The sequence below is a fragment of the Cotesia glomerata genome, linkage group LG7 (assembly GCF_020080835.1).
Source record: "Cotesia glomerata isolate CgM1 linkage group LG7, MPM_Cglom_v2.3, whole genome shotgun sequence".
Lineage (NCBI taxonomy): Eukaryota > Metazoa > Arthropoda > Insecta > Hymenoptera > Braconidae > Cotesia > Cotesia glomerata.
In genome coordinates, this window is record NC_058164.1 from 24,061,940 (window position 1) to 24,206,118 (window position 144,179).

The window sequence follows — 144,179 nt, forward strand, 5'->3', positions numbered from 1 at the left end:
GACAGAGAAATCTCTTCACACTTGTCGTCTTTCTCTATCTCTATCCCCACTCTCTTGAAACCTCATGCTTATATGCGCAGTGAGATGCGCGTTGGGTCAGATTTTTAGACTTGTCACAGTGTTTTAAATAACCCGCTGCTTTATTGAGTTTTCATTGGTCATAAATCAATCGTAGTTACAATATTTTGTGGAGTTATGGAACTTTTAATGAATTTTTGCGGCATTAAGTGCCATATATAAAATAAATTAAGTTCTTTGAAAAGCTATAAAGTTTAAATTTTGATATTTTTCAGCTATTTTTAATTGTTGTAGAAGTAAAAACTGTAATAAGATCTCTTCAGGGGCTTGAAAAAAAAAAAATAATTTTTTTTTAGCCTCACTTCCTCCTTAATAATATAAACGAACAAATTGCGCACTGTATTACGAGCCATATATGGGGCCGAAATAGCTCAGTTGGGAGAGCGTTAGACTGAAGATCTAAATGTCCCCGGTTCAATCCCGGGTTTCGGCAAAACTTTTTGTTATTTCTTAAGAAGGGTTTATATTTTTTCTCTCTCTCGCTCTCTATTGGACAAACGGTAGTATCTCTGTCATACTTGTACAACTTATGGAATCTTAAAACGGATTTTATGCATAAATAAATGAAAATTTTCCAAAAAAGCGCTTCGCTCTTCGATGGATAATTTAATTATCTACTATCGAAGAGCGAAGCGTTTTTTTCAAAATTTTATCTTATTCATGAGCAAAACTCGTTTGAAAATCAACTATCAACCGCTCTTAAAAAAATACAAGAAGCTTACTAAAGTGGGGATAGGAAACGATTAATGCGTCTTAATGGAAAAGTAGTAACAGAAAGATCCAAACAAAAACAGTTTCACTGTAAAAAAAATCGCGCCAAATCCACGTTCATAAAACTATTAAGAAAAAAAAATTTGTTTTTTTCTTTACAAAAATATATAAAATAAAAAAATTAAAAAATCCAAGTAACCGATATGATTACTTATGATTTTCGGAAATTAAAAAAAATTTTGTTACAAATTTAAAAATTAAAAAAAAAATTTGGAACGTATTTAGTGTGCGCGGTTGCAAAATATTTTACTTTTAATGAAATTCGTAAAATCTATTTACTAGGACTTTAAAAAAATTGAAATACACAATCACGCACACCAAGTACGTTCCAAACTTTTTTCTTAATTTTTAAATTTATAACAAAATTTTTTTAATTTCCGAAAATCATAAACAATCATATCGGTTACTTGGATTTTTTACTTTTTTTATTTTATATATTTTGGTAAAGAAAAAAACAAATTTTTTTTTCTTAATAGTCTTATGAACGTGGATTTGGCGCGATTTTTTTTACAGTGAAACTGTTTTTGTTCGGATTTTAGTATTTTTTGTAATTATAATAAAAGTTTTCAATTGATACCAACTTAAGTCTCGCGTTGGTTGCATTTTTTATTCGCTGGGTGCGTAAGGCATAGTGGGGGACACAAAACTGATGTCAGCGCCCGCTGCGGGACAATACAGAACTAAGGGTGGCTCTTTATTACTAAAAGCTATGAAAATAACACGTGTGTTAGTTTATTTAAATAAATAAAATAAAATGGGTCATCAAAATTGTTGTGTAGTTAATTGTAAAAATACTAGTAGAAATAGTGATTGTAAATTTTATAAGTTTCCGGTTGCCAATTGGAAATTAAATCAGCGAAAAAAATGGATAGCTGCTGCTCAACATCTCTCATATGTTCAGCCAGGATTAAATTTTTACCCTTTATTAAAGTTTGTGGTTGAAAAATAATATTATGGGTAATAGATTGCAAAATTAAATAAAGAATATAAAAATTTAAGATATATTCGTAAATATAAAGTTATGTTAAATAGAGCTATTCGTTATTTTTTATATAATTTCAGATTGTTATATATTTAATATTAATACGGATTTTTCATTTAATATTAATTTAACAATAAACACCTTGACAGATTTTAACACTGATTAACCTAATTCACTTGAGATTTGTTTTAGTTATTGTGTTTATTTTCCTTACTATTTTCAACTGACCCAAGAAAAAATTTTTAATTTAATCTACATTCTGTGTAATATGTCACATTTTACATAGAAAACAAATTTTTTTCAAGTTTATTTAATTGTTTAAATAACTATTTGGCATCTAATACATGTAAATTTTCTTAAAAAAGCCACCGTAAGTTGATCGTCAGGTGGCGGTGGGGTCACGCACCCAGCGAATAGCAAACTATCCCCTTGAAACTACAGTTTATGTAAAAATAATTCTAGCGCACCCTGGCGGGTGTAGATGCAAGCTGTGAAATATCTATTTTTAAGTGTAGTTTCCCATCTAATGAAGGATTACTATGCATTCTCGAATTATTTAGTCTGTGGCAGATCACTTTGCCCATCGAAAAAAAAGTCAGGATCGAAATTTTTGCGTTGCTATAGTTTGTGCTGATTAAATTTAATAATTTCAAGTAGATTAATTGTTATAAGTGAATATAATTAATTAATAACAGTCAAATAAAGTATGAATTACTGTTATAATATACAATTTAGGAAAAAAAAGTACCGTAGAATTAAATAAAATTTTGTAACCTCAAAATACCGTTCTGCTTACAGTAAACACAGTCGGTAGTCTGGCGCTCCGTTTACAGCAGATTTGAACGGAACTTGGCGCCAGATTCTACCGAATCTGTGGATCACAAATTAGTTCTAAATATTGTTTTCTTCAATTAAAATTTCATCCGGTTTCAAAATTTTGATTAACTTGAAAACTGTCATTCCTTAGCAGTCACTTAAAATTTGGACATATATAAATAAAATCTCATAATCTTTGAAATTATTTGATAAATTTTAGAGATAGTTTTTACTTTACAAGATAATTTTTTGAACAAAATTATTTCTAAATAGTTTTAAATTTATTATTGAAAATTTTTTTAACCAATGAATTAAGTTATTATATATTATTCTTGTTAATATTATTTTACAAAAAATAAATTTTTTTTATTCGACAAATCTACTTCCATTCCGGCTGCTGAATGGTCTTTTTTTAATTTTTTATTGTTTATATTTTTTATCAGCAATTTTGAATAGAGCTACATCCCGAGTAAAAATGAAATTATTATTTTTTACGGAAAAATAATAAATTTCGTTCGACCGCCGCACCACCGCTGCACGACCGCCATTTGGCGGACTATTACGCCGCACGCTAAAAATTTACTCCCCCTAGCATCGCCGCACTACCGCTGCACCACCGCCGCACCAATGCTAAATCATACCTACAATTTCACAAAAAATGGTATCATAATTAATTTATCACGCAATAATTAATTAATAAATAATGCGACTAGAAATCTTTATGTAAGACCTATTGATCAACCTCCTTTTAATCGAATGCCTAATATTAAAAAAAAAAAATTTTTTTTAAATCAGGCCAAAGCACCGCGAAATTATTGATTTTTTTAGTCGTATTGTTGATGAAAATTTTTAATTTCGTCCTCGGGTTGCACAGAAGCGGTACGCCTATTGAAATACTCTGAAAGAATTTTAAAAATTGAACTGTGATGGGATTCGAACCTGGATCGTCTGCATGGAAGTCTCGAACATTGCCAACTGCACTGCAAGCCATACTTAACTTAAAAAATTTAGTTAAGCTATTTGAGTGATCAACGGATATATTATTTCAATGTATATACCATCAAACAGTGGTATGGTGCGGCGGTGGTGCAGCGGTGGTGCGGCGGTCGAATGAAATTTATTATTTTTTCGTAAAAATTAATAATTTTATTTTTACCCGGGCGCGTCACAGCTGTGATGCGGCGGTGGTGCGGCGAATAGAAATTTATTTACTTGTCACGGCGCTGGTGCGGCGGTAGTGCGGCGAATAGATAAATTCTTTACTCGTCACGGCGGTGGTGCGGCGGTGATACGGCACTTATAAAATAACCAAAATTGTCACGGCTGTAGTGCAGCGGTGCTGCGGCGGTCGAACGAAATTTATTATTTTTTCGTAAAAATTAATAATTTTATTTTTACCCGGGCGCGTCACAGCTGTGGTGCGGCGGTGGTGCGGCGAATAGAAGTTTATTTACTTGTCACGGCGCTGGTGCGGCAGTGATACGGCACTTGTAAAATAACCAAAATTTTCACGGCTGTAGTGCAGCGGTGGTGCGGCGCTTAAAAAGCCGTGCAGCGGTGTTGCGGCGGTGGTGCGGCGGAATTCTGTTTTTACTCGGGATGAAACTTAGATTCATCGATCTATATATGTCATATTTCACTTACCTGCCATAAAATCTTCAAATTTTTTCCATCCCTAAAAAAATTATAAGAGAAAAATGTAAATAAATAAAAAAACAAAATAAATATTTCGATTGCTATAAATATGTTTTTTAATTTTTACTTTTTCAAAGCGAAATCACAGCTACATAGGTGTAGTTTTCAATAATAATAATAATCATAATAATAATAATAATCAATAATATAATAATAATATAATAATAATCAATAATAAAAATAATGATAATAATAATAAACAATAAATGATTAGATCTACCTTAAAAATATAAGTTAATTTATTTAATAATGAATATTCATTATTATCCGGACCCACAATGCCTCGAGTCCGAACGATAACTTTAAAATAAAGAAAAACAGTTACATAGTTATTAAAATCTTAAATTATTTATTGAACACTAAGTCTAAATAAATATACATGCGTGTTCATAACCTAGTTCGTTAAATTATCTCTAACATATAATAATAATAATAATAATAATATTTATTAATTTTATATCCATATTTTAATTAATATTTCAGCAATATATTTTTATTTATTCCGAGAAATCTCGATTCTATAAATTTATCTTCTCCTCCTCGTCGATGGTCGCTATACTTAACAGTTTGTTACTAACATTAATTATTTAAATCGTATTACTTGTTTTTATGGCACTCATATGGCTGCTGTGACCTAGCCAAACGGGAATACCATTTCAGTGGCTGTACAACGTCTCTATAAAAAACTTAAACCGTCAATATATATATTTATGAGAACGCTACAGCTTTACTTCACTTGCGTTTCTTTGAAACCGAGGTATAACCATACTTGGTTCTTATTATTGTCTACAAGATTTTTTTTGCCAGCCGATGTTAACGCCCTCTAGTCTGTTGGCTAGGATGACTTTTTTTCTGTGGAATGACTAATCATTATTTCTTTTAACTTTATAAAAATTTGCAATATTTTTTTAGTAATTCTGGATATATCAATATTATTTTTGATAAATTAGACAGCTCTTCATGCGGGTCAAAAAGATCCGGGTTCGATTCCGGACGAAATTATTTAAAAAAAAAATTTTTTTTTTAAGTCAGAAAAAATCTTAATTTGATTTTTTTATTTTGTTTTACTAGATTATTATAAAATTTATTAAAAAACGATAGACTTTTATTTAAAAAAAAAAAAATTTTTTTTTTTTTTAAATCATTTTAATAAAATATTTTAAAATTTATTAAAAAACGCCGCACAGTGATTTTTATTAAAACACAAGACAGTGATTTTTATTAAAAAAAAAATTAAAAAAAAAAAAAAATGAGAAAACCCACTTAGTCGCACTACAAAATAACCTCAATATTCCGGATCAAAACGATCCGGGTTCGATTCCGGTCTAAATTTTTTTTTCTAAAAAATGTTTTTTTGAGAAGCGAGGAAAAATTTTAATTTAATTTTTTTTATTTTATTTTAACATAATATAAAATTTATCAAAAAACGCAGAAATAAGTGATTTTTATTAAAAAAAAAAAAAAAAAAAAAAATTGAGAAAACCCAGATCAGGAATCGAGCCCTGTCTCCTCCAGTTAGCTATTAACAGCTCTGTCTGCTAAGCTATCCCAACTTAGGGCCAGTTTTTCAACCCGGAGTTTTAATTTAACCAGAATTTGTAACGATAGTAACATATTTAAAAAACATTAGAATAGTACTGTTGCTATGGTTATAAACTCGGGTGAAATAAAAACCCTGGGTTGAAAAACTGGCCCTTAGTCGCACTACAAAATAATCTTCTCAATAACTCGGATCAAAAAAATCCAGGTTCGATTCCCGGTCTAAATTATTTTTCTAAAAAAATTTTTTGCAGCGAGAAAAATCTTAATTTAATTTTTTATTTTATTTTGATAGATTATTATAAAATTTATTAAAAAACACAGATTTTCATTTTAAAAAAATAAAAAAAAAAACTCGGACCCGGAATCGAACCCTATTTCCTCCAGTTAGTTATTAAGAACTCTGTCCGCGAAGCTATTTCCACTTAATCGCACTACAATATTTTCTTCTCAAACAAAATTCTAAAAAATCCTCCTCAATTTTTCTCCAAGGCACTACAGTAAATTTCCCGATAAAATCCAAGCTCTGTCTAAAAACTCCATATTTAAAATTGTCGACCTGATTCTAAGGCACACTACATTGTTTCGTAAGACCCTAAAGGCACCTGCCATAGAAAACTCAAGTGCTGATCCCGTACACAATACAAAAATTAGAAACAAGAGCGCCCTCTGCACTATATATCAATCCTCTACATATATATATATCTTAAAATTTTTAGTATGTATATTAAATATACCTATAAATTCCTTAATTCCGAGGAGGAGAATTCTGTAATTTTTGAGCATCACACTTCCTACTTACGAAAAATTATACAAATACATACATCGATATACTTAAAAAATTCAAATCCATATCAATAATTCTCTCTATATATTCATATTTATATAATTGTACACCGTACAACAATTTATACTTGTCTTTTACCAGCCAGTCTTAATAACAACCGCTCAATACTACGTTAATACAATTAAATGTTCTTTCCAGTAGATGGCGCAGTAGTGAGCGCTAATTCACTAACAAAAACTAGCCGTCGATGTGTCGATACTTGTGAGCGGACATTTGGGCGAGTCCTAGAACCGCATATTGACACTGAAGACAATGATAATGGGTTTGTTTGCCCGAATGTTGACACTGAACAGCGCCACAAGGCAAACTGGGTGTGAATTTCTGGAACCCAGCTGCAGCAATGCTGTCTAACTTAGCGTGCTGCCGCCTGTGAGCGACAACTTTGTTAGTATCAGTGCAAACAAAGTCACACTTCAAGCAATGGAAGTGTGAAGCCTTGTTCTGCATGGAACCTAAAGAAGAAGTGTAAGCGCAATTGGCTCTGCCACACGGAACATTAGCTCTGTACTGCTGGAACTCACTACCCATCAAGGTGTCCAAGCGTTCGTGCCTAGCAGTGTGTTGAACAAACCTAGTTTTGTCGCAAAAAGAGTACCCACAATCCTGACGCATGCAGTGGAAGTGGGTTTGGTGTTCGCGGTAGCCGCAGTGAGGGTACCTGCAGTCTTCATTGAACCTAAACCGAACATACCCATCAGGAACCGGTTCGTCCTTCAGCATCCTCATGGAGTGATGCAGCCGCTGTTTCTTAGCTTCCATCGAATTGGCGTCTGATGGAGAGAGGGACCTTTTAGACAGGTTCAAATTCGCCGCTAGAGAAGCTAGAGGATTGTCGTCCCTTCCCGGGAGGAAGTTCCCAGGTGGTAAAGCTGGAGCAAACATCAAGCTAGGCGCACTGGCATACATCCCGCTATGTTGTAAAAACGGCGGGAGCGCTTGGTTCATCAAAGCTAGCTGCTGGTTCATTGCGGCCATTACTGCGGGACTGGGGAAGTGAAACCCGTGGCTTAGATCTAGTTCGAACCCACCTGGAACTGGTTGGGCCATGCTGGTAGGAACCTGGATGTGTCCGTTGTTCTCATTGGGGTTCTCCGGTTGGGGTTCTTCGCGGGATTCCGTGGGTTCGCGTTTGATCGGATTAGTAGGTTCGGGTCTGGGGCTTTCTAGCTTGATTTCTTTAATGGGGGACTGTTGGGGCATCTGGCGGATGTTTTGGTACTGGATGTTCTGCATTTGGACGTTCTGGGTCATGAAATCCGGTTTGTGCTGGGATAGCTGGGTTAGGTAGTCCGTGGGGATGTTCGGGGGGTTCGGAAGCTCGGGGTGCTGCTGCTGGCTCAGAATCGCTCCGGTAGAGTGTTTGGCGATGTGCGCCACCAGGCGGTCCAGTTCGGAGAAGGCTTGGTTGCAAGCGTTGCAGTGGTAGTGGTTCTTCCGCTTTAGTTTGCAGAACGGCCGGCTGCAACTCTGGTCTGGTCCGTAGAGAGTGTGTGGTGAAGAACTGGTTGATGGAACTGGAGGTTCTGTAACAGAAACGAGTGATTAGCAGGGTGGTGATGGAAGGTAGTGCATCAGAATGGTCCAGATACACGGAAAGAATAAGATGACACTGGATATCATCCGAGATTATACTCAGTGATAACCGGATGATAATCATTATAATCTGGATTATACTCATTATAATCTGGATTATACTCATTATAATCTGGATTATACTCATCATAATCTGGATTATACTCATTATTAGGGCACGGAAGTTGACTTATTTTCAATTGTTCAAATTTAAGGTTAAACATATAAAGTCATTTGAATGGTGGCGAAATTCCGGGTCCTTATAATGAGTCATTATAATCTGGATTATACGCATTGTAATCTGGATTATACTCATTATAATCTGGAGTATACTCATTATAATCTGGATTATACTCATTATAATCTGGATTATACTCATTATAATCTGGATTATACTCATTATAATCTGGATTATACTCATTATAATCTGGATTATATTCATTATAATCTGGATTATACTCATTATTCATTATAATCTGGATTATACGCATTGTAATCTGGATTATATTCGCTACAATCTGAAATTTTTTTTTTCACTCAGTATAATCTGGGATGATATCCAGTGTCATCTTATTCTTTCCGTATAAATTAAGGTCTAGAATTTTGGAGCATTCTGATTTAGTGGTAAGTTTTGAGAGAAGATTTGAGATAAGATGAAAAAAAAAACTGGTCGGTGGCACGAACCTTGGTGCACGGAAGCTCGCATGGATAGCATGGCGCTCGGAAGTGCGGGTTCATTCGGCGGTCCGCTTACCGGATAATAGGTCCCTGCCGCCCTCACCACTAGCAATCAACCAAAAACAACCAACACTTGAATAAATACCGCCCACTAACCACTAATCATAACTTACTGGCTAATTAACAGATCATAAACATGTAAATTTAACAAACAGGTAACAAAGAGGTGTGTGTTTAAAAACAGTGCAATCGTGCAGGTCATGCAGTGAATTAGACTGTTTAGCAATATAATTGCAAAACAATCTGGTGTATGAAAATTTTCATCAAATTCGTCTCGTCTACCATTCTTAAAATGTAATAATAAGTATAATCTAAGTGCGCTAGCTTCGTGCCTACCTAACGTATTAACTCACCAGTTGTTTTGTTCGTGTCAGGACTAGCGTCGTCTTTGTCATCAATAATGGACCTTGAATCATCCTGACAGATCTCTGGTTTATCAATCAGCTCTGATGGATTCTTCACCTGGATTCTGGGCTTCTCTGGTATCTGGCAAATCTGCCCAAGCATCTGACTCTGACCTTGAGACTCTGGAACTTCCATCGGTTCCTGGATAATGCCCATGTGTTGCTTCTCATGCTGCGCCATCGTGGAATACCTCACAAATGAATACGCACAATTCATCCTGGTGCAATGATAATGCCGATGAACGCGATTGCTGTGACAGCTAGGAAGTCTACAATCAACCATTTTATCATAAAAAGCGAATCCGGGAAGAATATCAACATTATCATGGAAATCCTTGCTGTGCATCAGCAACTGATCAGCCCGATCTGTCGCAAAGAAGCACCTGGCTTGGGAGCAGTGATGGTGTCTCGTTCCACGGATCACACAACTTGGATCAGGACAGGAGTCAGGATTATAGGTAGCGAATCCCTCGGGTTCGGTGCTGTCTTCACTGTCTTCGTCATCTTGAATAGAAGACTGGACTGGACTGGGACCAAGGCTGAGCGCGATGGGACTAGGACTAGGACCAGGTCCAGGAGTTGGTTTGGGAAGCTTGAAGCTCGTAAAAATCGCTTGAGGCGAATCCTGAGTGTGACTTGATGAGTCTCCGCCTCCTGACCAAATTTCTATAACCCGATTCTTGGGCGGCCTACCACGCTTCCTCCTGAACATCGCATCAATGTTAGTCAGGTGGGTCAGAGTCACATCAGAGGACAAGATCTGGGTGGAGCTATTCAAATTCAGCTGCCTCGTATACTCATGGATCTTGTAGTGCTGCAACCTCCTGAAGGGTTTGTCAGTCGCCAGGATGACTTCCTTACAATTATCCCAGTTGCAGTGATAGTGCTTCTCCTTATCAGCGTAAGGGCAGTCTTCACAGGTTCCTTCGTCGAAGTACGCGTCAGTAATCCGCTCCTGGGTCTCATGCTCCCTCAGATGCTCCCGAACTTCTCTGGGGTCTCTAAGAGTAGCACCGCATCCGTCCAACGCACAGTGGAAGTGATCACTCCGGTGATTGCAAGGACACTCTGCTGAAGCTGGAGCTAGGTAGGAAAGCTCTGAAGCTGTTAGACCAGTTCCTGTTGAAGCTCCCGGCGAGCTAGGCTGCTCCATCGAGGTAGAACTGGCTAACGTGCTCATGTTGGTCGCTGTTAGATCCATTGCCAGGTCACTAGCGCTTTGGAAGGAGTCTTCCAAGGAATAGAAGCTAGGAGAAGCTCGCTCTTCGTTGGAACTCTCGCCGTTCATGCTCAAAACACTGGAGCCTGCCAATTCGTCCCAGTTCATTGGCCTTCCACTGGGACCAACTTGCTTGTACTTTCTGTAAGCCAGTTCCGAGTCATGTCGCTCGTGCTTGCGTTTGTGGGAGAACAACTGACCAGAAGAATGAAGCACGTAGCTGCAGTGAGGCCTGATGCAGTGGATATGATTGCAAACTCGAGAAAACCTGCACTGCTCATAAGGACAAGCTTCAGATTTCATGAATTTTTTAAAGCCGTCCCTTGAAAGCTGCTCGTCTTTGATGTGGTAGGACTTGTGCTTGTCCATATCGGCTTTGTTCTTGAAAGTATACCTGCAGTTGGACCTCCTGCAGTGGAAGTGAGTGGTTCTTTGACCAACAAACGGACAATAATCAGTCCCGCAAGTCTCCGTTGCGCGAAACCGCTGGAAACCTTCTTGGATGATTGCGGAATCCTTTCGGTGGTAGTTAGCATGCATCTGGACGTCGGATGTCGAGATGTAGACCTTGTCGCAATTGTCATGGATGCAATGGTAATGGGTTTGCTTCCTATTGTGAGGACAGCTTCTCATTGGGTGACGTTCGGAACAATCGTCTGTTGGGGAATATCGCATAAAACCGTGTTGGAGGGATTCGTCGCGCTTTTTGTGCCATTTAAAGTGGCGAATCATCTCCTCTTTTTTGACAAACACACGCCCGCTGCAATCTAGACAGTGAAAGTGCTCCCGACAACCCAGCTCTTTGCAATAAGACGACCCGCATTCTAAAGCTGAGGAGAATCGTCGAACGTATCGCGAGTAATCAATCTGTTGGGTGGATTGTTGCTGGAGAGATTGTGCTGTTAGTGATGACTTCGACCCCGTGGTTAGGTTGTCAGGCACTGGAGACATACTCTGACTCAGCAGGGCTGTAAACAGAAATTATTAAGTAGGTTTTCTTCCCGGTCGACTGCGAGGCTTCTTCTTCCAATGGTAAAAGGGTTCAGGTTTGTATGGTCTGTCTTGTCTTAAGAGGAACGCGCGTAAAAAGAATTCTAATTGCTCTCTTCATTATCTAAAAAAGCTGTCTATTTCTAATTTCAGTCATAATTTTCATTTTACAGGAATAATTGTGTATTTTAAAGACAAAATTTAATCATAAATTATTTTTCCTAAGGAGATCCAAGTATCCTACTAGTGTAAAGAATGTCTATAAAAAATAATACGTAGAAATACTTTTCTTAAAATTGATTTTTAAATTAATTAATGACATTATTGAGGAAATTTCCGATAAATTTACTCATTAAATAATTATTAACATTTAATTGACTAATAAAGAATATAGCACTCTGAATTACCGGTATACACTTGACAACACAAAAAGAGTTCCCTAACCTTTAAATTTATTTATGTTTACTGTCTAACTTAAATTACTAAAATCTTCGAGCTTTTAAAAAACCGCGGTTACTTATGCGCCGAGTAACTGCGCGAGCGGTGTTGCCAAGTCGAATACAAGACTTTAAAGAACGCAAGTTCCGAGTGATTTTTCATAAAAGATATAAAATATCTCCTTAATTTGTTCGGAAAGCTACTTTTTTTATTAATTTAATCGAAAGCTTATTATTTTTTCAATCAAATTCAATGAAAATAAAATTTTTTTGAAATCGTTAATTGCATTAAATTATAACCAAATACACGACTGGAGAAATCTCCATTCACATGTAAAAATTACAATTTTAAAACCTAATTATTTGATTAAATATCCCGGAAATCTACTGTTTTTCAATTTTTTTTATTAATTATTCTATGTAGATTAAATTTACAAATTTTCAGGAAGTTTTAAAAATTCTACTACTTCGCGTGGATCTCCTTAATAAATTGTCAAGTATCTTATTTATTAAAAGAATATTTTGGGACACATGAGGCCATCTAGCGTCACTGTGTGACGCTAATTCCTCCTTGCTAATTTTGTAGGTAAGTCACAAATTTCTAGGTAAGCAACCTACTGCATCTTTCTAATTGATAAAGTAGTCTTTTGTGGGTAAATATGTCGCCGTCGATAAGTCAGTTTGTTACTTTACAGACGGTAAATATTATTTTTTTTACCGACTGTATGTATTAAAGGTAATTTTTTCTATCGGTTGTATGATAAAGTAGAACAATCGATGAATTTGAAAAAAAATTTCACACTTTAACAATTGAAAAAAGAAAAATAATTTGTTATGTCAATGACCTATAAATTTTAACTGGGTGCCATTTCCATCATGCTAAACCAAAAAAACATAATCAAAAGCAGATAAGTAATTTTTTAGAGGGATTGAAAAAGATCGTGACTAAGCTTTAACTTAAAATATTAGTTTTTGTGAGATTTTTTGTGGATACACGTGGAGAATAAAATTATAAAATAAGGAGAGGAACCCTTTTATTCAGAAGGAAAAAAAATTTGATAATAATAATGATAGTGAAAAGACGAGACGTGAGATGTTAGATGTGAGATGTGAGATGAAAATATTGGGTCTAAGGGGAGGTTTTGTTGAATTTTATTTAAAAGCATAAAGGACCCACATCGTATGCTTTTTAGTTTTTATCCCGGTGGATTTTCAATTGGGTGAGATTTTTTTATTTTTTTTAGTTAAGTTATTATTATTTCGGTTTTATCTCAGCCGGCTGAAGTTTAACCCTTTGCGACGATCTAACGGCAGTTTCTAAAGAATAATCCGGGGCCTTTTATACCTTTTTTAGTAAAATATCTATTTAATTTAATTAATTTTTTTTAAGGACGTTTATACGCTACGCTGGAGTCAAATGAGTAACAACTTTTTATAAAATTTATTGGGGTCTTGAAAAAAATAATAAAGTATATAAATAATCTGATAATGATTTATAATTTTTTGTTTATTTACCTGAAATATTTTTTAGGGATCTATTTTAAAAAATCAGTAAGTATAAATTAGTCGTTGATTTAACGTCCATCTTTATTGTTTATTAAATTAGACAAATCTGTCATTTCTAACGATGTAATCAGCTGAATTGAGGTGGTTGTTTTCAGTACGCTCAAAAATCAACTAAAATTATTTTAATTATACCAAGTAAAATAATAAATTATTTACTTAAACGTTCGTCCACACTGTGTGTGTTTTGATGCATTTATATTAACTACATTAATCAGATTATTTTTTAAAACATTAATTATCATGGTATCTACGTTAATAATATAAATATTATAATTTTAAATTAAAAAAATGCTGATCTACCTCAAGGTTGTATGTTAAAAATCTAATTTTTAATCGTAAATAACTTTTTTAAATAATCGATGAATTTTCAATTTTTTAGGGAAGATCATTAATTAAACTTATCAAAACTAAAAAATATAAATTTATATCTACTTATAATCCGGGGCGTTTTGTACCTTTTTTAGTAAAATATCTATTTAATTCAATTAATTTTTTTTAAGGACGTTTATACGCTACGCTAGAGTCAAATGAGTAACAACTTTTTATGAAATTTATTGGGGTCTTGAAAAAAATAATAAAGTATATAAATAATCTGATAATGATTTATAATTTTTTGTTTATTTACCTGAAATATTTTTTAGGGATCTATTTTAAAAAATCAGTAAGTATAAATTAGTCTTTGATTTAACGTCTATCTTTATTGTTTATTAAATTAGACAAATCTGTCATTTCTAACGATGTAATCAGCTGAATTGAGGTGGTTGTTTTCAGTACGTTAAAAAATCAACTAAAATTATTTTAATTATACCAAGTAAAATAATAAATTATTTATTTAAACGTTCGTCCACACTGTGTGTGTTTTGATGCATTTATATTAACTACATTAATCAGATTATTTTTTAAAACATTAATTATCATGGTATCTACTTTAATAATATAAATATTATAATTTTAAATTTAAAAAATGCTGATCTACCTCAAGGTTGTATGTTAAAAATCTAATTTTTAATCGTAAATAACTTTGTTAAATTATCGATGAATTTTCAATTTTTTAGGGAAGATCATTAATTAAACTTATCAAAACTAAAAAATATAAAGTCTTACGCACGAGCGTCCTTAAATGAATAAAAAAAAAATGAAGGGATTTAAATACAGTGTGCCAAATAATCCGATTGGAATCGTAGAAATTAAAAAAATATTCTAAATTTAATTAAGCCGCGAGACGCGTTCGCGGTTTCGAAATCTTTGACTCGGGTGCCAATGGGTTGAGTGAAAAATAGACGTTCGAACTGTTTGTTGAGAAAGACAAATGTGTTAAGATACAGATCGGATAAAACGAGAATATACGTACATATATTTATATATATTGACCGGCGAAGGGTGAGGGGGAGGGGGCTGGAGGAGCTCATTTGGTCAAACAGAAGGGGAAGGGAACAAAACTATTGAAAGCACATAAGACTGAGGTCAGTGATACGATAGTAATGCGTTGCTTTTTGTTTAGAGACAAGATCGCGGAAGAAACGACAATAAAAAATAAATAAACTTTATTACTAATGACGTGTGACATTTTAGGACGTTAATAGAACCATTTCACATTCTTTTTCACGTTCATTTCCTTTTTGAATTTCGCGAAAAAATATTTTTTAAAGATTGCCATAAGTTTCAAGGAAATTAGATCTTTTCAGGGGTATTTTAGATCCGATTGGCGGAAATAGAAAATTTAGTAAAAAATTAGAAGAATTTTGTCTAAAATTAAGAAAAAAAATTTGTTTTTTATACGATAATTTAAATTAAAAAATTTCGACTACTTCTAAAAGCGATTTTAAGATATTTTAAAGATCTTATTTGATTTTGATCAAAAAAAAATTTTTTTTCGAATAAAAAATGATTGTTATAATTGACTTATTACTAAATGATTAAATTGTTCGCTATAACTAATTTTTATTAGGTAAAAAAAGGCTAAAATACGAAAATTTGGCCAGAAGAAGAGGAAATTTTCTATTTTTTTTTAATTTCAATGCAGTTTTTTTCGAATAAAATTAATTTCTTAACTTTTTAGGACACAGAATTTTTACTTCAATAAATTTTAGGTAAAATTACCTACTAATTATTTTTTTATTTAATAATTTGGATAAAAAAAAATTTTAACAGCTCTTTGATGTGATTTTAAGATATTTTAAAGATTTTACTTGATTTTAACCAATTGATGATTTTTATATTTGACTGATTGCTTAAAAATTGAATTATTAATTATAAATATTTTTTATTAGATAAAAAAGGCTAAAATACAAAAATTTAGCAAAAAAAATGAAAATTTTCAATTTTTTCTAATTTCGATGACATTTTTACGGTTAAAAAATTTTTTTTATTTTTTAGGGTGATGAATTTTTACTTCAATAATTTTTTTGGTAAAGTTACCTATAAATTTTTTTTTTATTTAATAATTTTGATGAAATAAAAATTTCAACAGCTTCTTATTAAGATTTTAAAATATTATAAAGGTCTAACGTGATTTTGGTCGAAAAAAAAATTTTCTTTAATAAAAAATGATTGTTACAACTGACTCATTACTAAAAAATTAAATTATTTATTATAGATATTTTTTATTAAGTAAAAAACGGCTAAAATACAAGAATTTCGCAAAAAAAAAGTGAAAACTTTCTATTTTTTCTAATTTCGATGCAGTTTTTCCGGATAAAATTTTTTTTCAATTTTTTAGGGCACATAAAGCAATTTTAAAATATTTTTAAGATCTTACTTGATTTAAAACAAAAAAAAAATTTTTTTTGAACAAAAAATGATTGTTATAATTGACATAATTGAATTATTCATTATAAAAATTTTTTATGAGGTAAAAAAAAGGTTAAAACACAAAAAGTCGGCAAAAATTTTTTATTTTTTATAATTTCGATGCAGTTTTTTCGGATAAAATTTTTTTTTTCATATTTTCTAGGGTACTTAATTTTATACTTCGATAATTTTTTGTTAAAATTACCTAAAAATTTTGTTTTTATTCAATAATTTGGTTGAAAAAAATTCTAACAACTTTTTAATGCGATTTTAAGATATTTTAAAGAATTTACTCAATTTTAACCCAAAAAAAAATTTTTTTCTCAAGAAAAAATTAATCTTACAATTACTAAGGAGTTTATTTTTTTTTATTTCATCAAAAAAAAAAAAAAAAAAGCTTAAATGCGAAAAAATAGAGAAAAAAAAAGACAAATTTTCTATTTTTTTAATTTCAATGCAGTTTTTTTAGGCTAGAGAATTTTTACTTCGATAAATTTTTTTTTTTTTTTTTAATTTAATAAATTAAAAGCTTGAAATTTTTAAAAATATTTTTTAGGGAAAAAAAAAAAAAACAAATAAATTAATTAGTAACAAAAAAAATCGATAATAACATCAGAATATACCAAAGAAAAAATAATAAAAACTGTAAAGTAAATATGAAGGGATCGGGGTGAGTTGAGTTGTAAAAATGCGTTGTAAAGTGTATTGATCCATCATATATCGTGCCCCCAATTACTCAGTGGGGGTAAGAGGCTCCACACAACTACTGTGTACAGATACACTACATTACTCTAAATACGTACATAAAGTAATACAGTACAGTGTACGCTACACAGTAAATAGAGTAAGAACACGCTCAGTAAACAGGGTTGGAAAAAATTTCACAATTCACGGGTGTTCGTTCACGCGCGATCCTCTTTATAACCGAAAAGACGCGAATAAAGCGTAAGACCAGATAAAGGCACAAAACCTAAAATAATACTACTGAAATTATCTTATCCAGTTTTAGATAAAGGAACAGAAGTGGAGGGGACGAGGATCGGGACAAAGAACAAAGGGATATTTTTCATCCACCTTCTCGCCCAATGAATCATCCCTCAATAAATCCCCTAGTTATTCATCTCGATTATACGCAGACTCAAATTTCTATTTTGACAGCAGTTCGACGAGCCATACCTTTCTTTTTTTCTTTTTTTAAAGTTTAGGGTATATTATTTTCATTTTAAATATCTACTTTAATTTAATTTTTAAAGTTAAAATAATAATAATATCTAGCCACATTGCAGAACTATGAATAAATAAAATTTTGCTTCACTAAATAATGATTTTTGTTAAAATGTACTGTACTTTCTTAAATATTGACACTTTTAAACATATAAGCTCATTCCGATGTTACCCTCATCAAGAGCTTTCATTTGAGTACCCACATGCATTTTTTATATATTTTTCATATATACATATATATAATATATATAAATATATGAAATATATGAAAAATTTATGTGGGTACTCAAATGAAAGGTCTTGATGAGTGTAACATCGGGATGAGCTTATATCTTTAAAAATGTCAATAGTTCACAAGATATTTGTTAATATGCCCTGTAGTTTCTTAAATATTGATGTTTTTAAAGATATGAGCCCATCTTGATGTTACAATCATCAAGAGCTTTCATTTAAGTACCCACATGCATTTTTGATATATTTTTCATATATACATATATGTAATATATATAAATATATGAAAAATTGATGTGGGTATTCAAATGAAAGGTCTCGATGAGTGTAATGTCGGAATGAGCTTATATCTTCAAAAATATTATTAGTTGACAAGATAGCAAAGTCAGTTCTTAATTATTGACATTTTGTAAGATATAAGCTCATCTTGATGTTACAATCATCAAGAGCCTTCATTTGAGTACTCACATGCATTTTTCATATATTTTTTATATATACATATATATATATATATATATATATATATATATATATATATATATATATATATATATATATATATATATATATATATATATATATATATATATAATATATAAATATATGAAAAATTGATGTGGGTACTCAAATGAAAGGTCTTGATGAGTGTAACATCGAGGTTAGCTTATATCTTTAAAAATGTCAATAGTTCATAAGATATTTGTTAAAATGCCCTGTACATTCTTAACTATTGAAGTTTTTAAAAATATAAGCCTATCTTGATGTTACACTCATCGAGAGCTTTCATTTGAGTACCCACATGCATTTTTTATATATTTTTTCATATATATATATATAATATATATAAATATATAAAATATATGAAAAATTGATGTGGGTACTCAAATAAAAGGTCTCAATGTGTGTAATGTCACGGTGAGCTTATATTTTTAAAAATGTTAATAGTTTACAAGATATTTGTTAAAATGCCCTGTACTTTCTTAATTATTGAAGTTTTTAAAGATATAAGCTCATTATGATGTTACACTCATCAAGAGCCTTCATTTGAGTACCCACATGCATTTTTCATATATTTTTCATATATACATATATATAAAATATATGAAAAGTTGATGTGGGTATTATATCTATAAAAATGTCAATAGTTCTCAAGATACAAGGTCATTTCTCAATTATGTATCTAGAGATAGAGCATTTTCGGATCCAGCCTAAATACTCTTAATAATATGAATTATAATAACTTATTTCAAAAAAATTTTATTATTATTATCGTTGAAATTTAAAATTTAAAAGTGCAATAAATATAATAATAATAATAATAATAATAATAATAATAATAATAATAATAACAATAATAAAATTTCTAAAGAAGTAAAAATGAAGCGAAAAATAAATTTATTGGACAATAAATCATAAAAAAATAATTTCCATGCCCAAAAGCTGAGACAGGAATAAAACAAAATATAAAAATAAATTGAAAAAAAAAAAAAAATAAAAAATAATAATTAAAAATAAAAAAATCACAAATTCGCGGAAACTCTTCTCATCTCGACACTCGTAAATGCCAGGCTGTCGGCAGACCCAAAGAGCTTGACTCATAACATAGGGAATAAGGGAGTGAGATAGAAAAAAAAGGTAGGAGTTTCTCATACGGAGCCGCTAAACGCAAAACTTGCAACGCGCAACTTACAACGCGAGTACTAAACTATTCTCAGATGCAATGTCACTGACTTATTGTCTCTCTGTAAGTGCATGATGTAAGTCCATGAAGTTTCTTAAATTTGTGTGTTACAACAACGACACTAACAAAATTAAATGTTTAAAATGGCTGGCTGTTATTTCTGTCAAAATTACGCGCGTTATGCCGACTGTGACATTCTCCTTCATATTCTCATCTTTTTTGGCATCATCGTGCTCGTTTAACACCTCATGGACATTTTATATGCCGAGTGCATATTTATACAGTCATATATGTATGCAGCCCGACAATAAACCGCCACGGTTTGCTACCACCGAGGTATTTTCATCTCTTCGGAGTATTTACCTTTAAAATAGCCCGCTTAACGACTCTGGTTGCGAGAAAAGACGCCATCTAGTAGCAAAACCCGGAACTAAACTATCAAATGTCGATAAGAATAATCTATTGAGTTTTTTTTTTAAACTAAGGGATAAAACAAACAAAATAATTTCTTTTCCAAGCATGACACGTGCAAAAACATCATAATTATCCGGAGCAATCCCTAAAAAAATTTATAAAATAGCTAAAAGGGTCTGGCGTGGGTTTTTTGTCATTTCGCTCTTAAATTTTAATCACCCTTACAAATTTTCTCTTAATACTTTTTACCCTACAAAAAAAACCCCAATAAACTCGGATATCCACCCCCTTATGAAATCATTCATCTAAATTCTATACTCTAAAGTTTCAACTCCACACATAGATACATATATGTATACGTCTACATCTATGTACATATTGTGATTATTTTTTTTCTAACAAAAAAAAAATTGTCGACTCCAGGGTGCCTTAGTTAACAACAAGCTACAAGCTACAAGTTTCGATACTCGACCCTTTATTATATTTTTTACTATTTTATTTAATCCCTTTCTATTTTTAAAAATTCAACCCTTCGACATCCTTTAAAATAAACAGACGCGAACCCTTTTTGACAAATTCAAATAAAGACCGGGGGGTCGAGTACCACCACCGAATTTCCTTTATCCACAGTGTGTTATTGCTTTATACGGAAGGTATTTAGTTTTTGTGTTTCGTGGATTTTTGTAACTAGCAACTTTGCTGTCACTACGTAAACAATAATAAATACAATTTTGCTTTAATAAATAATGAATTTTGTTAAATTACACTGTCTTTTCTTAACTATTGATGATTTTAAAGATATAAGCCCATCTTGATTGTACACTCATCAAGAGCTTTCATTTAAATACCCACATGCATTTTGATATATTTTTCATATATACATATATATAATATATATAAATATATGAAAAATTGATGTGGGTACTCAAATGAAAGGTCTCGATGAGTGTAACATCAAAATGAGCTTATATCTTTAAAAATGTCAATAGTTTACAAGATATTTGTTAAAATTACCTGTACTTTCTTAAATATTTAACTTTTTAGAGATATAAGCTCATCCCGATATTCCACTCATGAAGAGCTTTCATTTGAGTAACACATGCATTTTGATATCTTTTTCATATATTTATATATAAATATATAAAATATATGAAAAATTGATGTGGGTACTTAATTGAAAGGTCTCGATAGTTAAGAAAGTACAGGGCATTTTAACAAATATCTTGTTAACCATTTAAATTTTGAAAGATATAAGCTTATCCAGATGTTACACTCATCAAAAGCTTTCATTTAAGTACCCACATGCATTTTCATATATTTTTCACATATATTTATATATATTAATATATAAAATATATGAAAAATTTATGTGGGTACTCAAATGAAAGGTCTTGATGAGTGTAACATCGGGGTTAGCTTATATCTTTAAAAATGTCAATAATTCATAAGATATTTGTTAAAATGCTCTGTACATTTTTAACTATTGAAGTTTTTAAAGATATAAGCCTATCTTGATGTTACACTCATCAAGAACTTTCATTTGAGTACCCACATGCATTTTTTATATATTTTTCATATATACATATATATAATATATATAAATATATAAAATATATGAAAAATTGATGTGGGTACTCAAATGAAAGGTCTTGATGAGTGTAACATCGGGATGAGCTTATATCTTAAAAAATGTCAATAGTTTACAAGATATTTATTAAAATTCCCTGTACTTTCTTAAATATTGACATTTTTAACGATATAAGCTCATTCCGATGGTACACTCATCAAGAACTTTCATTTGAGTACCCACATAAATTTTTGATATATTTTTCATACATTCGTATATAATATATATAAATATATGAAAAATTGATGTGGGTACTCAAATGAAAGGTCTCGATGAGTGTAACATCAAAATGAGCTTATATCTTGAAAAATGTCAATAGTTCACGAGATTCAAGGTAATTTCTTAATTATGTATCTAGAAATAGAGCGTTTTCGAATGCAGCGTAAATACTTATCATCATAAATTGACTATTACATAAAAACCCATTTTATCATACAAACACACTAGCCACAAATTTTTCTCATTCTCTTAATAATATAATAACAATAAATAGAAAGAATAATCTTTTTAATTAAAATTCTATAAATTTTTTAAAATCCCAGACACAATGGAATGAGCCAGTTAATAAATTTTTACAAAAAAAAGCTATATATATATATAGATGCAAAAACAACTGATTAGAAATTTTATATTTGAAATTTATTATCGCCCTGTCTAGAGAATTGAGAACTGGCTAAACCTTAGTCCCCCAAACATATGTATATATCTATATATATATATATATTTTTAAAGTAAAAGGACTGCTTCTCGCGCGGGCAGCCTAATTTATCGTTCTTCAACTTTTTATTAATTTCGGCCATTCGTGAATCGGCTTTAGGCCACTGGCTTGCTGGCTTTGGTATAGTTCTTCACATTTAAAACATATTAACTAACTAACATACACACATATAGAAGTTTTGTTTTTAAAGGGGGTGACCAAGGACCAAAAGTATAACTAAAGGGCATCCTTTGATTTGGTTTTGCTAATACAGAAGACAAAGAGGGGGAAGGAAAGGAAAGGAAGATTATTTTATTTTGTTCTTAGCGTAACACCCCCCGACGCCGCGGTAAGAATGCGGGGACTAATTTTTCGGTCGGTTTCGGATCCAGTCCATACCACGAGCCACTAAATTCCTACTTAAATCTTTCTTACTAATAAAAATAACCCTTTTTACTTTAGACGCTAATGCCAATGTGTGTTTTAGAGGGTTTTATTTCGTTATAATTGAAAACGTTTAGATTAATTAACTTTTATCTTCTCAAGCTATTTTTCTTTCAAGCCTTGAAGTTATGTTACTCTTACTATTTATATTACGCAAATATCTTACGGATAATTAATATTGCTAATGGAAAAAAGTTGGTTATAATTAATCATTTTAGTTCTCATTAAAATGACCTCGTAGTTTTAAATTTTCCACTATTTTTTATAGAATTGAGTTTGAGTCTTAAAAAAAATCCTGAAGGTGTGGAAAATTTTTAATTTTATCATGATGAATTTTCAATACATCTTTAAGATTGCTTTTAAATCAATTTTAAAGTATATAAAAGTGAAATACAAGAAGCTTGACCTCGGTTTCCATCATTTAGCATCATGTTCATCCTCTTCACTAAATATTCCCATTCTCATTCATTCTTATTACTTTTCCAGCGTAATCTCCATGGTTTAAATGCATTTAACCTTCGCTCCCATACATCATTCGCTGCCGTAATTCGAGTAGAAATCTCCTTACTCTTTAACATACTTATTAATTATTTCATTCTGGTAAATAAAGTTCCCAGCAGTAATTTATTCTATTAAAAAAAAAAAAATTATTGACCTGCAAGCTACAGAGAAAATCTTCCAATTAGTAGATTTTTTAGCTCTTCGAGCTAAAAAATCCTAAAGTTATGTCAAAAATATGATTATTTAGAAATTTTTGGCTATAACTTTTGAACGCATCGGTCGATTTTGATTTGCTTCAGGGCCCTCGACGCAATTTTTTCAGTACAAAAATTGTTTATAAGCTCTTGAGTCAATCGATCGAAGAATTTGAAAGTTATCTCAAAAAAACGAGTATTTAGAAATTTTTAAATGGCTAGAATTTTTGAACTTGTCGTTCGATTTTGACTTGCTTGGCGGCGTTCGACTTAGTCTTTTAAGTCCAAAAAAAAGTGTCTCTGATATCTGGAGTTGATTAGTCAAATATTTTGAAAGTTATTTAGAAAAAACTTAAAAAAAAATTATTTTTTTGGTTTCTATTTGTTTTTCATATCTTCTTCTCCGGCACAGCTTTCTGTGACCTTAAAACGTCGAGATCTGATGAAAACTCGATTTTTGCTAAACGGGGTAAAACCAATAACTTCCCGATTTTTGAAAATCTCCGATTTTCTTAGCGGGAAGTTAAAAAATGATTATTTAGAAATTTTTGGCTATAACTTTTGAACGCGTTGGTCGATTTTGATTTGCTTCAGGGCATTCGACGCAATTTCTAAGTACAAAAATTGTTTATAAGCTCTTGAGTCGATCGATCGAAGAATTTAAAAGTTATCTCAAAAAAACGAGCATTTAGAAATTTTTAAACTAAAAAATGATTTAGAAATTTTTGGCTAGAATTTTTGAACTTGTTATTCGATTTTGACTTGCTTGGCGGCATTCGACTTAGTCTTTTAAGTCCAAAAAAGTGTCTCTGATATCTGGAGTTGATTAGTCAAATATTTTGAAAGTTATTTAGAAAAAATTAAAAAAAAATTATTTTTTTGGTTTCTATTTGTTTTTCATATCTTCTTCTCGGGCACAGCTTCCTGTGACCTTAAAACGTCGAGATCTGATGAAAACTCGATTTTTGCTAAACGGGGTAAGACCAATAACTTCCCGATTTTTGAAAATCTCCGATTTTCTTAGCGGGAAGTTAAAAAATGATTATTTAGAAATTTTTGGCTATAACTTTTGAACGCGTCGGTCGATTTTGATTTGCTTCGGGGCCCTCGACGCAATTTTTTAAATACAAAAATTGTTTATGAGCTCTTGAGTCAACCGATCGAAGAATTTGAAAGTAATCTTAAAAAAACGAGTATTTAGAAATTTTTAAATGGCTAGAATTTTTGAACTTGTCGTTCGATTTTGACTTGCTTGGCGGCATTCGACTTAGTCTTTTAAGTCCAAGAAAGTGTCTCTGATATCTGGAGTTGATTAGTCAAATATTTTGAAAGTTATTTAGAAAAAACTTAAAAAAAATTATTTTTTTGGTTTTTATTTGTTTTTCATATCTTTTTCTCGAGCAAAGTACTATTGACTTTAAAATTAAATCAGATCGAAGTCTCAATGAACACTTTCGAACGCCGTGTCGCTCATCTCGATCGGTTGATTCGTTCTAAAGATATCCTACAACAAAATTTTATTTACATACATTCACACACACGCAGCCGGACGTCCAGCCGAGAAAAGTCAGAACGACTTCCTAGGACCTCAAAACTTGGAGATCTGATTAAAACTCTCATTCTCAAAATCAGACCAAAATAACTTCCTACTTTTGAAAATTATTCATTTTTAGAGCGTTTAATTTATTTAGAAATTGTAATTTTATTTTTATATCATTCTCACCAATAGTCAATTTTCAATAATAATAATAATAATAATAATAATAATAATAATAATAATAATAATAATAATAATAATAATAATAATGAAAATTTTCCATGCAACTTATTATTATTATTATTATTATTATTATTATTATTATTATTATTATTATTATTATTATTATTATTACCTTTTTTATTAAATTAAAATTATTAATATAATCTTACATAAGATTTTTATTTAAAAAATAATTGACGTAAATTTGTCTAAAAATAGCCGACATTTTAAAAAGTGAGAAGCTAAGATAAAGAAGGGTGAAGAGTATTTATAATTGCATGAAAGGCGTTAATTGTTGCGCCATGAAATGAATTAAACTTGAGAATCTTGGAGGGCTTTAAAGGGTTCGTTATCAGGAGGAACGCATCTTTGTAGAACGGTGTGGATGCGCTACTTCTGACAATTCACGGTCTTGAATGCGCATTCTCTGCCGTTGCAATGAGAAATACTTGCAATTTGTTCACGTTTTCGTCAAGTTAAAAAAAAATACTCTAACTTTATTATTATTATTAATATTTTTAAGCAAAAATAGTTATTTTAATAAATTTTTGTAACTTATAACAAGAAAAATTGATTAATATGACGGAAAACTTCTTGATCAGTCGGTTTTAAAAAATATTTATAATAATTGTCAATAGATGGCGCCAGTATGTCTTGTGACGTCACATTCAAATTTTTAGGCGGTAAATTCAAAATTAAAAAAAATTTGATGCATTCTTATAAGATAAAAATGATATTTATAAATTTTTAAAGAAATTTAAAGAACTAATAAATTAATAAATAAATTTTAAGAAATTTTTGCGAATATTAAAGCTTATAAAAAATAAATTTTTTAATTATTTTACATAAGTTACCGCTAAAATTTTCTATAAAAATTGAGACAATAGGAAAAAAATATATTAGATTTATTTCATAATTAAAAATATTATTTTGAAACATATGATTGTTTAAATTAATAAAAAATTATTATTGTTTGTTTGAAGGCTTTTAAAAATTTTGGATAATTATAAAAAAATAATGTTTTACAAATTAAAGATTGAGAATTTGTAAAAAAATTGCACAATAGCGTAATGCAATTATATATAGACGTAAATTGGCTAGATAACGAGTTCAGCCCCGATCATTAAAGATCAGGAAAGAAGCTATTGGCAAATTGTTTTAGTTGTTTGTCCTCGAAACTCATTAGAATTTTTTCTCTCGGGCCAATATACATCTATATTACAATCAAGTGCTAATTGTTCTAGTTTTTCATGACCGAATTAACGGGTAGTTTTAAAACCAGTATTCAAGTTAGTGATGCCTCAATGAAATTTGGGATTACGGCCAAATTTTTTCAATTGTTATGACATATTTTGTCCTATTTCAAAGTATAATTAATAAAATTTCCTAAATTTTTTTTTATTATACAAAAAATTAAATCAATTTTTACAAAATTCAATCTCTGGATAAGTTAATAAAAAAATTGTAAATTAAATATTTTTTAAAGCTGAAAAATTTATGAGATAATAAAAAATGATCGTTTGATTGATAAATAATTATAATTGTTAATTTATAAGGTTACTATTTTTGTTCTGTCGCCAAAGTAATCTGGCAAGAGTAATTAATGTATATAAAAAAAAAATCATAAAAAAAGTGTTTATTAAAAGACGTAACTGTCAGTTCTGTCCTCTTTTATAATTATTTCGTCATTGGTGTGTCATTTGTCTTGAATAAAAATTAATTAAATTGTTATTTTAATTTATTAATTAAATTTATTGTAATTATTCATGAATTTTTTTCTTCAAAAGATTAAAAAAAAATATTTTTCCAACAATAACAATACTAATAATACTTAAAAAAAAAATCAACTTGATTAGAGAAAAAATATTTTGATCCAAAAAAAATTTTTATGTCAAAAAAACATTAATAACAATAATAATAATAATTTTAAAAAAAGTTTAATTTGATTGGAAAAAAAAATATTTTGATCAAAAAAAAATTATTTATATCAAAAAAATTTTAATAAAAATTATAATGATAATAATAATAATAATATTAATTTAAAAAAAAATTTAAGTTGATTGGAAGAAAAAATATTTTGATCCAAAATAATAATTTATATCAAAAAAACATTAATAATAATTATAATAATAATAATAATAATAATTCAGAAAAAAAATTTAACTTGTTTAGAGAAAAAATATTTTGATCCAAAAAAATCATTTATATAAAAAAAAACATTAATAATAATAATAATAATAATAATGAAAAAAAAAATTTTTTACAATTGTAAAAAAAAGACAGATTGGTCGATGATAGGCCAGAGGGGAGGTGTAATTCTAAAAAATCTTAACAACGAAAAAAGAGTATCACTAAGTATATGAATATGAATATAAATATGAATAAAGAAAAAAAAAAGGAATTAAAGGGGATCGTGGTGAATAAGAGAGAGACGGGTTGAGTGAGGCCAGCAATCAAAGCTGATTAAGCCCACAACTGGGGAATCTGTGGGGCCAGTGTCTCACGCCAATCTCACCCAATCAGCCGTTTCGACGGGGAGATTTAAAAAATAGAATGCCTACTGTCAATTGTCCCATTATTTAAATAAATCGAATAAATGGACAAAGTGGCCAATTAGAGTAGTTGCTGAGTTTGTGTTATGTTGCTTATGTTGGAATTACTTTAAACGTATTATTCTCTTCTGCGGTGCGGGTCCATCCCCCTCCCTCTACCCTGGAATCACTCCCCCTATCTTCAGCGAGATAAGAATAAATCGAGTGTTAGTTTATTTTTTTCTACTTCTTTATTTCTTCAATTAGTGTCCCAAGAGTTCTGTGGCCTTTAATTTTTAGGGTGGGGGAAGGTACGGTGGCGAAAAAGTGTAAAAACTGCATTGAAATTGGAAATATAGAAAGAGGCAAACGTATTAAAGAGAAAAAAGAGCATTTGAATCAGTTAAAAACACACAAAACCCTAATTAATCCCAATTAGCCGTACGGATTAGCCTAGCCGCACAATTAAAAGTTAAATACTTCCTACTTATTCGTACGAATTAAATTAACGTAAATAAAAATTGGGTATCGGCTGAAAAGCTCACGAGGAATTATATTTTCCCTTTTTTGCTTTCGTACTAATCCGACTTCCGCGACGGTTATTATTTAACTTTATATTCGTAATTCTCTAACAGTGGGCGGATATTATAATAAAGGGGATCATGCCCCAAAGCTCCGTCCCTAGCTCCCTGGGTTTTTACCATTGCAGAAAAATGTGTTTTGGGAAAATAGCAAGGGAAATTTTTAGGTTTTAACTTACCGGATACTTTCTGGTCCGTTTCTACTTTCATCGCCGCCAAGCTTGCTATTGGTACCTGCAACAAAGTTTTATGGTTAGTAAAGTGTTTTCATGAAACGAAGGAATTGGAAAAAAGATAAATTTGCTTTATTATGCCAAGGCCTAATCGCCGAATGGCAAACTCATAAAAAATACAGACATAATTAAGAATAAATCATATATCGACGGTCTAATTAGCACTTTGTCTAACTCATTATTTTTAAAATGGTGATTTTTTAACATTTTAAAGTAGCAATAGTCCAATTATAAATTATTTGAATGATTAAAACCAAAATATTATACCTTTATTAGATATTAATGATATTAAATGGTTTTTCAAAGTGATAATAAATTTTGAACTAATTGTTTTTTTCGTACAAATGGAAGTCTAAAATGGAATTAGACAATTTGCTAATTACACGGGAAAAAATTTCTGGGAAAATTTACGATACAACTATTGTAAAGCTGGACTATACTTTTATTACTATTAATTGTCAAATAGTTTAGAAGAAAAAATACTATTTATTCATGAAAAAATACGATACAACTATTGTTAAAAGTAAGAGATGAAAATTTCCAGTGCTGCCTCTGTATCTTTTCAATAGAACTATAGCAAATTTTACAATAGTTGAATTGGAATGTTTTTCAATTAGTGTGAGTGATGGCCGTGCACAGCGCTAGACTCCGAGTTTTTGTAAATGTTAAAGGGTATGGGCCTTAGTTTACCTCGGATAGCGTAGAGGGAGAGTCTCTGGCTGCCAACACAGAGTTCTGGGTTCGATTCCCAGATAGGACGAAAATGCCGGTTTCTTTTTTCGATTACTGTACAGGTACCAATTAGTCCAACCTTCTATCACTCTCCCTCCCTAATATTTCTTTTAAAAAAACCAACTGTGAATTTTTACAATAGTTGAATTGTAAAGTTCACAAACACATATTGTATAATTTGCTTTATAGTATTCGACTTTTTAAGACTCTTGCTAGTCTTATTTGTTGGATTAAATTTACAATAGTAGATCGTAAAAATTACTAAATGAGAAGTATAGTCCACCGTTACTATTTTAATTAGTAAAAATTACAATAGTAAAATAATAAAAACTCCTCCAATTTTCTTTCCGTGTAGAACGCCAATATGCATATAAAAATTTTGAAAGTACACAATTAGGATGATAGTTAACATTATTGACTAGTATCATTATTATTAATATTAATAGTATTTGATATAGTAACTATTGAATTGTAAAAGAGAAAAATTTTTAGGAAAGAAACGGATTTATTGAAAGATGCAGAAAAAGTTATATTTTTTTTTCGTTAAGTCAGCGTTTCTATGAAAAATTTTATGGGACCGCAAATATGACTAAGACTGGATTTTATTAAGTGACGGTATTTCAATGCTAACACTTTTAAGCGTCATTTTTATGAAAGTAATAACTTTCAATTCAGTTACATTAAATATAAAGGCAGTATTTTTATAAAAGTTTTATAAAAGTGCGAAAGTGACTAATTTTATAAAGACTGCATTGCATAAAGCGTCAAAATTTCAAAAAGGAAGTTTTAAATTTTAAGGCAATGTTTCTATGAATGTTTTCTATTAAAACCTCATAGTAATTAATTTTATAAAGATTGTATTGCATGAAGCGACAAAATTTACAAAAAATACACTTTTTTTCTGTAAAAGAAGTAGAATAGCGAATTAGTGTCTCTAAATTTTAAGACAGTATTTCCATTTGCAAGAGTGAGTACCTTTATTAAGGCTACATTTCATGAAGCGACACAATTCAAAAATGATTTGTTTTCATGCTACTTTTCTCTGAAAAAAAGTCAACTATTAAAACAAATAATTGTAAACATTAGGGTAGCGTTTCTATGAAACCACAAAATGATTAAATTCATTAAGGCTACCTTTCACAAAGCGAAAAAATAATAAAAAAACTACAATTTTTTATTAAAAAAACTAACTTGATCAAATTAAAGCTTTTAAATCTTAAGTCACTGTTTTCATGCGAACTTTCATGAAACCACAAAAGTGACTAATTCAAGGCTACGTTTTATGAAGCGACAAGATTTTAAAAAATTACACTTTTTTACATTTATTTTTTAATAAAGGAACCAATAAGTCTCTTAAAATTAAGCCACTATTTTTAAAAAAAAAAAGCCAATTACAACCAAACAATTGTAAACTTTATGATAGCGTTTCTATCAAACTACAAAGTGATTTAGTTCATTAAGGCTACTTTTCATAAAGCGACAAAATATTAAAAAAACTACAATTTTGATTAAAAAAACTTGAACAAATTAAAGTTTTTAAATCTTAAGTCACCGTTTTCATGCAAGTTTTTACGAAATCACAAAAGTGACTAATTTAGTTAAGGCTGAGTTTTATGAAGCGACAAGATTTAAAAAATTAACTTTTTTTTACATTTCTATCTTATAAAAGGAACCAAGAAGCTTCTTAAAATTAAGCCACTATTTTTATGAAAGTTTCTATGGAACCACTAAAGGTGGTTCTATTAAAGCTAATTTTAATGAAGCGACACAATTACAAAAATAATTCGTTTTCATACTCCTTTTCTCTAAAAAAAAAAGCCAACTATTTAAACAAATAATTATAAACTTTATAGTAGCGTTTCTATGAAACTACAAGGTGATCAAATTTATGAAGGCTATTTTTCACAAAGCGACAATATAAAAAAACTACACTCCTTTATTAAAGAAACTAACTAGATTGAATTAGAGTCTTTAAGTCACCGTTTTCATGCAAGCTCTTATAAAACCACAAAAGTGACGAATTTAATTAAGGCTGTGTTTTATGAAGCGACAAAGTTAAAAAAATTGCACTTCTTTTTTATGAAAGCAGCCTCTTAAAATTAAGCCATGATTTTTATGAAAGTTTTTATGGAACCTTAAAAGGTAGTTCCATTAAGGCTAATTTTCATGAAGCGACATAACTTCTAAAAAAACACTTTTTCACGGGTTTCTTCTATAAAAGAAGCGAACTATCAACCACTGGGCACTAAAAATGAAGTCTCCGTTTCTATGAACGTGAAAACGAGTCAAGAATACAGTTTGGAAGTAAAAGAGCGGAAGAATATACAAAATACTAAAAGACATACGATTAAAAGACATCCACATTATAGACTGTCGCATATATCAGAGCCAGAGAGTGAAGAGGATCAGTGACCTTGCCTTCGAGCGTGCAATGACATCGAATATTCAAACGAGCTTCCGGCTATAGCTCGGGGACTCTTTTACTTTACATCCATACACACAATACATCCATCTTTATTTCTTTCAGGCTCATTACATCCAGTATAGTATATACAACAAACATTTTCCGCTACTACTGCCGGGGACTCCCTCGAATTAATTAGAATTTAGATTTTACGCTAATTGCCCGGTTATAGGTCGCCGGGTTGACGGACTTTGAAAATAATACACTAAGATTTTAAAAAAAAATTACATTACCCTGAATAAATAAACTAGACAGCCGTTTTATGAATAAAAAGGGTCAGAAGCCTTATAAATGTATGTAGAAATTATTCCGAAATATAATTCTACGATTTCCGAAGCCTTAAAGTCGTTAAATAATGAATTAAGACATTTTATGTCATTCCTGCCGTTTTATGACACTTTTTGTTATTTAATAATTTATTTAAATGAAATCTTTTGCAAATTCAAATGTTCTGGCCTTAAGCGCTTAAGTCACCCAAATAATTCAAATAAACGTTAATATATGGGTGATTCTCTATAAGGAAGTTTTAAATCTGTACAAAATTGTCCGACCAAATTATTTTTGATTTCATTAGAAAAAAAATTAACAACAAAACTATCAGCTTAATAATAATAAATAAACAGCTAGTTTAATTTTTGTTTTTTCGATATTTGAGTATCTTTTGCCATATAACATGGACAGGAGACTGTTTGCCAGGGGAATGTTTTTTTTTTTTATCAAATTGAGAAAAATCAAGCAAACTATTTCAATGCATTCAACTTTTCAAGTTCTCAATGAATATTTACATTAATTAGAATAATATTAAGACTTATAGATCCAATTTTATAAATAAATTATAAATAAAAATAGTTGCCAGGGGACTGAGTTTTGAAGTGGCCCAGACACATATTTCCAGCACAAACGGTGCTTTGACATTAAATAAAATGGCGATAAAGAGCTAAAAGCTCTATGGTTATTAACTCAAGGCTAGTTAGATCCTTAAAAACCTTACAAAAGGTAAAATAACACGCTGGACTTTTTTTTTGGCTTTGAACTTCTGGCAGGGGACTGTTCTTAAAATGCCTGGGACAAACTTTGGTTTAATGAATTTAATGAAACAAATTAATTTTCGGTACTTTTTATTGAAGATTGTTAGTTAACTAATTAAGTTTATGAACATTATGGACCAAATTATATATTACGGACGAATAACTTAAAATTTAATCTTAAAGTTTTAATTTTGGGAATAGGACAGTCCAGGGGACTGTTATTTCGGTGGTTTACGAATTTATAGCAAAAAAACCAAAATTTATTTCATTTCAGTTTTCAATGCTCCGAATAGAAATTTTTCTTTACTTTCGTAATAAATTTTTTTTAGTAACAAAATAACAATTTTTCTAATAAAAAAATGCCTGGGACAGCAAAAAACATCCTTACAGAGAATCACCCTTATAATAAAACGAATAATAATTGACTCGTGATTTTCTAAACATCTCTGGGCATTGACTCTACCGACAAAATAAAAAAATAATCAGGTCAATTGATTGTGTTTTTCGAGAGTTATAGTGTTAACACCACTCCGTTTCAAAAATTAAAAAAAAAAATTAATTTTTTACATTAAGGAAATTTGAGCGAATCTAATGTAAAAAAATAATTTTCAACTTTGAGCTTTGAAATTAAGTATACGTATAAATAAATACGTCATTTATCTAATCCCAAAATTTAAAAAAGATTCACCGTTTAGTTACTTAGATATTAAATTTAAAAAATCACATATTTTATCTCCTTATACACGGGCTCTTACGGCGGACAAACTTTTGTCGAGACTTTAATTATTTTTTTCAATATTAACCTCCCAACTTTAACGGATAAAAAACTATGCACAAGAAACTTGGATTATTGCAAAATATAAAAACAATTTAATAATAATACATTACCGATATAATTTTTGAAATATTTAAAGTCAAATTTTATGTTTGTAACTCGTTTATCGTCAGCCATTTATTCGAATAAAGATTTGACAACATCGCGTCAACAGCTGAGAAAAAAGAAAAGGATAGAAATATAGTTACAGAGAGAGAAATGTTTAACTCACACAATCATCCACGTCTCTGTTATGGGTATAATCAAGCGCGCTATTGCCAAATCTGTTTATTTATTCCGGCAAGTAATAAATACCAAAGTCATTTTATTACTTTACTTTTTTAAATAAGTAAAAATTATCAATTATTAAATTGCTTAAATTATTTTAAATAAAAATAAAGAATTTTCACGAATATTGGCAAGACTAAAATTAAAAAAAAATTTTAACATTATTTTGACTCATTAGTTACGCTCGAACTTCCTTAAATTGTTTTTTTTTGCTTTATAAAAATTTGACTGATCACTTCCGACTTCACCCGAAGATTGCTGAGGACTCACGACGAGATCTCAAGGAACGTAAAATAAAAAATGTGATGTGAATAATATAAAAAAATATGAATTGAATAGCTTTAGAACACAAAGAATAATAAATGAAAAAAATGTTTGAATAAATGCGGAAAAAAATAACAAAAGGAAGAGTGGCAAGTCTTGGAGCTGCAGACAAGGAAGAGAAAGAAAAATGATGAAGTGGAATCGGTTTGTTGGGATAGAAGGGGGGCGCCAGGAGCGCCATGGGGGCGCTGCAGGCCACGTTGCCGCTCTAAAACATATATACATTTTTATATGTACTTACACACTTACAAATGTTTATATATATGTATATGGATATAAATACAAGAGAAGAAAACAATAGAGCTGATTTGCAAACAATAGAATAACGTTAAGAGTAAAGAAAGAGTATTATACGCGGTTGTTATTATTTCTTATTTTCTTTATAACTTCTCTCTTTATGCCATAACGCTTTTACTTGTCCGCATCACTACCAATACGATATATACCACTACTTACATTATATTACTACCCCGACAATACCATCACCGTCACTTTGCTATATTCACATTAATATTCAAACGCGAAAATAATGTAAACGACAGATAAAAATTTTACATCTTTTTTTTTGTCTTGATATAAATATTCTTGTGTTGTAGAGTATTGTTTGGAATTCCTTCTAAATTTGCTTGATATTTAATTTTAATATTATTTTTTTTTTTTTTAATTATAATTCAACAGCTTTTGTACTTAAAAATGTGTTTTTTAAATTAAAATTCAATTTAATTAAGGTATGAAAAGAAGATAATGATTTTTGAGTTAAATATTGAAAATACGAAAAATTGATGAGAATGCTTTTTTTTTTAGAAAATTGAATGTTGAATCGAAATTATTCCTATCATTTATTAGATATTTTTAATATAATAGCAACCTTGCAGTCACTATATGACTGCCGTGACTTACTAACTATAAATAAATAAAATTTTGCTTAATTAAGCAATGACTTTTGTTAAATTGCACTGTACTTTTTTGAATATTGAAGTTTTTTAAAATATAAGCTCATGCCAATATTACACTGATCAAGAGCTTTCGTTTGAGTATTCACATGCATTTTCATATATTTTTCATATATACATATATATAATATATAAAATATATGAAAAATTGATGTAGGTGCTCAAATGAAAGATCTCGATGAGTGTGACATCAGGATGAGGTTATATCTTTAAAAATGTCAATAGTTAAGAAAGTACAGTGCAATTTAACAAATATCTTGTGAACTATTGACATTTTTAAAGATATAAGCTCATCCCGATGTTACACTCATCAAGAGCTTTCATTTGAATACCCACATGCATTTTTGATATATTTTTCATAAATACATATATATAATATAAATAAATATATGAAAAATTGATGTGGGTGCTCAAATGAAAGATCTCGATGAGTGTCACATCAAGATGAGCTTATATCTTTAAAAATGTCAATGGTTCACAAGATATTTGTTAAAATCCCCTGCACTTTCTTAAATATTGACATTTTTAAAGATATAAATTCATCCCGATGTTACACTCATCAAGAGCTTTCATTTGAATACCCACATCAATTTTTCATACTCTCTTATAAGAAATCAGTGGAATTTCACTGATTCCAACCAGTGAATACAATGTCACTGGTGAATCAGTGGATTTCACTGATTCAAACAGTGGACATACCAGCGCGCATGCGCGCATATATTTTGTTCACTGATTCACCAGTGAAATTCCACTGATTTCTTTTAAAAGAGTATATTTATATATATTTATCATTTATATTTGAAGAATATATGAAAAATTGATGTCGGTATTCAAATGAAAGGTCTCGATGAGTGTCACATCAAGATGAGCTTATATCTTTAAAAATGTCAATAGTTCACAAGATATTTGTTAAAATCCCCTGCACTTTCTTAAATATTAACATTTTTAAAGATATAAACTCATCCCGATGTTACACTCATCAAGAGCTTTCATTTGAATATCCACATCAATTTTTCATACTCTCTTAAAAAAAATCAGTGGAATTTCACTGGTTCACCAGTGGAAGTTCACTAATTCCAACCAGTGAATACAATGTCACTGGTGAATCAGTGGATTTCACTGATTCAAACAGTAGACATACCAGCGCGCATGCGCGCATATATTTTGTTCACTGATTCACCAGTGAAATTGCATTCACTGGTTGGAATCAGTGACCTCCACTGGTAAACCAGTGAAATTCCACTGATTTCTTTTAAAAGAGTATATTTATATATATTTATATTTGAAGAATATATGAAAAATTGATGTGGGTATTCAAATTAAAGGTTTCGATGAGAGTAATGTCGAGATGAGCTTATATCTTCAAAAATGTCAATAGTTAACAAAATATTTGTTAAAATGCCCTGTACTTTCTTAATTATTGACGTTTTTAAAAATATAAGCTCATCCTAATGTTACACTTATCAAGAGCTTTCATTTGAGTACTCATGCATTTTTATATATTTTTCATATATTTATATATATATTAGGGTGGCGCAAAAAAACCGTCTATTTTTTTTTTTTTGAGTCTCGAGTGAAAAAATGTTAGTTTTTGATGTTTTAAGAGCCCTCACCAAAATACAGCTCAAAAAAAAATTTTTAAGAGGTCACTCCAAATTTTTTAAAATTTCAAAAATCGTCAAAAATCGAATTTTTTTTTTTAATTTTTTTTCTCGTTACGGTATAATTTTATAGACCAAAAAAAAATAAGTTTCTGAAAATTTCAGTTCAAAATTTAAATTTTGAAAGGTCGCTTATAATTTTTTTTTTTTTTTCTTTCAATTAGTCATATCGCCGACTTTAAGTGTTGGGAGTGGTACGTTGGGGTCTTTTTGGTTTGAAAAAATCTTAACCTACGCGGCAAGGTCAAATCTCAACCAAGCTGGTTTCTAAGACCAGCTTGGGTACTCAAATGAAAGGTCTCGATGAGTGTAACATCAGGATGAACTTATATCTTCAAAAATCTCAATAGTTCACAAGATACTAAGTCATTCCTTTATTTTTTATCTAGAGATAGAGCATTTTCAAATGCATTCTAAATACTTATCATTGTAAAATGACTATCGGTGAAAATGATATGAAACTTTGAAAATGCATGAATTTAAATCAAGACCTTTGCAATGACTCTAAATTTCACTAAAAAAACCAATTTTATCATATAACTATCCTGAATACAACATTTTTCTTATTCTCTGAATAATATAGATAGTAAGAATTTTTAAATTTTGAGCCAATTTTATTGCTTCGATCAATTTTTCTTTAACTAAATCCCTTTTTCTAGGTTTAATATTGAAGATATGAAAAAATCACATGGATTTTTTTTTATAAAATATTATAGTTTCAATTAAAACTGTTCTTATATTTTTTCTAATATTTTCAATATTTAAGCGACAATTTTATAATTCTTTTATCCAAAACGAAAAAAAATGAACTGTTTAAAATAATTTAATATCTATTTAATAAAAAATATTAAGTATCTTATAAATTTTTTCCCACGAAAAATATCAATTTATCAAGAGTATGCGGGCAACAATATAATATTATAAAGAAAATTAGAACCGGAGTTGACCAATGAGCATTAATTTAATACCAGCATGACGATCAGCCTTCAATCAGATAAAATCTGAGAAACTGGGCTTATTTAAATGACATCTTGAGTTCTATTCTATTCAAACTGAGATTTTTAACCCAATTGCGGTAACAATGGGTGATTACCCTGATGGTACATGAGAGCGATGCGACGTGCCTCTAATGGTTTTCGAGCGATTAATTATGCAAGTTAAAACTTGCATTAACAAAATAAAAATTTGCATTTTCTGTAATGAGAATCTTTAAAAAAAATCGTTTAAATAATCAAAAAAGAAATTAAAGTACCTCGGACTTACAAGAAAGAATAGGTTACACCGGCAATAAATAATAAAAGTAATAATTTAAGTTATAAAAATAAATGAGTTAGGTAAAAATTGATTATTGTTAAAAAATAAACGATCGATTTTGCTGAAGCGGATTTTCCCCGAACGGTCCATTGTTTGCTCGTTAATCGTTCATAGCGAATGAAATTTTAACGGCCGGCAGTTAACCTTAACGAACAACGCAACATATATTGGTAAGAGTGCTGCAAGCAACATTACTCCTCCGTCTTCTCCTTCTTCCACCTCCTCTTTACTTATACTTGTCCTCTCATTCTATTTTATCGATTTGTTTCATTTTTCATCGCTGTAATAACAATCTGCTTTTGCTTTAATGCTACAGAATTTATATTGACTTTTTAAATTTACCGCCTCTGGCGAAAACTCAATAGATGGCGCCAGGAGACTATCTACGTCATCAGTTTGGCGCTAAATTTAAAATTAAATAAAAAAACTAGCAAATTAAAAGCTGTTTTTTTCTTCAGGGACGTACTTATGGTTAATTAAAGGCTAAGAAAGAAAAGTTACTTCATTTTATGGAAGTTATCATAATAATAAGAGTAAATAATGTCTATAAATGAAATAATACGTAGAAATACTTTTGTTATCTTAAAATTGATTTTTAAATTAATTAATAACATTTTTGAGGAAATTTCCGAAAAATTTACTTATTAAATAATTATAAAACATTTAATTGACTAATAAAAAATATAGCACTCTGAATTACCGGTATACACTTGATAACACCGCAAGAGTTCCCTAATCTTCAAATTTATTTATGTTTACTGTCTAACTAAAATAACTAAGATTTTCTAGCATTTAAAAAACCGCGGTTACTTATGCGCCGAGTAACTGCGCAAGCGGTGTTGCCAAGTCAAATACAAAACTTTAAAGAACAGAAGTTCCAAGTGATTTTTTATAAAAAATATAAAATATCTCCGTAATACGTTCGGAAAGCTACTTTTTTATTGTTTTAATCGAAAGCTTATTATTTTTTCAATCAAATTTAATAAAAATAAAATTTTTTTAAATCGTTAATCGCATTAAATTATTAACCAAATACACGGCTGGTGGAATCTCCATTTACCTACATGTAAAAATTACAATTTTTAAACCTAATTATTTGATTAAATATCCAGGAAACCTACTGTTTTTCAATTTTTTAATTAATTATTAGGCTATGTAGATTGAATTTACAAATTTTCAGGAAGTTTTAAAAATTTTACTGCTTCGCGTGAATCTCCTTAAGGAAGTTCGAGCGTAACTAATGAGTCAAAATAATGTGAAATTTTTTTTTTAATTTTAGTCTTCCCAATATCCGTCAAAATTCTTTATTTTAATTTAAAATAAATTAAACAATTTAATGATCGATGATTTTTACTTATTTAATAAAGTAAAGTAGTAAAATGACTTTGGTATTTATTACTTGCCGGAATAAATAAACAGATTTGGCAATAGCGCGCTTGATTATACCCATAACAGAGACGTGGATGAGTGTGTGAGTTAAACATTTCTCTCTCTGTTAACTATATTTCTATCCTTTTCTTTTTTCTCAGCTGTTGACGCGATGTTGTCAAATCTTTATTCGAATAAATGGCTGACAATAAACGAGTTACAAACATAAAATTTGACTTTAAATATTTCAAAAATTATATCGGTAATGTATTATTATTAAATTGTTTTTATATTTTGCAATAATCCAAGTTTCTTGTGCATAGTTTTTTATCCGTTAAAGTTGGGAGGTTAATATTGAAAAAAATAATTAAAGTCTCGACAAAAGTTTGTCCGCCATAAGAGCCCGTGTATAAGGAGACAAAATATGTGATTTTTAAAATTTAATATCTAAGTAACTAAACGGTGAATCTTTTTTAAATTTTGGGATTAGATAAATGACGTATTTATTTATACGTATACTTAATTTCAAAGCTCAAAGTTGGAAATTATTTTTTACATTAGATTCGCTCGAACCTCCTTAAGGCTTTAAAATTGAAATTTTGGCTAAGCGGTTAGAGATACTGAAAAATTGATAAAAACTTATTTAATAGAGGATGCAATTTTCCATAAAAAAGGTGTTTTGTAATTTTTTCTGTATTTTTTATTTTAAGCCATAAATTTTTGGCTTCAATTTTCTTAGAACCATTTTGTTTATTTTTTTAATTAAAAATGAATATCTTAAACTTTGACCTCAAATTTTGGATAAAAGGGTTAGAAATATTACGGAAAAATTGATAAGTACCTTTTGGATAGGAAATTAAATTTTCTAATTTAATTAAATGAAAAAGGTTTCTTTTTTTTTTCGTATCCAAAATTTAACTCAAAAATTGAAAGAATAATTTGAAAAAAAAAAATAGTTTTTTTCAAAAAACTTACTCGTTCATCATCTTCACGGCAGCCTGGAGAAAACAGCACATTTCCCATGTGCGCTTGAAGGTTCTGCTGCAGCAACTGTGCCAATTGAGGGTTCTGCGACAAAATGGCGGGGTTTTGCTGAAGCAGCTGCGCCAAAGCAGGATTGGAGGACAGGATTTGACTTATTGGAGAATTAGCGAGGTTCTGCAATTGCTGCTGATGGTGGTGGGACTGAAGACTCGGAGAAGTTGAAGTTATCGGCTGCGAAGACTGCATCCCCGAAGGGTTATGTACTGAGCGAGGTGGACTTTGGGGCGTGTGGGGAGGTGTTGGCGGGCTGCCTGGCGCTGTTGATGACGCGTCTTTTTCTTCTTTCACTCTTACTCGGTCTGTAATTATAAAAATCATTTATTATCAATAAAAATTATTGTCAGTATTAAAATTTATGGATAAAGAAATAATAAATCGAGATTAAGACGGAATAAAAAAATATTAAATGATGATTTAGTATATCGCCTGCGAGCAAAGCAATAACTACTTTAATAAACTCTTGTTATTTAAATTTATACACACGCAAATAATATTTACTCGTTAAAAAGTTTGATTAGTTATTTATTTTTAATGAACTTCCCGCTTTTTAAAGTAAATCTTTCAATTGGTTGATTTTTTAGCTCTTCGAGCTAAAAAATCCAAAAGATGTATCAAAAATAAGATTATTTAGAAATTTTTGGCTATAACTCCTGAACGCATCCGATTTCGATTTGCTTCGGGGCATTCGACGCAATTTTTTAAGTACAAAAATTGTTTATAAGCTCTTGAGTCGATCAATTGAAGAATTTGAAAGTTATCTCAAAAAAACGAGTATTTAGAAATTTTTAAATGGCTAGAATTTTTGAACTTGTCGTTCGATTTTGACTTCCTTGGCGGCATTCGACTTAGTCTTTTAAGTCCAAAAAAGTGTCTCAGATGTCTGGAGTTGATTAGTCAAATATTTTAAAAGTTATTTAGAAAAAACTTAATAAAAATTATTTTTTTTGGTTTCTACTTATTTTTCATATCTTCTTCTCGGGCACAGCTTCCTGTGACCTTAAAACATCAAGATCTAATGAAAACTCGATTTTTGCAAAACGGGGTAAAACCAATAACTTCCTGATTTTTGAAAATCTCCGATTTTCTTAGCGGGAAGTTAAAAAATGATTATTTAGAAACTTTTGGCTATAACTTTTGAACGCGTCGGTCGATTTTGATTTACTTCGGGGCATTCGACGCAATTTTTTAAGTACAAAAATTGTTTATAAGCTCTTGAGTCGATCAATTGAAGAATTTAAAAGTAATCTCAAAAAAACGAGTATTTAGAAATTTTTAAATGGCTAGAATTTTTGAACTTGCACGCATAAAAATGATTTTTCTGCCCTCCGGCCGGAAAGTGGCAACTTTCTGGCCGCTGCGCTAAACAAAGTTGCCACATTCTGGCTACGTCGAGCAGAAAAATAGTATACACACCTTGGCCAGTAAATAAGAAAGCCTCAGATCACATGTTTGTCAACCTCGGCTTCGCCTCGGCCAACAATTACATGTGATCTGAGACTTTTCTTATTTTACTGGCCTAGGTATGTAATATACTATTGTTGAAATAACAAAAGACGGGATAACTGAAAAATATGTTCTGGTAACAAATGAGTATAGTTATAGTAACAAATCCATTATTCGCATTAACAAAATGTTTTAAGTTGTACTAACAAACCAGTCTGTTAAATCACCAAATCAATTTGTTGTCCTAACGAAATCATTTTATTGCAATAACAAAACTAATTTGTTGCTAAAATATTTTCCAAATCAGATATCACTGATTATAGCATATTTTTAAATTATGGATTCTTATAAAATTTAATGTAACATTTAATGTAAATTTATTTCTTATTTTAATAGAATAATTTTGCTGTTTCAACAAAAAAATTTGTTATACCAACTAAATTATTTTGTCAAATCTACTTAAAGGTTTTGCTGTTGTAACCAAATTGTTTTGTTGTTATAACATATTAATAACTTGTTATAACCTAAATTTTATTATTTTAACATATAATTTGTTATCCCTATGTTAACAAATGTTACTAGAACATATCTTAGGTTATTTTAACAAAATTTTTTTCTGCGTGTGTCGTTCGATTTTGACTTGCTTGGCGGCATTCGACTTAGTCTTTTAAGTCCAAAAAAGTGTCTCAGATGTCTGGAGTTGATTAGTCAAATATTTTGAAAGGTATTTAGAAAAAACTTAAAAGAAATTATTTTTTTGGTTTTTATTTGTTTTTCATATCTTTTTCTCGGGCAAAGTACGATTGACTTTAAAATTAAATCAGATCGGTCTCAATGAACACTTTCGAACGCCGTGTCGCTCATCTGGATCGGTTGATTCGTTCTAAAGATATTCTACGACAAAATTTTATTTACATACATACACACACACGCGGCCGGACGTCCAGCCGGAAAAAGTCGGAACGGCTTCCTAGGACCTCAAAACTTGGAGATCTGATTAAAAATCTTATTCTCAAAATATTACCAAAATAACTTCCTACTTTTTAAAATTATTCATTTTTAGAGCGGGAAGGTAAAAAATTACCTAATAAAGTTATTTAGAGTTAATAAAAAAAAAAATCTATAGCACTTGTTACTAGATTACGGGATTCTGGAATCGAGACGTCTCAATTTCACGGGTGCCTTACAGAAAATTGTTAAAAAAAAAAAACTTAATCTAAAATATTGAAAAAAAAAAAAAAAAATAAAGGGAAGGCCCCAATTCACTTTTTTTTTTCTTTTTCAACCACCTTTCTATACACGAACTATATATTGATGGCAAATGAAGCGCGAACATCCCCTATTTATATTTCATACGAATGATATGATTCATAAAAAAATTTATTGGGTAATTTTATTTTTTTTTTTAAGTAATAAAAAAAAAAATAAAATCAAAACAAACATTTATTTGAAATTTTAATAAAAATAAGTTAGAATAATAATGGCTGGAAAAAAAAATAAAAAAAAATACAATGAATGTAATTTCACGGCCACTTAACAGCAATTGTAAAACTGTCATAAAGAAAACAATGACCAAGATTACGTATTTATATATACGATTGATTTGTGACAATGTCAAAAGTTTTCTGTTTTTTTAAATGTAATGCCGAGTTTGATTGCTTTTGCACTTTTACATTACTGAGTAGTGTTTTAATTAAGTTTGTTTTTTATTTTTTTCTTGTTTAGTTTTTTTTTTTGTGGTGGAATTGATAAAAAAATAATTTATTTTATCAAGCGCCTCTACGCAACAAATTAATTAATAAACGATTGGAACAATTTAACAATTTACAATTGACGTAAATAAGAACAAATTGAGGCCCCTCTTTTATTCGATTACAGTCATTAGACGACATAAATCCGTCGACTATCAATAAACGGTCTGTGTGGATGTTAACGTTAAGCGAATCTGAATTGTAGTTCAAGCTAAAATATTATAAGATAGATTATAATAATAAAAGTAAGAAATTAAAAATTAGAATTTTTGTTAAAAAAAAAATATTGCAAAATTTTTCTTTTAAAAAATTCTAGCAATAAAATTTTATAATTAGTTTTTTTTAAGAAAAAAAATAAAGTCAGTAGTTTAAAGTTTAGACTCTAAACTAACCAAATCAATAATTAATAATTTTTTTTTAAATGAAAGAACTATACAGAAAGAAAAATTTCTTGACTGGAGAACGAAATTCTTGGCTCAAGAAAATTTGTCGGGTGCCTGAAGGAAGACCGAAGTTGTGTTGGCCGAAGTTAAAATTTTTCGAGAAATTCTATTCTTGGTGGAAGTCATTTTTTCTTAATTCTTTCATAAATACATGATACAATAAATTTTTATATTTGATCAAGACATTTAGATACTTTAGGGAAGCAGCACCACCTACTTCAGCTGAGAAAAAAATTTTCTCACCTTGAGAAAATTTTTCTCAAGAATATTTGATACCCATTTTATATTATTTTACCGTGCAATTATACATATTGAATGAAAAAAAAATGATGAAATATTATTTGATCTTGTCATTTGACATGTTAATCAATAAAAATATTAATGAAAATTTACTTCTATCTTTATATTTAATTTTTTGGATCAAGAGGCTGAATTTTCTCAAAACAACAAGATTTTCTTTGACTTGAATAAATTTTTTTGGATCAAGGTACGTATTTCTTAAAGCAAGAAAATTAATTTTGTTGGAATAAGTGAAATTTTTTGTGTCAAAAAAAAATTTTTTTTTCGCTCAAAAAAATAATTAGGAAGAAAAATATTTTCTTGGCTTAAGTGAACCTTTTTTTCTGTGTATGAAACCTTAAAAAAGCCACAAATTCAAATCTAAGACCTATGCAATAACACTATATTTCACTTAAAAAAACCGATTTTATCATATGACTATCTGAGTCACAAAATTTTTCTTATTGGGGCATTCCATAGTGACTGGTGGGACATTTGACTATAGAATTCTATCAATTATAGGCTATAATTATGTGACTGAAACTTATACTATAGTAAAATTTATCTTATAATATAGAAGAATAACTAATTAACAAGATCCCTTTGTCAAAAACCTCCATTACTTTTTAAATTTCTCGTAATTATCATTTGACTGAGTGTGACTGGTGGGACTAAGAAAAATCCTTCTCTCTTACCAAAGATATACTTAAAGTCCAATTTCAGTTCAACCATCAAACTTTTAAAAAATACTTCCCTCGAAAATACAAAATTTATCCTACAAACATCCAATATTATGAAGAATTAGATTGATTACCTACGTAGAAACAATTAAAAAAATTTGTTTCTATTGTGACTGGTGGGACAGGCATTTGTGACTTGTGGGACAAGTACAAAATGTCTACATCAAGTTGTTTATTAAAAAGACTTTTATATTATTTCAACCCTAGAAACATTACTGTTTATATATATTCAACTATAAATTATTTAGGGTAATTAAAAAAAAACTAATTAAAAAACACAAATAAAGGATTTAGCTTGCTGACAACACGATCTTGATAAACTTAAGTGTTAATTAATAACGAACATAAAAAAATTTGATCTTAAAACTATAATAATAAATAAGCTAGTTATTAACAAACATAAAATAAATTTGTTCTTAAAACTATTAAAACAACATTTGACCCGGATACAAGTTAGTACGGCTGAAAAGTTACTAGGAGAGAAAAATCGATTCTCTTATTGATTAAAAAAAATTTTCTTTACAAATTAGTAAAATATAGATTTTTAATAATAAATTAGAACTAAATTAGAATGAATTAGAGAAATTTTTAAATTTTAGTTATTTTTCCATTTCGCAAGGATTGCCTCTATAGTAAAATTTATCTTGTAATATAGAAGTATAACTAATTAACAACATCCCTTTGTCAAAAACCTCCATTACTTTTTAAGTTTCTCGTAATTATCATTTTACTGAGTGCGACTGGTGGGACTAAGAAAAATCCTTCTCTCTTACCAAGGTATACTTAAAGTCCAATTTCATTTCGACCACTAAACTTTTAAAAAATACTTCCTTCTCAATATAAAATTAATCCTACAATCATTCAATATTATGAAGAATTAGACTGATTACCTATGTAGAAACAATTAAAAAAATTTGTTTTTATTGTGACTGGTGGGACAGGCATTTGTGACTTGTGGGACAAGTACAAAATGTCTACATCAAGTTGTTTATTAAAAAGACTTTTATATTATTTCAACCTTAGAAACATTATTGTTTATATATTTAACTATAAATTATTTAGGATAATTAACAAACACAAATAAAGGATTTAGCATGCTGACAACACGATCTTGATAAACTTAGGTGTTAATTAATAACGAACATAAAAAAATTTGTTCTTAAAACTATAATCATAAATATATTAGTTAATAACAAACATAAAATGAATTTGTTGTTAAAACTATTAAAACAACATTTGACCCGGATACAAGTTAGTACGGCTGAAAGTTACTAGGAGAGACAAATCGATTTTCTTATTGATTAAAAAAAATTTTCTTTACAAATTAGTAAAATATAGATTTTTAACAATAAATTAGGACAAAATTAGAATGAATTAGAGAACTTTTAAAATATTCGTCATTTTCCCATTTCGCGTGGAATGCCCTAAATATTAAAAATACGGAAAAATTAAGAACATTTTCTGTTTAAAAAACATTGAAATTATGCAACGGCTGATCTATTTGAAAGTTACAATAAAGTTCCGTATCCGGTTTCGAATTTCCAAATTTTGGATCGACTCTTGAAATTCGAGCAATATTTTTCCGTTTGTCACTCGAGAACCGGTTTACTTTTTTATCCTTTAACATCTTTCATTTAATACTCGTACTATTTTTTAAACTAAACTGAGTCACTATTATTCTTGGTCTCACATATGAGTAGGTACACATGTGAACCACATTGAAAGTAAAAGATTAATCTAGCTCACAATCACAGATAATCAGTCACGTTACTTAAAATTTTAGAAGTATTTGTTATTTGTAATTCAAATTTATAAATCTATTGAAAGTTTTAAAAGGTAAGGTCGTTAGTTTGATTTTTATTTTGTTGTTTGATGGATTATGAAATACATAAATTAAAAAATATTACTTTCACATTTTTAACTCTTTTTTTTTTCACTCTAAATATTTTAATATAGAACATTTTATCAAAAATATTATTTTTATTTGTGACCTGGTTGTTTGATGTATTTTTTTTTATTTTCTCATTTTTTACCCAGAATTTCCATTTTAAACAAATATCATAAATGTATAACGAAATATTTTAAAGGGCACTCAATAAACCATAAAGACAAAAATATTATAACTAAATAAAAAAAAAATAGTACACGGATTAGTTGAGTAACTAAAAAAATTAAATAAAAAACTAAAAATGACATGTTAAATTTCTCAAATAACGATCAGGGGTCCAGAGAAATATTTCGAAACGCGAGAAACACAGACGTCATGCTGCGTATGCACAGAATTGCATCTGCAAACTATACCCTTTTTGCTTATTATTATTAAGATAATGTTATTCTACACTAGTCCTTTGCTTTTTCAAACAAATATATATTTATTCCGTCCTCAAGATCCTACACGATCTTTTAGAACCCACCAAGCTTTATTTTACACGATAAAACCTTACTTTACAAAGATAAATTCCGTTAAATTTATGCTTGCACTCAATCATCCAAAAAAATCACCATTTTGTCGTCTCTGGGCTTTTATTTTGCTTTTTCCTTCATTTCACATCAAAATTGGAAAATTAATCCATAAAATTCAATAATTTTTCAATTATCATTTTTTCCGGCTTCAAGCTGCAAACGGGATAACTTTCGAACCAATGGACCAATTAACCCGCTTTTTTCGACAAAATCTTCCTTATATCATCCTTCAAACCCGTATTAAAAATCAAAACAAAATTCCTGTTCGTTAATTTAAAATAAATTATTTTTAAAGTCCAATTTTGCAAAGTGAAAAATTTTTTCGACCAAAAAAATTTTTTTTAGAGAAAAAAAGGTTAGTATGATAAATAAAACCCCCTGAGTAACTAAATATATTTTTTTTTACTTAAAAAAAAAATTCGATTATTTTTTTTGGCTTTAAGCTGCAAACCGGGTAACTTTCGAACCATTGGACCAATCGACCCGTTTTTTTCTTCAAAATCTTCCTAATGTCATCCTCCAAGCCCATATTAAAAATCAAAACCAAATTCCTGTTCGTTTATTTAAAACAAATTATTTTTAAAGTTCAATTTTGCAAAGTGAAAAATTTTTTTGACTAAAAAAATTTTTTTTTTCAATCTTAGAAATTTTTTTATAGAAAAAATATGTCAGTATGATAAATAAAACTCCCACTAAAAAAAAAGATTCAACAATTTTTCAATTATCATTTTTTTTGGCTTTAAGCTGCAAACCGGATAACTTTCAAACTAATGGACCAATTGACCCGTTTTTTTCTTCAAAATCTTCCTTATATCATCCTTCAAGCCCGTATTAAAAATCAAAACCAAATTCCTGTTTGTTCATATAAAAAAAAATTACTTTTAAAGTTCAATTTTGCAAAGTGAAAAATTTTTTTGACCAAAAAAATTTTTTTTTTCAATCCAAAAATTTTTTTTATAGAAAAAAAAAGGTTAGTATGATAAATAAAACCCCCTGAGAAACTAAATATATTTTTTTTCACTAAAAAAAAAAAATCCGGCAAGGGGTTACGTAATTTCTCAAAACGTCACCGATCTTTTAAAAGATAGCAACTACTGGGGGTCAGAGAGGATTCCCCGTTTTTTTTTTGTAAGGTCCTTAGACATCCTCTATTTCTACCCTTTCCTTTTATTTCGATATATTTATTATCATTATTATTATTAGGTGTTTTTTGTGGAGTAAAGCCCAGCCGAGTCCTCAGGCGGTATGAGTTTACTTATACGTGATTTTTTATTGTATTCCAGTATTTTATGTGTTCGAAGGGTAAAAAATGATGCAGGTAGCCATCACTGGTTTTTATCTCGAGGTTCTCATGGGACTTTTGCTTGTCATATTGTGTAGGCATCTCTTATACCTGCCGTATAAGCACCTAAAATGGGAATAAAAAATAAAAATAGTGTTTTGTTGGATAAATGGTAAATGCTAAATGTGTAAAGGTTATGAGGAAGGTTTTCATCTAGGATAGACCCCCTGGGACCAATGAGCGATATGAAGATGCGAGTTGCGCTGAAAAGTGTTGGTTTTATCGTTCATAGTATCGAAATATCGATGGTTAAATAACTCGCACCCCAATTGTACTTATGGGTCTTGTTATTTTATATTATATATCTTTTCACTTTTGTGTAACCGTTTTTTTGGGCTGGAAAAAAATAAAGTATCCTTTTGCTTCCGAGGGTGAGAGATGGTTAACCAATAACCGTTGAGATACTTATTTGTCATATTTTAATCTATACTTTTATTTGCTTTTTAACTTTAGACTTTGTGAAAATTTTAAAATTTCTCTAATTCATTATAATTTAGTCTTAATTTATTATTAAAAGTCTATATTTTACTAATTTGTAAAGAAAATTTTTTTTGATCAATAAGAAAATCGATATTTCTCTCCTAGTAACTTTCAGCCGTACTAACTTGTATCCGGGTCAAATGTTGTTTTAATAGTTTTAAAAACAAATTTATTTTATGTTTGTTAATAACTAGATTATTTATTATTATAGTTTTAAGATCAAATTTTTTTATGTTCGTTATTAATTAACACCTAAGTTTATCAAGATCGTGTTTTCAGCAAGCTAAATCCTTTATTTTTGTTTTTTAATTAGTTTTTTTTAATTATCCTAAATAATTTATAGTTAAATATATAAACAATAATGTTTCTAGGGTTGAAATAATATAAAAGTCTTTTTGATAAACAACTTGATGTAAACATTTTGTACTTGTCCCACCAGTCACAATAAAAACAAATTTTTTTAATTGTTTCTACGTAGATAATCAATCTAATTCTTCATAATATTCAATGTTTGTAAGATAAATTTTGTATTGAAAGGGAAGTATTTTTTAAAAGTTTAGTGGTCGAACTGAAATTGGACTTTACGTATACCAAGGTAAGAGAGAAGGATTTTTTGATGTCCCACCAGTCACACTCAGTCAAATGTTAATTACGAAAAACTTAAGAAGTAATGGAGGTTTTTGACAAAGGGATGTTGTTAATTAGTTATTCTGCTATATTATAAAATAAATTTTACTATAGAGGCATTCCATGCGAAATAGGAAAATGATTAAAATTAAAAAATTTCTCTAATTCATTCTAATTTAGTCCTAATTTATTCTTAAAATTCTATATTTTACTAATTTGTAAAGAAAATTTTTTTTAATCAATAAGAAAATCGATTTGTCTCTCCTAGTAACTTTCAGCCGTACTAACTTGTATCCGGGTCAAATGTTGTTTTAATAGTTTTAAGAACAAATTCATTTTATGTTTGTTATTAACTTAACATATTTATTATTATAGTTTTAAGAACAAATTTTTTTATGTTTGTTATTAATTAACACCTAAGTTTATCAAGATCGTGTTGTCAGCAAGCTAAATCCTTTATTTGTGTTTTTAATTAGTTTTGTTAATTATCCTAAATAATTTATAGTTAAATATATAAACAATAATGTTTCTAAGGTTGAAATAATATAAAAGTCTTTTTAATAAACAACTTGATGTAGACATTTTGTACTTGTCCCACCAGTCACAATAAAAACAAATTTATTTAATTGTTTCTACGTAGGTAATCAGTCTAATTCTTCATAATATTGAATGATTGTAGGATTAATTTTATATTGAGAAGGAAGTATTTTTTAAAAGTTTAGTGGTCGAAATGAAATTAGACTTTAAGTATACCTTGGTAAGAGAGAAGGATTTTTCTTAGTCCCACCAGTCACACTCAGTCAAATGATAATTACGAGAAACTTAAAAAGTAATGGAGGTTTTTGACAAAGGGATGTTGTCAATTAGTTATTCTTCTATATTACAAGATAAATTTTACTATAGAGGCAATCCTTGCGAAATGGAAAAATAACTAAAATTTAAAAATTTCTCTAATTCATTCTAATTTAGTTCTAATTTATTATTAAAAATCTATATTTTACTAATTTGTAAAGAAAAATTTTTTTAATCAATGAGAAAATCGATTTTTCTCTTCTAGTAACTTTTCATCCGTACTAACTTGTATCCGGGTCAAATGTTGTTTTAATAGTTTTAAGAACAAATTCATTTTATGTTTGTTATTAACTAACATATTTATTATTATAGTTTTAAGAACTAATTTTTTTATGTTTGTTATTAATTAACACCTAAGTTTATCAAGATCGTGTTGTCAGCAAGCTAAATCCTTTATTTGTGTTTTTTAGTTTTTTTTTAATTATCTTAAATAATTTATAGTTAAATATATAAACAATAATGTTTCTAAGGTTGAAATAATATAAAAGTCTTTTTAATAAACAACTTTATGTAGACATTTTGTACTTGTCCCACCAGTCACAATCAAAACAAATTTTTTTAATTGTTTCTACGTAGATAATCAGTCTAATTCTTCATAATATTGAATGTTTGTAGGATAAATTTTGTATTTTCGAGGGGAGTATTTTTTAAAAGTTTAGTGGTCGAACTGAAATTCGACTTTAAGTAAACCTTTGGTAAGAGAGAAGGATTTTTTGATGTCCCACCAGTCACAGTCAAATGATAATTACACGGAAAAAAGTAAACTGTATAATATTCACTCGGATTCGGATTAATTTTTATAGTTTTGAACAGCAAAGCGGACATCGGGGTGGCAAAAATATAAATATTACAGAACTTAATGTAGAAAGTATAAAAGCCACAATTTATAATTTAATATCCAAAATAAGTGATTAGTAGCTGTCACTATAGTAAATAATGACTCTTTCATCTTAAAAAATTACAGTTTCAAACAGTAAAAATTGCCATTTTAATATATAGTCGATATTATGAGGAGAAGGGAAACTTAGATGAAAGAGAAGGGGGTCTCACTCTGGGAGAATTTAACATTTGAAACAGTGAAAATTATGCTTTTAAAATATACATTTTACCAGTCCAAGCAAGTCAATAATTACAGTTTGATTTTTAGCGTTGCGTTTAAAATTTACCATTTTACTTTGTAAATATTGACGTTGCTTGTATTAGAAATTTACTAACTTTATTTTATACTTTTTACATATCATAAGATCATTTTTTATATACGAAATGATAAATATCAAAGTCTGAATTCTTAATTATTATACTTTAACATTTTAGACATTTACATAGCGAATATTACTGTTTGAAATAGTATTTTCTTCCATGTAAAGAGTAAATTGTAACGTTTAAATGGTAAATATTATAAAGTGAATAGTAAAATCACGATTTTACTGTTTGAAATAGTAATTTTTAGCAGTTGATCATTACTTATTATAAATCGACTGTTATTTATTACAGTTTACTTTTTTCCGTGTACGAGAAACTTAAAAAGTAATGGAGGTTTTTGACAAAGGGATGTTGTTAATTAGTTATTCTTCTAAATTATAAAATAAATTTTACTATAGTATAAATTTCAGTCACATAATTATAGCTTATAATTGATGAAATTCGAGAGTCAAATGTCCCAACAGTCACTATGGAATTTTAATTTTCTGCAAAGAAAAATATTTTTTTTTCATTATAAAAATAAGTTTTTCGATGAAATATATCGACAGTAAGCATCCTATTGAATCTAAAGATTTATTTCCCCAAAAAGTGAGATCTTACACCCCAAAAAAGTAAAAAAAGTTTAGTCAATTCGTAAATTTTTACGAGATACTTAAACCTTTAAACGGGTCACACGGGTGGCAGTCGTCTGTCCGGGGTCAGATTTCAAATTTGCAGGGAAATCGGTTAACCCCGTGCTGTCGACCCGATTTTTCTCAAGGATTAAATCGAGCATGAGTCTCATAGTCTCATCTCCGGGTTTTTTCTTTACAAAAATCCCCTACGGTATTATGTAGCATTATAGCTATAACTATAACGCAACTTCTTCTCGACAGAATGTACACACATTACTCAAGTATTTCGCAGGTAGATCCATTGTTCGGGTACCTGCACGCGCATTCCCCCATCGAGGAATTCACCCAGTCCGCGAAAAATTCGAGATGAGAAAAAAATCCTTTTTTTTTTGTCGATTCTGTTTTTTTAGGGCTAGAGGGTTGAGATGGGGTAAAAGTGAGTTAATAGTCGGTAAAACGGTATTCACCTTCTGACCTTAGGGTTCACGATTTTTTTCTTCTTTTGGGAAGAAGACTTAATGATTTTTTTTGGGAAGAGGTTGAAGGGGTGAAATTTTTGGGGTACTTTGAAATTGGATATGTGAAATTTTTGTTGAAAAATTATTATTAAGGTTTTGGATTTATAAAATTTTATAAATTTTTGGGATTAAATCTAAGCTTAGAATTTTTATTAAATTTTTTGGAATTTTAATTTGAGTTTAAAATTGGACTAGAGAAATTTTAAAGAAAGATTGAGTTTTCAATTTGGAGATAAAATTTTTGTATCGAATTTGAGCTTGAAGATTTGGTTACAATTTTATAGAATTTAATTTGAGTTCAAAATTTGATTTTTTAATTTTTTGAATTAAATTTGGGTCCAAAATTGTGGCTCAAAATTTTTGGGATTAATTCTGAGTCAAAAATTTGGACGAAAAACTTTTTTAATTGAATTTAAGTCCCAAATTTTGGCTGAAATTCGTTGAATTAAATATAAGTCGCAAATTTTGAAATTAAATTTGAGTCCAAAATTTTTTGAATTAAACTTAAGTTCAATATTTAGGACAAATTTTGACTCAAAATTTTAAAATTTAATTTGATTCCTAAATTTTGTTTAAAAATTTTTAAAATTCAAGTTGAGTCCAAAATTTTAACTCAAAATTTTTAAATTGAATCTAAGTTCAAAATTTTGGAATTAATTTTAGATTCCAAATTTTAAAATTGAATTTTAGTCCCAAATATTGACTGAAAATTATGAAATTGCAATTGAGTTCAAAATTTTGGAATTAAATTTGAAACCAAAATTTTAAAATTGAATTTGAGTCCTAAATTTGGACTCAAAATTTGGAAATTGGATTTGAGTCTCAAATTTTGATTCAAAATTTTAAAATTGAACTTGAGTCCAAAATTTTAACTCAAAATTTTTTTAATTGAAATGAAGTTCAAAATTTTGGGATTAATTTTGAATCCCAAATTTTATAATCAACTTTGGACTCAAAATTGTGAAATTAAATTTGAGTCCCAAATTTTGACTTAAAATTGTAAGATTGAATTTGAGTACCAAATTTTGTCTTAAAATTTTTTGAATTGAATATAAGTCCCAAATTTTGAAATTGAATTTGAGCCAAATTTTGACTCAAAATTTTTGAATTGGATTGATGTTCAAAATTTTAGAATTGAATTTAAGTTCAAAATTTTTGAGCCAAAAATTTTAATAAAATTTTTTTAAATTAAATAGATGTCGAAAATTTTGACTAAAAGCTTTTTGGATTGAATTTAACGTCCAAAATATAAACAAAATATTTTTAAAATTGAATCCAAGTTCAAATTTTTACACTCAAATTAAGATTCAAATCTTCTTAACGTAATTTAAAGCCCAAAATTATTTTTCAAAATTTGTATATTCAAATTTTAACCGAAAATTCCATTAATAAAAAAATCAAACGAATATCTGAGTCATAAAAACTGAATTATAAAATTCAATAAAGAATAATTAAAAAAAAAAAAAAATTAAAGATTGATCGAAAAAAAAGCTTGCAAAAAAAGGAACAATAAAAATGATAGACGTCAATTGAGATAAAAAATTTTGAAAAGGATACTTTGAAATTAGTTATCAAGATGTAAAAATGACAGGATCATTTTTAAAGATTGGATCTGGAGATAGGACTTTAGTTAAACAAATTCATTGTGGAAAAAAACCGGGGGATGCTCAGCTCAGCTCATTTTTTTGGTCAATTTGTTCCTAACAAAGCTCCAAAAAATCCCACAAGAACTTATTAATAATTTTTGACTCTCAACCACGTGATCCGTCCGGGATGATGGATTCAAATCTAAGATACCAAATAAAACAAATAAAATAAACAATAAAAGCGAGGAAATAAGAAGTAAGAATAAAATAAAGAAATAAAATAAAGGGTAGAAGGAAAAAAGGAAAAAGGATATAACGGCTGAGAATTTAAAGTTCACAACTGCCGCGCTCATTTTTTCTCCTCGGGCCCAAACCTGAAAACCCTTTTATTCTTTATCCCTTCACTTCTTTATATTTTTATATTTATATATATATACTCCCACCCCGGAGGCCAAGATTAATTATCAAAGATATTTCAAAAATGAGCCGACCCATTTTTACCAAAATTATTTATACAATACACGGAAATTATTCTTATTAAATAAAATGAATGGATTATAAATATAAATATAAATGACAATAAAGGAGTTTCTCGTATTGAATGCGCTCCGGTGGTAATGTGTGTGGACGTAATCAATTAATCTGAGCTCCGTGGAAAATTAAAGTGAGAAACTAGTCCAGGTTCATTAAGTGTACTTTATTTTTTAATGCTTTTATTGAGAGAAAGATAAATTAAAATAAAATATAAACTGGTTTTCAGATCATTTTATAGTTCTCAGATGTATGTATTTGGATTTCTTACGGTCATCAACACCCAGTTGATTCACTGAATAAATATTTATTTATTTTTTTATGTGTACTTTCAAATTTTTTATGAAAGATTTGATTTTTCTTTACAAAAATACCTACTTTTGGTATTTTAATAGATTTAGAGTGAATTGTACACAGAAAGAAAAATTTTTTGACTGGAAAATAAAATTCTTGGCTCAAGAAAATTTTTCTTGGAATTCTATTCTTGGTAGTCATTTTTTCTTAATTCTATCATAAATACTTGATACAATAAATTTTTATATTTGATCAAGATTTTTAGATACTTTAGGGAAGCAGCGCCACCTACTTCAGCTGAGAAAAAAATTTTACATATTGAATGAAAAAAAATGATGAAATATTATTTGATCTTGTCATTTGACATGTTAATCAATAAAAATATTAATGAAAATTTACTTCTATCTTTATATTTAATTTTTTGGAGCAAAAGAGAAATTTTCCCAAGACAAGAAAATTTACTTCTATCAAGAACTAAATTTTTTGGAGCTTCGAGGCTGAATTTTCTCAAAACAACAAGATTTTCTTGACTTAAATAAATTTTCTTGGATCAAGATACGTATTTCTTAAGGCAAGAGAATTAATTTTGTTGGAATAAGTGAAATTTATTGTCAAAAAAAAATTTTTATTACTCAAGAAAATAATTAGGAAGAAAAATCAAGTGAACCTTTTTTTCTGAGTAAATTTATTACTTAATATTTCTGATCCAAAATTTTTCAACTTAAAAAATTAAAATTTTGACTAAAATATGCAAAATAAAAAAAACTGACAAGAATACATTTTTTGTAAAGAATAAAATTTTCTACAAAACGTAAGGTAAAAGCCCCAATTATTGACGGGGGTCTAAATATTGACACCCTAAATTATTTTTAAATATATTAAATTATCTGTAATAAGAATAACGATTAAATAAATTTTTATTAAATTCTAATTAATTAAAAAATTGAAAAAAATCACATTCAGTTCAAAATATTAAATATTAATTATTAAAAAAAAAATAAAGTTAGCACCAGTTCATCAAATCAGCTTACGAGCGTCTATTTTCTTAACAACTTTGGTTAGAAAAGCATTTTTTTAACTGCCGAGTTTAAATTAATTTTTTCATGTAATTATATGATCTATTTTTTAATTAACAATATATGAAATATTTATAAAATTAAATAATCGAAATTAATTGTATGCTTTACGATATTTAAATAATGGGAGTCAATAACTAGTTCATAATTTTTATGGTGAATCCCATATTGACAGCCAGTCGACAGCGCTATGACGCCTTTTTTTAAGTATAAAATACGTTATATACGCGATTATATTCAAGGCTTTTAACTGTCAAATAACTCGGCGTGTTTTAGTGTTAAATAAGTTTTTAAATAAATTGTTATATTTTTCATAATAATTATTCATTCATAGAAATTATTATTAATTAACTTTAATAATATTGATTACTTTATATCAAGTTTTTGATAAATAACAATATAACCAAATGATTCGACGCATGTGCAGTAGGGGCGTCAATAATTGGGGTTACGGTACGTCAATAATTAGATCAATCAGTTTTTTAACCCGTCAATAATTGGTGTATCCAGATCATATATTTAATTATTTAAAATTAATTAGTAAATATCACTGATTATCATTTTAAAAAAAGAAATTGATTAGTTAAAACATTACTGAAGACATTACCACAAACAAAATTCATCGATATTTATATTTGATTGCTTAAAAAAAATGAAATCATAACTTTGTCTCTTATAGCGTCAATAACTGGGGCTTTTACCTTATTTCTATCATTTTTTCAAATTTTCAATATTAAATTTAATAAATCAAAAATAAAAATTAAAAGTAAAAAAAATTCGTAAATTCAGTACTTAATGATTCTTACTAAAAATTTTTCAACTTAAAAAATTAAAATTCTGACTGAAATATGCAAAATAAAAAAAAAACCACAGGAAAACTTTTTCGTGAAGAATAAAATTTTCTACAAAAAATTAATCTCATAATTTTCTTATATTTTGAATTTTTAATCTAAAAAACAATAAATTTTCTTGTCTGTCATTCTCAATTAGAATAAAAAACAAAAATTTTAACCGATTAAGAATCCTAAATTATCCTCCCATATTTCGGGATTACCTTTTACCATAATTCAAGCATTTCACCCAAAAGCATCCACAATTCATATATAAAAATTTTTATCCGGCGTATAAATAAATTTAGCAAATTCATTTTTTTCGTGCCGTAATTTAAAATTTATGAGTTCGTGAATCGGTTATGCCGTTCGTATCCCTTTTCTCAGATAATTCCCAGCATCCCTCTCCCTCTCCCTCTCCCTCTCCGGCAGAGGTCTCCTCCCCGCGGTTCCCGCCGAGGAACCAATATAATATAATATAATAATAACCAAAGGAACTTATAGTTATACTATAACAAAACCCACACTAAAGAGAGTATAGAGTGACTTCTCCTCTCTAACTCTTATTCACAATTCAGTCTGTTAAGCCTCTCGTGGAATTTGAATATTAAAATTAGCCTCCTCTTTAATACTCATACTTATACTTTTATATTCTATATAAAAACTCTTTTATACTCTTTTCTTATGTATAAATAAATTTAATTAAGAAAATTTTTTTTAAATTAATAAAAAATATTTTTTAAAAAATTTACAAGAGCAAAAATTATTCCTAAAATTCCCAGGGTCGTTAGCAAAAATACGGGGGGTCTATTTGAATATCTTATAATGTCGAATTAATGCCGGAAATTCGACTCGGTCGAGTAATGGCCCAGAAATTTCAATCCCGAATAAAATCAACGGACCCTTACCTATTAAATTTTATTTTTCTCTCCTTTTTTTTCTACTTACTATGCTGATGCATTTTTACCGATCAGCCCTTTCCCTTTATGCAACAAATATGAATTATAATTATGACCACCCTTTCTTGCATTGATCCTCAGGTAACGTCGACCCTTTTCATCCCCTTTCGGGAATTTACATACTTAAAAATATCTTAAACTTTTTAATTTAGCTGAAAGTTTTTAAATTATTTAAAGTTTTTGGGTTAAATATAAGAGGGCAAAAAATTAAATTTCCTAAAAAAATTGTCCTTATAATTTCTTTGCTCTTTTGTTTTTAGCCCGAAATAATTAGTTAAACTGAAAAAAATAGTTTTTAAAATTTTGGGAAAAAATAACACAAAATTTGAAAAAAATATAAGAGAACCAAGAAAATATTTATCTTCTTAATTATTTTCTTGAGCGAAAAAAAATTTTTTTTATTTTCCATATTTTAGTCAGAATTTTAATTTTTTAAGTTGAAAAATTTTTAGTAAGAAACATTAAGTACTAAATTTATAAATTTTTTTTACTTTTAATTATCATTTTTGATTTATTAAATTAAATATTGAAAATTTGAAAAAATGATAGAAATACGTTTTGTAGAACATTTTATTCTTTACAAAAAATGTATTCTTGTTGGTTTTTTTTTTATTTTGCATATTTTAGTCAAAATTTTAATTTTTTAAGTTGAAAAATTTTGGATCAGAAATATTAAGTAATAAATTTACTCAGAAAAAAAGGTTCACTTGATTTTTCTTCCTAATTATTTTCTTGAGTAATAAAAATTTTTTTTTGACAATAAATTTCACTTATTTCAACAAAATTAATTCTCTTGCCTTAAAAAATACGTATCTTGATCCAAGAAAATTTATTTAAGTTAAGAAAATCTTGTTGTTTTGAGAAAATTCAGCCTCGAAGCTCCAAAAAATTTAGTTCTTGATAGAAGTAAATTTTCTTGTCTTGGGAAAATTTCTCTCTTGCTCCAAAAAATTAAATATAAAGATAGAAGTAAATTTTCATTAATATTTTTATTGATTAACATGTCAAATGGCAAGATCAAATAATATTTCATCATTTTTTTTCATTCAATATGTATAATTGCACGGTAAAATAATATAAAATGGGTATCAAATATTCTCGAGAAAAATTTTCTCAAGGTGAGAAAATTTTTTTCTCAGCTGAAGTAGGTGGCGCTGCTTCCCTAAAGTATCTAAAAATTTTGATCTAATATAAAAAAAAAGTTTGGAAAATCTAAAAGTGCACGACTCATAATGCTCATTTAATTATAAAATATAAAAAAAAAAAAAAAAAAAAAAAAGTCGTTTTATTTTAATAGTATTCATTTTTTTAATTGAAAAAAATAGCTATCCAATTATTTGTCAATAAATAACGAAAAAAGTAAGCCATTCGGCTCCGCCCGAGATGGAAGGTAGATTTCAATTTTTTGTAACTTCGATAAAATAACTAATAATTGTCAAAAAGTTAACGTTGTATACGTCAAATTAGAAGTAATTTTGTAAGCTTTTACATGAATTTATCAAAAATCAGCTTCTTTTTTGCTATTAAAAGTTATACATAAATAAAGTCACCGGAAACGTAATTTTTACTATTTTGATCATTTTGAAGAGCTACTATTTCTAAACTAAACGAAGGATTTCACTCATTTTAATGCTCATGCAAGCTAATTGTGTAAAGAATTTGCATACTAAATTTCATTAGGATCTGTTGAGAATTCTCAACAGAATAACATTCATAAGTCGGTTGCACTACACATTGCCTGAAAATGGTTCAATAGAACTCTTAACTTTGATAAAATAACTAAAAATGGTCAAAATGTCAATGTTATATACGTCAAATTAAAGGTAATTTTATGAGCTTTTACATGAACTTGTCACAAATTAAGTATCTCTTTTCAATCAAAAGTTATACATCAATGAAGTCACCGAAAACGTGATTTTCACTATTTTGATAATTTTAAAGAGCTGCCATTTCTAAACTTATTCATGGATTTCACTCATCTTCGAACTCATCCAAGGTTATTATCTATAGAATATGTGTAACAAATTTCATCTAGATCCGTCAAGAACTGTAGACACAATCGCGGCAACATCCTGCGTTATATTACATATATATATTAAAGCCATATTAAAGCAAATTTTTAAGGGAGTTGGGAAAGAACGGATAGGGGAAAGGGGGGGACCTACTCAGTGGGGATTTTTCCGTAATTGAAAAAATAATCAGACAGCCCAGACTGGGAATCGAACCCAGATCTCTCGGTTACGCGCCAAGGGCTCTACCAGTTAAGCTATCCGAAACAAGTACTGACTACTATATTCAGTCACGTATATATATATATATATATATATATATATATATATATATATATATATATATATATATATATTTATATATATATATATAAATATATATAAATATATATATATATATATATATATATATATATATATATAAATATATATAAATATATATATACATACATATATAAATTTTTTAACTAACGTTATTTTTGAGCTTTACTCGACTAGTTAAGAGATATTACGACAAAATTCCGAGTAAATTCCAACATGAGGACCAATACAAAAGATTGATTTCTATGAAATCTACCTAAAAAAAATACATGAGTCGTGCAAAATAAAAAGAAAAAAAATAATTTAAAAAAAAACAGCTGTACTAGGAAAGTGATGCACAGGCGCCCCTGGTGGAATAAAATGTACATAATATCTATAGATATAGATATATCACCATCCATGTTAATTTTACATAGATATATATAGATATACAGTCTTGTAGTTTTCGTTTTTTATTAATTGCAATTAAACGACACTGAATTAATTAATCATTCTCATTCAGTGACCTACAATCGTCGATTAGAATTTTTGAAAAAAAAAAATTTAACTCAAATAATGGATTTTTTCACAAGTTACAGTGTTTCCGGGTTTTACACATGACGGACAGGAAAATTTTTTGACCTATTTTGTTGTTTTTTTCCAATTCTATTGCAGTAAATCAATTTTTAAAAAGTATGAAATTAATCTCCATTAAATTATCTCGACAATAGTATGCAAAATATCTTGATTCCGTGAACTAACAAGGCTATAATAATAAAAATAGCCGCCAAAATGAGGCGAAAAATATTTTTCGATCGTAAAGCACTCTCTGATGCTTCGCATCATGAGTCGTGCAATTTATTCCATCAAGTATTTATGATAGAATTAAGAAAAAATGACTTCCGACAAGAATAGAATTTAAAGAAAAATTTTTACTTCGGCCAACACAACTTCGGTCTTCCTTCAGGCACCCGACAAATTTTCTTGAGCCAAGAATTTCGTTCTCCAGTCAAGAAATTTTTTCTTCTGGGTATTTTAGATATTTAACCCAGAATTGGTGAAAAATGATTGGCTAATATTCCAAAAATAATTTTATAATTTTTAAATTTAAAATCTTTGATAAAAAATAGAAAATTTGGAAAAATGATAAGAAGCTTTGTTTGCAGAAAATAAAATTTTCAATCAAAAAATATTCTATAGTTTTTTTAGTAGCTCTTGTTCTTAGCCCGCAATTAGCGAAAAACAATTAGCTAATAAAAATTTTAGCAAAAAGTGAAAAAATAAGTCGAATTAATAAATAATTAAAAGAACAAAGTGGTTATTAATGTTAGCTGTTAAAAAATGTAAAACTCTCCTATTGAAAAGGATAAAGAGAAATCAATGGGAAGCGATCTTTTAAAGCTGAAGCTAGGAATTCTTGCTGATGGATTGGTCATCCGTGATTAATTTGACAAGCTGACTTTCTGGTTTTCGGAGATGAGGAGTACACATATATGTATAAAATAAAAGTTATATTGAGAAAAGACTGACAAGGCCCTGAAGGCGCCCCCGAGGCCTCGTGTGGGCCTAATGGTTCCTCTTATCCGTCTTTCTCACGTCCCAAGCAAAATTTCAGGATTGAACACTAAAGCTAAAACTCCAGAACAAAACCAAATTATTCTCAAGGTTAACGCCCAAAATTAATCAAAACTAAATATCATCATAGTTCATCGAACTGCTAATCATTCTAATTATTGTTACGTTTTTGCGGAACTATTTTTTTTTATTTTAGTCAATACTTTTTGTATGAAATTTAATTGGGACGTTGGCCAAAATTTTTTATTATTGATCTTCAAAAATTCAAAAATTTATTTTAAAAAAAATTTTTCGATCCAAATCTGAGTTCAAAATATTGATCAAAATTTACTTGGTTCAAATTTAAGTTAAAATTTTTTTTTTAATTAAAATTTGAGTCCGAAATTGGGATTAAAAATTTTTGGAATTGAATCTAATCAAAATTTTCTTAAGTTTAAAATATGGATAAAAATTTACTTGGTTTAAATTTGACCTAAAAATGTTTTTTAAATAAAATCTGAGTCCAAAATTTGGATTTAAAATTTTTGGGTTTGAATTTTGAACCCAAAATTTTTTTGAAATCATAATATCGATCAAAATTTACTTGATTCAAATTTAAATTCAAAATTTTTATTTATTAAAATCTGAGTCCAAAATGTGGACTACAAATTTTTGGAATTAAATCTGAGATCAAAAATTTTTGGAGTTCAAAATATTGATTCGAATTTGAGTTCAAAATTTTTTTATTATAATCTGAGTCCAAAATTTTGAATTGAAATTAAGATCAACATTTTTTTGACTTCAAAATATTGATCAAAATTTATTTATTTTTTGAGTTCAAAATTTTTTTTTTATTAAAATCTGAGTCTAAAATTTGGATTTAAAATTTTTTTGACTCAAGTCTAAGATCAAAATTTGAATCAAAATGTTTATAATTGAATTTTAGTTCAAAATTAGAATAAATATTCTTTTGATCAAAATTTAAGTCAAAAATATAATTTAAAAAAATTCTAGAACTCAATTTGAGTGCAAAATTTGAATCAAAATTTTTTTGATTCAAATTCAAGTCAAAAATATAATTAAAAAAAATTCTAAACCTTAATCTGAGTTCGAAATTTGAATCAAAATTTTTATAATTCAAATCTGAGTTAAAAATTTGAATCAAAATTTTTTTGATCAAAATTCGAGCCAAAAATATAATTTTAAAAAATTCTAAAACTCAATTTGAGTGCAAAATTTGAATCAAAATTTTTTTGATTAAAATTTAAGTCAAAAATATATTTAAAAAAAATTCTAAACCTTAATCTGAGTTAGAAATTTGAATCAAAATTTTAATAATTCAAATCTGAATTCAAAATTTGAATCAAAATTCTTTTGATTCAAATTTAAGTCAAAAACATAATTCAAAAGAATTCTAAACCTCAATCTGAGTTCAAAATTTCGATAAAAATTCTTTTGAATTAAATTTGAGTCAAAACAACTTTGGAATTGAATTTAACATCAAATTTTCCTAAAAAAAAATTTTTTTATCCAAATTTCGGTTCAAAAATTTTAAAAATTAATTAATTGAATCCCTCGATAGTTTATCTTCAAAAAATGACTCAAATTTTGTCCCTTTCTAAATAAAAAAAAAAAAAAAAATGTAAAGTTACAAAAAGCGGAGATTGAACTTGAAAAAATCTGAAGAGCGGTACAGTCGACCCATTAATCATTAGAGTCTTCATAAAGGCGGTCCAGTCGGTTCGGGCTTAAACTCAAAGTAAAATAATTTCTTGCTCAAAAATCAAATGGGCCCGTTGGTTTTTTACAAAGTTACAAAGATTACAAAGATTATAAAGAGCATTAAAAGATCAAAATTTGAAGATTAATTGATAGGTGGCACCTGCGGGTGACCCTTAAACTTCTTACTCATCATTCTATCCCGAGGAATTCTTACGCAACTCTTCTATTGTGAGAAAGAGGAAAATTGTGGGCGGACTAGATGGAGCCACCTGTTGATTGAAAACCACCGACGCTACCTGTTGCTGGATTTTCCGAGGGCTGGATTGAGTTTTATAACTTTTTCCAGCCGGGACTTTTTTCGAGCGAATTGATGGACGAAATCAATATAGGAGGTCATCCTCTGTCTCTATCTCTATCCTCTATCCTCTATCTTCTATCCGGTTTAAAAGGATCCCATTGAATTCTAAATTTAAACGAATGTCCGAGTGTCAGCGAGCTGACGGGCTAAATAAACAAGATGCCCTCAAGTAGACGAGGATGGAAATAAAAGGCGAGGAGAGGAAATAAAAGCAAATAATAAATGACCTAAACTAAAGAAGAAGAGTAAGCTAAGACGCTTTTTTAGATATTGCCGTTTATTGGCATTAATTGGGCAAAAAGCTCATTCTTTGTTAAAAACTGCGGAAAAAGTTTATTTCAATTGACCCGGTGACTAAAATAACTCTCTTTTAAGGTTTTTTGTTATTTATTTTATCATATTTGTGCTAATTTTTACGGAATGAAGATTTTTAAAGATTAAATTTCAAATATTGGCTCAAAAATTCAAAATATGAAAAATTTATAAGACTTAATTTCCTACAAAAAAATTCCTTACAATTTTTTTATTTCAATATTTAATCAATTTGTGCTAATTTTTACGGAATGAAGATTTTTAAAGATTAAATTTCAAATATTGGCTCAAAAATTCAAAATATGAAAAATTTATAAGACTTAATTTCCTACAAAAAAATTCCTTACAATTTTTTTATTTCAATATTTAATCAAAAATTAGCGTAATTAAATAAGCGGATGTGTAAAAAAAATTTTTGAAACTTTTAAATTATAATTTTTGGGTCAAAAATACAAAATTTGTAAAATTAATAATACTTTTTTGTAGAAAATTGAATTTCCTACAAAAAAATTACTTACAATTTTTTATTTCAATATTTAATCAAAAATTAGCGTAATTAAATAAGCGGATGTGTAAAAAATTTTTGAAACTTTTAAATTATAATTTTTGGGTCAAAAATACAAAATTTGTAAAATTTATAATACTTTTTGTAGAAAATTGAATTTCCTACAACAGAATTCCTTACAATTTTTTTATTTCAATAATTAATCAAAAATTAGCGTAATTAAATAAGCGGATGTGTAAAAAAAATTTTTGAAACTTTTAAATTATAATTTTTGGGTCAAAAATACAAAATTTGTAAAATTAATAATACTTTTTTGTAGAAAATTGAATTTCCTACAAAAAAATTACTTACAATTTTTTTTATAATTACAATATTTAATCCATAATTAGCAGATGTGTGTGAAATAATTTTTAAATTTTTAAATAAAAATTTTGGCTCAAAAATTCAAACTATGAAAAATTTATAAGAATACTTCAAAAGAATATTTTAAAAAAATTTCAAAAAAAACTTACCTTGGGCTGAATTTTGTACAGGACTGGCCCGTTCTGAGAGACTTTGGCTGATGCTGCGCAACTGTAACTGTTGTGTATGAGGGTTGAGAAAGGTGGGTGGAAGTTGCCTGGTGACGGTCTTAGCAAGTTCGCCACCCGCGAGTCCATACATCGCAAGTAGCTCTTGCATAGTTGACTCTGCATACTCCCTCATCCCTTCTATGGGCTTCCTTTCGGTTTCTACTTCCAAAAGCACCCCTTCGTTATCATTTTGGTCCTCCTCGAAGGCGGTGTCTTCGTCCAGGCGACTTGATTCCATCAGGTCGCTTTTGTCTGACTCGGACATGGGACTCCTTGCCTGGAAAAACAAAACGAAAAACAAAACTATAAATATTTTTTCAAATAATAATAATAATAATAATAATTAACGACCTTGCAGCCACTATGTGACTGCCGGGACTTGTAAATTATAAATAAATACAATTTTGCTTTATTTAATAAGGACTTTTGTTAAAATGCACTGTACTTTCTTAACTATTGACGTTTTTAAAGATACAAGCTCATCCCAATGTTACCCTCATCAAGAGCTTTCATTTGAGTACCTACATGCATTTTTGATATATTTTTCATATATACATATATATAAATATATAAAATAAATGAAAAATTGATGTGGGTACTCAAATGAAAGGTCTTGATGAGTGTAACATCGAGATGAGCTTATATCTTTAAAAATGTCAATAGTTCACAAGATATTTGTTAAAATGCCCTGTACTTTCTTAAATATTGACGTTTTTAAAGATATAAGTTCATCCCAATGTTACACTCATCAAGAACTTTCATTTGAGTACCTACATGCATTTTTGATATATTTTTGATATATACATATATATAATTATATAAAATATATCAAAAATTGATGTGGGTACTCAAATGAAAGGTCTTGATGAGTGTAACATCAGAATGAGCTTATATCTTTAAAAATGTCAATAGTTCACAAGATATTTGTTAAAATGCCCTGTACTTTCTTAAATATTGACGTTTTTAAAGATATAAGCTCATCCCAATGTTACCCTCATCAAGAGCTTTCATTTGAGTACCTACATGCATTTTTGATATATTTTTCATACATACATATATATAAATATACAAAATATATCAAAAATGCATGTAGGTACTCAAATGAAAGATCTTGATGAGTGTAACATCAGAATGAGCTTATATCTTTAAAAATGTCAATAGTTCACAAGATATTTATTAAAATGCCCTGTACTTTCTTAAATATTGACGTTTTAAAGATATAAGCTCATCCCAATGTAACACTCATCAAGAGCTTTCATTTGAGTACCTACATGCATTTTTGATATATTTTCATATAGACATATATATAAACATATATATATGAAAAATTGATGTAGGTACTCAAATGAAATGTCTTGATGAGTGTAACATCGGGATGAGCTTATATTTTTAAAAATGTCAATAGTTCACAAGATATTTGTTAAAATGCCCTGTACACTTTTAACTATTGACGTTTTTAAAGATATAAGCTCATCCCGATGTTAGACTCATCAAGAGCTTTCATTTGAATACTCACATGCATTTTTGATATATTTTTCACATATACATATATATAATATATCTAAATATATGAAAAATCGATGTGGGTACTCAAATGAAAGGTATCAATGAGCGTAACATCGAGATGAGCTTATATCTTTAAAAATGTCAATATTTCACAAGATACAAGGTAATTTCTTTATTAAGTATCTAGAGAGAGCATTTTCGAATGCAGCCTAAATACTTATTATAATAAATTGACTATCGGTGGGAATGATATAAAACCTTGAAAAGGCACAAATTCAAGTCAAGACACTAAATTTCACTAAAAAAAAAACCGATTTTACATATGACTATTCTGGACACAAAATTAATAATAATTCTTACCTCTCCAGAGGGCGAATAAAGCTTCTGTGAATTGAGGTGCTCCAAAAGACACTTGTGCCTGATAGAATCACTGGATTCATCATCATCGGAAGATGGCGGCCGGGTAGCGACCGAAAGATCCATCGGACTAGCTTCGTTATTGTTCAGCCTTTTAGCAGGCCGTTGCAACTCCTCGGTACTAAGAGACCTGAGGGTCTTCCTTTCGAACTCGATATCATTGCAATTTTCTTCATTATTGTCATCGAGCCTCGACTGATCATCTCTATCTTCCTGATCTACTTCTTGCTCAGACTCATCATCAGAGACTTCAGCCATGCGGCTGCTGATCGGCTTGAAGTTCTTCCGTTTGTTTCTGGGCTGCTGGACATTAGCTGGTCTCAGAGGGTCGTACTGGGAATCCCCGCTGTCCTGGTCTGCGCTCGAAGTGCCCCGACGGGACGTCGCGAAATTGTACACCGAGTCGGAGAGCATCTCCGCTGGAATTTATTGTTAGATTAATGGAAATTCTAAGAACAATTATGGAAAAAAAATAATTTTTTTTATTAATTTAAATTAACAATTTTAATTGTTAAATTGAAATAAAAAATCTTAAATGATTAAATTAAGAGTTATAGTAAATTAAAATTAAATTGAAATACTTACTGGGGCCATAAGGACTCGTTACTGCTGACATCGCGGCTCTCACGGCGTCCTGAAACGATACAGAATAGAGTTTGATTAATTTTTAACGTACGTGCATTAATTATTGTAATTTATAATATTGTTTAAAGACAATTCCGTGTGAGTGAGATCATCGTGCAGTGGATTGCGGGTGATTTGTCGTGTTAATACCGAGACAATGAAATAAGAGATAGCGGGATATATTAAACTGCACAGGTGTGTCAGTTATTGTGGAATGCCACTACTTTTATTATCTTTTATTTTAAGCTCAAACCGATTCTACCGGAATAAATTTATATGGAATTTAAACATAATTCAACGGAAATAATTAATACTGCAATAATTCCGTATTGGGCGTGACCGAATTTTGTAAAAACAGAGATACATAATTATAATTAAAAATTTTATCAAAGAGATGTTTAAGATGGAAATGTGATAAGCTTCTATTCGGTAGATTTTTTAGCTCTTCGAGCTAAAAAATCCAAAAGTTACATCAAAAATTGATTATTTAGAAATTTTTGGCTATAACTTTTGAACGCATCGGTCGATTTTGATTTGCTTCGGGGCATTCGACGCAATTTTTTATGTACAAAAATTGTTTATGAGCTCTTGAGTCGATCGATCAAAGAATTTAAAAGTTATCTCAAAGAAACGAGTTTTTAGAAATTTTTAAATGGCTAGAATTTTTGAACTTGTCGTTCGATTTTGACTTGCTTGGCGGCATTCGACTTAGTCTTTTGAGTCCAAAAAAGTGTCTCTGATGTCTGGAGTTGATTAGTCAAATATTTTGAACGTTATTTAGAAAAAACTTGAATAAAATTGTTTTTTGGGTTTTTATTTGTTTTTCATATCTTCTTCTCGGGCACAGCTTTCTGTGACCTTAAAACGTCGAGATCTGATGAAAACTCGATTTTTGCTAAACGGGGTAAGACCAATAACTTCCCGATTTTTGAAAATCTCCGATTTTCTTAGCGGGAAGTTAATAAATGATTATTTAGAAATTTTTGGCAATAACTTTTGAACGCATCGGTCGATTTTGATTTGCTTCGGGGCATTCGACGCAATTTTTTATGTACAAAAATTGTTTATAAGCTCTTGAGTCGATCGATTGAAGAATTTAAAAGTTATCTCAAAAAAACGAGTATTTAGAAATTTTTAAATGGCTAGAATTTTTGAACTTGTCGTTCGATTTTGACTTGCTTGGCGGCATTCGACTTAGTCTTTTAAGTCCAAAAAAGTGTCTCTGGTGTCTGGAGTTGATTAGTCAAATATTTTGAAAGTTATTTAGAAAAAACTTAAAAAAAAATTGTTTTTTTTTTTTTGTTTTTATTTGTTTTTCATATCTTTTTCTCGGGCAAAGTACAATTGACTTTAAAATCAAATCAGATCGAAGTCTCAATGAACACTTTCGAACGCCGTGTCGCTCATCTCGATCGGTTGATTCGTTCTAAAGACATCCTACGACAAAATTTTATTCACATACATACACACACACGCGGCCGGACGTCCAGCCGGGAAAAGTCGAAACGGCTTCCTAGGACCTCAAAACTTGGAGATCTGATTAAAACTCTTATTCTCAAAATCTGACCAAAATAACTTCCTACTTTTTAAAATTATTCATTTCTTCAATACGGGGAATTAAAAATGTAAAATTTAGCAAGAATAAAGGAACCTATAGTTATCCATTATATTCAAATGAACTGCAACTGCAATAATCAATAAAAGGGAGGTCTCTCTCAAAATTGAATACGTTAATAAAAACCAAAAGAAAAAAAAAATATAAACTCGCTGATTCGACAAAATCCACACAAACAACTCACGTACACTCGGAGCGGATAATTAACATCTGTTACAATACCAGCTCACGTTTTGTGGGCTGATCCATTTTTACCCCACCAGTATAACCCAGGTTACGGGGCGGACCTTGAATATATTAACGTCCTAATGTAGTCCACATACATCCTCGTAACATCTCTCAAAGTAAAACACAATTGAATTTATTTAAAAACGGCATGCAGCTAAGACCTACGTCAACTTAAAGTTAAAATGCTTCCACCTTTCCACCTTTGCCACAAACTTTACCTTTCCGTCTACTAATTCCAGTTATTTACTTTCGGAGCAAATCCTCTAAGGGAAATAAAAAGTACATTAATCCGAGATAGAGAGTTTTTGCCGATTCCTGACCTAAATACTTGGCTATTTTTCTCGCGAAGTATTTTCAGGCTAGTCTAAATTCAACTCCAAGATTTTGCTTCTTTTTCGTTTCATTTAAACCCAAGTTTTTTATTTTTTCTCTTTTTTTGTGCTAAAAACCGACAAAAATTTATACATGTAACTTACAATGTTACTAAGAGCCTTCTTTAATTTACTAACAATTTTTTGAGGTTAAATAGGGATCAGAGAGTGTAACACTTCATATTTTGGTCGGATTTATGGATAAGAATTCTAGAATGAAGAGTTAAAGCCTCAAAATGTGCGCAGTTTTTGCTGCACCAAAAATGACGGAAATGATGCAAGACTAGATCTGATTGTTTCTTGTTTTGTTTAGAGGAAAAAAATTTTTTTTTGTAATGGATGCATGGAATATCATTTAGAAGATGTATTTTCTTCAGATTACATGGAAAGAATCGTTAGAATAATTTTTTTGTGATTTTTTCTAAGCATATGCTTTTAGCAAAAAAATCCAGAAAAAGATGCATTGCAAAGTTCGATTTTTTTTATTTATAATTGAAAATAAGTGATTGTCCTTGAAGGAATTCATTAAAATATCGTTATTGAAAGGTTATTTCTTCAGGAATATTAAATTAGAATCCTGGAACATCAAAAGCTAGCTATCATTAAAAAACGTTAAAAAAAGATGCATTTTAGAATTTGATTTTTTTGATGTTATATTGAAAATAAATGATTGTTCTTGAACAAATTTATCAGGATATTATCATTGAAAAGTATTTTGTTCATAGATATCAAATTAGAAGCCTGGAAGGTCAAAAACTAACCTACACCAAAAACGTCAAAAATGGTGCATTGTAATTTTTGTTTTTTTTTTGCATTATTATTGAAACTAAATGATTGTTCTTGAACAAATTCATCAGGATATTACTTTTGAAGAGTATTTTGTTCAGAAATATTGAATTAGAAGTGTAGAACATCAAAAACGTCAAAAATGATGCATAGCAGAATTCGATTTTTTGAAATTTTATTGAAAATAAATCATTGTTCTTGAACAAATTTATCAAAATATCATCATTGAAAAGTATTTTGTTCATAGATATCAAATTAGAAGCCTGGAAGGTCAAAAACTAACCTACACCAAAAACGTCAAAAATGGTGCATTGTAATTTTTGTTTTTTTTTTGCATTATTATTGAAACTAAATGATTGTTCTTGAACAAATTCATCAGGATATTACTTTTGAAGAGTATTTTGTTCAGAAATATTGAATTAGAAGTGTAGAACATCAAAAACGTCAAAAATGATGCATAGCAGAATTCGATTTTTTGAAATTTTATTGAAAATAAATCATTGTTCTTGAACAAATTTATCAAAATATCATCATCAAAAAGTATTTTGTTCTTAGATATCGAATTATAATCCTGTAAGGTTAAGAACTAACCTACACCAAAATCGTCAAAAATGGTACAGAACACAAAAGGACACACTAGATTAAAAAATTATTTAAAAACAGCGAAACTCATAAATGTTTCAATAAAAAAACGACCCAAATACATAAAACTCTTTGATCTTGTACTGGGCGATAAAAATCTTGAAATCTAAATTTCCTACGGCGAAAACGTTTCGGCCATCTCTGAAATCTCTGGTATGGTAAATTTACCGTGAATATAAAAATACGGAACGATTCTTATTCTCTTTCTCACTTGCTCTGTAGAGGAGCTAAGTAAAAAAAGTAATGAACAAACTATCTCCGCCCCATAATCCTTTTCGCAGCAGCACATAAACTCCGGTGGGTGCAGAGTTCTCTCAGTTATCGTGTCTATATGTATCAGGGCGACGCCTGTGGCCGTAGGTGCCGTAACAGATGTTAATTATCCCTTTGCTGTGTAAGTCCAACACCAGCTAAAGCTAAACGCTTGCACATTTCGACTAGTCTTTCTTCACACACATATGTACTCACATCAACGGATAATATAACAACGTGAGAGTCATTTGAGACACGTCGTTAATACAGAACTACGCTGTAGTAGTGTCATCAAGCATTTCAATAACTTATAAATTGCTGAGCTAGTTATCGCCGTTTCATCTATTCACAGTATTTTTAACTTTCTGCTTTAAAAAGTTGATAATTTTAAAAAGTAGGAAGTTATTTTGGTCAGATTTTGAAAATAAGAGTTTTAATCAGATCTCCAAGTTTTTAGGTCCTAGGAAGCCGTTTCGACTTTTCCCGGCTGGACGTCCGGCCGCGTGTGTGTGTATGTATGTAAATAAAATTTTGTCGTAGGATGTCTTTAGAACGAATCAACCGATCGAGATGAGCGACACAGCGTTCGAAAGTGTTCATTGAGACTTCGATCTGATTTGATTTTAAAGTCAATCGTGCTTTGCCCGAGAAAAAGATATGAAAAACAAATAAAAACCAAAAAAATAATTTTTTTTAAGTTTTTTCTAAATAACTTTCAAAATATTTGACTAATCAACTCCAGACATCAAAGACACTTTTTTGGACTTAAAAGACTAAGTCGAATGCCGCCAAGTAAGTCAAAATCGAATGACAAGTTCAAAAATTCTAGCCATTTAAAAATTTCTAAATACTCGTTTTTTTGAGATTACTTTTAAATTCTTCGATCGATCGACTCAAGAGCTTACAAACAATTTTTGTACTTAAAAAATTGCGTCGAATGCCCCGAAGCAAATCAAAATCGACCGACGCGTTCAGGAGTTATAGCCAAAAATTTCTAAATAATCATATTTTTGACATAACTTTAGGATTTTTTAGCTCGAAGAGCTAAAAAGTCAACTAATTGCAAGATTTACTTCAAAAAGCGGGAAGTTTCAGCGATGGCCTACTGGTCAACCGCTTTTTACATTGTCTTTAAGTGTCATTTCATGAAAAATGGAATCTACCGCTAATGAAGTGCTACACTTCATACAAAAAGGTTAATAATAAGATAAGCAATTCAAAAAATGAACAATATAAATTTGAATAGCATTTGACTACAATGTACTGTTTCAATCATTTGTAATTCTATATGCAAAATTTCTAATACATACATTAATATTTTGTAAATTAATGTTAAATTATCATTGCAATAATCTCCATTTTTGTCAGAACAGAATATTTGCAACGATATAGAGTTGCCACGGCATAAAAGTCTTTTACTAAATAACGAGCAAAGAGGATTAATGTTGATGACGTCGATCCGTGAGAATGGTTCAGCTTTATGTGTATAATGTAATAAAGCACTCGACATTTCTGAGCGCTGATGCCAATAAATATACAAGATATATAAAAGCCAGAATAGAGCGTAAGTGGGAAACAAAAAATAATAAAAGTACAAGACTTATGAATTTATTAGCCGCTTAAATAGTATTCGTTCGATGGATGATAATCATTTGAAAAAACACTTGAATGGTCTTATTGCGTCTGTGCTGGTGATATATCAAGCAATTTAGAGGTTTGGACCTACTTTTCGGACAGATCTTTCGACAAAAGCTCCTTAATTCTCGGTATGTGAAAAAGTTGGTCTGGTTTTTAGAGTGCCGAGATTACTTTATGTATTATGTGTTTTATCAATGCGTGGTGTGTTGGTGAACAGTAATAGTTCTCCCTTTTTAGTGTGCTAATGTTATAAATGGTACTCGGAATCAGCGATTTAGATAAATCGGGCACTTGGACACTTGAAAGTTTGGCTTGAGAAGTTACAGGATTTTGTTATATATAGAATTCAGTGAAAAAGTTTAGGACTTTTTGCTTGCTTTAGAAGAAATGCAAGATTTTTTTAAAGTCTACTTCTTTTATAAAAATGCCCTTAAGAAAGCTGAAGTTAAAAAATTCATTTCTGCTATACATCATTTTTGACGTTTTTGATGATCTACACTTTTAATTAGATATTTCTGAACAAAATACTCTTTGAAAGTAATATCCTGATGAATTTGTTCAAGAACAATCATTTAGTTTCAATAATAATGCAAAAAAAAACAAATATTGCAATGCACCATTTTTGACGTTTTTGGTGTAGGTTAGTTCTTGACCTTCCAGGCTTTTAATTTAATATTTCTGAAGAAATTACCTTCCAATAGCGATATTTTAATGAATTCCTTCAAGGACAATCACTTATTTTCAATTATAAATAAAAAAAATCGAACTTTGCAATGCATCTTTTTCTGGATTTTTTTGCTAAAAGCATATGCTTAGAAAAAATCACTCAAAAAAATTATTCTAACGATTCTTTCCATGTAATCTGAAGAAAATACATCTTCTAAATGATATTCCATGCATCTATTACAAAAAAAAATTTTTTTTCCTCTAAACAAAACAAGAAACAATCAGATCTATTCTTGCATCATTTCCGTCATTTTTGGTGCAGCAAAAACTGCGCACATTTTGAGGCTTTAACTCTTCATTCTAGAATTCTTATCCATAAATCCGACCAAAGTATGAAGTGTTACACTCTCTGATCTCTATTCTACCTCAAAAAATTGTTAGTAAATTAAAAGAAGGCTCTTAGTAACATTATAAGTTACATGTATAAATTTTTGTCGATTTTTTGGCACAAAAAAGGAGCAAAAATAAAAAACGGGTTTAAATTAAACGAAAAAGCAAAATTTGGAAAAAATTATTTAGAAGCATGAAGTATTTCCACAAACTTGAAGAACTTGATAACTTTAGACCAAACCATTGTTACGAAATGAATGAATGAATGAAAAAAGTATAAAGACTCAAGCGATAGTTTCCAAGAATAATTCGATATAAACATGTGATATTGTGGAGTACTAATATAAAGTGAATCTTAAATTACAATCAAAACTCCTTTACCAGAAATAAATGATAGGGACGATAAATACGTAGCAGTAAAAAATAACTTATATATACATATAGTTTAGTGTAATGAAGCGGATTTATATAAATTATAAAGAATGAATAAAAAAAATTGCTTATTAGATATCGTGTGAAATACGAGTGGTTGAGATTAAAGAATGGAAAACATTGGATTCTCGGAACAGGTTAAAGTCATAATATTTGTAATTTCTAGCGTGGAACCTAACCGTATGCATAATAATAACTTTGATTACAGCGGGTGCATTTTAGATTTAGATATGCCGTTTTTTTTCTTTTACTCAAAAAAAAAAAAATGTGACATAAAAGAGTTAAGTATTGAACAGATGATTACGAAATTTAACGGGTGTTTAGACATTTTAGCAAGTTTTGTGAAGCGTTACTCTAATATACTTAAGGAAATAAAAAAACTGCAAATTCTTCTCATCTTACTCTTAAACTCTTGCAGGATCCGTCTCTTTCTAGACAGACAAGTTCTACTACGGATAACAGAATATGCAATAATAATAATAATAATAATAACAATAATTTAATATCCAGGTCTAAATACTCGGTGATACGCTAAGTAGACCTAACCAGATTAGTAAGTCGTTGCGTGCTCTATTTTTGACGCCTCGTGCCACTTTTAAGATCTTTAGCTTTACGCGGATGTGAATAAACACCTTCCTATTATGCTTTGCTGATAAATTTGTTGGTTTAAACCAAATAGTTCAGAGTTTTGCTAATTTCAACATTATTTTCAATTAACATGTCTTTTTTCGTTATAATCATACCTTCTAATTTAAAAAAAAAAATTTCTTTTCGAAAAATTGCAATAAATTGTAAAATTTTTTTTCATACTTTGAAACGCTTATAATTTAAAAAAAAATATGAAGCCAAAAATTGTATCCGAGAAATTTTTGTACCAAGTTAGGATTCGAACTCAGATTTTCCGATTACATGCCAGGTGTTCAATTACTCCAGCCACTATCTTAATAATTTTCTGTTTTAAAAATTTCAAAAGAATTTTCGCAATATTTTTCTTTTAAAAAATTCTAACAATAACATTTTATAATTAGTTTTATTCAAGAAAAAAAAATTTTATTGAAAAAAACAAAGTCAGTATTTTAAAGCTTAGACTCTAAACTAACAAAATCAATAATTAATAATTTTTTTTTAATATTACAAACTTAAAAAATTGACGACGGAAATAAAAACTAGAAAAATACTTATTTTTAAAGTTTTTTGGTTTAAAATTGCATTTATTTAAATAAAAAAATTTATTTTTAAAATATCAAGCGAAGCAAAATTAATCTTAGAGTCTAGAGTCAGAAAATTAGTGATAAAAAATTTTTTATGATAATTAGATCTTCATTTATTGACAGTTTAAGCGGAAGAATGAACAAAAATAACATTTTTTGCTATTTTTCAGTTTTTATTTTATTTTTTAGAAGAAAAAATTGATAATTTAAAAAAAAGTTAATATTTTTTTTAGAATACTTGAAGACACAAAAAATGGCTAATTTATAAAGTGGTAATAGCATGTATTATAATTATTACTGAACCAATTTAATAACAAAATTTATAATACTAAAGTTAGCCGACGTTTTTAATTTTTTGATTTTTTTTTAAGGTAGTACTACCGGTTTTAGAATTGACGTTCAGAATTTAATGAAATTAGGCATATTGGTACTTTATAATATCATAATTAAGCAGTAAAATTTTTGGAAGCCTAGCAAGTCCTGAAAAAAAGATATTAATATCTACATATTTTTGCTTTTACCATTGATCCTTATAGAGAATCACAGACTTTATTTTATTTCACAAAACTGGACGTTCAGATTCTTATAAAAATCAAGACAACGAGAGAAAATAACATCTAGAATATATTTAATAACAATCAGTATGGTTTCCAAGAATATGAAAATATTTATTAATAAAAAACATTCAAAATTTATCTCTGTCTCTCTTTCTCACAACGTGATTTAGTATAGGGAAATCTACTACGTTAATCAAACAAGGTTAGGTTTTGTGATTTGACTCTTGTGGTAACGGTAGTACTACCTTAAATTATTAAATTAGAACTAAAAAATATTTTTTAAAAATTTCACGTATTTTATTTTCAAGTTTTTTACAAATGAAAATTTTTTTTCATTTTTTTGTAATCATTTTTTCAGTAGAAAAAATATTCTAAAAATTTTTAGATGTCGGCTAACTTAATTTTCATCCAAAATTTGACACTTGTTTCAAATAAAATTAATACAAATTATAAAAAAAATAAAACATATGACGCATTTAATAATCCGGACATTGATCGATCGTTCCCCAAAATAATTAAAGAAAAAAATATGCAAAGCTTCCCCTTCTTTTTTCAAGGGTAGAAAATTTCCCCGCAAGTACTGAAATTTTTTCTTCCCTTTATTCTTTTATCCGCTTACTCTTTTAAATATCCCCTTCTATATTCCATATTTAAAATAATGTAAAACCGTTGCTATAATTTAAAAAAAAAAAAAAAGATAAAAATCAGGCTGATTTACCTGGATGCAAATTACCAAATTTTAATATATCCGTCACTCTAATTCATTCAGAAAAGACTGAGTCATCTTTTATAAGTTTAAAATATAAAAAATAGTTTAGCCTAAAACCGTTAAATTCAAATTTAAAATCTTCCCCGAAATTTAGTAAAATAATTAACCCAAAGATGAATTTAATATTATATGCAAAAATAAAATTAATGACCCTCGTCGGACAATAGAGTGTCCAAAAAAAATGATAAATCCATCGTCGATCGGCAATGGGCATGGGCATTAAAACAAGATTTCAAAAATCCGTTATTTAAATAAGCCTTCATATATATATATATATATATATATATATGCGGGGCGTCAGCAGCAGGCCTACAGAAAAAATATTTAAAAAAAACCGACTGAATAATTTTATAAAATTAATAGTAAAAGGGTAGGTACGTCCTGGCGTCTATTATGCGCGTATGCAAATATTAGGAGGGGAGGGAAGCAGGAGAGTTAGAAAGAGAGGGAGCTAGTGGGGAAATAAGGGGGGAATTGGGGAACTGGAGGGGGATTGCAGCCTGCTGGGCATTAAAACTTCAGAGATTTATAGTGGTTGCATGGCATAGTCGGTCTCCTCCAAGTCCTGGAAGATCGGTGCTCTCTTTTCTCCTTAGGACGCCTCTTACTCTCTTTGTTATTCTTGTATCAGGGTATATGTATATAGATATAGAGAGACTCCTCATTTTATTTGGCTCTACCTTTGCTCTTTTATTTATTTGTACTTGGAGAATTAATTCAGATTATTGCTTTATTTTTGTAAGATTCCTTTTTTCGATTTCAGGAATTTTTTAATGTGTGAAAAAATTAGTTCGATTTAATAAGATTTAGTATTAGTTACTAAATGTAACAAAGTTTAATTACCAAATATTGAATAATAGTTACTAATTTATTAAAGCCCATTTTAATAAAATAAAAATTTAGTAGTATATAATAAAGGATTTATTGCTACGCAATAAATCGTTTATTGGTATTAAAAAAATTAATTTTGTAAATAATTTTAGCGTACCTAACTTTTTTACTCAAAATAAATCAAAATAATTAGAATAAATAATTTTAAGTAAAAATATAAGGTATTATAAAGAAAATAATCTCATTGAATTATAATTTTTTATTTGAGATATTTATAAAATTTAAAATTAAACAAGTTTTTAACATATCAACAATAGACTAATTGAAAAATTTTAACTAAGCTCCACTGAGAAATGACATATAAGCTATTTGGGAGCACTGATAGAAGGATTTAGTTCTATTTAATTAAATTTAGTAGTAGTTACTAAATTATTTCGTAACAAGCCTTTAATTACCAAATATTTAGTAATAGTTACTAAATCATTTATTGAAGCCCATTTATTTCCCCCAAATAAATATTTAGTAGTATTTAACAAAGGATTTATTGCTACGCAATAAATCGTTTATTGGTATTAAAGAAATTAATTCTTTAACTAATTTTAGCGTACCTAACTTTTTTACTCAAAATAAATCAAAATAATTAAAATAAATAATTTTAAGTGAAAATATAAGGTATTATAAAGAAAATAATCTCATTAAATTATAATTTTTTATTTGAGACATTTATAAAATTTAAAATTAAACAAGTTTTTAACATGTCAATAATAGACTAATTGAAAAATTTAAACTAAACTCCACTGAGAAATAACATACAAGCCATTTGGGAGGATGTGTGTTTTCAAAGTGAAGATAAATCTCCTAAAATCGAGCTCAATAAAATAATCTAAGTCAGTTAATATGTTATGGGTCACATTGGAATTAAAGCATAGCCATCTAACGGCAGTAATTACCAAAGAAGTATTTAGTACCTACACTAATAAGAGGGTTTAGTTCTATTTAATGAAATTTAGTGATAGTTACTAAATAATTTAGTAACAAATCTTTAATTACCAAATATTTAGTAATAGTTACTAAATCATTTATTAAAGTCCATTTATTTCCCCCAAATAAATATTTAGTAATATTCAACAAAGGATTTATTGCTACGCAATAAATTGTTTATTGGTATTAAAGAAATTAATTTTGTAACTAATTTTAGCGTACCTAACTTTTTTACTCAAAATTAATCGAAATAATTAAAATAACTAATTTTAAGTAAAAATATAAGGTATTATAATGAAAATAATCTCATTAAATTATAATTTTTTATTTGAGACATTTATAAAATTTAAAATTAAACAAGTTTTTTACATGTCAACAATAGACTAATTGAAAAATTTAAACTAAACTCTACTGAGAAATGACATATTAGCCATTTGGGAGGAAGTGTGTTTTCAAAGTGAAGATAAATCTCCCAAAATCGAGCTGAATAAAATAATCTAAGTCAGTTAATAGGTTATGGGTCACATTGGAATTAAAGCATAGCCATCTAACGGCAGTAATTACCAAAGAAGTATTGAGTACCTACACTAATAAGAGGGTTTAGTTTTATTTAATGAAATTTAGTGATAGTTACTAAATAATTTAGTAACAAATCTTTAATTACCAAATATTTAGTAATAGTTACTAAATCATTTATTAAAGTCCATTTATTTCCCCCAAATAAATATTTAGTAATATTCAACAAAGGATTTATTGCTACGCAATAAATTGTTTATTGGTATTAAAGAAATTAATTTTGTAACTAATTTTAGCGTACCTAACTTTTTTACTCAAAATTAATCGAAATAATTAAAATAACTAATTTTAAGTAAAAATATAAGGTATTATAATGAAAATAATCTCATTAAATTATAATTTTTTATTTGAGACATTTATAAAATTTAAAATTAAACAAGTTTTTAACATGTCAAAAATAGACTAATTGAAAAATTTAAACTAAACTCCACTGAGAAATGACATATAAGCCATGTAGGAGCACTGATAGAAGGATTTAGTTCTATTTAATAAGATTTAGTAATAGTTACTAAATCATTTATTAAAGCCCATTTATTTCCCCCAAATAAATATTTAGTAATATTCAACAAAGGATTTATTGCTACGCAATAAATTGTTTATTGGTATTAAAGAAATTAATTTTGTAACTAATTTTAGCGTACCTAACTTTTTTACTCAAAATTAATCGAAATAATTAAAATAACTAATTTTAAGTAAAAATATAAGGTATTATAATGAAAATAATCTCATTAAATTATAATTTTTTATTTGAGACATTTATAAAATTTAAAATTAAACAAGTTTTTTACATGTCAATAATAGACTAATTGAAAAATTTAAACTAAACTCTACTGAGAAATGACATATTAGCCATTTGGGAGGAAGTGTGTTTTCAAAGTGAAGATAAATCTCCCAAAATCGAGCTGAATAAAATAATCTAAGTCAGTTAATAGGTTATGGGTCACATTGGAATTAAAGGAAAGCCATCTACCGACAATACTTACCAAACAAATATTTAGTACCTACTACTGAATATTATTTGGTGAAAACAAATATTTATTTTGATATAATAAGGCTTTGTTTATATTAATATAATTTATTTAGAATAAAAAATGATTTATTAAACTGTAACAAATAATATTGATGGGTAAAAAATATTTTTTTCTCTTAAATAGATGACTTAAAATTTTGTTACTAAATCAGTTCAGTGCTCCGTACTAATTTTGATCTCTTGTCCGATATTATCAAGTGTTACTGTATATATTCTATACATATTAAATATAATATAAATTTAAAAAATTTATCAAGGGTGTATATTTATAAATTTTAGGATTTCCCAATTTTACTGCGTCATTAGATAATTTAAATAACAAATTCCCCTTTATAAAATCTTGAAAATTATTCATTTTACATGTTAAATATTCCATTATAAATTCATTCCACTATTGTCTTCAAATCAGCATATGATCTTTAACATTTTAAAGTCTATATATGACTTTCCAATTACTAATATTTTTTTTTTGTTGAAAAAAAAATGTTTTTTTTTTTTTACTTTCGTACAACTGTAATTAAGACGACGAAATTTATTATAGAAATTATGAAATGAAATCAATAAATTAAAAATATTTTTTTTTTTGGGAGAAAATTAATAATTTTTGTAAATTATTATTGTTCATACATTTTATAAATGTGAATATTCACATAATTTAGGTATTGTATTAAAACCACAAGACATTTAGTTATTCGAAGTCCAAATTGGCCTCCGGCGGCAATTAGCGATCTGTCGTAAGTGTTACGATTAGAGTAGTTAGTGCTCGTGAATTAAGCTCGTGTAATTACACTATGTTAAACAATTGTTGTTAATATTAATATCAGAAATATTTTTAATTAATGTTAATTTAATTTTTATTTTTAAAAAAAATTTTTATTCTATTATTATTATTATTATTGAAGTTAAACTCAACTTTTAACTAATAATAATAATAATAATAATAATAATAATAATAATAATAATAATAATAATAATAATAATAATAATAATAATGCAAAATTTGCAAAAGAAAAATTTTTTAAAAAATTCTTGTCAGTAATTTTGACAAAAAAATTTGTTTCCTGATTTGTTTCTCCTCTAGATCTTTATGTTGATGTTGAAAAAATATTTTAATAGAAACGATTCATCATTCCTTAGGATCATTTTTTTTTGTTTCTTTTTTAACCATCTTATCCTTTTCAGTTCAGTTAGTTATATTATTTTATTATTATTTTCTCATTCTTAAATCCCCAGAGGCATTCTCACTCTTTTGTGATTTCTCATGCTAAATGATTAACAAATTCACTCTGAAATTATTCCTCGATGGAAATAAACAAATTAATTGATTAATTAATTAATATGGAGGAAAAATTCCTGGAAGGTATGAGTAAAAAAAATAAGATTAAAAATTGCAGAAATAATTAATAGCGTTTATTAAAAAAATTCTGGGATTTACTCCCGCTGATTTATATATAATAAAAAATAATAAAAAGTAATCCTTAACTCCGGCAGAAATAAGTTGCCCAGAGGGTGATTTTCAGCATTTGGATATATATGTATGAATATGAATGTGGATAATATAAAAAACCGGTTGTTATATTTAGCCCCATGGTGTTACTAGTTCATTTGCAATTAAACTGAATAATTCTCATCGCTATAATTTTTATAATAATAATAATAATAATAATAATAATAATAATAATAATAATAATAATTTTTTCAAAGCAAGTTATTATTATTAATATTATTATTATTTATATTATTAATAGAATAAGAACAATTTTGTGTCCAGAATAGTCATATGATAAAATCGGGTTTTTTTAGTGAAATTAAGTGTCATTGCAAAAGTCTTGATTTAAAATTGTAAAATAATATCTTGTGAAATGTTGACATTTTTAAAGATATAAGCTCATCCTGATGTTACACTCACCAAGACCTTTCATTTGAGTACCCACATCAATTTTTCATATATTTTATATATTTATATATATGAATATATGAAAAATATATGAAAATGCATGTGGGTACTTAAATGAAAACTCTTGAAGAGTGTAACGTCGGGATGAGCTTATATCTTTAAAAATGTCAATAGTTAAGAAAGTACAGGGCATTTTAACAAATATCTTCTGAACTATTGACATTTTTAAAGATATAAGCTCATCCTGATGTTTCAATCGTCAAGACCTTTCATTGGAGTACCCACATGCATTTTCATATATTTTTCATATATTCATATTTATAAATATATAAAATATATGAAAAATTGATGTAGGTACTTAAATGAAAGATCTTGATGAGTGTAACGTCGGGATAAGCTTATATCTTTAAAAACGCCAATATTTAAGAAAGTACAGAGCATTTTAACAAATATCTTCTGAACTATTGACATTTTTAAAGATATAAGCTCATTCTGATATTACACTTATCGAGACCTTTCATTTGAGTACCCACATTAATTTTTCATATATTTTATATATTTATATATATGAATATATGAAAAATATATCAAAAATGCATGTGGGTACTCAAATGAAAGCATTTGATGAATGTAACATGCGGATGAGCTTATATCTTTAAAAATGTCAATAGTTAAGAAAGTACAAGGCATTTTAACAAATATCTTCTGAACTATTGACATTTTTGTGTTGACCGGAGGCAGTGCTGATTGACCCAGGTAAGTCCCGGTCTTCTGATGAGGTTCTGAGGGCTTTGCGCTTGGGACTTCGTCCGGAGGAAATGGGTCTGGGGGTTAAGGCCGTGAGGACCGCCAGAAAAGGTGGTCTTCTCATCGAGTTCGAGGGATCTGTTAAAGATCGCTCGGCGCTCGGTAATAAGATCACTGAGGTAGCCGGAGGAGACGTGGAGGTGCGCCATCTCGCCCCTACCACTACGCTGGTAATAGACGGGATGGACTCCGCTACGACGGTCGAAGAGGTTAAGGCGGCCCTGGCAGGGGCTATCGGTGGGACTGCGGATGGACTCAACGTGTCCATCACGAAACCCAATAAATGGGGATCCATCCGCGCTTTCATCGAGGCTAGACTTGGGGCTGCTGCAGCCTTGGAGACCTTGGGAAAGGTCAAGGTCGGCTGGCTGGTTTGCCGAATCCGCCGTTGGGAGCGACTCGATCGGTGCTATCGCTGCCATGGACTGGGCCACTTAGCTGGCTCGTGCAAGGCAGGGGAAGACCGGAGCGGTTGCTGCTGGCGATGTGGTGAGGCGGATCACAAGTCGAAGACCTGTACCAAGCCTCCGCGCTGCCATCTCTGTGAAGCGGTGGGAAGCGGGCAAGCCTTCGATCACGTGGCAGGTTCTGGACGGTGTACGACCTATCGGGAGGTACTCCAAAAGAAAAATGGCTAAGGTGCTGCAGGTGAATCTACATCGGTGCAAACTGGCCCTTGATATGCTTTACGCTAGAAATCGTAACAACGGAATGGATATTGTTCTGGTATCAGAGCAATACCATTCTGTGTCTGGGACGAATTGGTACTGTGACCCTACAGGCACAGCGGCAATTTGGATTCCGGATCGAAGTCGCCTTTCTGTGCGTAACAGTGGATCGAGGGACGGCATTGTGTGGGTCGAGACACCAGCAGTTACCTTCGTGTCGTGTTATTTCACCCCCAGCGAGCCTATTGTAGATTTCCGAAAGAGGGTTGACAATCTCGAACGAGTAGTCCGCCATCTTGAAGGAGAGATAGTGATAGGTGGTGACTTCAACGCAAAGTCGATCGATTGGGGAATGGATTATAGTGACACGCGGGGTGATGAGCTCCCTGGACATGACGGCAGGTTTCGACCTTGTCATTGTGAATAGGGGAAATACACCCACTTTCCGGAGAGTTGGCGCGCGTTGGTCGATTTTAGACATAACTTTTGCTACTCAACGGACAGCGGGAGTAATCTCAGACTGGGCTGTTTTGGAGGAGTATACGGCAAGTGATCACCAATATATTTCGTATACGGTCAACAGTGTGAGGGGTAACCCACCTACTGTGCCGAAGCGACAAATGAAGCAAGCAGGATGGAGGGTGTCACTCCTGGATGAGGGGCACGCATTTCAAAATGCGGTCTCAGATAGAATTGACACGCTTCCTGACTTTTTTGCAGAGTCGCGCGAAAATGTTGAGACACTTGTCGGTCAAACGATGGAAGTGATCGTTGCAGGGTGCGACGCTGCTATGCCTCGCCGTTCCGCAAGCTCTCGAAGGAAGCCGGTTTACTGGTGGACAGCAGAAATTGCGCTGCTCAGGGGCTGAGTGCTTGCGTCTGCGGAGGCAAGCACTTAGGTCGCGAAAGCGAGATACTGGGCAGCAAAAGGACGACGAGTACAAAGCGGCGAAGAAGCGACTCGTCACGGAGATCAAGGCGAGCAAAAGGGAGGTGCTGGAAGGCGATCTGCAGAGAAGTGGATGAGGATCTATGGGGCAATGGCTACCGGATCGTCACTCGCAAATTTGTTGGTCGCGGTTCAGTAGCTCCTATGGAACCCGATAGGATGGAGGAAATAGTCCAAACTCTGTTTCCCGATCGCGAAAAACGGGTATGCACTCAAGGTGTAATATCCGATGACGAGTGCCCACTTTTCACAGCAGTGGAGCTGCGGGCAGTTGTTAAGTCCCTCAAGGTAGGTAAGGCCCCGGGTCCTGACGGCATTCCCGTCGAGGCCTATAAGGTCCTTATAAAAAAGCATGAACAACTGCTCCTTGATACTACAACGCCTGCATCTCGACTGGAGTCTTTCCGAAAAGATGGAAACTGCAACTTGAGGATTTGGTTCTGTTGGATAAAGGTAAAGGTCCACCCTATACACCTTCGTCCTACAGACCACTGTGCATGTTAGATGTCGCAGGGAAGATTTTCGAAGCCCTTATTAGGAATCGACTGCGGAAAGAAGTGACCGATGCTGGTGGCCTGGCTGAAAACCAACATGGCTTTCGGCCGGGTTGCAGTACAATTGGTGCCATTTCGGAAGCGCTTTCATTTGCTAAACAAGCCTGGACGGGTCATCATCAGTGCCGTCCAGTATGCATAATGATGACGTTTGACGTCAAAAATGCATTTAATTCGGCAAGATGGCCGGATATAATGAGGGCGCTTCGGAAATTAGGTCTATCGGAGTATCTCATTCGCATCATAAATGATTACTTAAGTGATCGTTACTTGATGTATGAGACTACTGTAGGACAGGTCATGAAGGAGCTGAGTGGGAGGAGCAGCGCAGGGTTCAATCCTCGGACCAGAACTCTGGGTTATCCTTTATGATGCACTTCTGCGCCTAGATCTACCGCAGGAGGTAAAGCTGGAGGGTTTTGCTGACGACGTGGCAGCACTAATACTTGCGCGGAACGAAGGCGAAGCGCAGGGATTGGTGAAGCTTGTTGCGGCCTCCATCAACGCATGGCTTAACGATCATGGGTTGATGCTGGCCACCGCGAAGACGGAGGTGGTGGTACTCACAGCTCAGAGGTGGTTTCCGAACCCCTTCCAGACTCAAGTTGTGGATCAACACATCGAGAGTCGGGGGGCTCTGAAATACCTCGGAGTGACAATAGACTCGAAATTGACGTTTCGAGACCAGATTGTCAGTGTGGCCACAAGAGCAGCAACGACGGTGGCAAATCTTTCCCGGCTTATGCCAAATGTCGGGGGACCAAGGAGCAGCCGCAGACGAGCTCTCATGGGTGTCGCTAACTCGATTATGCTCTACGGAGTAGAGATATGGGGAGAGGCACTCAAAGTAGAGAAATATCGGAAGCAACTGGCATCGGTACAACGAAGAGGTGCGCTGAGGATAGCCTGCGCCTATCGAACGGTCTCAGAGGCAGCTGTGTTGGTCATCTCGGGTAATTCCAATCGACCTACTGGGTCTCGAAAGGAAGCGGATCTGGGATGCCCGGCGGGCTGGCGAAGGACTCATGAAAGACGTGAGAACCCGCGAACGTGAGGAGACCTTTGAGCTCTGGCAAGAGCGCTGGGAAACCGGGGAGACAGGGCGTTGGACGTATAGACTTATTGGGCAGATCCGTGACTGGGTACTGAGGGACTGCGGGGGGGTAGACTACTATTTCACACAGTTCCTTACTGGTCATGGACAGTTCAATGCCTACCTACATCGTATGGGGATCCGAAACGATCCTTACTGTGTTTACTGTCCGGGAGTTGCTGACACTGCTGAGCACACCTTTTTCGACTGCCAACGTTGGTCTGAAATACGACTGCGCTGGCGGGAAGAGAAGGAAGTGCCTCAAAGGCCCGAAGACGTCGTCCCTTGGATGCTGACGTCGACAGACAACTGGACAGCAATGACGGGATATGTAAGAGAGGTCCTGCTGGAGAAGAGAAAAGAGGAGGAAGAAGAAGAAAAAGAAGAAGCGGAGGAATAAGATGAAACGGAGAAATAAGCTGCAGGAGCAGCGTGGAGGGGGCCTGGTGCTGCGAAGTAATGCTAACGCGGTCCCGCAGTATCAGGTACAAGAGAGGGGAGGGTTTTAGTGAGTAAGAATCTCACACTACCGGCAACCAACATCACCAACATCTAGCCGGTGTCTATGAAGATTTCCCTCCTCTCGCCCAAAAAAAAAAAAAAAAAAAAAAAAAAAAAAAAAAAAACTCATCCTGATGTTTCAATCGTCAAGACCTTTCATTTGAGTACCCACATGCATTTTCATATATTTTTCATATATTCATATTTATAAATATATAAAATATATGAAAAATTGATGTAGGTACTCAAATGAAAGCATTTGATGAATGTAACATGCGGATGAGCTTATATCTTTAAAAATGTCAATAGTTAAGAAAGTACAAGGCATTTTAACAAATATCTTCTGAACTATTGACATTTTTAAAGATATAAGCTCATTCTGATATTACACTTATCGAGACCTTTCATTTGAGTACCCACATCAATTTTTCATATATATATATATATATATATATATATATATATATAATATATATATGAAAAATATATAAAAATGCATGTGGGTACTCAAATGAAAGCTTTTGATGAGTGTAACATCAGGATGAGCTTATATCTTTAAAAACGTCAATATTTAAGAATGTACAGTGCAATTTAACAAAATTCATTATTTAATAAAGTAAAATTTTATTTATAGTTCACAAGTCACCGCAGTTACATAGTGACTGCAAGGTTGCTAGTTTTTATTATTTTTTATTTTTTTTTTTAATGCAAAATTTTGATAAACAATTGAATAAATCGTCATATTTAAAAAAAATTAATTTTATTACCTCAAAAGAATTGTACTAATAATTCAAAGCAAGAAAAGAAGATCTAAAAAAAAATGTAACTGTTAATATTAATAATGATCGATTTAAAAAAATGAGAGTGACTGATGAAAGACATCGGGAGTACAAGAGAACACTCAGTAAAAGGAAATAAAGGGAAAAAAATGTATTAAAAAAATAAAAAGATTATAAAATATACGTCGGAGGGAAGGGAATAAGGATGGTTGTAAGAAGTCCATTGGAAGCAAAGGCAACAAATGATAAATGAACCTCAACTCAACTCTTAAACCGCGAGCTCTCATATCGTCAGATGCTGCTGCTGATGCTGCTATTAACATACTGCTGGGATAAAGTAACGAATTTAAAAGAAATCGAATATAAAAGCCCGGGAATAAGAATTCCATTGGAGATGTTATCCCAACTTTTGATGCTCTGACTTATAGAGCGGGTTAAAAAATTAACAATCTCTGAAAATTAACTTCAATCCATTAATCACAACCACCATTTTTATTTATCATTTATTTTCTTTCCAGCTCCAGAGTACGGATCATTTTTTCATTGATAACTGTCTAAGTTCTCTCTAGAGCACATTCACAAGTTTCAGAAATAAATTCTTTTAATTTTTTACGATTATTAGATCGTGAATGATCGGCATTCTAAAATTGTAAAAATTATCAAAAACTTTCATAAATTTTTTAAGTTATAATTGCATTTATTTTAAGAAAAAAAAATTTTTTTAAAAAAGTAATCTCAGTAATTTAAACTAAAGACTCTAAATTAATAATAATAACAATTAAAATTTTTTTTTAATAATAATAATATGAAAAATTCACGATAAAAGTTGAAAAATGTGAAAAAACTGCAATTTTTCAATTTTTTAATTTATAATTAATTTTTTTTTAAGAAAAAAAAAGTCAGTATTTTAAAATTCAGACTTTAAATTATTGAAATTGATAATTAATAATTTTTTTTTAATAATACAAACATAAAAAATCGACGAAGGAAAAGAAAAAACTAAAAAAACACTTATTCTTACAGTTTTTTGGTTTATAATTGCATTTTTTTAAAGAAAAAAATTTATTTTGAAAATATCAAGCTCAGAAATATGAAGCTTAGAATCTAAACTAATAAAATAAGTGATGAAAAAATTTTTACGATAATTAGATCGTAAGATATTAGCAGTTTAAACGGAAAAATGAACAAAAATAATATTTTTTGCTTTTTATTTTATTTTTTCAAAGAAAACTTGATAAATTAAGAAAAACTTAAATTTTTTAGGCTTCTAGAGAATACTTTAAGACACAAAAAAAATGACTAATTTATAAAGTAATTATAATTGTAAGTACACTGATGAAAGGATTTAATACGGAGAACTTAACTGATTTACTAACAAAATTTCATTTATTTGGGAGAGAAAAAATTTTTTTACCCATCAATATTATTTGTTACAGTTTAATAAATTATTATTTTATTCTAAATAAATTATATTAATATAAACAAAGCCTTATTATATCAAAATAAATATTTGTTTCCACCAAATAATATTTAGCAGTAGGTAATAAATATTTGTTTGGTAAGTATTATCGGTAGATGGCTTTCCTTTGATTCCAATGTGACCCATAACCTATTAACTGACTTGGATTATTTTATTCAGCTCGATTTTGGGAGAATTATCTTCCCTTTTAAAACACACATCCTCCTAAATGGCTTATATGTCATTTCTCAGTGGAGTTTAGTTTAAATTTTTCAATTAGTTTATTATTGATATGTTAAAAACTTGTTTAATTTTAAATTTTATAAATGTCTCAAATAAAAAATTATAATTTAATGAGATTATTTTCTTTATAATACCTTATATTTTTACATAAAATTATTTATTTTAATTATTTTGATTTATTTTGAGTAAAAAAGTTAGGTACGCTAAAGTTAGTTACAAAATTAATTTCTTTAATACCAATATACGATTTATTGCGTAGCAATAAATCCTTTGTTAAATACTACTAATTATTTATTTAGGGGAAATAAATGGACTGTAATAAATGATTTAGTAACTATTACTAAATATTTGGTAATTAAAGGCTTGTTACTAAATAATTTAGTAACTACTACTAAATTTTATTAAATAGAACTAAATCCTTCTATCAGTGCTCCCAAATGGCTAATATGTCATTTCTCAGTGGAGTTTAGTTTAAATTTTTCAATTAGTCTATTATTGATATGTTAAAAACTTGTTTAATTTTAAATTTTATAAATGTCTCAAATAAAAAATTATAATTCAATGAGATTATTTTCTTTATAATACCTTATATTTTTACTTAAAATTATTTATTTTAATTACTTTGATTTATTTTGAGTAAAAAATTTAGGTACGCTAAAATTAGTTACAAAATTAATTTTTTTAATACTAATATACGATTTATTGCGTAGCAATAAATCCTTTGTTAAATACTACTAAATATTTATTTGGGGGAAATAAATGGACTTTAATAAATGATTTAGTAACTATTACTAAATATTTGGTAATTAAAGGCTTGTTACTAAATAATTTAGTAACTATCACTAAATTTCATTAAATAGAACTAAACCCTCCTATTAGTGTAGGTACTAAATACTTCTTTGGTAATTACTGCCGTTAGATGGCTATGCTTTAATTACAATGTGACCCATAACCTATTAACTGACTTAGATTATTTTATTCAGCTCGATTTTGGGAGAATTATCTTCACTTTGAAAACACACATCCTCCCAGATGGCTAATATGTCATTTCTCAGTGGAGTTTAGTTAAAATTTTTCAATTAGTCTATTATTGATATGTTAAAAACTTGTTTAATTTTAAATTTCATAAATGTCTCAAATAAAAAATTATAATTTAATGAGATTATTTTCTTTATAATACCTTATATTTTTACTTAAAATTATTTATTTTAATTATTTTGATTTATTTTGAGTAAAAAAGTTAGGTACGCTAAAGTTAGTTACAAAATTAATTTCTTTAATACTAATATACGATTTATAGCGTAGCAATAAATCCTTTGTTAAATACTACTAAATATTTATTTGGGGGAAATAAATGGACTTTAATAAATGATTTAGTAACTATTACTAAATTCTTGGTAATTAAAGATTTGTTACTAAATTATTTAGTAACTATCACTAAATTTCATTAAATAGAACTAAATCCTCCTGTTAGTGTAGGTACTAAATACTTCTTTGGTAATTACTGCCGTTAGATGGCTATGCTTTAATTACAATGTGACCCATAACCTATTAACTGACTTAGATTATTTTATTCAGCTCGATTTTGGGAGAATTATCTTCCCTTTGAAAACACACATCCTCCCAAATGGCTAATATGTCATTTCTCAGTGGAGTTTAGTTTAAATTTTTCAATTAGTCTATTATTGATATGTTAATAACTTGTTTAATTTTAAATTTTATAAATGTCTCAAATAAAAAATTATAATTTAATGAGATTATTTTCTTTATAATACCTTATATTTTTACTTAAAATTATTTATTTTAATTATTTTGAGTAAAAAAGTTAGGTACGCTAAAATTAGTTATAAAATTAATTTCTTTAATACCAATAAACGATTTATTGCGTAGCAATAAATCCTTTGTTAAATACTACTAAATTTTTAATTGGTGGAAATAGATGGGCTCTAATAAATGATTTAGTAACTATTACTAAATATTTGGTAATTAAAAATTTGTTACTAAATCATTTAGTAACTATTACTAAATCATATCAGTGATAACAAATTATCAAAATAAAATTTTCTCTTGTAATTAGCGAATTAAGTAAGTGATAATGATAACCGTAGTTAAAATGTGAAAAATAGTTTATTGGATAAGCACGTTCGTGACAAAATGACGATAGGAAACGCAATAGTACGCGATAATATGTTTTTAGTAGGATACAACTTTGGCATGTGCCACCTTACGTCTTCCATTATTATTGCATACTACTAAAAAACCACACAACTATAAAAGTAGACTCTGTACAATAATATAACTCGATTTATATATATAATATAAATATATAGGCATATGTGGTGGTGTATAGATCAATTTGTATTTACAATACGTAAAGACAAAGCTGAAACTTGGAACGTGCTTAGTCTTAACAATGATGTTGAAATAAAAAAGGATTTTTTTCTGCACATATTAACAATTTCGCGCCTTTTTTGAATATCGTACCGTATAAACCGTTGCTCGGAATATATATTTGTGACAATACCATTATTGGTAAACTATTATTATTTCTCGGTTGGTATGTAAGTATGTATATACAGATATATAAAGTTGTTATGTTATCCTTTTCAGTGATTTATATTAAGAGAGAAAGAACGAATGAAAGAGACAATAAAATAAAAAAAATAAAATAGAGAATAATAAATTAAATAAATTCTTTACACAATTCAAAACGGAAATACGTTTATTGAATTTAATTTTGCATTTAAATTTTTATTAATATTCATTTTAATTATTATATACTTGTGATATATTATTTTGCACAATTCATGATGCGAAGCATCAAAGAGTTCTACAATCTAAAAAATTTATTTTATTATTTTATAATTAAATGAGCATTATGAGTCGTGCACTTTTGAATTTTCTAAATTCAAGAAATTTTTTTGAATTAATAAGATTTAAAAAGTTGAATTGAGAAAATAACTTTTGATTGGAGAATTTATTTTTAAATTAAGCCAACAATTTTATTGAAACGTTAAGGACTTGGAAATTTAAGAAATTATTCTCTAAGCTTGAGAAGTAAATACTTGACTCAACAACATCAATGTTCGAGACGTGAGAGTATTTATTTTTTGAGAAACTTAAAATAATATAAAATACGCCCGAGACCGGACTCGAACCCTGATCGGACCAAGCACGAAAGAAAGAGTGCTACCACTTAGCAATCATAGCGTAAGCGAACTCACGCTCAATCTGTTTATATATTAGTAATGTGTCATTTTTTGGGCATCTTGAGGCGGCGCTGCTGTCGGATTGTCTAAAGCCAAGAACATCTTCGAGAGTTTAATTATTTTGTTTTGGAGTTAGTTAAATATTGCTCTTGTGTAAGAGAGATTTTATTTCTTAGTCCGAAATATTTTATGTTTAAATGGAAAAATAAAAATATTTATTGAAAAATAATAAAGCTTTACTGAATTATTTGAAACTTTTGAATCAAAATCTTCAATATCAAATTTTCTTAAATCAAGATTTTCTTCTTCAAAATGTTCTCTAAGAATATTGTTCTTCACCCAATATATCTTTTTTTCTATAAAAATTTTCTTTAAATACAATATTTTGTTGTTTAATAGCTAAGTAGTCCTTCAATAAAATATTTTACTGATAAAAGAAAATTCTACGCTTATATATACTCTGGTAAAATTTTTCTAATAGCGAGAGGGCGTAGCCACCTAGCGGCAAAACCAAAAACTAACTTCTAATAAAAACTCCTAATTAATTAAATATCTTCCAGATCAAAAGGATACAAAAACTTCATAATAAAAATTGATATACCATTGAAAAATAATTAAACTATACTTAATTTTTTGAAACTTTTGAATTAAAATCTTCAATATCAAATTTTCTTAAATCAAGATATCCTCAAAATATTCTCTAGGCAAGAATATTATTTTTATCTTTAATATTTAGCAAAAAATTAAGAGTTTCAATTGTTGATGTCTAATTTTGGCTGAATAATTAATAAATCAAAGGTTATTATTAAAATTAAATTGTCGACAGCGAAATTTATGTTAAAAGAGCGTAATTCAAAGGGAATTGATTAAAACATGTATACATGCATGCACGAATGTTGTAAATGATAAATAATAATTATTATAAATTTTAGGCGTGCCGGGATGCATTTTCTTGAGTGAACCCAAGGTATGTAGGTCACAGATTACTGGACGTCGTTCGTCGTCGCGGAATACGGAATGTCGCTCACAACCAGTCTTCACTTACACTCAATTACATGTGTGTACATTCGTATATATTTATATTAGTACATGAGAGAGTAAATTAATAAAACATCTACATTAAAATATATACGACACACAGCCTACTAATTTAATAACAAAAGAATTAGACTGAGAGTAATTATTCTAATAAATATAATAATCATCATAAAATCTTTTATAAATTCCATTTAAAATTACTCACTCCATTAACTTATGTTCTGATTCAATTACCTCATTATTTAACAACATTATCCACATACTTTTATTTCAATTAGGCGACAAATTAACCGAGGATAAATTTGCTATTTTTACATGCTCATTTTTTACCCTAATTTTACTGTAAAGATCTTTAATAGAAATCTTTTCTGACTTATTTTACTACGAAAATTTTAGGATTTATTTTTTTAAGATGACAAAAATTTCCAAGAAATTCTTCAACATAAATTTTTTCCTTGAAATTTTATCATGTTAATAATTTAATTTAATATTTATTCCACGAATTTCTTCGTCCAATTTTTCCAGGAAATTTTCAATAAAACTTTGACATAAATTTCGTGGAAATTTCTTCAGTACATTTTCTTAGAAATTTTTACCAAGTAAAAAATTAACCGCAATTTTTCCACGAATTAGTTCATCTAGAGTTTCCAGGACATTTTTAATAAAACTTTAATATAAACTTTATAGAAATTTTTTTACAAAATTTTACCAAGCAAAAAATTATCTCCGAAATTTTTTTCATGAATTACTTTATCTAATTTTTCCTGGAAATTTTTAATATTACTTTGACATGAATTTCGTAGAAATTCTTCAATAGAAATTTTTCTTGGAAATTTTTACCAAGTAAAAAATTAGATTTACTATTTTTTCCAAGAATTAATCCATCTACTTTTTCCAAGAAATTTTTAAAAGAATTTTAACATAAATTTCATGGAAACTTCTTCAATTAAAATTTCTTAGAAATTTTTACCAAGTACAAAATTAATTCTGCAATTTTTTCCACGAATTACTTTATTAAATTTTTCCAGGAAATTTTAAATAGAACTTTTACATAAATTTCGTCGAAATTATTCAATATAAATTTTTCTTGGAAATTTTTACCAAGTAACAAAATTAAATTAACTATTTTTTCCACTAATTACTTTATCCAATTTTTCCAGGAAATTTTAAATAGAACTTTGACGTAAATTTCGTGGAAATTTCCTGAGCAAAAATTTTTTAGAAATTTTTATTAAGTAAAAAATTACCTCCGCAATTTTTTCCACGAATTGCTTCATCTAATTTTTCGAAGAAATTTTTACCAAGTAAAAATTAATTCCGCAATTTTTCCTCGAATTAGTTCTTCTAATTTTTCCAGGAAATTCTTTGTAGAACTTTGACATAAATTTCATAGAAATTCTTCAATATAAATTTTTTTAGAAATTTTTATTAAGTAAAAAATTACCTCCGCAATTTTTTCCACAAATCACTTCGCCCATTTTTTCCAGGAAATTTTAAATAGAACTTCGACGTAAATTTCGTAGAAAGTTTTACCAAGTAATAAATTACCTTTGCAATTTTTTCCACGAATTAATTCATACAATTTTTCCAGGAAATTTTAAATGTTACTTTATGTAAATTTCGTGGAAATTTCTCGAGTAAAAATTTCTTAGAAATTTTAACCAAGCAAAAAATTAACTCCGTAATTTTTTCTACGAATTACTTCGTCCCATTTTTCCTTTGACAAAACTTTCCCCGAAATCTTTCCACCATATTCTCAGAATTTTACCTAAAATAAAAACCTACTAAATATTTCACCATATATTCCTCTTAAAAAAAAAAAAAACACAGATGCAAATCCCGCAAAATATCAGCGTCTTGCAAAACATTTTTAGCATAAAAAAATTACCATAAAAGAGGCTGAACAAAACGAAAAATAAGTATCGATAAAATATTTTTACAGTCAATAAGTATTTTATAAATATTAATATTGACATCGTAATTTCGAAGACAATAAGCATCGGCACACCCGAGTATTGCGACCTCGATCTGCGTGGGTAGAAAACTTGCTTGCATACTCTCTTTCTTATTTTTCTCTGGGTTCTACGTTTTTATTAATTTTTTTATCCAAGCTATTATTATTATTATCATCATCATCATCATTATTATTATTGTTAGTATTAACAGAGTCGTTGTTTTCACATTTATGTTCGTACATAAATTAGTGCATACCGTTCCTCGTTTATGCACACAAATATACCTAGCGCTGAAATAAATATATACATATGACACATCATGTTCTAAATATTGATAACGAGAACGCGATAACACGTTTGAGTTAAGAGACGCCGACGTAATTATCCCGTCGTCATGAGTCGTAACCGGCCTACGATAAACAACTTTAACTAAATCAACACGTGGTCCGGGTGCAGTAGAGAGTTTTATTTATTTACAACCTAATATAAGATTAATACTCGTTTTTGTTAAATCATACTTTACAACTTTTATTTTTTTTACAATATTTCAACAAATCCTTCAAGTCCGATCAATTTTTCATGAAATGCATGTATTCTAATAAAGTTGAGCTAATTTATGCATTTATTATTCAGAACAGCCGATTCCAAGATCATTTGTGTACTTTAATTCCGTCTTTGATTAGACGCACCGCGGGAAGTCGGCTTCCGGGCGTGGGTTGTTCGTGTGTATCGAATAATTAACAAGCCATTTTTTAAATGATAAGGAATACGAAACATATTAAATAATGCTGATTATAATGTTGATTTCACACCTTATGAGATAAAATAAGAAGAACAACCATTTTGTTTAATTAACTTTGTTATAGTCGTAAAAAAAAACTTTTTTATGGTCAATTTTGTAATATATGGCCGTAAGTGAGGATAAAAAATTAATTTATAATTTTCTAGGTAATTATCGTGTAAAATAATGAAAATTTATTTAATCAGCTCTTTAAAAGAGTAAAAAAAACTATTTTTAATTTTTGTATTATATACTTTTTAGATACCTTTCCTCTAGTGAGAAAATTTAACGACCATGCGCCACCTATTGGAATTTTTCAAAACTAAATTTAATAAAAAGGCCATATATGGCTGATTTTTATTATAAAAGTTGAATGTTAGTAAAAATTGATCCGAGCATATGTGAACATAAGAAAAAAAAATTTTTTATATAGATCAATTATCATGTAAAATAAAAATGAATTTAATAATTTTTTTTAATTAAACATAAATTTCTTATAAGCTTTTAAAAAGAGTTAAAACAATAATTTTTATTTTTGAATTTAATATTTGAAAGTTACCTTTTTAGTAGTGAGAAAATTTAGCGCCAATGCGCCACCTATTGGAATTTTTCAGAACTAATTTTAATAAAAAGACCATATATGGCCGATATTTATTTTAGAATTTTAATAAGAGCCAAAAAATGATCCGATCATATGTGAACATACATAGGAAAAGAAAAAAAAATTTTTATAGATCAATTATCATGTTATATGAAATAAAAATGAATTTAATTAAAAATCAATGTCTTATAAGCTCTTTAAAAAAGTCAAAACAAGAGTTTTTATTGTTGGACTTAATATTATAAAGATAACCTTTTTATTAGAAAGAAAATTTAGCGACCATGCGCCACCTAGTGTAATTTTCCAAAACTAATTTTATTAAAAAATTTATGTTACTAAATAAGGCCTCATATGGATATACGAAGTTATATGGCGGATAATATAGCTAATTTTTACACAAAAATTTGAATACAGATTTTATTAAAAAATGTATATGTTACTAAATGAGGCCTCATATGGAAATACGAAGTCATATGGCGCATAATATAGCTAATTTTTATACAAAAATTTGAATACAGATTTATAAAATCATAAAAAATAAAATTCTTTACCAAAAATCCTTAAAAAAATTTTTTTTTTAAATTTCTTTTTCGATATTTAAAAATAGTTGATTATATACAAATAATTTCCGTAAACGAAAAAAAGACGTCTTCTATTTCAATCTTATAAAATATTCCACAAGCGGTCATACAACGAAGTTAATTAAATGGAAATAGTTTGATTATAATTCAATAAGCAGGAAATTACTTATTGAATGTCATTTAAATAGCTAACAACCACGTGCAGCCAGATGTGTTGACTCTTACTTTTAATTCGTCATTTAAATACTATAACTGCTGACGTAGACCACCCGGTCATTTACCTATACACTGATTCCATTATCATTTATTTTTAGTTTCTATTTTTATATAATTTGAATCAAAATCAAAACTTCTATTTTACGAGCGTGAATCCGAGAAAAAACCCGTTAGATGTCGGGGCGAACAAACTTTCTCGCATGTTCAAAAAGATAAACAAACAAGGAGAAGGAATTCATCTTCCTAATAACAAAATTAGGGCCACCAGTTTAGGAATTCAAATATTCTGGACAAAATAACTCGGTTACTAAATTCTTGGCATTATAAGTCTCGAAGGAAACCGTTCGTCTCGCTTCTACACCAACAAACTCCAAGGATTATACAAAGCCCAACGGTATTTATAAAAAAGTTTGTGAAACAAAATAAAGGAGCTAAGAAATAAAGGTCCTGGCGGATTTAAGATGCGGCTGCAGAAAAAGATGACGTCGGGTGGCCGGTTAAACTTTCACGAGTGAGGAGACGAAATATTTTTTACTTATTGGCGCTTGTACTGTCAATTGTTTTTGTTGTTATTATTATTCAGAGTGAATTTTCATACTTTTATAACTTGAAATATTGCACGAAAAAAAAATTTATTTTTGATTCAAGAAAAAAATTCTTGAACAAATAAAATAATTTCAAAGAGTTTTTTTTATTAATTATTAAGCTAGATTGAATTTACAAATTTTCAGGAAGTTTTAAAAATTTGACTACTTCGCGTGGATCTCCGTAAAATATTGCGGGAAAAAAATTAATTTTGACTAAAGAAAAAAATTTTTGAACAAATAAAATAATTTTAAAGAGTTTTGTCATCTTGGATCGAGCAAGAAAATTTTTAAATTAATTAGGATTGAGATAAAAAATTTGTGAATAGAACGCCGGTTGATAGTATAATTTATGCGGTGATGTAAGATAAATTTAAGTGTGTAGCTGAGTGGAGGGGGCTGGTGAGGAGGTTGGCGCAACGAGCAGAATGTGTGTGCCAAAACACGAGCGCAGAAAAACCTACTTAGGTCGTACATTGGAGAAATTGGGAGAAAGTTCGGAGTAAATTAGGAGTTTTTTTCAGCGGAGTTAATCTCGATTTTAATCCCAAAAACATCCGGAGTTTTTACACTAAAATTAATTTTTATTTGCTGAAACAAGTTTTAAATGCTAAATTACTAACAAATACTTTAAACAATTTATTTCAAGTTTAACTTTGTAAATATTATTAATATTTTTTAAAAATTAGACTTTGGAACATTGAACCAAATTTTCATAAAGATTATTTAGTTTTTTAGTCTTGTTGATAAATCCTGACGTAGAAAGTTTTAAATAATAAATTATTAGCAGTACTACATTTAATTAAATAAAATTAACTAGCAACCTTGCAGTCACTATGTGACTGCCGAGACTTGTGAATTATAAATAAATAAAATTTTGCTTTATTGAATAATTACTTTTATTAAATTGCACTGTATTTTCTTAACTATTGACGTTTTTAAAGATATAAGCTCATCCCGATGTTACACTCATGAAGAGCTTTCATTTGAGTACCCACATGCATTTATATATATATATATATATATATATATATATATATATATATATATATATATAAAAATGATGTGGGTACTCAAATGAAAGGTCTCGATGAGAGTAATATCGAGTGAACTATAAATAAATAAAATTTTGCTTAGTAAATAATGAATTTTGTTAAAATGCACTGTACTTTCTTAAATATTGACGTTTTTAAAGATATAAGCTCATCCCGATGTTACACTCATCAAGAGCTTTCATTTGAGTACCCACATGCATTTTTATATATTTTTCATAAATACATATATATATAATATATATAAATATATGAAAAATTGATGTGGGTACTCAAATGTAAGGTCTCAATGAGACTAATATCAAGATGAGTTTATATCTTTAAAAATATCATTAGTTGACAAGATACAAAGTCATTTCTTAATTATTGACATTTTTTAAGATATAAACTCATCCGGATGTTACACTCATCAAGACCTTTCATTTGAATACCCATATGGCATTTTTTATATATTTTACATATATGGTATTTGTGAAATATATATAGATATATAAATATATGAAAAATTGATGTGGGTACTCAAATGAAAGGTCTCGATGAGTGTAACATCGGGATGAGCTTATATCTTTAAAAATGTCAATATTTCATAAGACACAAGGTCATTTCTTAGTTATGTACTAAAATTAAATTTATATGGCAATTTTTAAGATTTTTAAACAAATAAATTACTATAGAGAAAATTTATCAAAAAATTATACTTGTAGAAATTGAAAAAATTATTGGTGCAATTTTTTAGAAACATTAAAAATTTTTTAAATCAAACTAAAAATTTTATATTAAAAATTTTTTATTCCTGTCCGATAAATCCTTACGATAATGACTCTACTTCCTAAAATCGGAATTTAACTTCCCAAGTTTTGCCAAAAAAATGTATAGCCCTGGTTATAGTATCGACTTTTTGCATCGAAGGCACTGTAAAAGGACTTCGGCAGAAAGAAGAATAAAATGGGCGCCATAGAAAATAAAAAAATGGGCTCCCCGGAGAATTTAAAGCAAGCCCGGGTGACGGTGATACGTTTGAATTTTAAATTTAAGGTTAAAATCTCTGTTTTTTTTCATACATTAAGTGTAGGGATTGATACTTAACCCGCTCTTGGGACATTTCACATTTTTTTATTTTTTATTTCAATGATAAAATAAATCCGGGGTAATTTGAAATTGTAATTTTTGATTGAATTTGATGCCGACATGTCGATTAAGGGCCACTGTCTTCATTTTAGTGGATCCCTCGAGACATTTTTGTCGATTTCGGGAAGGAGATGTAATCTATTTAAGAATTATCAGCAACCCATTCTTCTGAATTTTTTCTAAGCCTGTTTATCAAGAAAAACTTTAAAAAAAATTTTTTTACCAAAAATGAAAATCATTCCAGATAATTTATTAATTACAATTAATATTACTCAAAAAAAAAATTTTTTTGACTATTTATTAAGATTGTGCAAAAAGGGTACGAGCTCGAAAAATCTTTAGCTAAAAATTTTACACAGAAAAAAAAGTTCGCTTGAGCCAAGAAAATATTTTCTTCCGAATTATTTTCTTGAGGGAAAAAAATTTTTTTTTTGACACAAGAACTTCACTAATTTTAATAAAATTAATTCTCTTGCTTTAAGTACCGGTCCCATCTTTTTCTCGCGTCGCACTCACGGCGAGAAACGATACTATCCTTGTTGCACTCGTGATGATAAAGCTAATTGCAGTTTTATATTTTTCTTTTAAATAAATGAGAATTTCGAAAAAAACGCTCTGATATAAAATAGATAATTAAAAAATCTATTAGGGGGCGTCCATAAATTACATAAGGCATTTTTGAGAATTTTTTAACCCCCCCCCCCTCCCCCCTTGATAAGATTTCGTAAGATTTTCCTCAACTCCCTCCCCCTCCCCTAATCTCACGCGAGATTATTCAAAATTTATGTTTTGGCTGTAAACGGGTTGGATTATTGAGAAAAAAAGTGCCATTCGGCTACACCCGACATGGATAGGTAGATTTCTTGTTTGAATATTGAAAAAAACACGTTATTAAAAGGCCGTAATGTCCTAAAATTTATTTTTTATTATATTTTTGCAAATAACGATATGAGACTGACTACAGCAAATACACGGAAAGAAAATTGAAGGAGTTTTTACTATTTTACTATTGTAATTTTTACTACATAAAATAGTAACGGTGGACTATACTTCTCATTTAGTAATTTTTACGATCTACTATTGTAAATTTTATCCAACAAATAAGACTAGCAAGAGTCTTAAAAAGTCGGATACTATAGAGCAAATTATACAATATGTGTTTGTGAACTTTACAATTTAACTATTGTAAAAATTCACAGTTTGTTTTTTTAAAAGAAATATTAGGGAGGGAGAGAGATAGAAGCTTGGACTAATTGGTACCTGTATAGTAATCGAAAAAAGAAACCGACATTTTCGTGTTATCTGGGAATCGAACCCAGAACCCTGTGTTGGCAGCCAGAGACTCTCCCTCTACGCTATCCGAGCTAAACTAAGACCTATACCATTTAACATTTACATAAACTCGGAGTCTAGCGCTGTGCACGGCCATCACTCACACTAATTGAGAAACATTCCAATTCAACTATTGTAAAATTTGCTATAGTTCTATTGGAAAGATACAGAGGCAGCACTGGAAATTTTCATCTCTTACTTTTTACAATAGTAATATCGTAATTTTTCCTGAATAAATAGTATTTTTTCTTCTAAAATATTTGACAATTAATAGTAATAAAAGTATAGTCCAGCTTTACAATAGTTGTATCGTAAATTTTCCCAGAAATTTTTTCCCGTGTAGATATTTAAAGACATCTACATAAAAAATAGGATTTTTTACATATAAAAGTCATTTGATGATAAAAGCTAAAATTTAATTTATTATTGATTTTTTTTTAATTTTCTCAACTACGAAATAAATTGAAAAAAGTATTAAAAGTCGACGAACAATAGTTTAAATTGAAGATAATTAAACATATTATGACAAAATTGTATTAAAATTACGACATGAGACCGGCTACCACCGATAGATTTCTAAAGAAATCTATACCTAAAAAATTAGTGAATCCTATCGATCAATAATCAAATTAAACAATCGAGCGCTACTTTGCTGCTCTGCAGGGTTCAGACGAATACGACAAACACTATCGTGTCAAATTTGGCCATATTTTATTATATAAATACTATTTCACGCAATTTAACACTGTTTTCTGCTAGAGAAAAAATTACGTGATATTTTTTAAGATCCCCCCCTTCCCCCTAAGTGAGATTTGGTAAGATTTAGCATGACCCACTCCCCCCCTAGAACACCTCACGTAATTAATGGACGCCCCCTTACGTAGCAGAGCGTTTTTTTCGAAAATCTTCTTTGTTTAGACGAAAAATGAAAAACTGCAATCATCGGGACCGGCTCTTAAGAAATACGTATCTTGATCCAAGAAAATTTATTTGTCAAGAAAATCTTGTTGTTTTAAGAAAATTCAGCCTCTTACTCCAAAAAATTTAGTTCTTGATAGAAGTTAATTTTCTTGTCTTGAGAAAATCTCTCTCTTGCTCCAAAAAATTAAATATAAAGATAGAAGTAAATTTTCATTAATATTTTTATTGATGAACATGTCAAATGGCAAGATCAAATAATATTTCATCATTTTTTTTCATTCAATATGTATAATTGCACGGTAAAATAATATAAAATGGGTATCAAATATTCTCGAGAAAAATTTTCTCAAGATGAGAAAATTTTTTTCTCAGCTAAGTAGGTGGCGCTGCTTCCCTAAAGTATCTAAAAATCTTGATCAAATATACAAATTTATTGTATCAAGTATTTATAATAGAATTAAGAAAAAATTACTTCCACCAAGAATAGAATTTAAAAAAAAATTTTTACTTCGGCCAACACAACTTCGGTCTTCCTTCAGGCACCCGACAAATTTTCTTGAGCCAAGAATTTTGTTCTTCAATCAAGAAATTTTTCTTTCTTTTGATAAGGTCTCACGAATTTTTTGATATCTCTGATATTTTAGCCAAAATTTTAATTATAAATTTATCATATGCAAATTTTTTATTGATCTTTATGATTGGTTATATTTTTGAACTTTGATTTTAAGTTTTGGCTACAATTAAAATTAACCGAGTTAGGGCTAGTATATTGCAATTTCTAAAGTATCTTATTCAAAAGATCTCCTGTAATTTTTCAATCGCCCTTTTTTCGCTGCACAAAATTGAGCGAACAATGCGAGAAAATTTGCATACCTAGATCACAGGATGACACACGATCAATGCATCCAATCATCCCAGATCGTCTTTCACGAAGGATGACCTGGTACATCAAACAAAATAGTGATGTAGACTGGCAAGTAGACAAAGACCGGGTGTAGACAAAATGGAGACTCTGCGGGGAGCTTTCAGATGGCTGCTGGCTGGTGGTCGGGGACTGATAGATGTTACTCACTTCTGACTACTGACTACTCACTTCGGATGAGCAAATCGGAAGTGGAAGAGAGTTTGGTTGTAAGGATCTGTGGATATAGTTGTTCGTACTAATACACGTGTCATATTTTCGAATAGGGTATGTGTATATATATATATATATATATATATATATATATATATATATATACATATATATATATATATATATATATATATATATATATGATATGAGGCACGAGGCGTGAAAGTACGCAAGCTACTACTGGCATTAGTAGCACGAGCCAATGCGCCGGTGGTAACGGTGACATATTTATTACCACTTGACTAGATACAACTCGCTGGCATAAGCTGTATATCCTAGTGTTTTATACCTCAGCTTACTGTTTTTAAATTACACATCAGTCCATCAGTCATCAGCTATGGTACGAGCTGCTTTCGAACTTTGAAGATTCTATTAGCTTGTGAATTTATTTTTTTTTTTTTTTTGAATTTTCTTCGAAAATTCAAATGCTAAGTCTTTCAATAATTATTCACTACAATGAAAAAATATAAGTACACTGATAAAAGGATTTAGTACGGAGTACTAAACTGATTTAGTAAAAAATTTTTAGTCATTTATTTGGGAGAAAAAAAAATTTTTCACCCATCAATATTATTTGTTACAGTTTAATAAATCATTTTTTTATTCTAAATAAATTAAATTAATATAAGCAAAGCCTTATTATATCAAAATAAATATTTGTTTCCACCAAATAATATTTAGTAGTAGGTACTAAATATTTAAGTATTGTCGGTAGATGGCTTTCCTTTAATTCCAATGTGATACATAACCTATTAACTGACTTAAATTATTTTATTCAGCTTGATTTTGGGAGATTTATCTTCCCTTTGGAAACACACATACTCCCAAATGGCTTATATGTCATTTCTCAGTAGAGTTTAGTTAAAATTTTTCATTAGTCTATTATTGATATGTTAAAAACTTGTTTAATTTTAAATTTTATAAATGTCTCAAATAAAAAATTATAATTTAATGAGATTCTTTTCTTTATAATACCTTATATTTTTACTTAAAATTATTTATTTTAATTATTTTGATTTATTTTGAGTAAAAAAGTTAGGTATGCTAAAATTAGTTAAAAAATCAATTTCTTTAATACCAATAAACGATTTATTGCGTAGCAATAAATCCTTTGTTGAATACTACTAAAAATTTATTAGGTGAAAATAAATGGGCTTTAATAAACGATTTAGTAACTATTACTAAATATTTGGTAATTTAAGGTTTGTTACTAAATCATTTATTAACTATTACTAAATCTTACTAAATAGAACTAAATCCTTCTAACAATGTACTATTAATATTTAAGGTAGTTTTGAAGATAAAAATAATCAACGAAGAATTAAGATTAATAATTATCAATTTAATATTAAAAATTACAGTAATAAAATGTTTTTACTGAACTACTAAGTCACCTTAGTTGGAAATTTTTATTGTAATAAAATAGCAATTTTTAATGAAAATTTTCAAGTAGCAAAAGAAATTTTTAGTCAATAAGAATATAAAATACATTTAATTATCTAAATGAGTGGAGCTGTCGGCGCAACGAGCAGAATGTGTGTGCCAAAACACGAGTGACCAAAGTTTCACTTCCCAAGGTTTCTTTTAAAATAATTGTTTATAATGAAATGTACAAAATGTAAGTACCATCGATTTTTAAGGTAGTTTTAAGGATGAAAATAATAAACGAAAAATTAAGATTAATAATTATAAATTGAACATTAAAAATTACAGTAATAAAATGTTTTTACTGAACTTCTAAGTCACCTTAGTTGGAAATTTTTATTGTAATAAAATAGGAATTTTTAATGAAAATTTTCAAGTAGCAAAAGAAATTTTTAGTCAATAAGAATATAAAATACATTTAATTATCTAAATGAGTGGAGCTGTCGGCGCAACGAGCAGAATGTGTGTGCCAAAACACGAGTGACCAAAGTTTCACTTCCCAAGGTTTCTTTTAAAATAATTGTTTATAATGAAATGTACAAAATGTAAGTACCATCGATTTTTAAGGTAGTTTTAAGGATGAAAATAATAAACGAAAAATTAAGATTAATAATTATAAATTGAACATTAAAAATTACAGTAATAAAATGTTTTTACTGAACTTCTAAGTCACCTTAGTTGGAAATTTTTATTGTAATAAAATAGGAATTTTTAATGAAAATTTTCAAGTAGCAAAAGAAATTTTTAGTCAATAAGAATATAAAATACATTTAATTATCTAAATGAGTGGAGCTGTCGGCGCAACGAGCAGAATGTGTGTGCCAAAACACGAGTGACCAAAGTTTCATTTCCTAAGGTTTCTTTTAAAATAATTGTTTACAGTACAATGTACAAAATGTAAGTACCATTGATTTTTAAGGTAGTTTTAAGGATGAAAATAATAAACGAAAAATTAAGATTAATAATTATCAATTTAATATTAAAAATTACAGTAATAAAATGTTTTTACAGGACTACTAAAAAATTAACCGGACTTTTTAGTAGAAATTTCTCCGTGTTGGTATTATCCACCTTCCTTTGAGGCGGCGCTGCAATCGCTCTCAAACTTATCAGCTGTATAAAAAATTACACATTTTGGTGATCAGTTGTTCCTTAATTACAGTTTATTCTAACAACACTTTTACACAATAATCATTGTAATTTAATTTTATCCAATTAGTTAAATATTATTTGTAAAAATGTACTTTAATGACATTCGGAATTTTTTTTTACTATTAGCTAATATTCCATATATTTTTTCAAGTGAAATAACCGAAAAACATAAATTAAATCAAACAAAATTAATTAAACATTCAATAATATCAAAATCTAGTTTTTCAATAATATAGAACCTATAAAACTTATAATTTTCCATTGATACGTCCAATAATAATTCTACGTGCTGCATTAAAATTTTCTTTGATTTTACTAGTCCGGTAATTTTTATAAGCTTAAAAATTTTATTTTACTATAATTTTTTCTACCACCCCAAAAGCAAGTTGATTTGTTAAATCACTATCAGACCAATCTAAGGTCAAAGGTTCCGATTCTAAAATAATTAGCCACTGTCAATAGCAGCAACAACCAACAACTATCAACAACACAATAGTATCCAAAGTAAAGCGACAGAGCTGGAACAGAACCAGGAACAGCCTACGTGTAAACACACCCATTCCGGATACCTGGAGCACGCGTTTACGTCTCAACTAAATAAACCGTCTCCTCTCTCTCTTGTAAGTAAAATCCTTTGTCTATCTCAAGTTATTACCACACGGCATTCCAGTATCCGTCGTCCGACACACATGTGTAACACACATCAGACACTCTTTCTCTCTTACACATATATACCTATATGTTGATGCATTTAAAACGAGTTTACTAGCTTACACTCGGATCCCCAACCCGGTAATAATAATTTCTAATCTTTCACCATTAGACACTCCGTCTTCCTTCTCTGTCTGCTCAATAGAGTGTCAGCGAATCTGACTTTACTTGATTTTAGCCTCCTTAGATTTTGCAGTACTTAAGGATACTCTATTACTTCGCTACTATTCTACTTTGCTGAGAAACAAGAAAAATTCTAATCGCTTGCTATATTTCTATTAATCCTGGCGTGCAAGTTTGCGTGGGTGTAAGTGTACTGCCTCTTTTTTTATTGTAAATTGAAAATAAGTTCACATTTTATTATTATTATTTTGTAAAAAGAAAAGTACTTTTGTAAGTTTTGTTTGTAAAGAAAGAATAAAACAAAAAAAAATTAGATATTGGATCGGAATGTAGGCAAGGCTGCGACAGAACGTCGTTATAATTTAATTATTAATTAATTAAAGTAAAATATTTAACGGTATTGTTTTTATAGTAATTTTATTTATTTATTTTGAAGTTTAAGTGATGGAATTTATAGAAATTTTTAGTACGGTTATATTACAATAATAACAAATTTTTTATATAATATATTCCGGTCGGAAATTTTATTAATATTCATTTTAATTATTATATACTTGTGATATATTATCTTGCACAATTCATGATGAGAAGCATTAAAGAGTTCTGCGATATAAAAATTTTATTTTATTATTTTATAATTAAATGAGCATTATGAGTCGTGCACTTTTGAATTTTCTAAATTCAAGAAATTTTTTTTAATTAATAGGATTTAAAAAGTTGAATTAAGAAAATAACTTTTGATTGGAGAATTTATTTTTAAATTAAGCCAACATTTTTATTGAAACGTTAAGGACTTGGAAATTTAAGAATTTATTATCTAAGCTTGAGAAGTAAATAGTTGACTCAACAACATCAATGTTTGAGACTGGAGAATATTTATTTTTTGAGAAACTTAAAATAATATAAAATACGCCCGAGACCGGACTCGAACCCTGATCGGACCAAGCACGAAAGAAAGAGTGCTACCACTTAGCAATCACAGCGTAAGCGAACTCACGCTCAATCTGTTGATATATTAGTAATGTGTCATTTTTTGGGCATTTTGAGGCGGCGCTGCTGTCGGATTGTCTAAAGCCAAGAATATCTTCGAGAGTTTAATTATTTTGTTTTGGAGTTAGTTAAATATTGCTCTTGTGTAAGAGAGATTTTATTTCTTAGTCCGAAATATTTTATGTTTAAATGGAAAAATAAAAATATTTATTGAAAAATAATAAAGCTTTACTGAATTATTTGAAACTTTTGAATCAAAATCTTCAATATCAAATTTTCTTAAATCAAGATTTTCTTCCTCAAAATTTTCTCTAAGAATATTGTTCTTCACCCAATATATCTTTTTTTTCTATAAAAATTTTCTTTAAATACAATATTTTGTTGTTTAATAGCTAAGTAGTCCTTCAATAAAATATTTTACTGATGAAAGAAAATTCTACGCTTATATATACTCTGATAAAATTTTTCTAATAGTGAGAGGGCGTAGCCATCTAGCGGAAAAACCAAAAACTAACTTCTAATAAAATATTCTAATTAATTAAATATCTTTCAGATCAAGAGGATACAAAAATTTCACAATAAAAATTCTTATACCATTGAAATATAATTAAACTTTTAATTATTTGAAACTTTTGAATCAAAATCTGCAATATCAAATTTCCTTTAATCAAGATATATATTAAAAAAAATTCTCAAGTATTGTAAAGTTAAGTATTAATTTGAAACATTTAATTTACATTGATAGAAAAAAAAATTACAGCTTCCCGCAAATAAAACTCTCCGCCTCGATGGGCCCGAAAAAAAAAGCGCAATTAATATTTCCGACTCTTTAATTTCCTGAAATAAAATTTTAATAACCATACAATTAAAAGCCCTCATAAAAATTTAATAACCTTAAATTCATATTCTCCTATTAAAAATAATTGATATAATTAATATTGTAATTAGCCCCGCGAAATTCAAATACTGAATGTAAATAATTTATAAAATATGTGGTAAAAATAAAATAATACAAGTGTTTAACATATGTTACATTAAAATATTTCTCACACTTTCCCATCATCAATAGCTTTCTTGACTCCTATCCAGAAATTAAATAAAAAAATTTTAAGTACGTAATAAAAAAAATGAAATGAAAAGTGTAAATGAGTTGGTCTGTTTAAAAAGGAAATATAATAGAGGGATAAAGATGAGGTAGAGGAGGATAAAAACCCAGAAAAAATCACGCGTCATAAGAGGAATTCCATGGATACACCGATATATACATACATATATATATATAGATCTGTTTCTTTTTATCTTATTATTTGGTTCTTTCTTGTGTAGACCCTCTTTTACTTCCAAATGGTTTTTTACTGGTTTATGGGATTTTTTTCACGCTCGACGAGCAACTTGTACAGTCGTACATCAGAGTTCACTTTATTCTCTACTCTCTTACGCCCGTTTTTTTGAAATATCATTTTTAAAATTCTATTCCCTTCTTATTCTTTATATTTATACGTTTCATCGTTTAGTTCTATCTCCCTTATACTTATACTGATATTCAGGTTATTTATATTTTTTAGTTTTGTTTTTCAGACGTATTTGGTCTTAACCGGATAACTTTACGTGGGTATGAGTACGTCTTTAAGCTCACATGTGAGATGAGAGCAACAAGGACCGAGATAGAAAAAACAAATTGAGAAAAACGGTAAACATTTTTTGCGCCGAGAAAAAAGTTTTTCTTCGTTAAATTTTTAGTATTTCCAAAAGTTCAAAAGACCTTTTTTGTAGACAACTTTTTTGTCTACAAAATTGGATTTTTATGATTTTTTGCCAAAATTTTAATTATAAATTTATCATACGAGAAAATGAAGCGCGCTTCGCGCGCTTCTGTCAAATTGGTTATTATAGACAATTTAATTGATCAATATACCTACAAATTTTATTCATTAATATTTAACCGTTGCTATGGTAATCGTTGCCAAAATGGTTACCATATCAACGAAAAACGATAACAATCGAAAACGGCACATCAACTTCTTAATAAAGTATAGGGCATTCCATAGTGACTGATAGGACATTTGACTCTGGAATTCCATCAATTATATATAATTATGTAACTAAAACTTATACTATAGTAAAATTTATCTAATAATATAGAAGAATAACTAATTAACAAGATCCCTTTGTCAAAAACCTCCATTACTTTTTAAGTTTCTCGTAATTATCATTTGACTGAGAGTGACTGGTGGGACTAAGAAAAATCCTTCTCTCTTACCTTAGTATACTTAAAGCCCAATTTCAGTACGACCACTAAACTTTTAAAAAATACTTCCCTCGAAAATACAAAATTTATCCAACAAACATTAAATATAATGAAGAATTAGACTGATTACCTACGTAGAAACAATTAAAAAAATTTGTTTTTATTGTGACTGGTGGGACAGGCATTTGTGACTGGTGGGACAAGTACAAAATGTCTACATCTAGTTTTTTATTAAAAAGACTTTTATAATATTTCAACCTTAGAAACATTATTGTTTATATATATAACTATAAATTATTTAGGATAATTTAAAAAAACTAATTAAAAAACACAAATAAAGGATTTAGCTTGCTGAAAACACGATCTTGATAAACTTAGGTGTTAATTAATAATGAACATGAAAAAATTGTTCTTAAAACTATATTAATAAATATGTTAGTTAATAACAAACATAAAATGAATTTGTTGTTAAAACAATTAAAACAAAATTTGGCCCAAATACAAGTCAGTACGGCTGAAAAGTTACTAGAAGAGAAAAATCGATTTTCTTATTGATTAAAAAAAATTTTATTTACAAAGTAAAATATAGAATTTTAATAATAAATTAGGACTAAATTAGAATGAATTAGAGAAATTTTAAAATTTTAGTTATTTTTCCATTTTGCAAGGATTGCCTCTATAGTAAAATTTATCTTGTAATATAGAAGAATAACTAATTAACAAGATCCCTTTGTCAAAAACCTCCATTACTTTTTAAGTTTCTCGTAATTATCATTTGACTGAGAGTGACTGATGGGACTAAGAAAAATCCTTCTCTCTTACCTTGGTATACTTAAAGTCCAATTTCAGTTCGACCACTAAACTTTTAAAAAATACTTCCCTCGAAAATACAAAATTTATCCTACTAACATGCAATATTATGAAAAATTAAACTGATTACCTACGTAGAAACAATTAAAAAAATTTGTTTTTATTGGGACTGGTGGGACAAGTACAAAATGTCTACATCAAGTTGTTTATTAAAAAGACTTATATTATTTCAACCTTAGAAACATTATTGTTTATATATTTAACTATAAATTATTTAGGATAATTAAAAAACACAAATAAAGGATTTAGCATGCTGAAAACACGATCTTGATAAACTTAGGTGTTAATTAATAACGAACATGAAAAAATTGTTCTTAAAACTATATTAATAAATATGTTAGTTAATAACAAACATAAAATGAATTTGTTGTTAAAACTATTAAAACAACATTTGGCCCGGATACAAGTTAGTACGGCTGAAAAGTTACTAGAAGAGAAAAATCGATTTTCTTATTGATTAAAAAAAATTTTCTTTACAAAGTAAAATATAGAATTTTAAGAATAAATTAGGACTAAATTAGAATGAATTAGAGAAATTTTAAAATTTTAGTTATTTTTCCATTTCGCAAGGATTGCCTCTATAGTAAAATTTATCATGTAATATAGAAGAATAACTAATTAACAACATCCCTTTGTCAAAAACCTCCATTACTTTTTAAGTTTCTCGTAATTATCATTTGACTGAGAGTGACTGATGGGACTAAGAAAAATCCTTCTCTCTTACCTTGGTATACTTAAAGTCCAATTTCAGTTCGACCACTAAACTTTTAAAAAATACTTCCCTCGAAAATACAAAATTTATCCTACAAACATTCAATATTATGAAGAATTAGACTGATTACCTACGTAGAAACAATTAAATAAATTTGTTTTTATTGTGACTGGTGGGACAAAGACAAAATGTCTACATCTAGTTGTTTATTAAAAAGACTTATATTATTTAAACCTTAGAAACATTATTGTTTATATATTTAACTATAAATTATTGAGGATAATTAAAAAAAACTAATTAAAAAACACAAATAAAGGATTTAGCTTGCTGAAAACACGATCTTGATAAACTTAGGTGTTAATTAATAATGAACATGAAAAAATTGTTCTTAAAACTATATTAATAAATATGTTAGTTAATAACAAACATAAAATGAATTTGTTGTTAAAACTATTAAAACAACATTTGGCCCGAATACAAGTTAGTACAGCTGAAAAGTTACTAGGAGAGAAAAATCGATTTTCTTATTGATTAAAAAAAACTTTCTCTACAAATTAGTAAAATATAGATTTTTTATAATTAATGAGGACTAAATTAGAATTAATTAGAGAAATTTTTAAATTATAGTCATTTTCCCATTTCGAAAGAAAATTAAATTTTCTACAAAAAAGGTTTCTTACGATCAATTTTTAATCGATAGGATAATTTAAATATTTAATTATAAAAATTTGAAATTAAAATTAGAAGTTCAATATTAAAGATAAGAAAAAATTATACCTTTTTTTGTAGAAAATTAAATTTTCTATCGATAAGATCCTTATCAATTTTTCAATATCTCTAACCATTTGACTAATATAGCAGAAATAAATATAAAAGAATCTTCTTATTATTAAAAAATGTTATTCTAAAGAATAAGCGATTCAAAAGAATTGAAAAGTACATAATAATAATAAAAATAGCTGTAGTACTATATAATATACCGGCGCGTTTACCCAGATTAAAAAAATCTGTAAATTTACAACGCCGGCTACCAGAATTATTTACCACTTTAAATCAACTTCTGACTTATAAAATTTTTTATCCCCTTTACTTTTTGCCTCATATTTATCTCTTTTATTTTATTTATTGCGTTTTATCTCCAAGATTTTTATCTTTAAGCAAAACCTTAAATCGCTCGCGGTTAATCTAATAAACGCCTGCTCTTCTTTACTTTAACTCGATTTTTTACGCGGCTTTTTTTAATGTATTAATTATTTTCAAAACAAAGTAAGTGGCGCCCAATAATTATATTTTTTTTAAGAATTAAAAAATTTTCCCATGTATATAAAGTGTCATATGTTGTTGATACTCCATATCACTCATGTTCGAGTCATCTGTCGAAATTCATGGAAATTAGACGCAAAAAAGGACGCGCCTCTTGTATTCACACACTTGGTATTATAAAATCTAAATTCATGGGGTTTAGTTTTCAGGGTTTTGTTTCGTTATACCCCCCGAAGTTGTTTACCCTATCGCCCTACGGTTTCACAATTTCTCGCTAGATTTCCCAGTAGGGACCCACTGAACATTCTTATTTTATTTTTTGACAAAGAACTCTTTATTTTCCACTCGCGTGTACTCAAAACAACCGATTTTGCTCATCAATTCAAATTATGCCTGTTCCCCCTTTAAATTCTGATTTAGGGTTAAATATAAATATCCAGGGTACAGTACAAAGAAATTGGAGGGTATTAAATTTTTTACTAAAAATTCTTTTCCTATCGCTAATCCTTTAGTAAGAGTTCAAAGATTTAAAATTAAAATTTTGGATAATCTTATCTAATCCAATTGAAATTTTCTTCTTATTAAATTTTTGATATCTAACCGTTTAGCCAAAATTTAAAGTTCAATAAAAAATGTGCATAGGGGGCATTTAATGCAGAAAGGGAAAATGACTAAAATTAAAAAATTTCTCTAATTCATTCTAATTTATTCTTAAAATTCTATATTTTACTTTGTAAAGAAAATTTTTTTCAATCAATAAGAAAATCGATTTTTCTCTTCTAGTAACTTTTCAGCCGTACTAACTAGTATTCGGGCCAAATGTTGTTTTAATAGTTTGAACAACAAATTCATTTTATGTTTGTTATTAACTAACATATTTATTAATATAGTTTTAAGAACAATTTTTTCATGTTCATTATTAATTAACACCTAAGTTTATCAAGATCGTGTTTTCAGCAAGCTAAATCCTTTATTTGTGTTTTTTAATTATCCTCAATAATTTATAGTTAAATATATAAACAATAATGTTTCTAAGGTTGAAATAATATAAAAGTCTTTTTAATAAACAACTTGATGTACAAATTTTGTACTTGTCCCACCAGTCACAAAAGCCTGTCCCACCAGTCACAATAAAAACAAATTTTTTTAATTGTTTCTACGTAGGTAATCAGTCTAATTCTTCATAATATTGCATGTTTGTAGGATAAATTTTGTATTTTCGAGGGAAGTATTTTTAAAAAGTTTAGTGGTCGTACTGAAATTGGACTTTAAGTATACTAAGGTAAGAGAGAAGGATTTTTCTTAGTCCCACCAGTCACTCTCAGTCAAATGATAATTACGAGAAATTTAAAAAGTAATGGAGGTTTTTGACAAAGGGATGTTGTTAATTAGTTATTCTTCTATATTACAAGATAAATTTTACTATAGAGGCAATCCTTGCGAAATGGAAAAATAACTAAAATTTAAAAATTTCTCTGATTCATTCTAATTTAGTCCTAATTTATTCTTAAAATTCTTTATTTTACTTTGTAAAGAAAATTTTTTTTAATCAATAAGAAAATCGATTTTTCTCTTCTAGTAACTTTTCAGCCGTACTAACTTGTATTCGGGCCAAATGTTGTTTTAATTGTTTTAACAACAAATTTATTTTATGTTTGTTATTAACTAACATATTTAATAATATAGTTTTAAGAACAATTTTTTCATGTTCATAATTAATTAACACCTAAGTTTATCAAGATCGTGTTTTCAGCAAGCTAAATCCTTTATTCGTGTTTTTTAATTAGTTTTTTTAAATTATCCTAAATAATTTACAGTTAAATATATAAACAATAATGTTTCTAAGGTTGAAATAATATAAAAGTCTTTTTAATAAACAACTTGATGTACAAATTTTGTACTTGTCCCACCAGTCACAAATGCCTGTCCCACCAGTCAAAATAAAAACAAATTTTTTTAATTGTTTCTACGTAGGTAATCAGTCTAATTCTTCATAATATTGCATGTTTGTAAGATAAATTTTGTATTTTCGAGGGAAGTATTTTTAAAAAGTTTAGTGGTCGTACTGAAATTGGGCTTTAAGTATACCAAGGTAAGAGAGAAGGATTTTTCTTAGTCCCACCAGTCGCTCTCAGTCAAATGATTATTACGAGAAACTTAAAAAGTAATGGAGGTTTTTGACAAAAGGATCTTGTTAATTAGTTATTCTTCTATATTATAAGATAAATTTTACTATAGTATAAGTTTTAGTCACATAATTATATATAATTGATGAAATTCCAAAGTCAAATGTCCTATCAGTCACTATGGAATGCCCTATACTTTATTAAAAAGTTGATAGAACGTTTTCGATTGTTGTCGTTTTTCGTTGATATGGTAACCATTTTGGCAACAATTATCATGGCAACGATTACCATAGCAACGGTTACTATGACAAGGGTTAAATATTAACAGGCGAGACCATATTTTTCTCGCTTTGTTCTCACGGAGTTCAACGGAACTATCTCTGTCGCACTCCCAACAGCAGAGCAATTGCAGTTTCGATTGGTTTTACGAAACGAATGAAATTTTTGAAAAAAACGCTTTGTGGTGAAATAGTTTATTAAATTATCTATTATGTCTAAAATCGTTTTTTCAAAACTTCCATTTGTTTCGCTAAGCCGATTGAAACTGCAATCACTGGTCTCGGCTGTTACTGAATAAAATTTGTAAGTATATTGATTAAGTAAACTGTCTACAATAACCAAATGGACAGAAGCGCGCGAAGCGCGCTTCATTTTCTAGTATGATAAATTTATAATTAAAATTTTGGCAAAAAATCATAAAAATTCAATTTTGTAGGCAAGAAAATGTCCCACCAGTCACTATGGAATTTCCCCTATAATTTTTCCATATTTCAAATATTTATCCCTTAAATTTGAGTTTTAATTTTCAAAACATTCTCTAACTTTGACCTAAAATTCTTGCTAAAGGATTAAAGCTACGAAAAAATTGATAACCTTACCGATAAAAAATCAAATTCAAATCTAAAACTCCAAAATTGTATAATTAAAAAATAATAATTCAATATATAACATTAATTGATTAATTTTTTGCTTGCACCCAGTAAAATCCTTAAATTAAAACCCACTTGTATTATTTTTAATTGTAGCCTACCCTTGAGTTATAAAACCGCAGTAAATCTCGGGAATAAATTAACAAAAAAAAAAAACAATAAATGCATAAGGATCAGCATATACATATACATATATCTCAAGTGTATGTAATATGTAAAACCTTAAAGGCTTGGTATGAACAAGCGAAATACTCAAAAGAAAGCCGATGCCAAGTTACGAGTTTGTGTATATGAAATGCGACCACCTCTTAGCTTGCCCTCCAATTGTTTCTAAGGATTTTTCCTTTTCCTTATTCTTATTTTCATAATATCGGTTTCATTTTTTAGACTTTATAAGTATGTATACGATAAAGCGTACAGTTGATACAACCACCAGTTGCCGGTTACCATTAACCAGTTACCATTTGTACTAAAGAACCTCATGCTAGTATATTATATATTGAGGATCCTCGATATATATTTTATGGAGATATCTGTAGCATTATCCAGATACAGACTCACTCCTAATATAAGTTATATTTAAACCTGAGACTCTACATCACGATCTTATGTTTATGCTCGATATTGCTATATTGTGCATCGCCCGGTTAGCTAGAAGGTATAAGGTTAGCTATGTTATATATTTCTCAAGCTATATTTATTATATTTATACATATAAAGTTCAAACGTTATATTTCCCCTCTAATTGGAATTTATTGGACCTCACGCGCTTATATGTCCAAAATTTAACCGGCTATCAATTATTAGTCATAATAATTATTTATTTAATTTATAAATTCTTTTTTTATCAATTCGGTTTATTAATGCAGAGTTAATCATTTTTTATAATTATAGTATAATTATTCACTATCATGAAATTTGAATTTTTTTCAATAATTTCAATTTCTCAGTAGATAATTAGCATAAAGATAAATTTTTTTAATATTTTTAGATTTGCGGCAAAAAAAAACTGTGTAAAATTTATTTACTGTCGGAAGAAAAAAAAAGTTTTAAATAATTTTTTTTTAATTAAAAATTATTTTTAATTTAATTTTAATTCATTTGAATAATTCAATTTTATTTTTAATTTAAAAAATTATTTAAAAAAAAAAAATTTACTTTAAAAATTGAAATTTTGATCAAGTTAAAAAATGAACTAAATTTTTTAATAAATAATTTAAAAATTATAATAAATAACTAAATTCTGGCAAATTCTATCTTAAATCTCACAAAATTACCTTCAATTTAAATTATTTTAATTTTGTATTAAATAATTTTTTCTACAGCTTTAATATTGAAAAAAAATTTTTTGTAAATAATTACTTTTATGGCATTGTTATTAAAAAACTTCTGCATAACTCATTGGATCACAATCTTGTAGAATGCATGTTATAGCTCATAAATAAGCTACAATTTTTACTATTGAATGTACAATTTCTCTTACATTTATTAATTTTATGAACACTCTAAAAGTATGCAGAAAAAAAAATTAACTTGAATTAATTTTGAAGAAATTTGTCTTGGTTTAATTAAATTTTACTTAATTCAAGAATTATTTGTCTTGATCTAAGACAATAAAACTCTTCAAAATTATTTTCTTGGTTTAAGAATTTTTCTCGACTCAATTTGAATTTAATGATATTCTATGCTATCAATAAAAAAATTCTAAAATATTGTAAAATTATTTTCAATAAGAACTTCAAACGTTTTGCAAAACTTTAAAAATTTTCAAACGTTGAAAATTAAAAAAAAAATTAGGAAAACGGTTGACCCTAAAGGCCATCCCTGCAACTTTCCGCTAATTCCGTTAATACCTGGCCGCTTTTTTGAGCTCTTCGAGCTCAAAAGTACAATCTGTGTGTTGTTTTAAGCTCTCCGAGCTCAAAAAGATACCTTTTCTATGCTTTTGAGCTCTTTGAGCTCAAAAGTCTGATAGAAGTTTCATAGAACACAATTTTTTGAATGTTCATACCGCAATAACTTTTGAATGAATGTACCGATTTTTACGCGGTTGGCGGCATTCTACGTAGTTTTTTAAGCCTTATAAATAATTTCTAAGTTTCAATTGGTCAAACTAGAAATTTCGGAGTAACTCTGCAAAAACACTTTTTTCGGTTTTCTTTCGTTCACGATATCTCTCGAACGAATCAACCGATTTTGACCGGATTGGCGGCGATCGACGTGGTTTTTCAAGGTTGAGAGCTGATTAGTTTTTGGAATCGATCGGTTGAGCCGTTTAAAAGTTATCCCAAAAAAACCACTTCAGAAAAAATTTTTTTTCCTACTTTTTTTTAGATTTCTCCAAATTTCTCAAAATCTATCGGTCCGAATCGGTTCAAATTAACAGGAAATCTAAGTTTGGCAAAGCCCTTTCGAATGGCACCAACCGCTATGAAATCGGTTCAACCGTTCAAAAGTTATAAGAGGTTTACATACTTACACACACCCACACACACACATACATACATACAGACATAGTGACACCCTCGCGGGAATAGTCAGGAAAGCTTTCTAGGACCTCAAAACGTCGAGATCTGATGAAAACTCGATTTTCGAAAAACGGGGTAAAACCAATAACTTCCCGATTTTTTAAAATTTTCAATTTTCTTAGCGGGAAGTTAAAAATTAATAGTGAGAATTATGAATATTGATAAAAAATTAGAAATAACACTAGAAGATGAGTAATTGACTTTGTAATTAAATGTGAAGGTTATTAAGTGTTAAAATTAGTTTTCTGATGTGTTTTTTACGTATAGGTTATAAATAATACAAAATTAGTGAGCAATTGTCCTAGAATTTATAATTATAATTCCTCACAAAGAAAGCGGAGTATTTTGAGGTTTACTTTCTAATTTTGACGCTCAAAATTTTTATTTACAGGTTATATGGCTGCATGCTAATACAATTTTATTAAATTTCCATAATGTGGGATTGAAAGCATGGAAAATTTTTCTTTAGAAAACTACTTAATTTTCGGTCCTTAATATCAAAATTTTTTAAAAATTTCAAACTTTAGTTTTTTAAAAAAAAAAAGAATTTTTTTTTTCAGTACAATTTTCATAATTTTATATTTTGTCATTCCAAAAATCTAAAAATTTTTAGATTGTAAAAAAAAATTATAGGATCGAAATTACGAGATGAAACTACTTCAAAATTTAATAAAAAATTTGTAAAAAAAAAATTTATGACACTTAAAACAGCTGTCAATTTTTTTGAATATTTTAAAAATTTTTTTTCAAAATTCCTACAATTTGAATTTTTTTTTGGTCACAATTAAAAAAAATTTGTCTGCTAAAATTAGCACTAATTTTTCACAATTTTTTTCAAAATTTCATCACATATAGTAACACTAAAATTAGCCGACATGTTTTAATTTTTTTATTTTTTTTCAATTGTTAAATTAGGACTAAAAAAAATTTTATAAAAAATTGCACTTACAGTTTTCAAAGTTTTTTACAAACTAAAATTTTTTTTCATTATTTTGTAATAATTTTTTCAATAAAAAATTTTATGAAAAATAATTTAGCACATGTTTAATAAGTTTAAAAATTTTATAACAAATAAATTAAAAAAAAAATTGACATGTAGAAATTTTGAAAAATAAAAAATGCAATTTTTTAAAAATAATTTTTTGGAACAAATTTTTTTGTTAAATAAAATAAAAAAAATTGTCAAGTGACTGGCAACTTTAATGGCATAAAAATTTTCACTTATAATTTTTTAATAGCCATAAAATTCTTAAAAAAATTTTTAAATGTCAGCTGATTTAATTTTCATTCACATAAATCACAATAATCCACAAAAATTACCTTAAATCCATGATCGTTTTTCCATAAAAGTTATAATCACCATCCAGGTAGAATTTTCGTTCCAAACAAAATGACAAAATTCAATTAATTAATTAATTAATTAATTAAATAAATAAAATTAATTAATTAAAAATCAATGACACTTCACCAATCCTTACACAAATCACGTTCATAAATATTTTTTAAAAAATAATAATAATAAACCAATAAATAAATAATTAAAAAAAAAAAAACAGCACAAATCCACCAGCACTAAAAAAAATCCCTCGAAATTATTCGGGAGTTTTTTTAAAAATAAATTTAAAAAAATAATTTAGTAAGAAAAAATGATCCGCACAATCACAAGTAAGTAAATAAATAAATTTATAATTAATAATTAATAATAATAATAAACTAATGGTGAGAGCGTGGATGTCGACTGGATTATATTAACCGCACGCGGGTTTACAGTACGGGCTCACCTCGACTCGGTACGAGCGACGAAAGCCGAATTGTCCCGCCGCAACACTCAGCCAAGATCGGGGGTGACGAGTCGTCAAGCTGCCGAGCCGAGCTTGCTGGTTGCTGCTAGACAGGGGAAGAACTTCAGGAGAAGGGGTAAGAGTGGGGCTTTGAAGCTACTAAGGGAGGGAGAAAGTGCCTTGGGGGCGGGGCCGCGGGGGTGGCCCCACTCGGGGGACCAACACTTACTGGTGCTGTTAGTTTTTGGCTAGAAGTAAAGGTAAGATTTAATTCACTTCTATTGTATTGTATATTGCATGTTTTCTTAGTTTTCGGAGAATTTAGATAAGTTTTATGTAATGAATGGAGACGAAGAATTTTAGAGGTTTGTTTGTGAATTAATTCCGGGAATTTTGAAGAAAAGAGTTGAGGTTTTTAATTTTGTATTGTTAATTTTTTTCTTTAGAAATTTAACGGTTGATTCTTATGAAAATTAGGTTATCCGACATTTAAAGATTTTATAATTTTTTTTTAACTTCCCGCTAAGAAAATTGAAAATTTTCAAAAATCGGGAAGTTGTTGGTTTTACCCCGTTTTTCGAAAATCGAGTTTTCATCAGATCTCGACGTTTTGAGGTCCTAGAAAGCTTTCCTGACTATTCCCGCGAGGGTGTCACTATGTCTTTATGTATGTGTGTGTGTGTGTGCGGGTGTGTGTAAGTATGTAAACCTCTTATAACTTTTGAACGGTTGAACCGATTTCATAGCGGTTGGTGCCATTCGAAAGGGCTTCGCCAAACTTAGATTTCCTGTTAATTTGAACCGATTCGGACCGATAGATTTTGAGAAATTTGGAGAAATCTAAAAAAAAGTAGGAAAAAAAATTTTTTCTGAAGTGGTTTTTTTGGGATAACTTTTAAACGGCTCAACCGATCGATTCCAAAAACTAATCAGCTCTCAACCTTGAAAAACCACGTCGATCGCCGCCAATCCGGTCAAAATTGGTTGATTCGTTCGTGAGATATCGTGAACGAAAGAAAGCCGAAAAAAGTGTTTTTTCAGAGTTACTCCGAAATTTCTAGTTTGACCCATTGAAACTTAGAAATTATTTATAAGGCTTAAAAAACTACGTAGAATGCCGCCAACCGCGTAAAAATCGGTTCATTCATTCAAAAGTTATTGCGGTATGAACATTCAAAAAATAGTGTTCTATGAAACTTCTATCAGACTTTTGAGCTCAAAGAGCTCAAAAGCATAGAAAATGTATCTTTTTGAGCTCGGAGAGCTTAAAACAACACACAGATTGTACTTTTTCTGCCCTCCGGCCGGAAAGTGGCAACTTTCTGGCCGCTGCGCTAAACAAAGCTGCCACATTCCGGCTACGTCGAGCAGAAAAATAGTATACACACCTTGGCCAGTAAATAAGAAAGCCTCAGATCACATGTTTGTCAACCTCGGCTTCGCCTCGGCCAACAATTACATGTGATCTGAGACTTTTCTTATTTTACTGGCCTAGGTATGTAATATACTATTGAGCTCGAAGAGCTCAAAAAAGCGGCCAGGTATTAACGGAATTAGCGGGAAGTTGCAGGGATGGCCTTTAGGGTCAACCGTTTTCCTAATTTTTTATTAAAAAAATTATTACAAAAAAATAAGAAAAAAAAATTTCACTACAAGTGATTGCAAAAGTAAGTGCAATTTTTAAAAAATATTTTTTTGATCCAATTAAATAAATGGAAAAATATTAAAAAATTAAAAACGTCGGCTAACTTTATTATTATTTGATTCTTGGAAGTTTGGGTAAAGATTTTTATTTATTTACTAGCAACTGAAAATAAATAGTTTTGCTTTGTTAAATTGCACTACTTTTTTAAATATTGAAGTTTTTAAAGATATAAGCTCATTCCGATGATATACTCGTCAAGAGCTTTCATTTGAGTACCCACATGCATTTTTGGTATATTTTTCATATATACATACACACAAAAAACGAATTTCTTGCGCCAAGAAAATTTTAAGGAAAACGAAAATTGTTTTGGAGCAAGAAAAAATTTTCTTGACTCAAGAAAATTTTTTTAACTCAAGAAACTTTGACTTTATTCAAGAAATTTTCAACCTTCCTTAATATTTTCTTGAGCCAAGAAAATTTTCACTCCAGTCGAGAATTTTTTTTTTCAGTGTATATATAATATGTATTTTAAAGATATAAGATCATCCTGAGGTTACACTCATCGAGAGCTTTCGTTTGAGTACCCACATGCATTTTTGATATATTTTTCTTATATACATATATATAATATATATAAATATATCAAATATATGAAAAATTGATGTGGGTAGTCAAATGAAAGGTCTTGGCGAGTGTAACATCGAGGTGAGCTTATATCTTTGAAAATATCAATTTATATCTGAAACAATGTTAAAATTCGAAATTTTAATTTTTTTGTGATTAAAAAAAAATCAAAATTCTTTTTAATAAATTTACAATTTTCTTTAAAAATTTTAATAAATTTTTTTTATGATTATTCTTAAGAACAATGATTTAAATATCAAATTTTAAATATTATTTTTTAATATTAATACTCAAAGATAAATGATATAATACATTTTTGATATATTTTTCATATATGCATATACATAATATATATAAATATATAAAAAATTGATGTGGGTACTCAAAAGAAAGGTCTCGATGAGTGTAACATCGGGGTGAGCTTATATCTTTGAAAATATCAATTTATATCTGAAAAGATGTTAAAATTCGAAATATTAATTTTTTTATAATTAAAAAAAAAAATTCAAATTTCTTTTTAATAAATTTACAATTTTCTTTAAAAATTTTTAATAAATTTTTTTTATGATTATTCTTAAGAAAAATGATTTAAGTATCAAATTTTAATTATTATTTTTTGATATTAATACTCAAAGATAAATGATAAAATACATTTTTGATATATTTTTCATATATATACATATATGTAATATATATTTTAGAGATATAAGCTCATCTTGATGTTACACTCATCAAAAGCTTTCATTTGAGTACCCACATGCATTTTTGATATATTTTTCATATATATATATAAATATACATATTTATATAATATATATAAATATATGAAAAATTGATGTGGGTACTTAAATGAAAGGTCTTAATGAGTGTAACATCGGGATGAGCTTAAATCTTTAAAAATTTCAATAGTACACGAGATACAAGGTAATTTCTTAATTATGTATCTAGAGATAATTTTCGAATGCAGCCTAAATACTTATAATTATAAATTGACTATTAGTGAGAATGATAAGAAACTTATTTGATAGTTTGGAAGATTGTAAAAATTTTAAAGGTGACTTTTTAGAAGAAATTTAACTCTAGAAAGATTCCTAGAAATTTTTATATAAAATTCAAAAAATTCTTAGAATTATATTCAATAAAAATTTAACAAGCTTTTTTAATGTCTTACAAACTTAAAAAAACTTTTGTGACTTTATTAAAAGAAATTTAATTCTAAAAAAATTCCTAGAAATTTTTATATAAAATACAAAAAAAATAATAAGAATAAATTCTTCATTTCCTAAAAAAATTATTGGAAAATTTTCTAGATAATTTCTCTGCTATAAATAAAACAAATAAAAAACTACTTTTTCGTATAAAAAATTGTAAATAAATTCTTCTAGAAAATTTTGAATAATTCCAAAATAAATTTCTGACTTCTAGAGAGTTAAAAAAAAAATTTTAAATTAACAATTTGTAAAATAAAAAAAATTTCTATGAGAAACTCTGAAGATAATAATTAGTAATTTTAATTGGAATCAACAAGACTTAACATTAGATATCTCCTCACATAACAAACGAGCTATTTCATAATCAATAAACCCAGATAGCCATTGAAGTTATAATTGTGCTATCTAAAAGCCTTAATTTGAGTTATCATAGAGCAAAGTACCGTCCATAGTATGTACCATAGCCAGTATTAAGCATATACAATAAAGAAAAGTCCGACACGCGCGACACGATAAGCGCGAGACGACTGAAATAAAACCCGTAGTAATAGTACCGAAACCTCTTGTAACCCCTCCAGCCCTTCGAGTCCCCTCTTCTGTTACATTAGCACGACGACCCGCACGATTTAATCTTGTCTCTGTGTGCAGCCGATTTCATACACTACAGCACAATACCAACTAAACACACAATGCTCCTCTATCCTCTATCCACTATACTATCCATGGTACTAACTACTCAGTTAACTATTGTAAATACAAGTCTAATATATTTATTGAATACATTGACATGGGCTTCGGATTAATTCGTCACTTTAGACACTGAAAGTTTTTCATGATTGGGCAATTTTAGAATTTAAAATTTTCTAAAAAGCTTAAGACATTAAAAATTATTTTTTTTAACTAACTTTTTTTTCTGTGAATTCTCAAGAAGATACAAGTGTAGAGAATCTCTATAAAAAAATAATACGTAGAAATACTTTTGTTATCTTAAAATTAATTTTTAAATTAATTCATAACATTTTTGAAGAAATTTCCGATAAATTTACTCATTAAATAATTATTTACATTTAATTGATTAATAAAAAATACAACACTCTGAATTACCGGTATACACTTGACAACACCGCAAGAGTTCCCTAACCTTCAAATTTATTTATGTTTACTGTCTAACTAAAATCTGAACAAAAACAGTTTCACTGTAAAAAAAATCGCGCCAAGTCCACGTTCATACGACTATTAAGAAAAAAAAATTTGTTTTTTTCTTTACAAAAATATATAAAATTAAAAAATTAAAAAATCCAAGTAACCGATATGACTGTATTTGATTTTCGGAAATTAAAAAAAATTTTATTGTAAATTTGAAAATTAAAACAAAAATTTTGGAACGTATTTAGTGTGCGTGGTTGCAAAATATTTTACTTTTAATGAAATTCGTAAAGTCTATTTACTAGGACTTTAAAAAAATTGAAATACACAATGACGCACAGCAAATACGTTCCAAAATTTTTTTTTTAATTTTCAAATTTACAACAAAATTTTTTTTAATTTCCGAAAATCAAATACAATCATATCGGTTACTTGGATTTTTTAATTTTTTTATTTTATATCTTTTTGTAAAGAAATAAGAAATTTTTTTTTCTTAATAGTCTTATGAACGTGGACTTGGCGCGATTTTTTTTACAGTGAAACTGTTTTTGTTCAGATTTTAGTATTTTTTGTAATTATAATAAAAATTTACAATTGGTACCAACTTAAGTCTCGCGTTGGCTGCATTTTTTATAGCAAACTATCCTCTTGAAGCTACAGTTTATGTAAAAACAATTCCAGCGCACCCTGGCGGATGTAGATGCAAGCTGTGAAATGTATTTTTTTAACTGTAGTTTCCCATCTATTGGAAGATTACCATGCATTCTTGAATTATTTAGTCTGTGGCATGTCACTTTTTACATAGAAAAAAAGTCAGGATCGAAATTTTTGAGCTTGCTATAGTTTGTGCTGATAAAATTTAATAATTTCAAGTAGATTAATTATTATAATTGAATATAATTAATTAATATCAGTAAAATAAAGCATGAATTACTGTTATAATATAAAATTTAGGAACAAGAAGTACCGTAGAATTAAATAAAATTTTGCAACCTCAAAATACCGTTCTGCTTACAGTAAACATAGTCGGTCGTCTGGCGCTCCGTTTACAACGGATTTGAACGGAACTTGGCGCCAGATTCTACCGAATCTGTGGATTTATTAACTTTATTTTATACTTTTTATATATCATAAGATCATTTTTTAGGTACGATATGATAAATATCAAAGTCTGAATTCTTAATTATTATACTTTAACATTTTAGACATTTACATAGCGAATATTACTATTTGAAATAGTATTTTCTTCAATGTAAAGAGTAAATTGTAACGTTTAAATGGTAAAAATTATAAAGTGAATAGTAAAATCACGATTTTACTGTTTGAAATGGTAATTTTTAGCAGTTGATCATTGATTATTAAAAATCGACTGTTATTTATTGCAGTTTACTTTTTTCCGTACACAAAAAAGTAAACTGTATAATATTCACTCGGATTCCGGTTAATTTTTATAGTTTCAAACAGTAAAGCGGACATCGGGGTGGCAAAAATATAAATAATACAGAACTTAATGTAGAAAGTATAAAAGCCATAATTTATAATTCAATATCCAAAATAAGTGATTAGTAGCCTCACTATAGTAAATAACGACTCTTTCATCTTGAAAAATTACAGTTTCAAACAGTAAAAATTGCCATTTCGATATATAGTCCATATTATGAGGAGAAGGAGAACTCAGATGAAAGAGAAGGGGGTCTCACTCTGGAAGAATTTAACATTTGTAACAGTAAAAATTATACTTTTAAAATATACATTTTACCAGTCCAAGCAAGTCAATAATTACAGTTTGATTTTTAGCGTTGCGTTTAAAATTTACCATTTTATTTTGTAAATATTGACGTTGCTTGTATTAGAAATTTACTAACTTTATTTAATACTTTTTACATACACGGAAATAAAATTGAAGGAGTTTTTACTAATTTACTATTGTAATTTTTACTAAATAAAAGAGTAACGGTGGACTATACTTCTTATTTAGTAATTTTTACGATCTACTATTGTAAATTTTATCCAACAAATAAGACAAGCAAGAGTCTTAAAAAGTCGAATACTATAGAGCAAATTATACAATATGTGTTTGTGAACTTTACAATTCAACTATTGTAAAAATTCACAGTTGGTTTTTTTAAAAGAAATATTAGGGAGGGAGAGAGATAGAAGAGTGGACTAATTGGTACCTGTACAGTAATCGAAAAAAGAAACCGCCATTTTCGTGCTATCTGGGAATCGAACCCAGAACTCTGTGTTGGCAGCCAGAGACTCTCCCTCTACGCTACCTGAGGTAAACTAAGACACATATCCTTTAACATTTACATAAACTCGGAGTCTAGCGCTGTGCACGGCCATCACTCACACTAATTGAGAAACATTCCAATTCAACTATTGTAAAATTTGCTATAGTTCTATTGGAAAGATACAGAGGCAGCACTGGAAATTTTCATCTCTTACTTTTTACAATAGTAATATCGTAGTTTTTCATGAATAAATAGTATTTTTTCTTCTAAAATATTTGAAAATTAATAGTAATCAAAGTATAGTCCAGCTTTACAATAGTTGTATCGTAAATTTTCCCAGAAATTTTTTCCCGTGTATCATAAGATCATTTTTTAGGTACGAAATGATAAATATCAAAGTCTGAATTGTTAATTATTATACTTTAACATTTCAGACATTTACATAGCGAATATTACTATTTGAAATAGTATTTTCTTCTATGTAAAGAGTAAATTGTAACGTTTAAATGGTAAATATTATATAGTGAATAGTAAAATCATGATTTTACTGTTTGAAATGGTAATTTTTAGCAGTTGATCATTACTTATTATATATCGACTGTTATTTATTACAGTTTACTTTTTTCCGTGTATGTAAATATTATTCTACAAGTGCGATATAAAATAAATAGAGATAATTTTAGTTCAAAAAACCGCTTGATTCTTGTAAGGCGAGTGTAGAGCACATCCTCATCCGCTTCGCTTATGAGGCGTGCAAAATATAAAAATTGAAATGAATTAGTAAAATAAATTATTTAAAAACTTACAAGCAAACAGAAGTAAGTCATTATAACTAGCATCATATCCAAGTATGTATGCATATATCAGTGATTGGAACCTTAGGAATGCAGAAATTAAAAGATCGAGTTCACTTACGAGTTACATTACATTAGTACATATTATATATATATGGACATTAATATATTACACGGATCGTGGATAAAATAATCTAGATACACTGTGTATGTGATGTATAACGTCTAATGTAGCGGAATACGTAGTTGGTATAATAATATGTATAATAAAATAAAATATAATAGATTTTATAGAGTACAAGGAAATTAAACTCGAGGCGTGAAAGTTGTTAAAGACATCAATGTAAGTATCAACATCAAGTAAGACGTATACATGTGAGATTTAAACTCAAGATACACCATATATATACCATTAAAAATGTACATGTGTGTATATCTTTAAATGCCAGTATAAAGTTGAATTATAAAAGTCATGTGACAAGTTGACAAGACGTATTTATAGTACACGTTTTATTCCATGCTTTTTTCGCTATATATTTACTATAAACTCTGTAACTACTTTGTTAGCAAGTTATAGAACTTATAGGTATATATATTGTGTGATCGTGCGATTGCAGGAAGCATGCGTATTCCGATAAAATAATATACACAGGGGTGGTTAAGCCTGCCTACTTGGGGTTAGTCACTCCCATTTTAAAGAATTTTTTTTTTTTTTTCATAAAAACAATTTTTTTTTTAATTCTTGAGTAAAATTTATTTACAAAATTTTATTCTAATTTTAATAAGGACTCTAATTTGTTGTATTAAAAAATGTCATGGAAAGTAATTTTTTAAAATTAAGGACTATGTGTTCTAATATTGTAAAAATTTTAAGGTATTTATTTTAATTTTTTAATTTATGTAGTTTAATTCTATTTTTCTATTTGTAATTTGATTCTATTTTTAATTTAATTCTATAATTCTATTTTTTAATTTGAGTAGTTTAATTCTACATCAAAAATTGTTAATTTATTTATTTGTTTTATCCAGATTTTAATTAATTATATAAGAATTAAATTAAGATCTGATTAGAACAATAATAATTCTAATTTTATATAATTAATTAAACGACTTGAATTCCATTTTGTGAAATTTAAATGTCCCGCAACGATTGAACGGCTTTCTACGTTATCGATTAGTGAACATAAAAAATAAAGGTTAGTATTTTGTTGTGATTTCTAGTGACGAGTGTGGTTAACAAATTTTATGCTGATGAAATTGGGATAATTTTAATAATTATTAAATTATTTTGTTTCAGAAACTGCCGTGATGTCAGACGAACAAGGAAAAATAAAAGGAAGATTTAATTTTCATTACTTCGAAAAGGAAAATCCATTTGTAGATCGTTGCCAAAATCTAACCACAAAAAAAATTTTCTGTAAGTATTCAGTACTGTTATTATTTTTATTTTTAACTTCCCGCTAAGAAAATTGAAAATTTTAAAAAATCGGGAAGTTATTGGTTTTACCCCGTTTTTCGAAAATCGAGTTTTCATCAGATCTCGACGTTTTGAGGTCCTAGGAAGCTTTCCTGACTATTCCCGCGAGGGTGTCACTATGTCTGTATGTATGTATGTGTATGTGTGTGAGTATGTAAGTATGTAAACCTCTTATAACTTTTGAACGGTTGAACCGATTTCATAGCGGTTGGTGCCATTCGAAAGGGCTTCGCCAAACTTAGATTTCCTGTTAATTTGAACCGATTCAGACCGATAGATTTTGAGAAATTTGGAGAAATCTAAAAAAAAGTAGGAAAAAAAACTTTTTCTGAAGTGGTTTTTTTGGGATAACTTTTAAACGGCTCAACCGATCAATTCCAAAAACTAATCAGCTTTCAATCTTGAAAAACCACGTCGATCGCCGCCAATCCGGTCAAAATCGGTTGATTCGTTCGAGAGATATCGTGAACGAAAGAAAACCGAAAAAAGTGTTTTTTCAGAGTTACTCCGAAATTTCTAGTTTGACCAATTGAAACTTAGAAATTATTTATAAGGCTTAAAAAACTACGTAGAATGCTGCCAACCGCGTAAAAATCGGTTCATTCATTCAAAAGTTATTGCGGTATGAACATTCAAAAAATAGTGTTCTTTGAAATTTCTATCAGACTTTTGAGCTCAAAGAGCTCAAAAGCATAGAAAAGGTATCTTTTTGAGCTCGGAGAGCTTAAAACAACACACAGATTGTACTTTTGAGCTCGAAGAGCTCAAAAAAGCGGCCAGGTATTAACGGAATTAGCGGAAAGTTGCAGGGATGGCCTTTAGGGTCAACCGTTTTCCTATTTTTTTTTTTAATTTATTTATTTAGTTTTAATGCCAAGGCGTTAAGCCGAATGGCAAATTGTATATACATAGATAGTATTCAAATCATTATCCGGAACTTTTCGATGAAATTTAGATAAAATACTTGAATCATTTTATTTTCTTGAATGCTGAGAAAAGATTTTTTTTCTTTATTAAAAAATATAACAAGTGCAGTGATTAAAATTGCTGACTAGAATACAAAGAATTAGAATAGAATAACCTGAGAATTTTTAAAGTTCAATAATAAGATTTATAAATTTTATATCAAAGTTTGAAAATTATGTTAGCAATTTTTGAAATTTTTTTTCAACAATTGGCTTTCGTTCAAGTAAAACTCACTAAATAATTCAAAACAAAATATTAGTTAAATATTAATCGATAATTTACTAAAATTTTAAAACACAAGTATACGCTCAAAAGAATTTTTGAATGGTACTTAATTACTTGATCTACTACTTTGCAAGCGAAAACCTTTCAGATAATCTCGCTGGATATCTACTATCGTCTAATTACGGTAAGTGAAAATTGTTTGTACTAAAATTATAAATAGATAAATATTTAAAAATGAAAAATTAGTTTTAAGTAAAATTATTTATTTCAGTTATCGATATTCACCCCGGATATCAAAACAATTAGTACAATGAAAAATCGTTCACATAAAATTAAACTTAAAAAGAATAATAAATGTTAAAAGCGAACCTTTTACGGTATTTTTACGTAAACTGAGAACCGAGATGTGGGAAAAAAATTCATTTTTAATACCGTTAGGTCGTGAAAGGGTTGAAAGGTCGTCCGCCCGAGAAAATGGGTCAAAATTTGTACTAGTATATCTTACGTCTACTGCTCAATAACAATAAGTATCATAACAAACGAGCATACGCTTACGGTTATTTTCTCGGCTACTCAAAGTATCGCATTTCCTTTCATTTATTCAATATTAATTCTATTTTTATATAAATTTTTCCCTTAAGATAAATAATAGTCGGAAAAACCAAAAAGTGGTTTTTTAAATGAAACTTTTAAGTCGTGTGAAAAATTCTATTATGTGATATTATATATATTAGTAAAAAAGCGTATATAAAATAAAATAAAATACCCTTTGACTATAACGGTTCGTTCAATAACTTCCGTAACCCCTGAAGGGTTTGGGGATTTTTTTCAGCATTCAGGTAGAATTTTTTTTTATCCTTTTTAAAAGGTCATGAGTGTATTTTTAAAGCACACCTGATCGTTTTCCCTCAATTATATCACAAAATATATATACGGATTTTTTTTTTCTTTTTTTATGGAATATATGTTTTAGTTTTAGGTGAGGAAAGCTGGAGTTGGGAGTAAAGAAAATAGTTATATTAAGAAAATAAAATCTAAAAAGTGATAAAAAAATTTGTGAGAATATGTACTGGAGTTGAGCTAAAAGAGAGTGTTTTAAAAATACGCATGCCCTTTTAGACGGTTGGAAGTTGGAAATATTAATTTTTTTATCTCAAGCCATATGGTACTGATGTGTCTTCCTCTGGTTTTCACCGGTGATGTCTGGGAATAATGTAGAGTATGAAAATATTGTTAATCTTTACATTCTTAAGGAATAATCATTTCTTTTTTAGTCTAATTTTAATTAATTTTCAGTGGAAAATTTTGAATTCTGAACAGAAGCTTAATGAAAATAAATAATCGTTTAAAAAAGGTAAAAAATACGCTTGTATAAATAAGCCAGAATAAAAAGTAGAACATCCTAATTAGGATAATGGAATAATTTTATCGAATTAGTGTATTGTCATCGGTCCTCGATGGGTCTACTAAGTATACTAAATTTAAATGGAATCTGAACGTTTGGGGTCAAAATGAAGTCTAAAGGAGGTTAAAAATGTACATACAGGTAAAACTTAAATAAAAAAAAAAAAAAAAAAAAAAAAAAAAACGTGTAAAACGAATTAAAACAAAAACTCGCAAAAAACAGGGCTCAGCCGGGATTTGAACCCGGGACCTCTCGCACCCAAAGCGAGAATCATACCCCTAGACCACTGAGCCAACGAAGTCTCAAGCCGGCAACGGTACGACATAGATCGTGTGTGAGAGCGTGTCTCTGTTTCATGTATTTTCTATATCATTTGTGCGCAAGCAGTATAAATAAATATGTGAAGTTGTTTATCACAAGTAATAAATCGATAATTTAGTGTTTTTCATTGTGCCAAATTAGTTATTTATAAATAAATATTGATAATCGCGAAAGGACGCCAAAACCTAGCCTCAAAATGGGTGATCATGGGAACGCTTCCCAGACCCCATCTAATTCTTCCGGATTATCGCAAACACCGGATAAAAGTCCAACTATTAAATACAATTCTAATTTATTAGACAACGAATTGTTTAAACAATATATTGAATCAGGTATGATTACTAAAAATATCCGAAAGGCTAACAAACAAGCGACAGGGGTGCCCAATCTAAACCAACCCCGCAGCAGAACTTCTTCGATGTCCGACAGCGACCCGACAGATGGCGCCATGAACCACGACGGTGAGGAATTTTTAAAACCGCGCAAGCCCGCGAAGGTGAGACGCACATTTCAAACAGCGGGAACAAGTGTCAGTAATAAATTCGATCCACTCACGGACTCAGATCTTACAGACAGTGAAAATATTTTAACTAATAAAAGAATCCATAATGGCAAGAGAAAATTAACTTCAAAATTAAATAAAAACAGCAATCAACAAACTAATAATCAAAATGACACAAGTGATCAAACGGAGCAAAACAAAAAACCTAAAGGCAGACCGCCTCCTATTTTTGCCAAAATCAATGGTATTAAAGAAACAATCACGCTACTCACTACAAATAAAATCTCAAAAACAAGTTTTATAGTCCGTGAATTCGACGAAACATTTACAAGAATTTATCCTAATGACATTGCAACTTATGACTTATGTTTAAACATATTAAAAGAAAAGAAAACCGAATTCTTTACTTATACTCCCAGACACCTGAAGATAAAAACAATTGTCCTGAAAGGTGTACGTGGTGGCTAGGACGAAAAGGATGTCAGGGCAGCCCTGACCGAGCTTAACCTACAAGATGTCAACATAACTAAAGTTAGTAAACTAATCTCTAACAAAAGCAAACCTGAGCTTTACCACTTTCTTGTCTCAGTGTCTCACGACAGCAAAACTGCTTCACTGACGCGTCTAAAAGCTTTATTATCGCAGCCCATCAGATGGGAAAGATTAAGAAGACCTACAATCTTTATGTGCAAAAAATGCCAAAATACGGGACATTCAAGTTCTAACTGTCATATGGCCCCGACCTGTGTTAAATGTGCAGGCGACCACGAAGCCAAAGACTGTACTTTACAAGCAGGCACCGATAAAAAGCTTCTTAAATGTACCAACTGCGATGAAATAGGTCATCCAGCCAGTTACAAAGGCTGTCCAACACTTAAATTTATGGCCAAAATCAAGGCTCAATATAAACAGCAACAAGAAGCCAAAAAGCGGAACATAGCTAAAGCAATTAGCAACTACACCAGGCCTGACCAATCATACGCCAATATGTGCAACATTAGCCAAAATAACAGCTTTCCACCTCTTCCGAGGCCGAAATTACCTCCCACAGGGACACATACACCAAGTCACGTGAAATCTACAGCACCGGTGGACACTAATTACTCTGATAACATCACAATCAATCTGGAATCACTTCTCAACTCTTTTAAAAACGACATCTTAAACGAAATTAAGCAGCTTAATCGCAAAATTGACTCAAATACTAGAAGAATAAACATAGTAATGTCTGCAATTGGTCTGGATGAATAATGGCACAGCTGCATCCACCAAACTAAATACAACATTCAAAAAAATTGTATTAATCACCGCATCAATACTGACTCCAGCGAGTACATCAACCTAGACTTTTTGTGGCGTTACCACCAATAGAGACAACATCAAACTTCGAATTATCGAACGACTATTGGTGGCTATCGCGAGATCCAACTCACATTGATGAAAGAAGTAGAGGAATTCTGTAGGAGCACCAGCTCATTTAACTCTGCAGGCCAACTACAGTGTCTTAAAAGTGCATTTAATTCTAATACAAAGTACAAACTATATTATTAAGTGTTTACTAATAACATAATACTGTAAAAATGTAAATATGTACACATGTATATATCTGTCCCCTTCAACCTTTCCCATCGTCCCACCTCCTTTACCCTCACCCATTCCCTAAAATATTGTCAGATGTATTTTTTCATACCATAATTTTTGACATCTTAAAAACCTCATATGTTAACATGAAATGTTCTAATTTAAAGCTATGTAATAAGAAAATTATATTATTTAATATTTATAACTAACGAGATCTACAGCTCGTAGCCAGTTAGTACAAATTACACTAAGTATTGCTATGTTAAAGTATTTTTAAGTAACTTTTATATTTATTGTAATTCTGTTATGTATTTTGAGAGAAATTAATAAACTTACTTTTCAAAAAAAAAAAAAAAAAAAAACCACTGAGCCAAAGCAGTTGTTACAAAGGAAACATTGGAGGTCGGACAGGTAATGAACGGAAATATGCCTATTTTTCCGCTAAAAAATGGTTGTTTTGACGGAAAAATACGTCAAATTACGTTTATAATCATCAAAGGTTCAATTAGTTTTGAGTTTCATTGTTTTTCACCGAAAAACAAATGACGGAAATGGTATAAAATTGTTCTGAGTCGATATTTATCACTACGAATCTTCGATCTTTTATATATGCAGTGTAACCTTGATATAATGAGCCTCAATATAACAAATTTTCCAGCCTACAACCTCTACATAACGTATCCTACAAATTATCCTATTTATAGACAACAATTTATGACTTTTTTTCGAGTAAAGAAACGAAAAAAGAAGATTAAGCTATCATTATTCCTTGATGTTGTTAATTTCCTACGCTTACATTCTATGTTTATATTCTATGCTTACGCGTTGATAACGGTTTCTGTTTTGACCAGAAACTGATTTAAATGTTTTCAAATAAATAATTCTGTGCTTTGATTTAAATGAGTTGTTATTTATGAGTGGAAATTTTCTTATCTTGTTATAACAAATCGAATTTAATTTAACCTCTTTATAACAAACCTCACTGTTACGAATGGCTTAATATAATGAATTTTTCAAAATCTTCCAAAATTACGCATAGGAGCCTATGTAAAGTATATCCTTACATTACGAATATATTTTTCAAACAAATTCACTATATCGAAAATTCAATCATTGCAGAATATAGATTGGAACTCTTATTGACCTCTATATAACGAATTTTCCAGCCTATAACCTCTACATAACGTTTCCAAAAAAAATTAGCCTATATATAGACAACAATTTATGACTTTTTTTCGAGTAAAAAAACGAAAAAATTTGGAAAATCCAAAAGTGCACGCCTCATAACGCTCATTCATTTTTTAAGAAAAAAATTAATTGTGTAATTGATTAAAAAAAAAAAAATTATAATTAAGTAATTTCTTACTGAGTATTTTATATTTTTTTTTTTTAAATATCGGCGCCTTTTTTTCTTGTCATATGCGCACGCAGTCTAAAAAAATCTAGCTTGATCAAGTGGCGCCATAGTTTTCACGTGACAAATAAGAAAAGTTCATTTGGCTTTGTACGGTTGTATCGTAGTGAATTTTAATAAAAATTCAATTAAAACAAAAATACGTCAGCTAGGCCACTGATATGAAATACGGACCCAGTTCATCAAATTCTTAAACTAATAAAAAAGGTCCGGTCTTGAAATATCAATTTGTTCGGGAGTAATCGTTGGTACATCCAAAATGGGGTGACATCCGGACGTCCACGTAAAATTTTTTTCAAAACGTTTTTTTTTCCAAAATAGCAACATGAAATGATTTTAGAAAGTAAAAGATGGTTTAATTTAAGTGTTTTTCCGGTGTGCATCTACTTATATCATTGTATAAGTGTAATATGATTGGGATAGAGGCATTTAAAGATCACAAAATTGCTTGACCTTGACAAGTCGAGTATAAAGCACAACCTCACGCGCTTAGCGCTATGAGGCGTGCAAAATCAAGATTAAGCTATCATTATTCCTTAATAATGTTGTTAATTTCCTACGCTTACATTTAATAACTCGATATAACGAATAATTTATATTCCTCTTTAGTTTAATTATATCAAGATTGGATTGTAGATGGAATAATATACAACAAAACCTAAATATTTCAATTGCCTATAAAAACATGTGTTGATATTTTTGTTCCGTTGATTTGATAATGAGATATGTTATTAAAATACAATTCGTAAAAAAATGAACCGATTTTTAGATTTTATACAGTATACTGGTCAGATCAACAGAATTTGGACAATCAAAAACTTAAAAATTTATCAAGTATTTTTACAAGATTGGTATGCAAGCACAGGTATTAAGTATTATATGTCTCGGTCTCGATGGAAACGGGATATCTTAGTATGTTATATGTTGAATATATAATATGCGATTCTCAAGCTTAAGCTAAACGAACAATCGATATACGAATGGTATATACGAAAAGAAGCAAAGACAAGCAAAAATAAATAAAACGAGTTTAAGTTAAAAAAACTTACTCCCAAGATATATATTAACTCAACCGAGTCAATTGTTGTTTCAATATAACTCAATATATTAGGCTAAAAATAGAACAAAGAGATGCAGAGGGTCTCAGAAAAATTACTTCTTAAAAAAAATAGTGCACTATTTGAGATTTCGTAAGGCTAGAAATGGAAGAATTCAAAGTATTCAGTTTTAATATTGTATGATGATCTTGTTATTTATAACGAGCGTCAAATAATCGATTCCCACAACTCTGTTATCGGAGACTCAATTGACTGAAGAAATTTGTTGCCGTGAGAAATAAATTCGATCATCGTCATCATCCATAAAAGAATTTTTATTTATTGATTTTATTAAATATTTTTTTTTTCTACACAGAAAAAAAGGTTTACTTGAGACAAAGAAATATTTTTCTTAATTATTTTCTTGAGCGAAGAAAAAATTTTTTTTGACAAGAAATTTTACTTATTCTAACAAAATTAATTCTCTTGCTTTAAGAAATACGTACCTTGATCCAAGAAAATTTATTTAAGTCAAGAAAATCTTGTTGTTTTGAGAAAATTCAGCCTCGAAGCTCCAAAAAATTTAGTTCTTGATAAAAATTAATTTTCTTGTCTTGAAAAAATTTCTCTTTTGCTCCAAAAAATTAAATATAAAGATAGAAGTAAATTTTGATAAATATTTTTGTTGATTAACATGTCAAATGGAAAGATCAAATAATATTTCATTTTTTTTCATTCAATATGTATAATTGCACGCTAAAATAATATAAAATGGGTATCAACACAGTAAAAAATTTTTCGTCATTGTGTAAAGTGTAAAAATGTTTGTGTAGAATTTAACATTTTAGTATGTTGATTCAACACAAATTGTGTAAAAAAAAGTCATCAACACTAATTTTTGTGTTAAATTTTACCAAAAATTTTTTACTGTGAAATATTCTCGAGAAAAATTTTCTCAAGGTGAGAAAATTTTTTTTTCTGCTGAAATAGGTGGCGCTGCTTCCCTAAAGTATCTAAAAATCTTGATCAACTATAAAAATGTATTGTATCAAGTATTTATGATAGAATTAAGAAAAAATGACTTCCACCAAGAATAGAATTTAAAGAAAAATTTTTACTTCGGCCAACACAACTTCGGTCTTCCTTCAGGCACCCGGAAATTTTTCTGAGCCAAGAATTTTTTTCTCCAGTCAATAAATTTTTCTTTCTGTGTTTATATATATACGATATAACCGGCCTTGTCTCTTCTCTAACTCCCGCAATTCTGTACAGATCTTAATGAAACGTAAAATACTCCGGCTGCCCAATTTCAAAACACAGTAACTAACATTTCGAAATTTCTTAAAATTTTTCTTATTAAAAAAAATTTTGCCTGCCAAATTGACGAAAAATTTGATTTATGAACAGAAAATACTTGAATATAAATATTTTTAAGAAAAAATACTTGAAATTAAGGTCTAAAAGTTATAAAAAATGCAGCAATATTAAAAAAAAATGAGGTATAAAAATTTTGCAGTTACTGTGTTTTAAAATTGGGCAGCTGACTCATTCTTAGGACGAATTCCGAGGTTAAGTTCGAAGATGAGCGAAATAGGTCGATTAGTTAACAATGTGAGCAATTAAAAAATTTTTGAAAATTACAAAAATTTTCACTTTTACCGTATTTCATTGCAATAACAATTAAACGCGACATTCTATCAAATTTTTGTAAATTACATCTGAAAGCTTATTAAATAAACTTTAATTTGCATACTTTACTATCAATTTAGACCAAAAATTACCTACTCTCTCAGACAGATCTAATATTTTACTTTTGCATTCGTTTTGATGTCATTGTTTTATTGTAACAGAAGTAATATATTTTTATTAAATATTATTTTATAAACAATATGTTTATTTTATTCAATAAATCTACTTTCATTTCAGCTGCCGAATATTTTTTTTTTTTTTTGTTTCATAAATATAAAGCATATACAGATATTTTTTTCATGAAACTTTAAATGGAATAGCCTTTTTTCTTTTTTCCTTGATATTTAGGAATTAAACTCGTAATATACATTTAACTTGCACATATTTATCCATACATACTGTAATACATATGTATATTGACTAAAGGGGAGTACTAGCGTTCAAGATGGAATGTGGTCCGCCCGGCGTGCAAATACACCCACACAAACTAAAACGTGAGCACGTATATTTACAAACGTGTTGCACGCGTGCTCTACTCCACCAGAGAGCTTTCTAGTGTGTGTGTTCATCTATACCTGCCTTTGCCTTACATTACACACACACATTCCTTACCACACACTCAAGCGAGTAAGTTAATGGAGTACTCGTTACAGTATTCGCATCGTGGGTGGATCTTGGATTTGTAAAAAAATGAAACTTTTATTAAAAACGATTCCTCATTCTGCGATTTTAATCATTCTCTTTACATTTATTTTTTATTATTATTTTCCCTATCCAATTATTATTATTGTTATTCATTGAAATGTTGGTCTCATGTGCAAGGAGTACCAGCTCCAGCAGATAGATACGCTCCTGGGCTCAGTGTATTGTAATTACATGAATTATTATTTCATTTCATGTTGCGCATCCGTTCCGCCTGCCAGACTCTCTTCCCCCACTCAGTGCCAACTTTATTTTATTTATTTATTCTTTTATATTTTTTATTCTTACTCTTACTTTTACTCTTGATCTCTTAGCTCCTATCCGCTCTTTTACTTAGCTCCTATCCATACCCATTCTTCTGACTTATTTTCTCGTACTTGAATTTACAGGATCAACATACACTGGTAGCTTTTATTTTTATTATCGAGGATACTCGTAGGTGGAACCTCCAACGACTTATATTTCTACCCTTGGCAACAAAAGTATGCCTTTTATTGTTTCAATTTATTTTAGCTTCAGGTTTAATTCTTTGTAAATTAATTTCACATTTTTTATATTATCGTTTTATGTTTCATATAAAAAACATCTTGGTACACAGAAAGAAAAATTTATTGACTGGAGAACAAAAAAAATTTGGAAAATCCAAAAGTGCACGCCTCATGACGCTCATTCATTTTTTAAGAAAAAAATTAATTGTGTAATTGATTAAAAAAAAAAAAAATTATAATTAAGTAATTTCTTACTGAGTATTTTTTATTTTTTTTTTTAAATATCAGCGCCTTTTTTTCTTGTCATATGCGCACGCAGTCTAAAAAAATCTAGCTTGATCAAGTGGCGCCATAGTTTCCACGTGACAAATAAGAAAAGTTCGTTTGGCTTTGTACGGTTGTATCGTAGTGAATTTTAATAAAAATTCAATTAAAACAAAAATACGTCAGCTAGGCCACTGATATGAAATACGGACCCAGTTCATCAAATTCTTAAACTAATAAAAAAGGTCCGGTCTTGAAATATCAATTTGTTCGGGAGTAATCGTTGGTACATCCAAAATGGTGTGACATCCGGACGTCCACGTAAAATTTTTTTCAAAACGTTTTTTTTTCCAAAATAGCAACATGAAATGATTTTAGAAAGTAAAAGATGGTTTAATTTAAGTGTTTTTCCGGTGTGCATCTACTTATATCATTGTATAAGTGTAATATGATTGGGATAGATGCATTTAAAGATCACAAAATTGCTTGACCTTGACTAGTCGAGTATAAAGCACAACCTCACGCGCTTCGCGCTATGAGGCGTGCACTTATTGGCTCAAAAAAATTTGTCGGGTGCCTGATGGAAGACCGAAGTTGAGATGGCCGAAGTAAAAATTTTTCGAGAAATTCTACTCTTGGTGGAAGTCATTTTTTCTTAATTCTATCATAAATAGTTGATACAATAAATTTTTATATTTGATCAAGATTTTAAGATACTTTAGGGAAGCAGTGCCACCTACTTCAGCTGAGAAAAAAATTAGGAAAACGGTTGACCCTGAAGGCCATCCCTGGAACTTCCCGCTAATTCCATACTTAGGCGCTTAAAATTACACCAATGACGTTTTTGAGCTCTTCGAGCTCAAAAATACAATTGATGGGTTATTTTGAGCTCTCCGAGCTCAAAGAGATTGCTTTCCTATGCTTTTGAGCTCTTCGAGCTCAAAAGTCTGATAGAGATTTGATAAGACACTATTTTTTGAGTTTTTAAACCGCAATAACTTTTGAATGAATAAACCGATTTTCACGCGGTTGGCAGCATTCGACGCAGTTTTTCAAGTCTCACAAAGAATCTTAAATTTTGAATTGATCGCGCTAGGAATTTTGGAGTTATTCCGAAAAAACACTTTTTTCCGTTTTCTTTCGTTCACGATATCTCTCGAACGAATCAACCGATTTTGACCAGGCTGGTGGCGATCGACGTAGTTTTTTGAGGTTAAGAGCTGTTTAGTTTTTGGAATTGAACCATCAAGCCGTTTAAAAGTTATTCCAAAAAAACCACATTTGAAAAAAATTTTTTTTTCAGTTTTTTGAAGATTTCTTAAAATCTATCGATCTGAATCGGTCCAAATAGTTTTCAAAATATAAGTTTGGCCAAGCCCTTTTGAATGGCACCAATCGCGATGAAATCGATCAAGCCGTTCAAAAGTTATAAGCGGTTCACATACTTTTACACACCCACACACACACACACACACACACACACACACACACCGTGACAACCTCGCGGGGATAGTCAGGGAAGCTTCCTGTGACCTTCAAACGTCGAGATCTGATGAAAACTCGATTTTTGCAAAACGGGGTGAAAACAATAATTTCCCGATTTTTGAAAATCTTCAATTTTCTTAGCGGGAAGTTAAAAATTTTCTCACCTTGAGAAAATTTTTCACGAGAATATTTGATACCCTTTTTATATTATTTTAGCGTGCAATTATACATATTGAATGAAAAGAAATGATGAAGTATTATTTGATCTTCCTATTTGACATGTTAATCAATAAAAATATTAATGAAAATTTACTTCTCTCTTTATATTTAATTTTTTGGAGCAAGAGAGAAATTTTCTCTAGACAAGAAAATTAACTTCTATCAAGAACTAGATTTTTTGGAGCAAGAGGCTAAATTTTCTCAAAACAACAAGATTTTCTTGACTTAAATAAATTTTTTTGGATCATGATACGTATTTCTTAAAGCAAGAGAATTAATTTTGTTGAAATAAGTGAAATTTCTTGTCAAAAAAAAATTTTTTTTCGCTCAAGAAAATAATTAGGAAGAAAAATATTTTCTTGGCTCAAGTGAACTTTTTTATTAAATGTATTACTTTAAATTAAATGTATCGATTATGTTTATATATAAAATTTATATTTTTTATTTTTAATTTGGTTTTATATATGTTATTTTAATTCTGTTAGAATTTTTGTGTTTTATCACAAAATATTAAAATAAAATTTTATTACTATCAATATTTTTAAAAAAATAAAAAAAGAATACTTCTATTGATTCCAAGAAAGGCCTGCTTGAAATAAAATTCACTAAATAAAACTCAATACCCATAAACATTTTACTAAATCCTTCGGTTCTTTAAAACCCAAACAAACCAAATGTTTATCACGTACTTTTAAATGTATCACTTTAAAATCGAGCGTTTTAGAATTCTGGGAATCTGATCTACCAAACATTTCATTCATGAATTACATAATAAAACTCGATACGTATAATAAAAATTTATTTCTTTTTTTTTTTTTTTTAAATAACATTATTTATTTTAAAATCCGTCGAATCATTTGAACTTTTTATATTACTTATTAAAAAAATTAATTTATTACGGAATTAATACTCGGAATAATAATATATTACTTTATTATTTATTTATGTGATTTTTATTGTCGTCGTTACA

The 144,179-nt window shown here is 29.0% G+C and overlaps 2 protein-coding genes, 1 long non-coding RNA gene and 2 other non-coding genes across 6 annotated transcripts in view; 3 read left to right on the plus strand and 2 right to left on the minus strand.

Moving 5' to 3' along the window:
- The window catches only part of LOC123269941, a 12,868-nt gene extending 12,593 nt beyond the window's left edge, over positions 1-275 (plus strand). Inside the window, exon 3 of the long non-coding RNA XR_006510502.1 lies at positions 264-275. This is a non-coding gene — a long non-coding RNA (uncharacterized LOC123269941). The remainder of the gene's footprint in view (positions 1-263) is intronic.
- Positions 276-438: 163 nt separating this feature from the next.
- Positions 439-511, plus strand: Trnaf-gaa. Its single transcript has one exon. It is a non-coding gene; the product is annotated as a tRNA-Phe (tRNA).
- Positions 512-6,179: 5,668 nt separating this feature from the next.
- Positions 6,180-121,522, minus strand: LOC123269917. Of its 2 annotated transcripts, XM_044735839.1 has the most exons (9): positions 121,317-121,521; positions 68,423-68,471; positions 67,781-68,256; positions 65,855-66,191; positions 40,483-40,850; positions 28,508-28,562; positions 9,392-11,629; positions 8,985-9,083; positions 6,180-8,251 (listed from the first exon to the last, which is right to left on the minus strand). In XM_044735839.1, the coding sequence occupies exons 2-9, from the start codon at positions 68,451-68,453 to the stop codon at positions 6,906-6,908; spliced, it is 4,950 nt and encodes a 1,649-aa protein (XP_044591774.1). In that variant the 5' UTR covers positions 68,454-68,471; positions 121,317-121,521; the 3' UTR covers positions 6,180-6,905. The 2 variants fall into 2 exon arrangements, with proteins under 2 accessions (XP_044591774.1, XP_044591775.1); XM_044735840.1 differs by lacking the exon at positions 8,985-9,083 and having other exon boundaries at positions 121,317-121,522.
- Positions 84,152-84,778, plus strand: LOC123269776. The gene has a single exon (XM_044735610.1). It carries the CDS (start codon positions 84,152-84,154, stop codon positions 84,776-84,778), a length of 627 nt encoding a protein of 208 aa, XP_044591545.1.
- Positions 121,523-133,728: 12,206 nt separating the features above from the next.
- Trnap-ugg lies at positions 133,729-133,800 on the minus strand. The gene has a single exon. It is a non-coding gene; the product is annotated as a tRNA-Pro (tRNA).
- Between the last annotated feature and the right edge of the window lie 10,379 nt (positions 133,801-144,179).

Bases quoted from the DNA above. Each gene is read 5' to 3' on its own strand.
- LOC123269917 (XM_044735839.1), bottom strand. From the start codon at position 68,453: ATGTCAGCAGTAACGAGTCCTTATGGCCCCA. The intron at 28,563-40,482 runs GTAAGTTTTTTG...ACTTTGTTGCAG, and splicing joins GCCGTGAAGATGATGAACGA to GTACCAATAGCAAGCTTGGC. The intron at 11,630-28,507 runs GTAAGTTAAAAC...TTCTGTTTACAG, and splicing joins AACGGACCAGAAAGTATCCG to CCCTGCTGAGTCAGAGTATG.
- LOC123269776 (XM_044735610.1), top strand. From the start codon at position 84,152: ATGGGTCTGGGGGTTAAGGCCGTGAGGACCGCCAGAAAAGGTGGTCTT.